At 43.4% G+C, this 143,794-nt stretch overlaps 4 protein-coding genes and 1 pseudogene across 8 annotated transcripts; 3 read left to right on the forward strand and 2 right to left on the reverse strand.

The window, feature by feature from the left end:
• The first annotated feature begins 2,554 nt into the window (after positions 1–2,554).
• On the forward strand, positions 2,555–4,771 carry LOC128105358 (histone H2A.Z). The gene is made up of 5 exons (XM_052730442.1): positions 2,555–2,679; positions 3,090–3,167; positions 3,451–3,564; positions 3,919–4,048; positions 4,315–4,771. The coding sequence occupies exons 1-5, from the start codon at positions 2,677–2,679 to the stop codon at positions 4,374–4,376; spliced, it is 387 nt and encodes a 128-aa protein (XP_052586402.1). The 5' UTR covers positions 2,555–2,676; the 3' UTR covers positions 4,377–4,771.
• Positions 4,772–5,851: 1,080 nt separating this feature from the next.
• Dnajb14 (DnaJ heat shock protein family (Hsp40) member B14) lies at positions 5,852–53,529 on the forward strand. Of its 2 annotated transcripts, XM_052730170.1 has the most exons (8): positions 5,852–6,070; positions 21,191–21,365; positions 29,588–29,733; positions 40,619–40,804; positions 42,259–42,353; positions 43,064–43,173; positions 43,632–43,804; positions 47,160–53,529. In XM_052730170.1, exons 1-8 carry the CDS (start codon positions 5,938–5,940, stop codon positions 47,282–47,284), a joined length of 1,143 nt encoding a protein of 380 aa, XP_052586130.1. In that variant the 5' UTR covers positions 5,852–5,937; the 3' UTR covers positions 47,285–53,529. The 2 variants fall into 2 exon arrangements, with proteins under 2 accessions (XP_052586130.1, XP_052586131.1); XM_052730171.1 differs by lacking the exon at positions 21,191–21,365 and having other exon boundaries at positions 5,967–6,070.
• On the reverse strand, positions 51,742–51,840 carry LOC128106777 (uncharacterized; annotated as a pseudogene).
• A 3,721-nt stretch (positions 53,530–57,250) lies between the features above and the next one.
• On the forward strand, positions 57,251–67,020 carry Lamtor3 (late endosomal/lysosomal adaptor, MAPK and MTOR activator 3). Of its 4 annotated transcripts, none has more exons than XM_052731115.1 (7): positions 57,251–57,365; positions 57,575–57,620; positions 58,510–58,544; positions 63,431–63,489; positions 64,946–65,079; positions 65,524–65,587; positions 66,179–67,020. In XM_052731115.1, exons 2-7 carry the CDS (start codon positions 57,612–57,614, stop codon positions 66,250–66,252), a joined length of 375 nt encoding a protein of 124 aa, XP_052587075.1. In that variant the 5' UTR covers positions 57,251–57,365; positions 57,575–57,611; the 3' UTR covers positions 66,253–67,020. The 4 variants fall into 4 exon arrangements, with proteins under 4 accessions (XP_052587075.1, XP_052587076.1, XP_052587078.1 ...); XM_052731116.1 differs by having other exon boundaries at positions 57,268–57,351; XM_052731118.1 differs by having other exon boundaries at positions 57,278–57,329.
• Positions 67,021–69,700: 2,680 nt separating this feature from the next.
• On the reverse strand, positions 69,701–120,501 carry Dapp1 (dual adaptor of phosphotyrosine and 3-phosphoinositides 1). Its single transcript, XM_052731717.1, has 9 exons — positions 120,275–120,501; positions 105,446–105,568; positions 101,130–101,263; positions 85,669–85,799; positions 79,018–79,065; positions 77,531–77,593; positions 76,432–76,517; positions 74,300–74,387; positions 69,701–72,009 (listed from the first exon to the last, which is right to left on the reverse strand). Exons 1-9 carry the CDS (start codon positions 120,373–120,375, stop codon positions 71,941–71,943), a joined length of 843 nt encoding a protein of 280 aa, XP_052587677.1. The 5' UTR covers positions 120,376–120,501; the 3' UTR covers positions 69,701–71,940.
• Between the last annotated feature and the right edge of the window lie 23,293 nt (positions 120,502–143,794).

Consider the following 143,794-nt stretch of genomic DNA (forward strand, 5'->3'; position numbering starts at 1 on the left):
CCCTAGGCTACAGAATTAAGATAGTGTTTTATTGTTTGTTTGTTTTTAACAACAACAAAAAAACAGGCATGACAGTGTACACCTTTAATACCAACACTCCTGAGGCAGAGTCAGGCAGATGTCTGTGAGTTCAATGCCAGCCTGGTCTACAATGGAGTTCCAGGACAGCCAGAGCTGTTACACAGAGAAACTCTGGGAGGGGGGGGGTGGGCAGGGGAATGGAGCCGGGTGGTGGTGCACGCCTTTAATCCCAGCACTCAGGAGGCAGAGGCAGGCAGATCTCTGTGAGTTTGAGGCCCACTTGAGCTACAGAATGAGTTCCAGGAAAGGCACAAAGCTACACAGAGAAACCCTGTCTTGAAAAACTAAAACAAAGGGGGGGGGGGACGGGGAGTTGAGGACTAAGATGATACAATGAGGAGGCATTGCAGAATTCATGTGTACTTGATAGTGAGCTTATTTTCTCTACCACTCTTAAATGAGGAAACAGTAAATTCTTTTAGCTGAATTTTATAGCAAAAAAGCTTGCACAGAATTATCTGAGGAATGCAGTGATGCTGGCTGTGAGGTAAACATCAAGAAATCTCACCAGAAACCAAGGTTAACTGCCACGTTGGGCTTGGCTCTATAATTTTCTTTCTTTTGTTCTCTGTCAGTGCTGGGCTATAAGTTCTGGGCTTTGCAAATTACTAAGCTATTATTGCTCTACCAGTGAAATTGCTTTGAGGTATTTGGTTGTGGTCTTTTTTTTTTTTTTTTTAGACAGGGTCTCACTCTGTAACTCTACATGGCCTGGAACTCATTGTATAGATCATGCTGTCCTGGAATTCACAAAGATCAGCCTGCCTCTGCCTCCCTAGTGCTGGAATTAAGGGTGTGGGCTGCCACCACAGCAGACCAGTCATTGCTTCTTGAAATAGAATCTGTGTGTAGTTCAAACTGGCCTTCTGCTTGTGATTCTCCTGATGCAGCCTACTAAGTACTGGGATGACAGGAGATTCGCAGTTTTGTTTTGTTTCTATTGTTATCACGTGATAGCATCATTATAATTCTTTAGTTCCAATAAGCCTTGGCATCAAAATCATTGGGAGCCTCTCCTCTAGCATTAATCTCCTGGTACCAGAGGGGGCCTCAAATTTCATAAAATCTTTCAAACTGAAGCCCAATATAATGTAGTGTTTATGCTTAAAAATTCTCTTAACGTTACTATTCAGTTACATAAAAAGTATAATATACTGTTGAGCTGGCAATATGACTCAATGGGTAAAAAGTACTTGCTGAGCAAACCTGACTACCTGTGTTACCCATGTTCAGGTGGAGAGAGAGAACCCACTCCACAAGTAGTCATCTGATTTCCACAACGTCGTCATGGCATGTGCACCTGCATCCACCCACATGGCCACACAATATTTTTAAAATTTAAAAGTGTTACATGTTACGTACTATAAATATGAAAGGTTTAGATTATGGTCTCCAAGCGGTTAGTGATGTAAACGGGTATTGTCAACGTGCTAACTGCAAGTCTAAGTGGCTGGCATCAGGACAGTACCGTGCGTACAGTCCCTTTTTTTTTTTTTTTTTAAGCTTAGCATTTGTAATTGATTACATGAACCATCTGTAACTGCTTGTGAATCATGTTACAGTTACCCCACTGACATTTACCCAACATTTTTCATGTGGCAAAATGTTTAGTGTAGGAAAGCTGACACATAAGAGCTTCAATGTTTCAATAAATCAACTTTAGACACTAGGCTATAGGCGCATCCCATTGATGTGGAGTCTCCGCAAAATTATGGCTGATGATTTCATTATAACAACGCTTCATCCTAAGCTTCCTGTGTGTAGACAAAATTATTTGTTATCACCAAGGTAACTTGGCCCCACTGTTGTTATGAGACAGGATGAGCGGGTGAGCGGTCAAAAGGGGTGAGGACCGAAGTGGAGGAAGACGAAAAACAACCTCTGGGGGCAAGAGTCTATGAGGGAAGTGGTTCGCCAAGTAGAGGCCGACCTGAGCTCCTCTCCCTGGATGAGCCACCTGTCACAAAGGAGGAGCCCGAAGGGACCCCAGATCGGTGGAGGGGAACGGCCAGGCCGGAGCGAAGCTGCGAGGCCCAGGCTGTCAGCCAGGGGGCCAGGCTAGACCGGGAGGGGAGCTCACGTGGTCTCCCGAACACCGCGGGGAGTCGGAGGGGGTGGTGCGGTGGAGAGGAGGCCAGCGCGGCCCTCCCCGGCCTTCCAGCTCCTCCCTCCAGGCACGTGACGCCTGCGTCCGCCCGCCCGCTCCCTCGCTCGCTCGGTGGCGCAGCGCTCTGTTTCGGCCCTCCCGCCGTGGCGCCCTTCTTCTCCCGGTCCCGTCCCGCCGCCTCCCCCACTCTTCCCCCACGCGCCAATCACTGCTCGAGCTCGCGAGCGCCCGCCCCTCCAGCCCGCTCCGCCCTCTCCCATTGGCTGCAGCCTCAAGGACGCGTCCCGAAGGCGGGCGGCCACCATTGGTGGGCCGAGCCAGCCGAGTTCCCGGATGAGGGAACATTCTGCGGTATAAAGGGCGCGAGGAAGGCGGGAGACGGCGCAGTTTGAATCGCGGTACGACGGAGGAGTGGGCGCCGGGATCTCGCTGTGCGTCCGCCTGGCCTCGTCTCTCCCTCTCTTGTCCGATCTGCAGCACGGTCCGAGATGGTAACGTGAGAGTGACGCCGGGCGGCCGCGGGCCGCGGGCTTCGAGCGGGCGGGGCCGCCGTCCCCGGGGCTTGGGGCGAGGCGGCGGCGAGTGGGAGCGTGCGGAGACGGGGTCTGGACGAGCGGAGGGAGGTGTTTGTGTGAGCCCGGAGCTGCCGGGCCGGAGGCGACGGTTGGGTGGCGCGCGCGGCGCCGCTGGGAGCCGCCGCGGGGGCGCGCAGCCGCCGCGGGGGCGCGGCGGGGGTCGGCGGGGGGGAGAGGGCGGGGGCGAGCGGCGGGCCGGGAGACCCCGGCGGGCCGCGGGCGCGCGCTTGCCTCCGGGACGCTGCCGTGGGGGGAGGGGTGCGGCGCCTCGGTAATTCTATCCTCTCCCGTCCCTCCCGGGCTCGCGGGCGTCGGCGGCGCCGCAGGCTGGCGGTAAGGCTGGAAAGGACTCCGGAAAGGCCAAGACAAAGGCGGTTTCCCGCTCGCAGCGAGCCGGCTTGCAGGTAGGTAGCTGCCGCCGCAGCCGCAGTCGGGTGACCCGGCCTTTATCTTTGCACCCCCTTGCTTGTTTGTCGGCGCCTTGCATGGGTGTTCCATCTTTGCGTGGGTGATGTGTCGCGACTTGGCCTGCAGAGACTGAATGTTGGGGTTGGGGGGGGGGGCGTCGATCGCGTGTTACTGCCAGGGCGCGTTGGCGCACCACCGTCCTTGGCTTTGGCGCGCACATCTTTTCATCTTTGAATCTCCAATCTTTGTGCGTTTTTGTTTGTGTGCATGAAAATCAAGTTCCCTGTGGGCCGTATTCATCGACACCTGAAATCTAGGACAACCAGCCACGGACGTGTGGGCGCGACCGCCGCTGTGTACAGCGCAGCCATCCTGGAGTACCTCACCGCAGAGGTAAACCGGGAGTACGCCTGTGATCTGGAAAAGGTTTGGGGGGCGGGGGAAAGTGGCGAGAAGGAAGGAGGAAAGTGATGCAAGAAAACTCCCAGGCCCTAAGCCTGGCGCGGAGGCCGAGGGAGCGCTAGAGGGAGCTAGTGTTCAGCCAAGGATCCTGCTGAGCCAGAGTTTGCTGCTCTTGCAAAAGCAATTGAGTGGCCCTTCAGTCCTTTGCATAATTTGCATAATTTTGTCATTCAGGTAGTAGGGGGATGACGACAGTTGGTAGATTAAACACCACTGAGGTTTGGCCAGCTTCATGGATCCTGACCGAAGGGAAGTTGGGAAAGTGATCAGAATTTTGCCTTTTAGGTACTAGAGTTGGCAGGAAATGCATCAAAAGACTTGAAGGTAAAGCGTATTACCCCTCGTCACTTGCAACTTGCTATTCGTGGAGATGAAGAATTGGACTCTCTGATCAAGGCTACAATTGCTGGTGGTGGTATGTTAACACTGAAACTCATTACATTTCCATTAAGAAAATTCTTAAATTTTCATTACTTCTAGAAGAAGACATTTAAGTATATTCTGATAAATCATGGTGGATTTATGAAATTTGGTTTACATTTACATCACTCAGGTTTTACTTTTCTATTTGAACGCATGTTTTTTAAAGACCTTTCAAGTTGTAGAGTTATCTGCTTTGATTTCATGTACTGTTTTAAAATGTTTCTACAGAAAGTAGAATTAATCCTGTCACTCTCCTAGGTGTCATCCCACATATCCACAAGTCTCTGATTGGGAAGAAAGGACAACAGAAGACTGTCTAAGGATGCCTGGATTCCTTATTATCTCAGGACTCTAAATATTCTTAACAGCTGTCCAGTGTCGGTGATTCCAGTGGACTGTATCTCTGTGAAAAACACAATTTTGCCTTTTTGTAATTCTATTTGAGCAAGTTGGAGGCTTAATTAACCTTCCAACCAACCAAATTTCTGCATTCGAGTCTTAACCATATTTAAGTGTTACTGTGGCTTCAAAGAAGCTATTGATTCTGAAGTAGTGGGTTTTGATTGAGTTGACTGTTTTTAAAAAACTGTTTGGATTTTAATTGTGATGCAGAAGTTATAGTAACAAACATTTGGTTTTGTACAGACATTATTTCCACTCTGGTGGATAAGCTCAATAAAGGTCATATCCCAAAACTAGTTTTAAACTTGCTTAATGAATGTGTCTCCTAGATCTCCTTCAGTTCTCAAGTACATTCTGTGCTTACTAATTAAACTGTTCATCTGTAGATCAACAAGTCATAACCAATTTTGTCATACAGTGAACTGTTAAAACTTCAGAAATTTGGCAGAATGGGGAGGAGGCATCCTGTTTATTGTCCTTTGGACAGTTCCAGTAATGTGAGAAAGGCACTGTATCGCAATGTGAGACAGCCAGAGCGTTAGAGACCCTCAGGGTGTAGCAGTATCCCCACAGATTGAATTTGAGATGTGGAAGATAATCCTGCTTTGACCAGACACTGCTGTTCTGTGTGAAGTGCTAGTCACTGGGGATGCAGTATTTTCATAGACAAAGGTAACATGATGAAAACATTGATTAAATACCAGGCATGTATGTTCCTTAAGAACTTAGGGAAATGTAGACATTGCTATTTATTTACCCCTTTCCCCCTCACGGATTACACGACTCGCAGGGTACTTCCTGAGGCAAAACAAACATTGGAACGGAGGTGCCAATCAGCCTATATAGGTGAAAAGCGCTTCCTGCTATTAGTTACAGCTGATTTTAACTTGCCAAAAGAGCTGCATTGTACCTGCCCATTGTACCTGCCGGGCAGCAGGAGAGATGTGGGTCAGAAGTGCCACTGAGAAGGGCAGGGAAGCGTTGGGGGTTCCACAGCTCGGAATGGCCTGCGGGACCCTGCAGCAATCCTGCCCCTAACAGGCCTGAGGCCTCTCCAGACCTCAGGGCCCAGAGGCGGGGCCTCGGGTCCTTGGGAATCTAACCGAAAGTGCGGGTCCCCTGTCCCCGCCCCGATGGCGCGGAAGGCGGGCTCCGGGGCCGCGCCGGAGGTTAGGGGCCGGGACCTCACCCCCCACCCCCCTACACCGCGATCTGCCCGCTTCGGCCGGGCCCCGGAGTGCGGCAGGCCCGGGAGGGACGCGGCTGGCGCCGCTGCGGCCGCGGGGGGCGGGGAGGCGGCCGTGAGGAGGCGGAGCTGCGAGGCCGCCCGTCGCCCGGCCGCCGCCGCCGCTGCCGCCGCCGCGGTGCCCGCTCCTCCCCGCGCCGTGCCGCGCCGCGCCCCGCCCGGCCGCCTCGCCTCCTCCGCGGCGGGCCCCCCTCGCAGCTGCGCGGCCGCCGACACCCAGGCAGGCGCGAGCCATGGAGGGCAACCGCGACGAGGCGGAGAAATGCGTGCAGATCGCTCGCGAGGCCCTGAGCGCCGGCAACCGCGACAAGGCCCAGCGCTTCCTGCAGAAGGCCGAGAAGCTGTACCCGCTGCCGGCCGCGCGCGGTGAGCCCCGGCCCCCGCCGTGACCCCGGCCCCCGCGCCCTCCGCCCCGCGGGCCGCGGCCGCGCCAGCCCTCGGGGACACAGGCGGGGCGCTGCGGGGTGCTGGGTGACGGGTCCCCTCCCCAGATCAGCCTAGGCCCCTCTGAAGTGACAGGAGCGGGACTCCAGTGGCTTGTGGGCTTCACCATCCCTGGGCTCTGTATGTAGCTGTTCCTTAAGTCTCTTCGAATACCTTAGATGACACTGCTTTTCCCCGGGAGAGGGAGAGTCCTTTGCTTCCTTTGCAAGACAGCTCCCCTTTGACAGGGATGGTGAAGTTATTAATGGTTTCGAGTGTCTGGCTTGATAGGACACCGTAAGTACCCGCAAGTTCCGTATGGACTTAGCCCACTTTAATTCACCTTATTCATTGTCTAACTCTCTAGGCTTCGAAGTAATACAGTCAACACAACACTCACAAAGCGCCAAGAGTTGTGCCTAGTATTTTAATGACCCTCATTTATTCCTTAGAACAGTCCCATGTACAGGTGCAGGATTATTTGACCAGGTTAACCCATGTGCAGAGACTTTGGCAAAAGAATGAATGAATGAATGAGTGAATGAAAATACCTTGCCCAAGGTCGTACAGTAAGTGGCAAAGTCAGAAGAGTAGCTGAGTTTTATCTCCAAAAGGCCTTTAACTACTGTCGTTTTGCCTTGCCGATGGGATGACATTTTACTGTGGGTTAAAGTATTTCCAGGTTAAGAGAATTAAGAGGAAACTTAATAAACAGGGCCTCTGTTTGTCTTTATTGTTTTCTTAATTCTTTTTACATTGTTGAAGCCTTTTGTTTCTGCTGCTTTTCACTTTATCTTTTTGTTACATTGGATTAGGACAGAAGAAAAGTTTATTTTCATTGTAAAAAGTGCAACATAAAATTTGTTATTCTAATCATTTTTAGGTGTACAGTTTAGTAGTGTTAAGTATTTTCGCATCGTGCACCACAGGATCTGTACTTTTTTATCTACACCCTGGAAACTGTACCAGTTAAACAGCCCCTTTACCCTCTTTCCTCTACTTCCTCTTTCCATAGGTTAGACTAATCAGTATCTGATCTAAGAAAAACCATACAGAATTTGACCCTGTGTGCCTGCCTTATTTCACTTAGTTACTTCAGAGTTCATCTATATTGCAACATTTGAGAGATTTCCATTTAAAAAAATGCTAAACAACACCCCACTATTTATACACATGTGCGCATCGGTGTGAGTGTGCACACTCACATTCACATCACATTTTTGGGGGTGGTTACTTATTGTGTGTGTGGGGGGGGTGGGGGAGTGTTATGTATACATGTGCCATAACGCACACGTGAAGATCAGATGGCGACTTGGGGGGGGAGGTTCTCTCCCTACACAGTTGTAGGGGTTGACACAGTCTGAGCCCTCTCATGCTACATCACAGGTTTTTATTCACTCACCTGTCAGTTTGGGTTTCTTCCACTTCTTGTCTATTGTGAATAATGCTCCTGTGAGCATGAGTGTCTACAGCCTATTTTCACTTCTTCATATATACCCAGAAGTGGGATTATTGGGTCATGTATTAATTCTAATTTTGAATTTTGAGGAACTACCACATTGTTTTCCAGAGCGACTGCACCATTTTGTACAACATGCACTGGGTTCTAGTTTCCCAGTGTCTGATACAACAGGACACCCCCAGTTTTTGTTTGTTTTCATAGTGACTCTTCTAGTGACTATCAGGAGATACCTCACTGTACTTTTTATTGCATTTCCCTGATGATGAATAATGTTGAACAATTTTCATGTGTTTATTTGGCCATTTGTATATTTTTTGGAGAAATGTCTTAAGCTGTTTGCCCAGTTAAAACTCAGACTGTTTTCATTGATGTGGTTATGGGCTCTTTATATATTTGGGACATTAACTCCTGGACATCTATAGCTTGCATCTTCTCCCTCCTTCTGTAGGCCATCTTTCCTTCCTGTCAATTGTCATTGGGAGCTCGAGCTTCATGGAGTCAGTCTCATTGGTCAATTCTTGCTGTTGTCTGGGCTTTTGGTACCATATCCAGGAAATTATTCTTAAATCCCTTCTACTGTGTAGATCTATTTCAATGAGTTGTCATCTGGTCCTGGAGGAACAATTTTAACATTAAAGTAGTAGATACCCTAGGCAAGGTAACCTGCTTTGCAGGCCTGGTTCGTCACCAGCCAGCTTGCACCCTTGGTCAAGGTAGACATCCTCTAGTCCTTCCTTTCTCACTCGTGCAGCAGGGGCAGTGTACTGACCCATGGCACTCTGAGGATAAAATGAGCTGATAAAAAGCATCTAATAAATTTTTACTCTCCTCTCCGTTTTACAAGTGGAGTCATCTAAGAATCTTTAAAACTAGCCCAGATTTACAGCTGGTCATGCTTCGGACATGTAAACAGCTGGAATGAATCTCATAAAGGACACTGTAAAAGTACATCATTATTGCTCTGAAAGTCATGAATGTGGGGGAAATGAAGACATGGAAGAGAGAAAGTCAGGTACAAAGGTATTGCAAGGATGATGGGTAATTATCAAATGAAGTGGTAGGGTGTAATTGTGGAGTAGTCTAAAAACAGTTCAGATGCAGACTTTGTCTGCCGTCTCTATAACCAGGGACACGATATTTAGCTATTCTAAGCTTTAATTATATGTGAAATGAAGATGTCATCCCAGAGTTGATGTGACCCAAAATAAAAGCAGTGTGACTGTTCTGTGAAAAATGTCTTTACATAGAGTATTCCCAGGAGATGTTTATGGGAATTAAATAAGAACTCAGGAGAGAGAAACATCTGGAATCTTTATGAAAGACCCTGATAGAGGAGGTTTTGTATAGCGGGAAATTGGAGCTTTTGGGTCATGACTACCAAACTAACAGCTCAGAAGTTGACTGGATAGTCTTTGGATCTGCTTGTACTGAGGCAAAAGAAAACACTGTACTTTCACTTCCATTATTCTTCCATTATGATGAGTGGGGAACCACAAGAATAAATTCTAGTTATACTCCAGGACTTTCATCCTCTTAGTATTTCCTATCAAGTAAGAAGGTAATCTGATAAAACACTTTAATAAACTGACAAGCTCTTTCCTTGAAGAAAAGTTTGATATCGAGATGGATGAAGGATGCTATTGCTTTCCATGTTTCAGTTGAGACTGTTCTTTCCAGTGTGGTTATTGACTAGCACACATTTCAAATGCTCATGCTCTGAGTTACATTTGTATATTTGCTTAATGGATATGGTTTAGCATTTAGTAGAAGGATACAGTATTACTGTTTTGAGGTTTTATGCACTTTTTTTTAAAATTTATTTTTATTTTATGTGTGTGAGTGTTTTGCTTGCATGGGCCCTTGGAGATCAGAAGAGGGCATCAGATTCCCTGGGACTGAATTTAAGGATAGTTGTGAGCCTGGGACTGAATTTAAGGATAGTTGTGAGCCATTATGTGGGTGCTGAAACCAAACCCAGGTCTTTTGCAAAAGCAACAAGTGCACTTAACCACTGATTTTCATAGTAATTGGGAGGTAGTTTGAAGTGTAGATTTTTTTCTTTTCTATTTGCCTTCTTCTTCCCTTCCTCCCTCTCTCCCTCCCTCCCTCCTTTCCTTCCTTTTTCTTTCTTTCTTCTTAATGAGACAGATCTCACTCACTGTATCTTTGGCTGGCCTGCAACTCACTATGTAGACCTTGAACTCACAGAGATCCACTTGCTGCTGCCTCCCAAGTGCTGGGATTAAAAGCATGTGTGCACAACCATGTCTGGCAAGTATAGATTTTTCTTTTTCTTTTTTTAAGAGAAGAGCATTTTTATTCTTTTCAAGAACATGGTAGCAATTTGAATCAAATGATGGCTTACAACTACAGAAAAGCTCATTCAGTATCCGCTGTAATGAATGAACAGATAAGTTTAAGTGCATGGATAATCTGTACATGCTACCTGCTTAATAATAGTTAATGTAATCCTTTTAGTTTATTTTCAACCATATGAGAAATGATGCATTTTTTTTCTGCCTTTTTTTTGTCCTTTTACTTTGTATTTAATACAAAATTGAAAATTGTTTCTCCTTTTGTCTCACCTAAACTGATAAGGCTTTTTAAACATCATGTGCATCTGAATCATTCATTATACATCCTATTTCCTTTAAGATCTTTCTATTCTTTTCCTAATTGGCTTAATTAAAATTCAGTGATGAGAACATTTAAAACAATTATTTCTGTATCATCCAGTTAAGTGTTAGAAAATGACTTTCAAATTTCCATTAGTAGTGAAACTATTTCAGATGTGAGTGCTGAGGAAAGAGCATTGAGTTGACTTTGGGTTTGAACTTACGCTTTCGATATAAATCTCCACTTCTCTTCTAAACAATGAGAGTTTATTTATTCAACAGATATTTATTGGACATATACTTCTCTGTGCCATGGAGCATTCTGGTTTTTTTGTTTGTTTTGTTTTTGTTTTTTTAAATGTTATGTGTTTGGATGTCTTTCCTGTATGTATGTCTGCACCATGTGTGTGCCTGGTGCTCTCAGAGGTGGGAGGAGAGCATCAGATCCCCTTGAAGTGCAGTTTACAGACACTTGTGAGCTGAGCCATCTCCCTAGTTCCTGGCAGTATTTTAGGCACTAGGGAGTAAGTAGATATGACAAAAATCTTTTTTCCTGGCATTTACATTCTAGAGGAGAATTAAGTATCTGGTGGATGTAACAATGATAGTGTGATTTCCATAGTTTCATATTCCTTTTTTTTTTTTTAAGATGGGATCTAGCCTCCAACTCTTAGGTAGCTGAGGATAACTTTTAACTTCTGATCCTCCTGCCTCCACTTTTACACTGCTGGGATTATATATGAGCACCACCACACCTGGTTTGTGTGGTTGCTGGGGGTCAAACTTAGAGCTTCATGCATGCTTGGCAAGTACACTACCAAATTAGTCATGCACCCAGCCCACCTTCCATTTTTGAGCCTCATATTTCTTTTAAACAATTATTTACTCATTTAGTTGTGTGAGTTTGCCCATGTGTGGGAGTACATGTGTATGCATGTGTAGAGCAGAAGAGGTCCTCTGGAGTTAGAGATGGTTGTGAGCCACCATTCAGGAACTGGGAATCGATCTCAGGTTCCCTGGAAGAGCAGCCAGGGCTTCTAACTGTTGAGCCATCTTTCCAGCCCGAAATAAAACTTTCATAGTTGCATGTAATGTGCTCTATATTGATACACCCACAGATAAAGCATGTCCAAAATTAAATTGACTGTAAAACGTATATAATAATGATTATGACCAATTTTTTGAAAGAACGTATATGCCTACAAATGAGAATTGACAAAACAAGCTGCATTTCACCTGTGAAAGTGATTATTAGGACATGTATTTATTGCTGTAAAAGGATTCAGCATGTCAACCATAGAATAAAGTTTATTTATTTACTTACTTATTTTCTTATTTGAGATAGATAGGGTCTCACTATGTAGCTTGGCTGCCCTGAAACTTATTTTGTAGATCAGACTGGCCTCGAACTCACAGAGGTCCTTCTGCTTCTGTTTGACACCCCCCCCCATTATCATAGAAGTAGATAATAGTTCTAAATCATTATTTTTCTCATAAATGCTATAATTGCTAATATAAAGGCCTTCCTAATTCCATTTTTTAGTTAATAAAACTGGATTTTGAGCTCCAAAGTAGTAGAATTTGTCCCAATTTTTTTTTAATTAAAAAGATTTATTTGCCGGGTGGCAGTGGCGCACGCCTTTAATCCCAGCACTCAGGAGGTAGAGCCAGGAGAATCTCTGTGCATTCGAGGCCAGCCTAGTCTACAGAGCGAGATCCAGGACAGGCACTAAAGCTACACATAGAAACCCTGTCTTGGAAAACAAACAAACAAACAAACACAACAACAACAACAAAAAGATTTATTTACTTACATATGTATATGTGTGCTTGCTTAAGTTTACAAGTCCTGTGTGTGTACTGGAGCCCATGGAGACCAGAAGGAGTTTCAGATCCCCTGAAACTGGAGTTACAGGCAGTTGTGAGCATCCCCCAGTACAGGTGATTGAGTCCTCTTCCTAAGCCCTGTGCTGATTTTTAACTTAGTGGATCCGAGGAGTGTTTAGGGCGCACCCCCCCCCCCCCCCCCCACACACACACCCTGCCACACTGCCATTGTTAGCAGAGAGCCTATATGCATAGTATTGTAGAAAAATTTTCACTTGTCATCATAACTCCTGAAAACCTAAAGCGGCCCCATATAAGCCTATTTAACACTGTCCCATATCCAACTGTAAATTCAGATGTCTAGCATGCCAGGAACAATCTTTTAGCTAAGAATGAGACAATAAAGAGATACCCTTTAATTCCATTCATAGAAATTTTGTGGCCTCCTATAAATATCCAACATATGACCATTTTCATCACTGGCTCCACAACTTTTGAAAGTACTTTCTTCATTTGTTATTTGAAACATGTCTATAAAGAAATACTCAGTTCATATTGGAAATGCATGCTAAAGGTTTGATTGTTCTTATCTGTTTTTATTGTTGTTTTTCATTTTTTGAGACAGGATTTCACCATGTAGCTATGGCTAGCCTGGAACTCGATTGGTAGACTAGTCTGGTCTTGAACCACAAAGATCCACCTGCCTTTGCCTCCCACGTGCTGGGATTAAAGGCGTGTGCCACCACTGCCTGGCTAACCCTGTGTTTTATAATCTTGGTTTCCTTTGGTGGAAAATGGTGTTTCAGAATCACAGGACAGGTACTAGGAACACTGCAACTACTAGGTTGTTCATTGTCTGGGGCTCTATTCAAAGCATAGGGTTGGGAAATGCAGCGTGTGTGTGTGTGTGTGTGTGTGTGTGTGTGTGTGTGTGTGTGTGTGTGTGTGTGTGTGTTCATCTGTCTGTTTTTGTTTATTTATTTTCTGAGCCTGACCTGGAACTCACAGATGTCTGTCTGCCTCTGTCTCCTGAGAGCTGGGATTAAAGCATGTGCATTATGCTTAGCTAGTGTATTGTCTTTTGTTTGTTTGTTTTTCGAGACAGGGTTTCTCTGTGTAGTTTTGGTGCCTGTCCTGGATCTTACTCTGTAGACCAGGTTGGCCTTGAACTCACAGAGGTCTGCCTGGCTCTACCTCCCAAGTGCTGGGATTAAAGGCCTGCGCCACCACCGCCTGGCGTGTGTTGTCTTTTTAAAGGTAGTCAGCTTATGAGTGTATATCATTCCTTCCAATTTAAGGTAAACGTTCAGTCTTTGCTTAAATGTTTTTTAGCCTGTGTTTCTGTCTTCCCTAGCTGTAGTCCTGGTTCTTGAGATCCCATGGCATCATATTTGCAGAGCTGCACCTGAGCTTGTGCAGATATACTCTGTGTTCCCACAATGGTGAAACTGCCTAATGACACTGGAGGACATATCCCTATAATTAAGTAGTGCTGACTGTAAAATAATGCAAGGCTCTCCTGAATAATATGAACCCCCAAAATGTTTAAGTTAGGGTTCAGGTTTTCATGGATTTTCTTTGCCATAGTCATCCTCTGTTTTTACACACACATACAGTTTGTTTGTTCCCTGAACCAATGGCTGTCCCATTGCTGAACTATTCTGCATATATTTTATAAGATAAAGACATCCACACATAACCCCATTATAATAATCACATTTAGGTCATTAGTTCACTCATTCATTTAAATTCTGTCAGTGAACCCATTGTATCTCATATGATAAATATGGGGGGCATGTGTTGTGTTTTAACATTTAAAAATGTTTTTATTAATTGATTTTTATATATATATTTATATGTGTAAGTCTATGTGAGTTTATGTACACCATGTGTGTTGAAGAGCCTTCAGTGGATAGAAGAAGGTGTCAGATCCCCTGGAAATGGAGTTACAGGCAGTTGTGAACAGCCACGTGGGTGCTGGGAATCACACCTAGGCCCTCTGCAAGAACAGCAGGCGCTCCCCACCACTGAACTACCTCTGCAGCCCTTTTAAACATTTTAAAAGATTTGTCCTTAGATTTTTGTGTGCATGAGTGTCTTGCCTACTTGAATGTCTGTGCACCGTGTTCATTGGTACCTGCAGAGACCAAAAGGGAGCATCAGCTCCTCTGGAACTGGCGTTATGAATGGTTATTAGCCACCTTATGGATGCTGGGACCCAAACCTGGGTCCTCTGTAAGAGCACCCTGTGCTCTCAACCACCAAGCCGCCATCTCTCCAACCCTGTGTTACTTTTTTGAGGGGTGGGGGAGGCAGGATATTCTGTAAACATCATCATTCTTTTTGTTTCTTGACTTTGGCATTTTTGATGACTGTAGTTAGCTATTTTATAGAATTCCCTGAAATTTGGGTTTGTTTGACATTTTCTCATATCAGTTGTTTTGCAGGAAAAGTAGTGATGTTTTGTTCTTGGTATAACTTATCAAGAGACACATGATTTTGATTCGACCTTTCCTAGTGAACTCACGTAATCTCCCGGTTCAACTGTTGATTGCCATATTTTTCTACTATAAAGTGGACTCTTCCCCATTGTAATTACAGATATTTTGTGGGGGGAAATCATTGAAACTATATAAATATCATATTCCTTAACAAACTTTCCATCTCTTTGTAGTGTACACTGATTTTTTTTTCCTGAAATAAGTTCTGATAGTTGTTTAAAAGGGGGTTTTAATTCCAATCACTCTTTCTACATTTATTAGTTGCCCTTTAGTCTTTCTGTCCTGAATGGATTCATGGATTCCCACTGAACCTCTTATCATCATCATTTTGGTGCTCGGGTGGTATCCTTTTAAATCTGGCTCCTAAGTCTTTTTGACATACCTCCATAATTTATTGAACTTCTTTACCTTGTAGCCCAAAAGAGTTTTATATTTTCTGCCCAAAGAAATCAGATCCCCATCATGCCTGACTCCTTTTAGTACAGTGGTATGCAGAAACTGAGATAGATGCTAGATAAGTTCATTGCTATAGTAGTATCATTGTGTCTGCTCCTCTTAGTAGACAGAACTGGAAAATACATACTCGTGTGTGTGTGTGTGTGTGTGTGTGTGTGTGTGTGTGTGTGTGTGTGTGTTGTTTGTGTTGGCATTCCATTACAGGTAATGATTATTTTAATTTATATATGGTATCTGTAACACATATATGCACATACTCACCCCTCATTTTCAGTCTGGTGCAACACTGTTCATTCTCACTATCTTAGTGACTGTTCTATTGTTGTGAAGAGACACCATGACCATAGCAACTCTTATAAGTGAGAACGTTTAACTGGGGACATGCTTACAGTTTCAGAGGCTTAGTCCATTATCATAAGGGTAGGGAGCATGATGGCCGGCAGGACAGGCATAGTGCTGGAGAAGTAGCCGAGAGCTCCATACTGACCTGCAGGCAGAGAGAGACACGGGGCTTGACATGGGCTTTTGAAACCTCAAAGCCCACCCCCAGTGGCACACTTCTTCCAGCATGGCCACACTAATCCTTCTAATCCTTTCAAATGGTGTCACCCCCTGTTGACCAAGCATTCAAATAGATGAGCCTGTGGGGGTCATTCTTTTTCAGACCACCACAACCACATTCTTTATTTACATGTCACTTGTGCTGTTCACCGAGAAATGTAGCTCCCACCTGTTTGTTCATTTGTTGTGTGTTGTCCATCAGCTTCTCTACCCCATAGATGCAGGCTGTGTCAACCTCAGCCATGTCTTTGGCAATGACTGCCAGTTTGATCCAAAAATGTTTCTTGGCCCAAACCTGTAGCCCTGCAAACCTTAGCTGACAAAAGGATCAGAAGGAATGAGAAACCTCCTAACTTTCTAGCCCACTAGTTCAAGAGTATGTGAAGAGTATTTATAGAATCAGAACACAGTGTTGTTACACACCATCTTCTCTCAACTATAGTTCAGTCTTAATTCTATAAGTATCCATGTGATGGTTGCCACCAGTCCCCATGCCAAGGTATATGTCATTAGTTTGGATTTCTGAAGCTTGTTTCTTAGTGGGTCACAGGGAGAGTTTGTAGAACTATGATCCCTAAGTTCTAGAACGCTGAAGACAGTTTACTTGTGACTCTACTGTTGAAGTTTGGTGTCTGTATTAAGTTACTCTACATGTTACCAGTATAAAATACCCAACAAAAGCAATTTAAGGAAGGGGGTTTATTTTGGCTCACTAGTCTGTGGAATAGCTCACCATAGCAGAGAAGCCCTGGCAGCTGGAGCTGGAGGTTGCTCGGTCACGTTTCTCTGTAGTCAGGAAACAGGGAGAGACGGATGCTGGCGCTCAGCTTGCTTTCCCCTTTTTATGGAGTGAAGGACCTGCGCCCATGGCATGGAACCATGCTGCCCAGTTGTAGAGTGACTTTGTCTGCCCCAGTTAAGCTCATCTAGAGAATCCCTCACAGACATGTCCAGAGGCTTGTCAGTCATCCTAGAGCCTGTCAAGTAGACCATCAAGGTTGACCAGTCAGTAGCTCACACTCCATTTTTGGGGGTATACAAGTAGGCTACTCCAAGGTCTTGTGCAAGTGCTAGTGAGGGACAAAGTCTGAGGACAGTCTAACTCTTTTTCCATTGAAGTCATTTGAGTTTTTGGTGTTTTGTTTTTGTGTGGATATCCAGCTAACTTTACTTGAGTGTATCTCAAGTGTCATTTACTCTTAAGATTTCTGATATTTTATTACGTCATTTAGATGTTTTTGTTTATATGTCAGAAGTCGTCTAATTACTGTATGCTTGTTTTATTTCTCGTTATATTTTCTCTGGGATGTCTATTTTCCATGTATTAGCTTTTCTTCATCTTCAGTATTCGCCACTTTCCTTCAAAATTTTTTATTTTTCAGTTTTGAAATGTTCAACCTTTACATGTCTTATTTCTCTGTATGGTACTATCTGTTGTTTTAAGTAACTTTGTTTCTTGTAGCTTGGCCTTTTTTCAGTGACAGGGTTGTGTAGCCCAGTCTGGCCTTGAACTTGAGCCCCTCCTGCTGCAGCTGCCGAAGCACTGGTGTTACAGGTGTGCCCTCATGCCCAACTTAGCTGACTTAGTCTTTTCATTTTAGTTACAGTCTCACTGTTAGCTTGGGCTGGCCAGGAGCTCACTGTGTAGACCAGGTTGGCCTTGAGCAAATGCTGATTTTCCTGACTCTGGCTCTGCTTTCTGAGTGCTGGCGTTACAAGCCTGTGCTGCCATGCTCAGCCAACCCTGTCTTTTTGGATGGATTTTTACCCCCTTTGATTTCATATTCTGTGTGTGTGTGTGTGTACACGTGTATGCATGTGTATATGTTTGTTGCATGCCAACTTTATGGAGTTCTGTGGATTCTGGGATTTGAACTCAGGCGGCCAGGCTGGTTTGGCAGCATCTGCTGAGCCATCCATCCCTCACTCTACCTGTATTTTCGCATCTGTGATCTGGTCAGTGGTTTCTGTGCTGCTCCTATGGAGCAGTGTCTCCCCCTCACCGGCTGGCTTGACAAGTCCTGTGGTGCACGCTGATTACCTTCATGGTCACACTCAGTTACTTTGCCATACCAATCCTTTGCATTGTTGGAGCGCTATCATTTTCTTCACTGTTTATTTACTTTACTATTTTATTACTTACTTACATTACTTACTTATGCAATGTTTGTTTATTAGCTTTTCCAAATATACAGAGATCCTTCCATTTTTATATGTTTAAAGTATGTCACCTAGCCAGGAAGGAATCCCTCACTGTGCCCTCCCCATTTATCTCTGCAGTTACCCTTTCACTTGCGGATTTTGTTGTACCTTTCCCTTTCAGTATGGATCCTGTTCCCTGCAGTTCCCCTTCAGTGTGGACCAGGCACTCCTGCGATTATAAGTGGGTGAACCATCCTTTGCACAGATTTTCTCAGCTTTGCCTACAAGGCCTCTTGGTTATTTGGTTTCCCTTTTTCTGTTCCGTGAGCTTGGCAAATGCCCATTTACTGTTCTGTGCGTCTCACACACACTTACTACCCAAACATACATTTTTAGCAGTTCATGGTTCGTTCCTGTCATCATGTAATAGGGGATTTTGTGCATGAGGTTATGATTTTGGTACTTAATTCTCTTTGGTTTTATTCGAGATTTAAATTTTAAGTTCCTGACATGGTGGTACACTCCTGTAATCCCAGCACCAAGGAACAGAGGCAGGAGGATTTGGGTTTGAGGCCACTTCATCTACATTTGCTCTTTTTATTTTTTTAAGTTTTGCTATTTACATGTTGTGGATCACCACTTGCTACACAGATTATTCTGATTCCATTGTGGTTATATTAAATGCAGGCTGAACTCCAGCTGAAAGCTAGTGGTGACCTCTTATCTCTTAGCCATGGAAAAAGAATAGTATAAGTAATAGCTGTGTTTTTGCAAATTTGCCAACAGCAGTTGGAATTTTTAATATATAACTAAAATTATGTATGTATAGTACCTTTCTGGATATAATGTACATACTAAATAATTGACTCATTTAAAGTACACAGTTAAGTGGGTTTTAGTGGATTCACAGAATTATGCAACTATTGCCATAATTTTGGAACACTTCCCAACCTTGGAGATAAAGCAGCTCATTGGATGCCTTGTCTTATTTCAGTTTCCTCTGACCCACCAATCCCTGCCCTTAAAAACCAGTCTACTTTCTAAGTGTTCGAGTACCTGCTCTGTTCTTGTTTGTTTTCTCTCCTTCCCTCTCTCCTTCCTCTGAGTTCCCAGCCTCCCTCCCCACCCCAGTGATCCTGAGATTAAATCAAGGCTAGCTAGGCCAGGTCTCTGCCTATGAGCCGCATCCCCAGGCCTTGTGCTTTTCATGTGAATGGAATCATGTAGTGTGCGGTCTTTTGCGCCTGACTTCATTGGCTTATTAGCGTAGTGTGTTGTCAGTCATCTGTGTGGCAGGCGTGTTAATATTTAGTGTCATTTTATTCCAAATAGCATTTCACTGTCTGGATGGTTCATTTTGTGCTAGATATTTGTCTCTACTTTTTGTTATTATGCATGATGATTTGTGTTTCTGCTTTCCAGCCTACTTGTGATTTAAGTTACTTTTTCTCTTCCTTCTCCCTCCCTCCTTCCCTCCTCCTCTTCCTTTCGAATCAAGGTCTCACTTTGTAGCCCTGGCTGGCCCAGAATTTGCTATGTAGACCAGACTGGCCTCAAACTCACAGAGATCCTCCTGCCTTTACATCCGTAGTGCTAGAATTAAAGGTGTGAACCACCACTCCCAATTTTAAGTTACATTTTTATAATTGACTTTTTCCTAAAGGTGAGCACAGCTGCTCCTAGATTGTAGTTCATATGACACTAGTTTATTGAGATTTGAAGAAATAACTTTGTCATCGAGATATAATGCTATCAATTTTCACTCCTTTTCACTTATAGAAGAGGAGAGAGAGAGAGAGAGAGAGAGAGAGAGAGAGAGAGAGAGAGAGAGAGAGAGAGAGAGAGCTGAAGATATATCTCAGTGGGTAGAGTGCTTGCCTCCCATGCAAAAGCTTAAATCCCGAGCACAGCTTAAGTGGCATGGTGGCACACACCTGTAATTTGAACACTAGGTGGCTGAGGCAGGATTATCAGTTCAAAGTCATCCTTTGCTGCAAGTTCTAGGCCAACCTAGACTACATGAGTCTCTGTCTCCAAAAACGCAAAACATCAGTTGGATTTCATGTCTCTTAATTCAGGATGGATAAATTTGAAGTTATCCTATCCTTAGTAATTTGTCAGTCATTGGATTGAGATGTGTTAAAACTACCATCTTGGTGAATTTTTCTGTTTTCTTTTGTCTTTTTGCTAAGCGTAATTATTTACTGATTAATTTTAATTTTTATGGAAAATTTCATCCCTTACACACACACACACACACACACACACACACACACACACACACACACACGAAAATAGTATGATTAATCATATTGCACCATGTATCTTTAACCACTGAGAATATATTGACCAACCTTACCTCGTCATTCCTTCTACCCTACTGTTAATCCTATTTCTCAGATTATTTCAAGTAAACGGTCAACATTATTGCTGTTTGTCGGAGTGACTGTGAGCCACCTGATGTGGGTGCTGGGAGCTGAAACTGGGTCCCCTACAAGAGCAGTAAGCACTCCTAACTGCTGTGCTCTCTCTCCAGCCTCTTTAAAATGTTTTTATTTTGTATATTTGAAAGAATATTACTGCTCAACTCAAGTTGACAATTGTTTTTTCTGCTTTAAAGATCGTATTCCAGTGTTCTGTGGTTCCTCTTGTTGCTGCTGAAAAATAAACAGAAGTCTAATTTCTGCTTCTTTTTTGTTGTTGTTTTTGGTTTTTCCAGACAGGATTTCTCTGTGTAGCCCTGGCTGTCCTGGAACTCACTCTGTAGACCACGCTGGCCTCCAATTCAGAGAGATCCGGCTGCCTTTTTATTTATTTTATTTTATTTTTTAATAGTCTCATTAACTACTTTGAATATTATCTTTTGGGGGGTATTCTGCAGTTTCACTGTGTGATAAGCATGTCATAACAATTAGATGATAGTGATTTCTAGTTATTAACTTTACATATCTTGGAACTCTCCTAAATGACAGTTAATGTTCTATAGACAGTTATGTACTAAAAGAATCACCAGTATTTACTATTTGTTTTGTTTTGTTTTTGAGACAGGGTTTCACTGTGTAGCTCTGGCTGGCCTGGAGCTCACAGATATCTGCCTGCTTCTGTGCTCAAGTACTGGGATTAAAGGCCTGTGCCTCCAGGCCCAGCAAGAGGCTGGTTATTTAAAGAAACATTATAGAGCTCAAATTGGCGGTTTGTGCCTGTAATCCTGGCACTGGGAAACTTAGGCCGAATTGAGAGTTCAAAGCCAGCTTGGGCCACATAATTCTAGGTCAGCCCAACTGCATAGCAAGATCCTGTCTAAACAAAGGGAAAAACAAAACAATAGCCACCCCCCACTCGCCTTCCACCCCCCACCCCCAACCTCGCCCAAAAGGAAAGGAGGGGGAGGCCATGTTAAATCTTTTTAGAAGACATCACTGTAGTTTGCTTTACTTTATGTGGAGTGGTGTATCTGCGTCCTGATGTAAGTAGGTACGGTTCCCTTTGCTTTCCACAGCATTACTGGAAATAATTATGAAAAATGGAAGTACTGCCGGAAACAGCACACATTGCCGGAAACCTCCAGGGAGCGGCGGCGACCAGAGCAAGCCCGCCTGCGCCAAGGACAGCGCACCCGGCGGTGGCGAAAGTGGAAAAGTCTATACCAAAGACCAAGTAGACGGAGTTCTCAGGTAGAGTGAATGGCATTCCGTCGCCTCCCTGGTCATTGATTCCCATCGGACCTAACTGATGTTGAATGCCTAAGACAGGTGTTTGAAGCACAGTTTACTAGGAAGGAAATGGAGGTGCAACCTGGGTGTCCTGTGCGTCTATTCTTTGTGAGATTAGTCTGTAAGAAGACAACTCTCTGGAAGGTTCCATTCTTCCAAATCAATGATAAGCCACAACTGTAAAAAATGATGCCAGCGTTGATTCTGTGCATTGTTTGGTCTGTAGTAGTGAAAGAAATTTCAAAGAATGAGTTGCTTTGCTGTGATGTACAGCTGGAAATGGGCACGTTTCCTAGGACAATTGAGAGTAATGGTGGCAATGCTTTACATTTCCTGCCCAAACACACTCTTTTTTCCTTTGTGTTCTTGCAAGGCTGCCCCTGTATACAGACACCACAGTGCCCCTCTGCCCCCCTCAGTGATTCCCTCTGCCTCTGGAGCCTCTCCACACACTCCTGCATGCAGCAGAGTTGGGTGGGGCTGAACAGCGAGAGACTTGGTTTTAGAAATACAGTGTTACTAATTTTATAAATAAGAAGAGGGTTTTCTTGAAAAAAAGCTAAGCTCTTAGGTATGAAATACTTCAGAATAGATTGTTTTGTTTTCTGTTGGATATTAAGGAAAGTGTACTGATGTTGCTCTTCTGGGCAGCTGGAGTTTACAAGTGATGGGCTCTGAAGATGACATATCAGAGTTCTCAGGGAGGGTAGATTCCATGGTATTGGGAACTCATGTAAGGAAGCATAGTTGAAGCAGCAGAGTGGGTGAGTTCTCAGTGAGGAAAACCTATTCCGTAGTCAGGGTAAAGCCGTGAAGGAGGACATTTGACTGGTGTGGACGGTAGCAAGCATTTCAAAGGCATAAGTGAAGCCACTGACCACTTCATAATGCCGCATCTTGCCAAATTTGGCTGAAAGAGTGAGTGAGAGACTGCTTTCGGGCTTCTTTTGGGGACGAGCTATAAGGAAACAGTATGCTGGAAACTATATCCTAAAACAAGCTGTGTTTTCCTGCAGGCATTACATTATACTAGAAGAACATTCTCTATGAATCCTTTCTCTTTTGCTTTACTTACTTTTAGTTTATATGTATGAGTGTTTTGCTTGTATGTGTACATGTACATTACAAGTATGCCTGGTGCCTGAGGCCAGAAAAGTGTCTGATCCCCAGGAACTGAAGTTACAGGAGGTTGTTAGTGCTTGGAACTGAACCTAGATCCTCTGGAGGAGCAGCAAGTACTTTTAACCGCTAAGACATCTCTTTGGCTCCTCCATGACTTTTCTGATTACAAATTTAATTATATTGTATGTGATTTTTCTGAGCCCCCTCTCCTAAAATAGAATCACCTATCTGCTTGGAAGTGTCACCAACAAACAAAACTACAATTGTAAATTTTGGAAAATATTATTCCCGATTTGGTGGTTTGTTTTTTTTTTAATTTATATTTCCTCTCCCCTACCTTGGAGTGTGTGTGTGTGTGTGTGTGTGTGTGTGTGTGTGTGTGTGTGTGTGTCAGACAGACAGAGACAGAGACACAGAGAGAGAATACGTGTGAGAACATACACAAGAGGAACTTAAATGAATAGATGAGCATTGGTGTGAGTGTGCCTGTGTGCATGCATATGTGTGTTGTTTTTGTTCTCTCCAAAGGCCAAAGGACGTGCCTTTGGGACATCTTGAGAATGGAAGAGTGAGCACTAATAGTGGTGCTCGAGCAGATATGTTAACAGAGTTGGGCAGGTGGAGACTTGAGGGTGCTTCTGTCTGTGACTTCCGTTAGGTCTGTGAGATTGGAGGTAAAGCTGTTGGTGAAGTTGAAAGCTTGAGGAGACTAGTAAAAGTGTGGGTTCCTATGCAGATGGGATAGAATGAATGTAGATTTAGCATTGACTGAGGGTCCAGCTATTTGCGATCACAGTTCCTTATGGATAGATGTATTGCTACAGAAGCATTACCTCCTGCATTATAGATTGATTCTCTAAACCAATAACTCTACTGTATCTTTTAAATTCTATATAATATAAATCATATCTATCTATATAATATAAATTGTATATATAAAGTCCCCTTCTGGGTCCAATTATGGAACATTCTTTTTTTTTTTTTTTTTTTTTTTTTTTGGTTTTTCGAGACAGGGTTTCTCTGTGTAGCTTTGCGCCTTTCCTGGAACTCGCTTTGGAGACCAGGCTGGCCTCGAACTCACAGAGATCCACCTGGCTCTGCCTCCCAAGTGCTGGGATTAAAGGCGTGCGCCACCACCGCCCGGCAGAACATTCTTTTAAGTGAAATCCCTAAGTTATTTGAAATATTTCAGTCAGTCCATCCCTTGTACGTAAGTTGCCTGGTTGTGTAGTACATATAAATATATATTCATAGTAGACTTCATAACTGTGGCTCTAGTGAGGCAGCAGATTAGAGGCCAGAACTTGTACCTTGTCGTTTTGTGTTTTGTTTTATTTACACACAAGGGATTTTCCTCAGGATAGTGCACTGTCTTGATAGAGAAGATGATTATGCAAACAAGTTGCTCAGTAACAGTTTGGCTCAGTGGGGAGAAGCCACGCAATGGTACTGCACCCATTGCGTAAGGGCAGAGTTACAGTAAGACTGAAGAAAAACGGTGTAACTTCGCAAGTGAGCAAGCAGCCTGTGCCGTAGGCTCTGGGTCTTTGAGTTGAAATAGGTTTTAAAAATAGAGGAAAGTGAATTTTATTTGAAGTTTTAAATATATCATTGTAAAACCATTTTGTATTTAAACATGTCCAGTCAGTGTGTAATCTAGCAGGCAGTTATAGAATCTAGCAGCCTGCGACTGCTATTCAGCTCTATCTTACTTGAATAACAGAGACCGGAATTTCAGATTTGGTGTAAGCTTCAGTCTCCGCTGTCTCCCTCTGCCCATTTGTTTGTTAGTTTGTTTGTTTAGACCAGCTCTTGCTGCGTAGCCTAGACTGATCTTGAACTCATGTTCCTTCTGCTTCAGCCTCCCTGCAGAGTGCTGGGATTGCAAGTGCCAGACTATAGTGCCTGGTCCTGCTGAATTTCAGTTCTTTAAATTAGAGGAAGAGAAATTATAGTTGTTAGACACATCAAAGGAATGATGCCTTGACCCAGAAGTGTTTCCCTAAACACCAGTTAAATTTGGAGCCTATTTATTTATTTGAGACAAGGTCTCACATAGCTCAGCCTGGTCTAGAACTCTCTGCAGCTGAAGATGACCCTGGTTTTCTGATCTGTCTCTACCTCCTGAATGCTGGGGTCATAGGTGTTTGCCACCATGCCCAGTTTGTGCCATGCTGGAGACTGAACCCAGGGCTTCATGCATGTTAGGCAAGCACTCTACCAACTGAGGTACATCCCCAGCCACTGGAATCAATTGAAATGAACATCTATAACACATTTAAAAAGAGAGAGGGAATTAAAAAGTGACTTTCCTCTCCTGCCACTATATTTTCAGTCCACCAAAGGAGGCATAAACAGTGGACGAGGCAGGTCCTTTGGGCCTCCCTTATATAATATTTTCTTCCCAAATAGGTGATGGGGACCCCTGTCTTTTAAAGTTGTTCAGAAAGGAGATTTACTTTGGTTTATGTTTCTGGTACAGTGGGTGGTGTGCATGTATGTGTGGTTTTCTTGCTGGCAGAGTTCCAAAACAGCACGGGGGAGAATGCACATGTGTGTAAATGACCTGTCCTTTGAAGTTTCTTTTTAAAAGTTTGTTTTATTATTAAGGACGCAGAAAGTTTGACTCTTTCAGAAAAGAATGAACTAAATACATGGCAAACGCTTATTTCAGCTGGCAACTTGACAGGACCTAGAATCACCCTGGAGACAGACTCATCTGGGCACATGTGTGAGGGATTTTCTGGAGTAGGTTAACTGTGGCGGGCAGACCCTCACTGTCTGGGCAGTCCCTTCCCGGGCTGGACTGCATACAGAGGAGCAGGCTGAGCAGTGGGCAGGCAGCGCTCTCTGCACCTCGGTGTGGTCAGGTTCCACATCTTCCTTGCTGTGACGGGCTTCCCCACCAGTGTGAGTCAAAAGTGCTTTCTAAGCTGCTGTAGTCAGGCATTTGACCACATTAACAAGAAAAATAGCACATATCTGATGGAAAAGCTGTGATGTGAGGAAGTAGGGTGTCTTAGTCATTGTTCTGTTGCTATGAAGAGACACCATGACCACAGCAACTCTTATAAAAGAAAGCATTTAATTGGGGCTGGCTTACAGTTTCAGAGGTTTAGTCCAATGTCTTCATAGTGGGAAACTTGCAGCATGCAGGTAGATACGGTGCTGGAGAAGGAGCTGAGAGTTCTACATCCAGATCTGCAGGCAGCAGGAAGCAAGACTCTGGGCCTGACTTGAGCATTTGACACCCAAAGCCCACCCCCAGTAATATACTTCCACCAACAAGGCCACACCCACTCCAGCAAAGCCACACCTCCTAATCCCTGTCAAATAGCACCTTTCCCTAATGACCCAGCATTCAAATATATGAGCCTATATGGAGCATTTCTTTTCAGACCACCACATATGGTAAAGAGTATATGATGGAGCACTACTTGAAGTGTGTAATTGTCCTGGCTAGTTTGTATGGCCAGCTTGACACAACCAAAAAGAAAGAGGGAATCACAATGGAGGGTTTGCCCAGATAAGATTGGCCTGTGGCCATATCTGTGGGGAATTATCTTGACTGTTCATTGGTGTGGGAGAACCTGTTGTACTGGTTAGTTTTATGCGAGATTGACACAAGCTAGAGTGATCTAAAAGGAAAGAACCTCATTTGAGAAAATGCATCCATAAAATCCAACTGTGGAGCATTTAAAAATTAGTGATTGATGGGAGGGTCCAGCCCATTGTGGGTGGTGCCATCACTGGACTGATGGTCCTGGGTTCTCTAAGAAAGCAGGCTGAGCAAGTCACAAGGAACAAGGCAGTAAGCAGCCCCCTCCATGGCCTCTGCATCAGCTCCTGCCTCCAGGTTCCTGCCCTGTTTGAGTTCCTGCCCTCACTGCTTTTGATGATGAACTGTTAAATGAACTGTGAGTGAAATAAACCCTTTCTTCCCCAACTTTCTTTTGGTCATGGTGTTTCATCACAGCAATAGTTACTCTAAGACACCAGCCTTCTAGGGGAAGTGCCACCCCTGGGCTGGTGGTCTTAGGTTATATTATGAAAGCTGGCTGATCATGAGTGAGCCAGGGTGAGTGAGGTCTCTGCTTCAGTTCCTGCTTGAGTGCAGGATTTCCCTCCGTAACTAACTTACCTGGAAGTGTAAGCTAAGATGAACCCTTTCCTCCTCAGGTTCCCTTTGGTCCTGAAGCAGAAAGCAAACTAGAGTGACAGTGGGCAGCCAGTCCTCATCTTCATCTGTGGTCCTCATGGGCTGCACCTGGTACACAGTAGATGCTCTGCAGGGCCGCCTTCCGCCACCACACCTTCCCTGACACAGTTCTAAACATGTCTAGGACAAAGAATCTCCAAAGGACTTTCATTTAGACTGTTTGTTGTTTTAAAAATGATAAGCGGCACTGGTTACCATGCAGTAAGATCATGAGGCACGAGCCACGACAAAACCCAGTATCAGAGCTTTATTGGGGTGGGGGGAAGCTCGTGGAGAGAGCAGAGAGAGAGAGATAGTGGGGGAGGAGAGAACAGAGAGGAGAGAGGAGGAGTCTGGGTCCGGCTTTTTAAGGATTCCCATGCACATGGGCAGGTAGGCTTACAGAGCTACGCCACGCATGCGCTGATTGTGTGACTGCCTTGCGCGCAATGGGCAATCACAAAGCACATGGATGACATAAGATGCAAGACCCCTTGCTTAGCTCCTGAACTGCGCATGTGCGGTCATACAGCTGGACTGGCAACAGAATCCTAACACTGTGGCCTTAGTTAGGGCTTCTGTTGCTATGATAAAGACCATGACAAAAAGCAACCTGCGGAGGAGAGGTTTTATTTTACCTTAGAGCTTTTAGTCCATCGTCCAGGGACCTTAGGATAGGAACTTGGAGACAGGAACTTGATGCAGAGGCATGGAGGAATGCTTCTTACTGGCTTGCTCCTCATGGCTTGCTCAGCTTGCTTTCTTATAGAACCCAGGACCACCAGCCTAGGGATGGCACCACCCATAGTGAGCTGAGACCTCCCCACCAGTCATCAATCAAGAAAATATACCACAGGCTTGCCCACAGGCCAATCTGAAGGGGACATTCTCTCAGTTGAGGTTCCTTTTCTGAAATGACTGTAGCTTGTGTCAAGTTGATATAAAACTATTCAGCACAATTGACCCTTTGTCAACCTAATGCACAAACACATCACTGTGAAGCCATAACTTTTCCTATTGTCCCCAAGATATCATTAATATCAATATCACAACATAAAACATATTCCAAGCTTTAAGTGTCTCAAAATCTTTAAAAATTCAAGCCTTAAAAATTCAGTCTCGGGCTGGAGAGATGGCTCAGTGGTTAAGAGCACTGACTGCTCTTCCAGAGGTCCTGAGTTCAATTCCCAGCAACCACATGGTGGCTCACAACCACTTGTAATGAGATCTGGTGCCCTCTTCTGGCCTGCAGGGACACATGCAGGCAGAATACTGTATATATAATAAATAAATAAATCTTAAAAAAAAAAAATTCAGTCTCTTTAAAATGTCCAAAATCAGCCAGGCATAGTGTTGAATGCCTTTAATCTTAGCACTCTGGAAACAGGGGCAGGCAGATCTCTGTAAGTTTGAGGCTAGCCTGGTCTACGTAGAGAGTTCCAGGAAACCAGGCCTACATAGAGAGACCCTATCTCAAAAAATAAAATATCCAAAGTGTCTGTAAAAGTTCAAATTCTGTCAACCATGGGCTCCTGTAAAATAGAAAAATAAGTTCATTACTTTTCTTATTCCAAGAGGAAAGAATCAAGGCACAGTCAAAATCATATCAAAGCAAAAGCGAAGTCCCTCCCACACTGTAAAGTTCAGTGTCAGGGACTTACAATCTTGTAGGCTCCAATGAGCTTGCCATGGCACATGTAGGGTGTCTCCTAGACTGAGGCCAGCTCCATGCCGCAGCTGCTGCTGTTCTTGGTGACCATCTCCAAGGAAACTAATTTCTGTAACTGTACCCTTCTCCTGTTTCCTCTCATGTACGCACTGCATCATGGGTACTTTCATTAGAAAGGGAGAGACAAGGTGCCTGTTGAGTACTAAGCACTGTGATGGTAAAACCTGGCTCAGTTCTTTTTGAATTGGTCTGTGAGGTTTTTTCCCCTTGAGCTGCCCCCCCTCCCCGCCCTTTCCCTTTTCTCCCCCATCCTTCCCAGTTTTGCCCCTAGTGACCAGCTCGCCCAGTTAGCTTACCTGTTGTCATGCTCTCAAGACACAGAATATGGAACACAACTAAAGTTATAAAATATTGTACAAAGAAATGCACATTTCCTAAAAAACGAGCCCAGAGCCCCACCCATGCGTGCTGTGTGCTCTCTGCCACTGAGCTCCGCTCCCAGCCCTTACATCTGCCTTGGCTTTGGGGATGTCAGGTAATTTGGTTGTAGGATGTTGTCATCCTAGAGTTTTCAGTGTTCTCCATTCCCTTCAGTATTTCTCCGCTTTCCTGATAGGTTTCCAACACTCCAGACTTCAGTGTATAAACCCTTGTAAAGACAAAGTACATTAAGTAATCTCTAGGAATGGACTGATGAAAATTGGATGTAACATGTCTTCTTTAATCCCCGTTATTAATTTTGAATGATTTATTAACACAGGACCCTGGGTCTTTTTTAGAGTAACTCATGTAAAATCTCGGTAGCCATGGTGTGGAGTTAGCTTGGCTTGGCTTGGCTTCAGATGGGAGACCACGTAGCTTTGCTCTTGTGCTTGGCTAGATCTGCACTGTGCACTAAGACTTCTTACAGTGTTTACTCCTTAGCTGTGACGTGCTGTTGAGGAGTCTCTTCCACTCTAGTTACAGTGAATGCACCGCCCTTCACCTGCACTCACCATGGGCTATACTTCTGTAGCTTTGATAAACTATGATGTGGACATTCTTATGGCTGGAGGAATTGTCTGTTTACCAAAGAGAATGGCGCAAACAGCCTAGATAGGTCATCACACCAACAGATATTCCTTATACCATTCTAATAGAGAGTGACATCATGCTCTTGCTTGAAATTTATATCATACCCTTTCTTGTCCACAGCATAAACAAGTGTAAAAATTACTATGAAGTTCTTGGAGTTACAAAAGATGCTGGTGATGAAGATTTGAAAAAAGCTTATAGGAAGCTTGCTTTGAAGTTTCATCCAGACAAAAATCACGCCCCTGGAGCCACGGATGCTTTCAAAAGTAAAGTAACTTGTAAAGCTTCAATAAGGTCTTTTCTAGACTGCACTTACAGTGTTTCAGAATGTGGGATTCTGCTTTTCTTCTGGTGCATTTAGAAACCAACTTAAGAATGTCTACAATCCTTTGGAACTTCAGTACTAGCTTCCACTCCCAGCCAAGTCAGTGCAGAATGGCTGGTATTCGCAATGCTAAGTAACTTTTCTCCGTAGCATGTGTGCCTTGTAGTTTAGTTTGAGGAGGTAGATTGATGGTGTGCATTCACTTCCAGCGTTGACATCTGGCTCTAAGTCAACTGAAAGTGACAGTTTTAATGAGTTTTTCCTGGACATGGTCTAGAACCAGGATTCCCTAGACAGTCTGTTCTAGGGATGTTGGTATATCTAGGGATGTTTTTATATTTCTATGATACCTGGTCAGGTTTTATGATGCTAGATTTTAACTCAAGTCCATGTACATATTAGACAAGCATTCGGCTGCTGAGATGCATCTCCAGCCCTGGGGTTTATGAGCTCGGGTCTTGCTGTGCAGCTCAGGTTGGCCTTGAACTTAACAGTCTTCCTGCTTTGCCTCTGAGTGCTGAGGTCACAGGCATGCCCAGCCAGGCACAGCACAATTCTCCATTCTTTGTGTGCCTTTCTAGTAATACGATTCCTTTTGTTTCTTCAAAATTGATTTCTTATCTCTGAGTTTTGGTGAGTTTGGTGTTATATAAAATGTGAATAAATATTAGGTAACTGATTTTGTAATTTTCTATTGTATGAAAGAGACATGACTATCTCTTCTCTCTATTACCCTTCCCTCCTCCTGTTTGCACATACTTCCTTTAACTTTACCTTTCCAGGGAAGCACTCTGTGGCTTCTCTCTGGCAGATAGAGTTGCTGGCAGTAGGACTCCTGTACCTTGGGCTTATTATTAAATAAATGAACAATAGCAATAATTTCATGTTTTGTTATGGTTTCATTGTAACCGTTAATGTGTTATCCATAGTGAAACATGGAACTTGGTGATTGTTGAGTCCTGTGAACTTGATATTCATAGAGCCAGTGTTTTGGTGGTTTCAGTAGCATGCTAGGGTCTTAGAATGGAACAAAGGGGGTACTTGTGTTTTAAATGTTCCAAAAAAGAAGACTTGATTGGTCCTTCATAAAAAATACCATTGCCGGGCGGTGGTGGCGCATGTCTTTAATCCCAGCACTTGGGAGGCAGAGGCAGGCAGATTTTTATGAGTTCGAGGCCAACCTGGTCTACAGAGTGAGATCCAGGACAGGCACCAAAACTACACAGAGAAACCCTGTCTCGAAAAAAAAAAGCAAAAAAACCCCAACTGTTCTTAGGGATTTAGCTCAGTGGTAGAGCGCTTGCCTAGCAAGCGCAAGGCCCCAGGTTCAGTCCTCAGCTCTGGGGAGAAAAAAAAAAAACACATTAAAATTGTTTACAATCCAGGCATTGTGGAGCATGCCTATAAACCCCAGCTTTCAGGAGGTAGAGGCAGGAGGATCACAAGTTTGAGGCCAGCCTGTTCTATGTAGCAATTTCCAGGCCAGCAGAACTATGTACTATAAAATTGTCTTTCTTTTCCCGTCATAGCCGGAGAGAGAGGTGGGGAGGGAAGGAGGGTATTTGTTTACAGAACAGTTTTATTTGTTGAAGGAAGTTGCCAAGGACATGCATTTGGGAATTGGTAATGTACTCCAAGGACAGCACTGCCAGAGCTGTGCTTATGGAAAAGCACAGCGGAGTTTCCTCAACAGTGGCGTGTTGAAAGTGGGGGAACTGGGGGAGAGCAAGAGGGCTCAGCAGGTAAAGGCACTGCCACCAAGCCTGCAACCTGTGTGTGAGTCCGGGACTCATGTGGTGGAAGGAGAGAACTGATTCCCACTGATTCCCGTCCCACGCCCTGCACACGTGTACGCGCACACACACAGAAATAAATGAAATAAAAAGTTAAAAAGAAGAAGTGAGAGGAAACTGTATTTTAACAGTTCAACATTATGAGTTCAAATGGTTTAATTTAAACATTTTCTTGTGGTCTCATGAGCCCACCAGACTCTGGTGGTTAGTTCCAACCCCATGACCACACAGGTGGCCCTGGTTAAACTCAGTGGGTCACACACAAGAGAGATACAGTGTAGACTTTCCAGAGGAGGAGCATCCAGAGGCCGGGGAGTGTCAGCACTCAGCACGCATTCTACACGTGTATAAAAGTGTCAGGACCAATTTAATACAATTACAACAGACTTTTTGTTTCAAAATAGTTAGAAATATTTGTGTGATCCAAGTGTTTGAGATCGCCTGGTGTTGTCAATAACCCTTCCTGGACTGGAGAGATGGCGCTGTGGTTCAAGCATGATGCTCTTCCAGAGGCCCTAGGTTGAGTTACTACCTGGAACTCCAGTTCTAGAGGATCTGACACCCTCTTGTGGTCCTCACAGGCACTGCACCCATGCGGTACCAGCACCCAGGCAAAATACTCACACACATACAAGTAGTAGTGATTCTTCCTGATGTTGAGAATGTTAGGTTTGGCACCTGGTGTCGTAGTGCACACCTATAACCCCAGCACTTGGGAGGTAGAAGCAGGTGAAACAGGAACAGGAATTCAGGGTCTCCTTGGTTACATAGTGAGTTCAAGGTCAGTCAGAGCTACATGAGAAACTATGTCAAAAATAACAAATAAGCCAAGTGGTGGTGGCACATGCCTTTAACCTCAGCACTCGGGAGGCAGAAGCAGGTAGATTTCTGTGAGTTCGAGGCCACTCTGGTCTACAGAGTGCCATCCAGGACAGGCAGGACTCCACAGAGAAACCCTGCCTCAAAAAACCAAAAATTAAAAAAGAAAGAAGGAATAATAAACAAACAACCTGGAGAAATGACTTAGTGGGTAAGAGCACTGGCTACTCTTCCAAAAGACCCAGGTTCGAGTCCTAGATGCCAAATGATGGCTCATAACCCATATGCTGTCTGTAACTTCAGTCTTAGGGTACCTGTCGCCCTCTTCTGGCTCCTGTGAGCACCAGTCATGCCCAAGGTGCGCAGATACATGCAGGCAAAACACTTAGACAGGTAAAATAAAAGTAACTTTAGAACAAACAAAAAAAGAACATTAGGCTGTCTGTAGCTGTGGTGCTGTAGCAGGGTGGTAGAATGTTTGCCTCGTGTGCACAAGGTCTTGTATTTGGTCTCTAGTCACACACACACACACACACACACACACACACCCTCAAACCCTGAAGGATGTTGAACTGGTTTCTCCCACTTGTGCGTCAAGGTCATGTGAGCATTATTGGTCTTATAAAAACACTAAGAGTATAGGTGCTTGTATTGCAGTAGTTGCTGTGGCCCTTTTGAAGCAGCCAACAGCACAAATGTCCCAGGCAAAGCCAGCCATGTACTCAGTGGGGTCTCAACGATGGTTTTAAAGGTTGAATGTTATATATTCATGGGTCAATGCCCTGCTTTGTAAAGGAGAAGTGATACTGACTGATCAGCATGCTGGGAGATGATGCTCTCCAGGGAGAGGCTCGCTTAGCCAGTATACGGGGTTATCTATACATCAGGACGCCAACGCACTAGCTCCAAAATGATCAGGATTGGGGGTGACAGAAACTCCAAACTGTCACCCACAGATTTTCAGTGAGCAAATGGAGTTAGCTGGCTTGCAGCTTTAGCAGGCTTCATTCCTATGCACTTCCTGAATATCTGATTGTATTCTTTTTTTGTTTTGTTTTGTTTTTTTTGTTTTTTTTGATTTTTTGAGACAGGGTGTCTCTGTGTAGCTTTGCGCCTTTCCTGGAACTCACTTGGTAGCCCAGGCTGGCCTCGAACTCACAGAGATCCGCCGGCCTCTGCCTCCCGAGTGCTGGGATTAAAGGCGTGCGTCACCACCGCCCGGCCTGATTGTATTCTTAACCAGTCTTCCGTTTGGAGATATCACGCTGTTTCTCCTAAGCAGAGGCAATGTTTTATTGTTTTCTTCTTTGTAAAAAAACTCCATTTATTTAAACTTATTTATTTGTGTCTGTGTGTGTGTGTGTGTGTGTGTGTGTGTGTGTGTGTGTGTGTGTGTGTGTGTGTTTGCACCCACATGCCTGCACATGTGTTCAAGTGTGCTCACATTAATATGTGGATGTCAGAGGACAGTTTTCAGCAGTGGATTCTCTCCTTCCACCATGTGAGTCCTGGGATTGTGGCAGGTGCCTTTACGTGCTGAGCCGTCTCACTGGCCTCCACCTTGGTCTTCTATATGAAAACTAAAGTAGAGTTTGATCACACTGAGACTTTTTTTTTAGAAAGTGGAAATCATTTGCATTTGGTTTTCCTCATGAATAGAAAAATAAATATAATTAGATTAGGGACTTAAGTTAAATGTTACATTTGTGTTTTTGCAAGGCAAACAAATGCTCCTAGGGACAGTTGACTAAATGTGGCTATTTTGTTTTTCCATGAAACTTGTTCAGTTTACCAAAGCAGAGAAATATTTACTGTGCAGAAGAACTTTCACAACATACCTAAACATGTTTTTACAAATTATTCTAGTGACATGGATTCCCTCTGTTCTCTCTGACATAAATACCATTAAAGAATAGCTGAACTTGAGTTGGGTGTAGCTCAGTGGTGCTTATCTCTCATTCACAAAGCCTTTAGTTCATTATCCGCTGTCACCAACAAACAAGCAAAACACAACACAACACAACCCCACCAAACTAGTGCAGATTATCTTCAAAGACAGAGGTATGTCAGAGATTATTTGAACACACTGTTACATCGTCAGCATATACGTGAGTGTCACAGCAGAGGGCATTAGCTGTTTGTTTCATAAATAATTATGATCATGTGCTATGACTAGTGCTAGGTTTGGTAGTTTAATATTAACATTGTAGACTCAAGAGCAAATCTTTCAGAACAAAGAAGTTAATTCTACCTTTGGGACTTTTTCTTAAGTGAGGGATTTGAGGTCCCCTCGTCCCCACAGAATTTGTAACTCATAAAAGGGAGATTTGCTTCACACAGAACATTCGCAGCATAGTGAAGCCTAAGATCTGGCAAGCATTTTGTTGTTTTTCATTCGGGTTTTTCTCCTTTTTGTTTTCATTTAATGTTCATTAAAATTCCCATGAGACCGTACTTCATGCCACATATCTATAATATCAGCACTTGGGTGATAGAGACAAGAGGATCAGGAATTCAAGGTCATCCTCAGATACATGCAGGCCAGCCTAAGTTACATGAGGCCTGTCTTAACCACATCTTCTCCCACAAAGTGAAATAGTCATGGGGCTAGTGTCTTGTTTCATAAATGAGAAAATGGAAATTTAGAAAGATTGACTTATTCCATTTCTCCCAGGAGACTGACTGTAATTAAATACCCAAACAGAAAAGGATGACTGAGGAAAAGTCAGAAAGACAAACAATGCTGGGCCTGTTGTGAAAACTGTGATCACAGGTCCTTGAGGGACTAAGGCAGGAGGGTCTGCAGAATGCAGAATGCATTCGAGGCAGCTTGGGTAACTTATTGAGAGCCCCCACCCCCTTTATATTTTTAAAGAGCTGGGTATATAGCTAATTGTTCAGTACCTAGCTAGCATTTATGAGTAATCTATCCCCATTACCATAAAAGAGAAAAGAAGATGAAAAATGAAGAACCGTTAGGATGAGAGTCATTGGAGAATCATCCATATTGTAGGTGAGAACTGTTTGTTGGGACGTGTTTGATTTTTATGGTTAGAGAAGAGAGGGAGGGTCAGGGCTTGGATGTGAGATTGAGGCAGAGTAGTTTAAACACCAGTGGCCTTTTGGATAGAGTAGATAGTTTTGTCTTTATTCCTCATACGAGGCAGATGAAAGCTTGAACATTATACAATGAACAGGTCAAGTGGGCATAGGAAGACTGAAAGGTGGTGAGAAGATCTGTGAACACAGTACTCGGGACTTGGGAGCAATGTGGTGGGGACACCCGAGTGTCTGGTAGATCTGTCCTTATATATTCCAGATTAGTGATGGGGGACTTAGCAACCCCCAAACACCGAAAAATATGGAAGGAAAAAAAGTAATAACTGTTCTATAGTGTTCGAATACTATAGAAGAAACTGGCTGTACAGTGACTCGTACTAGACCACCCGCCCTTTCCATGAGGTGGCAGATGTTCTAATCCCCTTAAGGGACAGTGACGGAGGAGGAGTTGAGGGCTTCACCTTCCTTCCTTCCTCCCTCCCTCCCTTCCTTCCTTTCTTTTTTTTTTAACTATTTATTTATTATGTGTAAGTGTATGTATGTGCACCACGTACGTGCCTGGTGTCCTCATCAGATCCCCTGGAACTGACTTAGAGATGGTTGTGAGCCACCGTGTGGGTGCTGGGAACTGAACCCAGGTCCTCTGTAAGAACAAGTGCTCTTCACTGCTGCACGTTCTCTCCAGCCTCAGTTTCCATTCATGCTACACAGTCTCTTTTACCTTTGCCACCCTTCCGCAGTGTCAGTGGGATGATGTGGGGGCCGCACCCCTGCTTCTCTGGAGGTGAACAGCCATCCTCCTCCCCACTGGAGTGGCGTATTAGTTACTTTCACACCAGCTTGACCAAATACAAGATTTATTTGCGTATATGGCTTAAGAAGTGTGTGTCTGTGGTGAAGGGAAAGTGCATGGCATGCCAAGGCTGCTCACATAACGGTAGCTAGAAAGCAAAGAAAAGAGGTATAGGAAGGAAGCCAGGATAAGATACAGCTCCAAGGCATGACTCACATGGCATACTTCCTGCAACTGGGCCCCACCTCCTACCTCAGCACCTACCAATAATGTCAACGCATGACTCCGTCAGAGGCTAAGCTGTGCATTCAGTCAGAGCCTTCATGTAGTTGTGGAAGGTCAGCACAGACACTGGCGGGCTTTACCAGTCTCCTAGGCAGTTTTCAGTCTAATCATGTTGTCAGTTTAGATTCACCATCACAAGGGGAATTAGAGATGGCATGGTGACCACCATCCAGAAGGACCAAAGCTCATGGTGTCAGTAAAACCACATGGAAAGCAGCCATGAGGTCCCCTTCTCTTTCTAGCCAGGAGATAACTGTAGTCCTAATATGAGTCTGGAGACCCCATATCTTCCCAGTGTTAGTGAGGAGCTCCCCACACCCTCACCTACTGTGGATGATTGATTGATAAATAAAACGCTGATTGGCCAGTAGCCAGGCAGGAAGTATAGGTGTGACAAAGAGGGAGAATTCTGGGAAGTGGAAGGCTGAGGCAGAGAGACCCTGCCAGTTGCTGCGATGAGAAACAAGATGTAAGGATACTGGTAAGTCACGAGCCACGTGGCAAGGTATAGATTTATAGAAATGGGTTAATTTAAAATAGAAAAACTAGATAACAAGAAGCCTGCCATGGCCATACAGTTTATAAGTAATATAAGCATCTGAGTGATCATTTTATAAGTGGGCTGTGGGACTGTGGGGGCTTGACGGGAACTGGAGAGAAACTCTCCAGCTACACTCACCTCGTGTCCTCAGAGTCTGAAGGGGAAAGGGACCTGGATGTCTTTCCTGCCTGAAAGCAGTGAGGTAGTGTCCCCTCAACACTGGAAGAAGTTAAAGTGCGACGTTCAAGACTCAGAGCCTCACAATAGACAAACAACAACAATGCACTTGGAAATCTCTTGTTCCAAGAACCAGGACTCACATGGAACTTTGAAACTCAGTCTGTTAGACACCCACATGGAGAGGACAGAAAAGTCAGAACTGCTTAGCTAAGATGTTACTGTAGCAATGGTATAGATATTCTGAAGAAGGAATGTAAGTGAGCTGAAAACAAACAAGATCGGAAAAGAAATACAGAATCCGAACAAAGTGGAAATTCATTATCAAAAGTAAAGATCTGAAATACCTACTAATGAATGAATGAAAGAAAAGGCAGAATGGGTAAAGAACGGACGAACTGTAAAACAGAAAAGTAGACACTTCCTGTCTGAACAATGAAGAATGTGATGGCGAGCTGAAGAAGTGGCCTCAAAGAACATGAAGCTGTAACAGAAGATCTAATACTCAAGTCAGCGGGGCTCTAAGAATGGGGAGACAGGGCTGAAAGTGCTAACAATCAAAGTTTGGAGACTTCTCAAACTTGACCAAAAAATGCAAGGTTTTATATATGAGAAACTGAATGATCCCCAAGCAGTTAAACCAAAAGAAAGCTACAGCAGAGACATCACAGTTAACCTTCTGGAGATTAAGACAGAGTTGTACTCTGACTTCCATGTGCGCACAACACATACACACACACACACACACACATACACACACACGAAATAAGTTTAAAAAAAAATTTAAGACATGAAAGTAGAAGTGGAACCAGTTGGGAAGAAAAAAGGATTAGTGGGAGTGGGTGGGGACAAGAGGGAGTGGGTGGCTAATGGGGATGGATGTGATCAAAATACATTATGTTTACACATATGGAAATGTCACAGTGAAACCCATTATTGTGTATAATTAATGGATGCTAATAAAAGCTTTTAAAATTATTAAAAAAGTTGTGAAGGGGCTGGGGAGGGGACTCAGTAAGTGCCCTGAGTTAGATCCCTGCTAATAAAAGCCAAAGGTTATCGTCTGGTCTTTACACAAATGCAAACACAGATGCTTGCACATGCACAGATCCATCCATCCATCCATCCATCCATCCATCCATCCATCCATGTGCCACACAACTCCAAAACACACACACACACACACACACACACACACACACACACACACACACACACACACATACACACACGCACACACGGAGTGACATTTTGCTGAAGATGATTTGCACGTGGCAAAGGCCCATGAAAAGATTGCAGCATCATTAGCCACTAGAGAAATGCCAAGTGAAGCCAATATCTGGTAGTGCTGTGCACCTATCATAATGGCTCGCACAGAAAAGTGCGCTGGTACAGAGAATGGATTATTCATGTATTGCTGAGGAGAAGTAAAATGAGAATCATTTTGCAGAACAGCTTTGGAAGTTGATCCAAAAGCTAATTCTAAGCTACCATACAATTGAGCAATGCACTCCTGGCATTTATCCCAGAGCATTGAACATTTACATCTATCCATAAGCCTGTAGTAAAGGCATATAGGAGCTTTAGTGTAATAGCCCAAACTAGAAAGAGCCCAGCTGTCATTGAGGGGATGGGGAGTTGAGACAACAGTGCTATAGCTGTACCATGGAGTACTATGTAGTACTAGAAATGAACACACTTCTGACATGCAACTAGCTGGATCTGTCTGGATACTGTGCTCATTGGAAGAAGCCAGTTCCAAAGGGTTTCAATTACATGAAGAAGTCCTATTTTTAAATTGTGTTATTTATACAACATATATAGATATAGATATATTTGTGTGACAGTCTTAATATATAACCCAGAACTTCCCACTGTCTCAGTTTCTCAACATGCTGACATTATAGGCATGCATCCCCAATTGGGCCTTCAACATCCTCCAAATGATAAAATTAGAGAAATGGCCAATTTTCGGTAGTTATCAGGAATTGAAGAGAGGCAGGATGAGCAGGAATTGGATGTGGCTATAAAGAGGTCCCCTTAGTGCCAGTGAGGTGATTCAGCTAGTATGAGGATGCTTGCCATGCAAACCCAGTAACCCAAGTTCCATTCCCAGAACCCACAGAAAGGAGCTCAGAAAGATCCAACTTGATCAGGTTGTAGCCATGGCATACGTGTCCACAACACACATCATGCACACACACAAAGTGAAGAATTAGAGTACTTGAAAGATGGCTATAGAATGTTCTATGTCTATTGACTTAATGTCAGTACTCCATTTAGGATATTTTGATATAATTGATAAGATATTATAACTAGGAGAAATTAGGAAAAAGGTGTAGAGGATCTCTATTTTGTATTTTAAAACTGTGTGTGAATCTATAATTACCACAAAGTAAAACATTTGAAGAAAAAAGTAATTGAAAGGTCTTTTTATGTGCAAAAAATGACAGTGAGGTAGAAATGACCTTTGTAAAGTTTTGAACACCAAAACAAAATTTGTATTTAATTCTCTAAATAACAAGATGCTGCAAGCATTCCTGATTTTTGCACATGCACTAAATGAGTGAATAGTTCAAGGCTAGCCTGGGCTATATTGTGAGACCCAGCTACAAAGCCAAACGCAACAGCAACAGCACGTAAGACTTTGTGCTGGACCCTTGAGCATTGCAACAGAGGCCTAGACAGTCCCTCCTCTCACATGGGCTTTCTATATAAGGAAAATAAGTTGATCAGAAATAAAATGGGGGGCAGTGTGCAAAACGAAGACGGAGATTTCCATCGGAGATGTCTTGAAGTAGTAGATACACATATTATGCTGAGTGTTTGACCTCAAACAATTTACTTAGCAAGTGAGCCTTGGAAGGTGGAAATACTAACCAGCAAAGTGCAGAAATAGTAGGTTCTCAATACATGATGGATACCACTGCAATTGTTTTGAACGGTCTTGTTTGTAAGGGTGGCCTTGAACTTTTAATCCTCCTGCCTTAACTTCCCAAGAGCTGGGATTAAAATGATGTGGCCTCCATCTGTGGTGTGTGGGTTGAACAATCTTGAATGGCTCAGCTGAAGAACTCAAATTGGGGACAGGGTTTTCGAGGCCATGGTGCAATGGTGCAGGGAGATAGAGGGGAATTCCTTGTTTCCAAGGCAGTGGGAAGATTTGGTTAGCACTCAAAGCTTTATTGAGAGATAACATGTGATGTTGCAAAATATACATGTAACACTGAAAAATCGTTACCATTTTGTGATTTTTATCAGTTGGTTTCAACTCATATTTGAGTTGATGATGCTGAATGTGAGAGAATTTTCTACGACTAAAGACATTGCTTTCCAATGCTGCTACTTGCTTTTTTAGAGATTGGAAATGCTTATGCGGTTTTAAGCAATCCAGAGAAACGAAAACAGTATGACCTCACAGGCAGTGAAGAGCAAGCTTGTAATCACCAAAACAATGGCAGGTTCAACTTCCACCGAGGCTGTGAAGCTGACATAACACCAGAGGACCTGTTCAACATCTTCTTTGGTGGTGGATTCCCTTCAGGTATTCCGAGTTCATTTTATTTCCTCAGCTAAACTTCCTAAAGATCTCCAGCGTTCTCATCTGGGCTTTGTTCTGTTTTAAGACAGAGTTTCACTCTAGTCTGGAACTCACTGTGAAACCTGGGCTAATCTCTAATTTACAGCAACCCTCCTGCCTCTGTCTCCCAAGTGTTGGGGTTACAGGTTTGAGCATGAGGATCTCCCCCTGTTTTTTTCTACAGTGTTGGCTTCCTATCAAAGGAGGGATAACATTAAGGGTTGCCATTGTTACTAAGTCGTCTTTTTCCTAGAGAATAATTATAAGAGTTGAAGAGTGCAGATGACTTGTCTTATAAAAAACTGAAGAAAAGGAGTATAGGTGGGAGAGCCAGAGGCAGTACTGTAGTGGTTACTATTAGGGGAAGCATCTGGTACCCGGGTTGAGTGATTGACATATGTGCCCTAGACTGTTAATGCCAATGTATGTAAAGTCTTCATCTGCATTTTCACTGAAGTAGTAGACAGTCTGATTAATACATAAACTTTTTAGGTTCCTTTTTATTATGTTACAGTAGGAGCAACCGCTTAAACAAGGCTGACAGGAAATGTAGTTTTCCACTAAATGAGTAGATCTTGCAGTGCTGGCATAAGTAGTATAAACTCATGTTTTCACTCACTGCGAGTTGTTTGTGTGGAGATACATTTAAAAGTAGTTTCTTTAAGCTCTAGGCTTGTTTATGGCATTGACTTAAAGTACTGAGTAAAATGTCCCATTCAAAATGAGAATTTGACCCGAGAGCGTCTCTTAGTATCATAGAGAAAGACAGTTATCATTGAAGGAACATTTTTGCAGAGCATCCCTGAGTTGTAAAAATACAAGTGAATGATCAAAACTTTAACCTGTGTTTTGACAAAATAGAATACCTTACCTCTGAGAAAAGTTACTAAAACTAAGAATTTTGACTGGAAATATGTTGGGAACAGTCAGGAATCTTTGAAGCGATAATTTTCTTCTTAATAGTTAATTTGCAGTTTTCTGTTAGTCAAAACATGGTTTATTTTGTCAACAACAGCCGTTTCTGCTTCTTCACCCCACTTGAAAACAAATTGAATGTCCATCTGTGATCACTTATACTTTAATATGTTAGCATTTAAAAACATTCATTGTTATGCTCTTTGGATTTCTCGATGTGTTTGATTTTTTTAAGTGCATCAATCAGAATTTTCAGAATAAAGACCTAAGGTTTGTAGGAACAATCACCAACAATGATGGCCCTTCATGTATGTAACATTATTAAGGAACTCTTATCCACAACTTCACAAAGAAATTTAGAAAGTTGGGTATGGTAGCTCATATCTGATTTGGAAGGTGGAGGCAAGATCAGGCAGTAAACATTCATTGCTCAAAACAAACAGCCATTAATTTTGTTACTTTTTTAAAAACTTGTTAATTTAACCTTGTTTTGAATTTTCTAGGTAGTGTACACTCATTTTCAAATGGCCGGGCTGCTTACAGCCATCAACATCAGCACCGACACAGTGGACACGAAAGAGAAGAAGAAAGAGCAGATGTATGTTTATAATGTGATTGTAAATCTCAAAATGACAAATTCTAGTTCAGGAAAGCAATTAGAATCGACTAAAAATAGAGCAAGTTGTTTTAGGAAATAATGAGTTTTCTCTTAGCTCCAGTGTTCAAAAGAGACTCAGAAGTCCTGGGAGAATAATGTAGGTGCAGGAGTAGAGGTCAGGGTCAGGGTGGTGGCAGTGTGGTCCTTCTGGTATTGCAGAATTCTGACAAAGGTGTATCTCTATTTTGCATGTTCTGAAGGTGGCTTCTTTTTATCGATCCTGAAAGATTTAGAAATGATGCTGCAAAACCTTAGTTAGAAGTACCTTTGCCTTTGCTTGGCTCTAATGCAGGCATGCCTGATGGCCTGTACTAATTAAGCTCCTTGTGTGGAAAGCTGAATGGAAAGGACACTAAACTAGACAGGAAGAGGCCTGAGCCCAGCTCCGGCATGCATCGACTCCCCTGCTAAACCCAGGTGTCTCGGTGTGTGTGACAGGAGGGGCTTCCTTATCTCTAAAACGAGGTCAGAGGAGTTGTGCAGCCCTGGGAGTTTGGATTTTAGGGATTATAACAGGAAGTTGAGTTTATTCAGCAGGTTTGAAGTGACTACCCTAGATGGCCACAGACGTCCTTTGTACCTGTAAGAATGTATGGCAACCACTGGATTGGACAGTCATGCGACACTGTTGTTCTCTGATCTTTTTATAGGGAGGGTTTTCTGTGTTTATCCAGCTGATGCCCATTATTGTATTGATCCTCGTGTCCTTGTTAAGCCAGTTGATGGTCTCGAACCCTCCTTACTCCTTATATCCCAGATCGTAAGTAGCTAAGTGAAATTCTACAAAATTTAGTTGTTGCTGTTTCTTTTCTTCCCTTGAAGGGTCCTTTGATACTTTTAAGTGCCAACTCTTTTACAAGAAAATCTCTAGTTTTAAAAATAGTTACCATAAGTAGTCCACTGTGAGTAAGGACAAAAGTGCTATGTTTGAATTTGAATTTAATGTAGTTAATACATTGATATGAAAGACAAAAAGGGAAAGGGGAAAATAATTGGTCTCAGGCTCATGTCAAAAGGCGGGGAATGACTTAATTAAGTGATGGGAAGATAAAGGAAGCTTCACCAAAAACAGTGTACTCTGTGAAAAGTGGTTTGAAGCAGTTTTCACAAATGTAACTAATGCTGATGTTAACTTTAAATTACTTTTAATTTTGCTTCTTGATTTGCATATTTGGATGTAGCCTTAATTAAAAGAATGATTATGTATCTCTTTTTCAGTGGATCAGGACAAACTATTAAAATGCAGACAGAAAACTTGGGCGTTGTTTATTACGTCAGTAAGGACTTTAAAAGCGAATATAAAGGAACACTATTACAGAAGGTAGAAAAGAGTGTGGAAGAGGATTATGTGACTAATATTCGAAATAACTGTTGGAAAGAAAGACAGCAGAGTAAGTCTGTCAAATATTTTTAACAGTTTAGAAAACGTTTTAGAGTCTTTGGAATTATTGTTGTAGATTTCACTACTTAAGAAGGGAAATTCCCTGGTTTATAATTGGAATCCAGTACATGACTGAGCAGTCAGCCCTCTACGTTTGAGGCTTCCCTCACCCATGGATTCAGTCAGTTGTCAATCAAAACTGTGCAGAAAAAGAGCAGCTGCATCTGTCCTGAACGTGTGCCAGTGTTTCTTGTCATTGTTCTCGAAGCCATCCACTGTAACAACTGTTTGCATGACATCTCCATCGAATTAGGCAACCTTAGTAAGATGGAGGCAACAGACACAGGAGCATATGTGTAGGATATGCAAACACAGATGTTTTGTGTAAGAGACTTAAACATCCTTGTATCTTAGCATCTGGAGACCCTGGCATCAATCTAACATGTCTATTGGGGGTTGATTGTAATGATTTTTATACGTGTAGCAAAACATAAAAATTGACACAGTGTAAGAACTTACTAAATGGTTCTTGTCTTACTGTGTTTTTTTGTTGTTGTTGAATAGATAGCCTTACACAATGCTTCTTCCAATCACACATTATCTAGAAGACCAAGTTACTTGCTAAACTAGTTGCCTTATCATCATAACATATTATTCAGTAAGCATTTAACATAGTGGCTTGTACCAGTCAGTGTTAAGTGTTATTTAGTATTTAGTTATGGTTTATTTTCGTTAGCATATGTCTTAGTTAGGGTTTCTATTGCTGTTAAGAGACATCATGACATCCGGGCGGTGGTGGCACACGCCTTTAATCCCAGCACTCAGGAGGCAGAGGCAGGCGGATCTCTATAAGTTCGAGGCCAGCCTGGTCTACAGAGCGAGATCCAGGAAAGGCGCAAAGCTACACAGAGAAACCCTGTCTCAAAAAACCTAAAAAAAAAAAAAAAAAAAAAGAGACATCATGACCATAGCAACTCTTATAAAGGAAGACATTTAATTGGGGCTGGCAACAGGTTCAGAGGTTTAGTGCATTATCACATTGGCAGTAAGCATGGTGGCATGCAGGCAGACATGGTGCTGGAGAGGTAGCTGAGAGTTCTACATCCAAATTGGCAGGCAGTAGGAAGAGAGAGTAACACTGGGCCTGACTTGAACACTAGAAACCTCAAAGCCCACCTCCAGTGACATACTTCCCCCAACAAGGCCTCACCTCCACCAGCAAGGCCACACCTCCTAATTGTGCCACTCCCTATAAGCCTTTGGGGGATATTTTCATTCAAACCACCACAGCATATATTAATTATACATAATACTGGGTCTCATTGTGACATTTAATGCATGTATATAAAGAATTTTGATCATATTCACCTCCCATTACCAACCTTGTTCTCCTCACACTCCTGCTGATCCCTCCCTCTTTTCTTCCCAGTTAATCCTCCTGTGTTCCTCTCTCTCTCTCTCTCTCTCTCTCTCTCTCTCTCACATGTGTGTGTGTGTGTGTGTGTGTGTGTGCGCGCGCTGCTTTTGGAGCATGGGTATTTGCAGGAACATGGGCATCTTAGCAGTGGTTCTGTAACACCACTGAAGAAAATCTCTTTCTCCCTCAGCAACCATTAACTGCAAATAGCCCCTCATGGAGGGGTAGGGCCTCATGATGCTCTCCCCCTACCAACTGTTAACTGGGTATAGCTCCTCAGAGAGGGGTGGGGCCTTCCTCTCCCTCCATGCAAAAATACTGATGGACCCAATGTTGCAGATCTTGGAGATCACAGCTACTGTGAGTTCATGAGAGCATCAATGATATCATGCCTGGTGGACATCGTTCCACAGCCCTCCATCCTTTCCAGTTCTTCATTCCTTCCATTCTCCCTGAGCTTCAGAGAGGATGATACAAATGCTCCGTGGTGGGCTAAGTCTTCAGCAGTCACTTAGGCTCACTGTTTTGATCATTTATGAGTCCATAGTAACCACCACCCACTGCAAGTAGGAGCTTTCTTTTCAAAGCTGATGGCATGTTAGTCACTGGGTGTAAACAAGTGTTTAAAGACCAGTTTGTTGTATCCATTTAGCAAAACAACAGCATAGCTTCTCCAATTGGGCCTATGATCTCGCAGCCACAGGTTTTTGACCAGGTTTATGTTCCAGATGTGAATTCTTTCCTGTGAAGACCTCAACTCCAATCAGAAAGTGGTTAGTTACCCCGTAACAACCATGGCACTATTGTATGATGGGCACACACTGCCTAGCAGATTAGTAGAGCAGCATCCAGCATCCACAGCTGAATAAGACTGTTCTTAATAATTCTCCACCAGTCTGTATAGCTCCTTTTGTCATTATGAAAGTTATCTGGGAAGGAGGAGGCTTCCAGCTCAATTATAGTTTGATTCACCTATGACCAAACCATGTAATATGTTCAGCTGTAGGGTCTTATCATCTAGCAGAATTATGGTTATTTTTTCAGGTTGTGTGGGGGCAGTATTTACATATATATGGAGGAATGCTGTATTTTCCAGTATTTCCCCATGTGTGAAGGCACACACAACGCTGGCACTTCGGGTGCTGATGCAGAAGGACCACAAGTTTGAGGCCAGCCGGGGCTATGTAATGAAACCTGTTCTCATGAAGAAAAAGAAAGCGGCGGCAGAGGGGGAGGAGGGGTGTGCTTTAATTGTGTTCTTTTGAGGGGAGGTGAGACTCGGCTTCTCTGTGTAACCCTGGCTGTCCTTGCTCTATGGACCAGCTGGCCTCAAACTCAGAGATCCATCTGCCTCTGCCTCCTGAGTGCTAGGATGAAAGGCATGTTCCACCATCACCCGGCTTAAGTTGTGTTCTCAACTGTTGGAATTATCACAAACCACACCAAACAGAGCCACGGGCAGTCCTGGCTTTCAGGAGATGTTTTAGAAAAGGCTGAGAGGGTATTCCAGAGCAGAGCCTCAGCCACTGGGCTCAGGGGTGAAGGGGAAGGGCTCTGGGAGGAGATGGCAGGGCTCTAACCTTATTTCTTGTTGGTGCTGGTTCTATGTGCTAAGGTCAAAGTGAAGTTATATAAAGGAAAAGCCTAATGGGTGTGGTGGTGCATACCTTTAATCATAGCACTCAGAGGCAAAGGCAGGAGGATCTCCGAGTTCAAGGCCAGCTTGGTCTACATAGTGAGCTTTAGGGCAGCCAGATCTGTGTAGAGACCCTGTCCAAAAAATTTTTAAAAGAAAAAGTCGGAGTGAAATGGTTTATAGGAATTATACTTGATTCTTTCTTTCTTTAAAGTCAGTTCAGAAAAGTATTTATGCATATATATAAACTTCTCAAAAGTGGTTTTTAAGGTGATGTAATTTGTTATTAACTAGCGAACCTTTTGTGTACAGAAACAGATATGCAGTATGCAGCAAAGGTGTACCGTGATGAACGGCTGCGGAGGAAGGCGGATGCTCTGAGCATGGACAACTGCAAAGAGCTTGAGCGACTGACCAGTCTCTACAAGGGGGGATAAGCTGGAAGTCCTGCCCACTCCTTTCCATGTACTCTGTCTTTTCTGTAAAGTTCATTTCGCCATGAAGCCGAAGAAGATTTGATTAAAGACTAAGCTGAGTAGTTGATTTCTGAAATCTTGGACTGTTAATGATCTACTGGCTCATTTCAATAGTAAGAACTGAAAACTAAATATTTTAGTATGCTTCTGCAATTACTTTCACTTTAAAATCTTACATGATTCCTTATGATGTCTGGAGAGGATTGTCACACCTGTAGCAATTGCCAGTTTTAGTGATTCTCCATTATTCCTTTGCCATGTAAATATTTTTAGGATGATTTTGTGTATATAGGAGCGCTTGCCTTTTATTTAAATTACTTTAGCGTTTAGCTCCACGAGACACTTCGTTTAGGCTGATGGAATAAATGTCTATGACACAGCCACACTTCCCATTAGGTGACTGGTGTGTGGAGTTGAAACAATGAATTTTTTTCAAAAAGGAAAAACAAAACTTTATGTAAAATTTGATATCAGTGTAGAAGGAATTGGCATTTTTAATATTGTTCTTGTATTCCAGAATCTGTAATGAGATAAATGAACTGGTGTATACTATCAGTATGCTCTTTAGTCTTATGAATTGCTAAGCCATACATAGGAACAAAATGCTATAAGATAGATTTTAAAGAAAATATGACGATAAATATTATGCTAAATGAGTTTTCAATGGTAAGTTGCAATTTTTCCATTTATAATTCCGGTAATTAAAAGTTAGCCCCAAATGTTCATTAATGTGTCTTTCAAGGCTACTGAAGTTTATGAAGCAAAAGATGAACTTTCTTCCCGTGGAAATTCAGTTTCATGGAGATGACTGAAGCAGGACCCCAAAGCAAATGAATTCTTCTACAAATAAGTAATAAGAACACAATGACACTACTACCCAGCTTCGTGCCTTCACAAATGTGGCTGGTTTACTTGATGGAGCGTTATCTGTTGGGCCACACACAGCCCTGAGCAGCAGCTAGAGCAGTGATGGACAGTCGTCATCGGCATTCTGAGCTAAGCTCCACTTACCACCAGGCAACTCATCAGCTCTTTAGAATAAACTCCTTCTAACAAAATCTGTCATATATGGCGGGCAAACAGAGTTGGGATTTGAAGTTTTGGTGCTTATTGGGTTTGAATTGATTTCTGGTCTTGGGTGTTCAATGGTAGTGATGGCTTACTGGTTTTGCTACATACAGTTAAAGAATTACAGATTACATTTACATTCTTGGTAGTTTGTTGTCACCCCCCCATCCCTTGCTCAAGAACGAGACTGTTAGGTAGAGTGACATTGTGCTGTTGCTTAAGGATTCTTTTCTAAATATTGCTCATTTATGTCCTCTGTTGAATTTTCTTTAAAATGGTCTCTTGTATTCTGTTGTCAGATTCTTCAGTAGAAATACCTGATTATAATAGTGGGTTAAATTACACACATTGTTTTAGGAGTCTGGACAACCCAACCATGTCTAGAAACACGACCTTTAAAAATAGGAGTGCTACAAAGAAAGGAAAGGTTGGTTTTAAAGTTTGCACATAATACATTTAATGTGAAACTATTAAAATGCTGCCTATCTAGTCATCTTTAGTAAAAACCCTTTCCTCACCATCTATACATATTTTGTTACTCTCTAGAGAGAATCTTGACTTTTCTACATTCTGAGGAATAACTTCAAAGGACCACGATCTGCGGTGGCTGCTTCTACCTCTTGTGTCTGTGTCGGTCAATTTTGGTTGCCTCTTGCTCGGGTTCTTCTGCATGCTCTCACGAAGGCTGAGGGCTTGGTATAGGAATCACTGCTCTTTACTTGGAACAAACCTGGGGCTGAGTTTCACACCAGTGTCACCCTCACAATCCCAGGGCACTCTGGGCCTTGTTCCCAGAGCCTTCCGAGTTCTGATCTACTTCCTTCAGCAGCCTTCCTATCTGACAGTTAGCCTGAATTAGTGTTGTCTAGTTCATGTGAATGGTTTTCTAAGGTTGCGTGCCTCTACATAGCTGTTTGCATTTCTACTTCTTTCTCATTAGAATCTTCTCCAGCTGTCATTTCAGCGTTCAGTTGCAGATTTCTGAATCGCATCAAACCATTATTATCCCTTTAACTTCTCTGCATTTCCGTCACCTGCTGATCTTGTTCTCTGGTACAAGATGATGAGTCTTAGTGCTTCTCTTCCCAGAGTCATCTGGTCCTCGAGGAGGCTGCCATGCTGCTTTAGTGATGCTTTAGTGCTTGCTCATTGGGTCACTTTCTTTTTTTTATTTTGAGTCTCACTGTGTAGCCCTGGCTGGCTGGAACTCACAGTGTAGACCAGGCTGGCCTGGAACTCAGAGATTGGCCTGCGCCCCACCCCACCCATGCTGGAATTAATGGCATGTGCTCCCACACTTGGTAATAAAGTGGGGTGGGTTTTTTGTTTGTTTTTTGTTTTTTTGAGACAGAGTTTCTCTGTGTTGCCCTGCCTGCTCTGTAGACCAGGCTGGCCTCGAACTCACAGAGATCTGTCTGTCTCTGCTTCCTGAGTGCTGGGATTAAAGGTGTGTACGTGCACCACCACCCGGCCATAACGTGTATTTTCATTCAGAGGAAACATACTTTTTCATTTCCCATGAAGACCATGGATCTCCTGTTTAATTAAACATAGACATTGAAATATCCATTTCCTTTTTTTTTTTTTGTTTTGTTTTTTGTTTTTCGAGACAGGGTTTCTCTGTGTAGCTTTGCGCCTTTCCTGGAACTCACTTGGTAGCCCAGGCTGGCCTCGAACTCACAGAGATCCGCCTGACTCTGCCTCCCAAGTGCTGGGATTAAAGGCGTGCGCCACCACCGCCCGGCTGAAATATCCATTTCAAATCTCTAGTTTTTAAGCTGTGACAACTACATTCTTAAGTTTCTTGTTGATGTAAGTCCTCTGCTCTTACTTCTAAGAGTGTCATAAATCCAGTGCACTGTTTTAAGTCTTCTTTTTTCTGTATTTTATCTAAAGAAAGACATGTTGTCACACCGTTTCAGCTCAGTAACTTTCCTTAGTTGTTCCCTCTCATCTCCAGCCAGATTTGCACCCATCAGCCCGGTCTGCTCAGTTTTCCCCTTGCTCTGTTAGCACGGCCTTTAGCTTAGAACATTCAACTTCAGGCTCTGTAAGTGACTCAGCCTCCGGTCATTCCTGTGATTCTTGCAACTGTTTGAAATTGTTTTATTATAAATTTTATTTATTCTTACATTTATAGTGTGTACGTGTGTGTGTGTGTGTGTGTGTGTGTGTGTGTGTGTGTGTGTGTGTGTGTACATGTGCCAAGGTGCACATGTAGAGGTTAGAGAACAACTTGTAGGAGTTAGTTTTCCTTTTATACCTTGTTCACTTCTGCAGATTGAACTGGAGTCTTCAGACTTGTGCAGGAAGTATTTTACCACTGAGCCGTCTCACCAGCCCTCACATTCTATTTTATATCTTAATTTCATAGGTAGTGTCTTCAGAGAGACTGCATCTCTTCATTAGATAGCTTTTTATCCCTGGCAACTATGTTTAATTTTTTTCATTTTCTCCCTTCTTTTTTCAAAAACTGTTTTATTAGCACATATTAATTACCTATGACAATGGGTTTCATTTTGACATTTTCATACACACATGTATAATACAGTCCATCATCTTCACGTCCTATGACCCTCTCTTGTTCCCTCCTACTCCACTGATCCTCTTCCCTTCAGTCTTTTTGGTGGTGGTGGTGATGATGATGATGATGATTACGACGACCCAAAGAGTTTTCCTTATGGTTGAATGTAGGGCTTAGGTGAGGAGTTATTAACAGGAACACAGGCACATTACCAGTCCTGCAACCCTGAAGAAAATATCTCCCTCCCTCATCAACCACTAACTGCCTAGAGACGATCAGGGTGGGGTGCAGCCTCGTGAGCACCCCCCCCCCCACACACACACACAGCAGGATTTGGAAGGGCCCAACCTTATAGAGACCATGTGCAGAATCCCAGTGTGACGACTGTGTCATGGCCAGAAAGCAGTGTTCCACAACTTCACCACTTCTTGCATTATTTCCACCCCTGTTCTGTACTGTTCTCTGAGCCTCAGAGTGAGCAATGTCGATGTCCCACTCAACGCTCAGCACTCAGTAGTCATGTCTTCCCATTACTGTGACCATTATGAGCTCCGAAGTTACTTCTGCCCATTACAAAAATAAGTTTCTCTGACAAAAGCCGGCTGTAGCACTCACCTACGGGCACAAAACGTAACAACCAGTTTGTCATCTTTTTATTTGAATGGAAATCTGCAATTGCAAAGTTCTGTCTCCACTTTCGAGTGGTCTGTGATCCTCATGGTTTTACATTTGCTGGTCTTGACGTTCACTGGTCTTATTTCCCACTTTTTCTTCAAAATAGTTCACTGTGCCTATTTTTAGTTGCTATTTGCCTCTCATTGGATTGAAAAATATAGAAACTTCATGAATTTTGTGTCATCCTTGCACAGGGGCCATGTGAATCTCTGTATTGTTCTGCTGTTAGTACATTGCTACAGAATGAGCATACATCATAGAATTTTAAGTATTTTCTTGAGCCTGTAGAATAAGTCACTTAAAATGTAGCATTCTAATTAGCTTTGAAAGCTCATATCTATCAAGAAATTTGTAGAAACTGGAATGAAAGTTTTTAAGCTATTTTTCCAGTTTTATTAGGAAATTTACATTAATGTGATCGATATTTACATGAGCCAAACCTACGTAAATCCCACTGTTCCAGGATGGAGACGATAGGTCAGGTTATCAGATTGAGGGGAACTAACACAGCGTAGAGCTGCACATGGCTTCCGACAGTATTGTTTCAGGTTTGTTGCTGCATCCCATCACATTTATGACATTTATGGGTTAGATTAAACAAAACTTGGAAATAGCTGTGGGCATGGTTGGCTGAGTGCCTGGTATCTTAAGCAATGTATAAAGTATATAAATAAAGACTGAATTCTTAATGATACCTGTATTGTGGAAAGAACTAGTTAGTGGCTTTGAATTTAATTTCATGTGTATTTGGATGACTTGAACTGAAAGATTTTTTTGTGTTTGCTACCTACTCTTATGATGCAAATCCCAGTATTTTCCTGTCTTATAGCTACATGAAGTTTCTTAATTTCATTTGATCACTTTCATCTTTACCCAGCAGCTCTTTACCTTTGCATACTAATTAGGTTTCTAAATAAGTTTTTGGAAGTTTGGGAACAGTAGTTATATTTTTTAGTAATTGACGTTTTATCCCTTTAGACACAGAGAAGCACACACACACACACACACACACACACACACACACACACACACTTTGGGAGGAAAGAAAACAGCACTTTTCCTCCTTTCGAGTCCCTTCTTTCTGAATACACTGATATTAGTTATTTAGTCATCTTGAAGTCTTAGGATTTTTTTTTTATCAAATAGGTTAATTGAACACAGAGAAATTTCAAGTTTTCCATCTAATAAGTGAAAACAACATTTTGAGACCTGATTGCATTTGAGTGCATAATCATTTCATAACTACTACATGCTTATTTATGATTTTCAAATAATCAGTAAGGAAAACCAAGGTCCTTACAGTATAAAGGGTGTTTGTGTGTGTGTGTGTGTGTGTGTATAAGTGCTCTGTTTTTGTGTCAGCTCAGGTGTTTCCAAGAACAGGAATGTGGAGTGCTAGCCCTTAACTTCAAATGCACTTTTATGCTTAATTTTTCTTGCTGTTCAAACTTTTACACTGATATGTAAAATAAAATGAGTTTTTACTCTCCTTATCTTTATTCGTAATATTGGAAATGCAGCTATTTAGCACATGGTACAGCTGTTGCTGCGTTCTGAGATACTTAATTTTAAAAACTCCCACTTTTTAAAGCAGTGAACTATTGATTGGTAGGCCAGAGGGCCACATGACCATCTTTTCAATCTGACAGGTGTTGTCACCAAGGACCAAATGGTTTAAAGAGGAATGAGTATCTCTGCTTAGCTTCTCCACCGTGATGCTCGAGCTTAGTCCTGGATGCCTTGCTAGCCATCTGTTTAAAATTGAGTGAGGCAAACTGAAAAGAAACCCATAACAATTTTTATTATCTGTATAGAAAAATTATGAAAATGAATTTTAATCATGAGATAGCTAAAAATACTTGTTTAGTAGCCATATCAGAGTCAGTAAAATCCTTAAAATTCTCTATAAACCAATGAAAATAAAATAGCCTGACAATAACCTCCATGTTTTGTTTTTTTCTAAAATCCACTTTTCCATTACAAATAGAAGTCAGGCATGGTAGCTCACACATGTTGTCCCAACACTTAGGAGACCAAGTGAGGCAGGGGGATTATAGATTTGAGGCTAGCCTGGGTACCTTGTAAGACTGTCTCAACTACAATAAAAAATGAAAACAAAAGCAGATAGAACCAGGTTATTCAAGCAATTCTTGCACAGCCTTTAGTAATCTGGTAGGCTTCACAGTCCTGAATCCAGGTTCCCATTTTAGTTTCAATTCTCTAACACAGATACTTTCATGTCAATGGAAACATTTTCTTCCTCAAAGCAGTTATTCAAAACATGCTCCTTATATTAAGGATTATGTAACCACATTTTTGTAAATGCCCCCATGTAACTTTTTCCTATTATGTGATTCTTTTTCAATTAATTTGATCTTCTGCTGGTGTAGGGGCCAATAGTTTTGTGAATATTCTGTGGATGTGTCCATGTATAAGTGTATATATATAAATGTATATATTTTCCAGCTAATACCTCAGATATGTGATTGTTTAATAAATACCATACTGTTTGCACAGAGCAGGGCTTCCATTAGCAGTAGGTATTCTTGTTTCAGAGTTTGACCATTAGTCAATAGAATTGCATTGGTGTGAAATCTTTCAGTTGATTTCCACATTTTAATGCAGATTTCCTATTACAAGGCCCATGTGTCAAGTAAAATTGTATCTTTCCAAGTCTGGTAATCCAGAAGTGGTTCTTGAAGTGTCCTGGTTTAATAAGTTATTAAAACTTGGGGTGACTGGTTGCTGAGATATTTAGTAACTGTATAAAGGCAACAGACACCTGCTGGAAATGCCAGCAAGTCCTGCTGGTTTCATCCCAAGATTCTACTTAGCCTTTCAATGGCACCGTTAACATCGGGAGGACTTTTGAGTGACACTGTAGCGTTTTCATCATTACCTTCAAAATGAATTGTTTCTGAGTTGGGTGACAACAGTGAGGAAGAAATAGCTGGTGTTTATAATTTATTTGTATTAAAACGTGAGTCATTTCTGCTTTGTTTTTGGTTTTTAGATTGCTATGTGAGACTTTCCATTTAAAGTTTTAGTTTGTTTGTTTGTTTTTAAAGCTGCAGGTAATTTCCAAGGTGTGATACAGATTTTCAGGTCTGGTGAGATTTTAATGGAAGCCTTGTGTTAGTAAAATGAAGTGCTCTTGGTAAAGGAGATCTTCATAGTGCATTCAAGATCACATAATTAGGTTTAAAAGTAAAAGGTCTGATTTGTAAAAATTTAATGTTATATCAGACTTATATAAGATTTCCTGTGAGAACTCTTAAGCTGCTTTTGATTTTTAATGAATGTTGTAATGAATGATTTATGAATTTTTGTCTTTCAGTCTCTGTAATTTATCTCAACATATTAATAAAAAGAAGGGATGTTCTCACCATAAAAGGCTTGTCTTCATTATATTTTATCCTTTTGTTTTTTGAGACAGTCTCACTCTGTAGCTCTTGCCATCCTGGAACTCACTATGTAGACCAGTTTGGCCTCACACTCACAGAGATCCACATTCCTCTGCCTCCCAAGTGCTGGGATCAAAGGAGTGTGCCACCATGCCTGGCATATTTTGTACTCTTTATACGGCTCATTCTTTCATTCATTCAACCATTCAGTAAATGTACGAATCCCTGCCATGTCACAGATAGTGAGCTAAGAGAGCTGAGAATTAGTCACTGATCAAGAAAAAGCTCAGTGTCAATTTAATCAAGAAAATATTATTGTCAAGGAAATAAATCTAGTTTTCATTTTGATACATGTGAGAGGATCACAAAGTACAATGAGAACATTTATCTAGAATATCTAAACTATTCTGGAAAGGTCCAGGAAGATTTCACTGAGAAAGTAAACTTAGGTTAAAACCCAAAAGATGAAAAGAGAGTGAGGTGAAATGCTAGAGGAAAACTTCATGCAGTGTGAGCCAACTGATGTTATCATGAAAATGTTAGGATTCACAGCAGCTGAAGTTGCTTGCACACAATCAAGCCAGTCAGCACTCTAGCATGGAGTGGGGAGGGGTTCATGGGCCCTACCCAAAACTCAGGAGCTATAGACAGTTGATGACTGCTGAGAGAAGGAGTGTCAGTTTTCTTTAATAGTGGTCCCTGGTGGGTTGACCACGTTGTATTGACTAGTCCCACAGGCCCAGGAGTATATGAGCAGCACAAACTGCACTTGATGGATTATTGGGGGGTAGGGGGAGGACACAAAGTTCGGAGGGTACAGACATGGGGGTGGACCTATGATTCCAATACAGCGAGAAGGAGAAGCAGGCTCATGGGTGTTTTGAGAGCTTCTGAGTTGGAGTACAGAGTGAGACAGGAAAGAACAGTTTCAACTTTCAGTAAGCAAGAGAAAACCAAGACAGAACATTTGAAAAGTGTAGGTGCAGAACAAATTCATTATGGAATGAGTAAAACTGCAAAATGATATTATAATAAAAATAAAAATGCCATCACTGGAAGAACTAGGAGACCAGAGAGACTGGGGACCTGAATCATGTTATGCAGTATCCCACAGGTAAGAAATTGGGCTGGGTGTGTTGACCAGCCCTTTATTTAGTCCCAGTACTCTGGACAAAGGCAGGTAGATTTCTGTGAGGTTGAGGCCAGCTTGGTCTACACAGCAAATTCTAGGCCAGCCATATATATAGTGAGACCCTATCACAAAATAATAATAATTTTTAATTGAAGTATTTCAATAATGAAAAGGGGAAGTGACTTTTAAGAATGTCCCTTTCAATTTCTCATGTCACTTGTAACAATCTCATGACTAGGAAGGGGTCATTTGTTGAGCTGAATAGTTAACAGTTTCATCCTCTCAGACAACATTTCTACTATGTCTTTGAGTGTTCGCGCCCCTACTTTTAGGGATTGGAAACAAAGGTTAGGTATGTGTTCCCATACATCTTACGTGTTTTCAAGGTACCCTACTGTTAAGAATACACGAGGTAGGAGAAAATCTGAAGGAAAAGCCATCAACTTCAAATTTCCTGAGAAGATCAGGCAGTCGGCCACTGGGTCATGATTTTGATCCCAGGCGATTTCCATTTGTCTCTGGGTTTCTACAGAAGTCCATTAAGCTAACCTTAGTGCAGTCCTTTACCACAAAGAATTACTAAAGCGTCAATAGTGAGAAACATTGGGCCAAAGCAATTGGAGAGCCCTCCTTTTTGCTATCATTCTAGTCTTCCCCGTACAGTAGGCTTTCTTGAATGTACAAACACCAAACCAAAGAAACAGTTTTTAGAAGACACAACCAGTGCAGATCCAGAGCCAAAGAGGCAGCCCAGTACATGCATGTTTAAAACAGACTTGACAAACATGAGCCCACTGCCCACGGCTCCTGAAGGACTCTAGACATGAAAATGGGGTCATCTAGGGACCTGGGACTTCTAACAAGAAGGCTATTCAGTTCGTGCTCCTCAAATGTCTTCATTCATGAGGAAAGATTTAAGATAATTGGTCTGGAAAAGGCGTATGCATACTCTGCAGAGGAACCTCTTCCACTGAAGGTGTGTTGGGTGGAAAGGAGGACTCAGGGACCTCAGGTGCAAGCCCAGCGGCTCTGGGCGCAGCGCGCAGGCGCAGTTTCCGCCAGGCCTCCCCGGAACTTCCGAATCGTCGGTAGCCGAGGGTGTAGCAAGTTCTTCCTGGAGCGCCGCGGAGGTCACGAGTCATGTGACAGAGGCTTGACAGGCGGCTTCCGAGAGGCGTCTGAACTGCGGGGACACCCGGGCAGGTCGCCCCAGGCTGGAGCGCGCGTGGGTCTGCAGAGGTCGCCCCCTCTCTCGGCGCGGGGCCAGGGTGGGCGGGCGGAGGGGGGCCGTCGGGGCTGGCCACCCGGCGGGGTTTGAGGGACCTCCGGACGAGCCCCAGAACTGCGGCGTCTCGCCGGCCTCGGGCGAGGGTGGATCTCGTGATGCTGGGTCTGGGGAGGGTCCTAAGCCCGGGGTGCTGGGAGAGTCACCGAAGTTTCTCTTCCAGGCGTGGAGATTGATCCTGCGGGAAAAAGGGGTTCATCATGGCGGATGTGAGTTGACACCCCTTCCCAATCGAAAGGGGATGTGGGAGGTTTGCATGAGGCTACTGCGTGGTGAGAGGTAGAAATTTGTTTCGTCCTTAGCCCCGATTCCTTTTCCACTAAGTGCTCACGATGTCTCAAAGGTCATTGTTGCAATCTAAAAGGATTTCTAACGGGTGCCCCTTTTGCAACCTATGTTCCGTTTTTGTGTGAATGTTTAAGACGGGAGCAAAAGTAAGTTCTTGGTGGTGACATGGAATAAGATACTCGTTCAGGTTTGGACATGAAGGTTCAAAACAGCACGCATTTAGGGTGGAGCTCATAATTGATACTTGAATTGTCAGTGAATGTTTCCAGATGAGTTTGTAGTGAGACAAGATCGCCTTCTGTTCCCTTAGTCTGAACTATGTTCCATGTTAAATACATCTCATTGTCATTATCTTTGGTCAAGAAACTGAATACTAGAGTAGTTTATCTAACTGACTTCGGATCATTAAAAACAGTCGTGAAAAATCTGTATGGACATGGGAAGAAGTTTATAGACTGTACCCAAGTGAATACAGTATTATCAGGATGTAAATGATTATGAAACAACGTGATCTTGTTTTACAGCAAATGTATATTTGTGTTTCCCTACTCTAGGTGCACTAACATATACCTTACTAAAATTTTATAGCATTCTTATGATGTAGGGTCTATGATTATCCCTGTATACATATAATGAAGCATATAATGAAACTGAGGCCTAGAAAAAAGGTTAGTTAACCTCTTCCAAGTTATACAAGTAAAAGATGAAACACCAATTAAAAATGATGACTTCACATTCTTTAAAGGGGGATAGGGACAGGGCTAGAAAAGCATACCATAATATGATTTTTTAAAAATTATTCTCTTTCAGGATCTAAAGCGATTCCTGTACAAAAAGTTGCCAAGGTAAGAAAATACTAATTTGTTACTGAATACATCCTGTGTAACATTAATCTTACAAAGTATTCTGTTTCACCTTTTTAGATCAGTATTTTATATGTGTCGTGGTAATTATTTCCCACACTTAAATTCATAACTAACCCCAAGTATCATTAAGTAGTGACTTGAGTTTATGGATAGATAACATAAAGCTAGAGCTGTCACATGACTTGTTTATGTTCAATAGGAAATAGGTGCTGGAGCCCAGGACTTAGATTTCTTGCCACTTTCAAGTTTTTTAAAACACACTATGATAGTTGTTTATTGGATTATAGTTTAAAGTTCTTAAGTAAATTTAAGAAAAAAATTAAGAAGTTGCCATTATGTTTAATGTTATTATTGGGACCTCATTGCTGAGTCAACATAGTCGAAAAATACTAAGCTCAGACTTACTTAAGTTCATACTTAAAACCTCAGCCTGCCTCTGTCTCCACACTGGGCTTTTGATGTGCCATTGTACAAAGGCTTAGGTGTTAAGATGACACACTTCTTTTTACATAGTTACTAGTCCAGAGGTCTTTCTCACTTGAACTCATTAAAAGTCACCTTAGTTTAGTGTTTAAAAAAAAGTTGACGAGCACCTCTTTTGTCTGCATTCACAACTGTTTACAAGTAACTCACAATTTGTGATCGTCCAGGATGAGACAGGAGGGAGGGGAAGAGTGCCTTTAGTCCTGGGTTTTCACATTCCTGAACAAAACAGTCAGATTGGACTGAACGATCTTTGAGACAGTCTAGCAGAACATTCTATGAAACCCTTTTTCTTATCTCCCAATCTAAAGTATGAGTGGTTGTGTGTGGATATCAGTTATCACTGTAGGTTGGAAGAATGAACGTTCCTTTGGACTCTTGAGTTGTTGATGTGTTCGCATATTAGCTTATGCTTTGCTCTGATTACAGATCAGTGCAAATTAATGATACTGTGTTCTGGTTTTGATTTATATGTTGTGTTTTTCTTATGTATTCATGAAGGAAATAATATTGGTATGTTAAATGAAATAATTGGAAATCTTTAAATTAATTTTAATATTCTTCCTCTGAATAAAATGGCAAATTATAGGGACTAGCTGCAGGTTCTTTTTCACACAAATGGGCATGACAGCAGTTATAGCTTCGCACGCTAAGGCATGGCAACAGAAACAGTGGTACAGGCTAACGCCACGCAGGGGAACTTTAGTGCACAGTGGGGGAAATAATGGTTGCTTTGTGACCTTATTACTTTTCAAAACTGTAAAACTTTTCTTATTGTTGCTTACAAATGTTTCTGGGAATAGGGACTGTCCTCATTTGCTTTTATTGTTGTGATAAAACACTAACTAAGAGGAACATGGGGAGAAAGGGTTTATCTCATCTTACAGATTATAGTTCATCATGACAAGGCAGGGCAGGAACTGAAAGCCGTGGAAGAATGCTCCTTATTCATGGCTTGCTGAGATTGCTTTTTTATATAACTCAGCACCACCTGCCCTGGGGTGGTACCGCCCTCATCAGCCATCAATCAAGAAAATGCCCTGCACTTAATCTACAGGCCAGTCCAGTGCAGGAGGCATGCTCTTAGTTGAGGTTTCCTCTTCCCAGATGACTCTACCTTGACAAAAAACTTGACCAAAAACTAATCAGTACACAGATAAATTCACTAACTAGTATTTGCTTCGTGTACTAAAACATTAAAATCAATGTGAAAGTGAGCTGGGCATGGTGGATAGGCCTGTAATCCCAGCATTTGGAAGGTGACGGAAGTTGAGATTCTGTCTCAACCACAAGGATGCTTAGATGGCTCAGCAGGTGAAGGTACTTGCTGTAGAGCCTGATGTGGGTGTTGTGACATGCACAGTTGAAGTATAGAACTGACCCCCACACATTGACTTCTGACCACATACTTGCACACATACAATAAATAAAAATATTGAAATCGCAGCTAAAAAGCAAAAGAAACCTTGAGTGTTTTTATCAAGAGTCGTTTCAAGGTGTCTCTTTCTGTCATTTGCCTTCAGACCAGGAACAGGCATCTTTTCTATTCTGTGTCTCCCCTTGGATCAGCTCTCCATCTGTCCTGCTTTGTGTGTCCCATGCTGTGGAACCCCTGAGCTTCCCTTTGATGTTGGTGTGTTTGTTGTGATGTTTTCATCCAACTGCTGTCCTTATTCATGTCAGCAAGTTCACCTCCGCTGAGGACCCCGGCTTCCTAGCTGAGCAGCTTTAATGGTTGGAAGTAAATGTTTGTTTTCTTTTTGAATTCTGACAATTTATTTACCTTTTAACTAAACAGAAATCATATATGGTAAGGCTCTTACAAGAGATTTATACAATTTAAGAATATCGTAAAGGGCTGGGAATGTGTCTCAGTGGTAGAATATTTGTCTCGAACTCAGAAGGCCCTGGGTTCAATCTGCAGCACTTCAAAGGGGCAGAAGAGTATCTGCCATAGCACAGTGGCAGGGAAGGAATTCATGTCACCCTTTTCAGAAGGACTGAGTCCACTTTGATTCATATTTGCAGATCATTTCTTGAAAACAGGCTTATTACACCTTAAAGAACAGAAAGAACAAGGAAACAATAGGGTTGTGAACACTTGGATTTGTTGCTGGAAGCGTGGGTTTGGTGAGGTTCATGCATTTTTGTTTTTGTTTATTTTTTAAATTGTATTTATGTGTGTGGATGTTTTATGTGTATATATGCCTATGCATCGTATGTGTGGCTGGTGTCTGTGGAGGTCAGGGAGGATGTCAGGTCATCTGGGACTGGAGTTACAGGTGGTTGTAAGCTGACATGTGAATGTTGGGAATTGAACCTGAGTTTTTTAAAACCCAATCCTCTCAACCACTGAGCCATCTCTCCAGCTTCCTGGGTTCATGGTTTTAACTGCTTTATTTCTATACTTCTCAACAAAGTCAGACCAGTTCCAGGTGTCAATAAAATACGTTTTTAATTCTCTGTTAAATCTTGTTCTTGGGTTTGTATTTTAAAATCTAGTTGCCCCCCCCCCCCCCCCCCACACACACACACACACATCTCAGGCTTTCCATGTTTTAAAACAGCCAGTGACAGCCAGGTGGCCGTGGTGCACGCCTTTAATCCCAGCACTCAGGAGGCAGAGCCAAGCGGATATCTGTGAATTAGAGGCCAACCTGGTCTACAGAGCGAGATCCAGGACAGACGCCAAAACTACACAGAGAAACCCTGTCTCGAAAAAAACAAAACAAGCAAACAAACAAAAAACAGCCAATGTTTCGTAATTATATGAAAAACAGTTTGGTTGATGCCTTTTGTAGGAGGATTGCTGGGGGGTGGGGCAGGGGTGGGGCGGGGGAGACTGTTAGGGGCTGAGTCCAGGGCTTTATGTGTGCTCTGCAAACACCCAGCCACACCATTAGCCCCGGTGTTCTGTCCTTAACACTAATGGAATTTTTAGAAGGAAGGTAGTTGTTTTAGTAAACTTTAGATTTTTTGCCCATTAATAAAATTTATTTCTTATGACGGTGTCTGTTGATGGCCCAACAATTATTTAGTAAAATCTATTCACATCACTCTTGATCTGTTGTGTGCAGAAACAGAAGAACTTCTTGGTTTGTGACCTCTAAAAAGGATTTCTAAAAAGGAGTGCTTTAAGAACGTAGCTGTTCTACATTCTTAGGCTTGTGTCTCTGTGGACTTGTAATCCAATAAGAATACCCTACTTTTTACCTCCTCTCTTCATGCATTAGCTACTGTGGAAATTAACTACTGTGGAAATTAGAAAAACCTGTGGTGTTCAGATTTTTCTAAACATTTTAAATAACATAGTAAGCATCGTGTTTTTTAAAAAATTATTTATTTTTATTTTATGAACATTGGTGTTTTGTTTGCATGTATGTCTGTGTGAGGGTGTCGGATCTCCTGGAACAGGAGGTCCAAACAGTTGTTGTGAGCTACTATGTGGGTGCTGGGAATTGAACCTGGGTCCTCTGGAACAGTAACCAGTGTTCTCAACCGCTGCAGCGTTTCTCCAGCCCTGAGCATCTGTCTTTGAATTTGATGTTTTCTGAGTAGACAGTCTGTTCATACAGTTCAGAAGCTTCCTTTGCCTGTCGGGCAGTCATGTAATTCTGCTGCTAGAAGCATCTGCTGACAGAGGTATTTGTGTACTTACAGACACAGGTATGAGTGCACACGTGTACACGCTTGTGTGTAGGCAATACACAACACACACAAGGCTTGCTTACACATTGTGTTACATAATTTGTTGCTTCAGTTACATTTTGCAAAGAGAGTTTCTTTTTCACTTGAGAATATAACTTTGAGGGGCTGGAGAGATGGTTCAGTAATTAAGAATACTTGCTGCTCTTGCAAAATATGGAGCCTGGTTCAGTTCCCAACACCCCCACTGGTGTCTCACAACTGCCTGTAGGTCCAGTTCCAGGGAATTTGATGTTCTCTTCTGCCTTTGGAAGGAACCTTCATGCATGTTATAAATACACGGGTAGGCACACAGATTTAAAAAAAAAAATCAATGAGAATATACAGCTCAGTGGGTAGAGACTTAATGTGCAAGTGTAAAGACCCAAGTCTGGGTCCTCAGAACTTGCCTGAAGTCAGTGCTCCTATAGTGAAATGGGAGAATCCCTGGAAGGTCATGGCCAGCTAGTCTGGCATATGCCGTGGCGGACAAGAGACCTGGGGCTGTCATCTTACCTCCATGTGCACTGTCATTTTCTCTCTCTGTCTCTGTCTCTCTCTCTTTCTCTGTATCTCTCTGTCTCTCTTTCTTACACACACACATATTCACACACACACTTGAGAATTATCATGAGTCTGAGGTACATATTTGTAGAAATCGCAATGATTTTGTAATACTGAATTTTGTTTTCTTGTAGCGTTGAAGGGCTCCATGCAATCGTTGTATCAGATAGAGACGGGGTGCCTGTTATTAAAGGTAAAACTGAGTACTTCATGCATATGGCGTGTTGACTTTTAACAGAAAAGTTTTCTATTAAATAATTAAAAATATATAAAGCTTATTTCAACAAATTTGAAAGACTGTTTTAGTTTTTTGAGGAAGTATATGCTTTTATCTGCTGGAGACTAGGTATGGAACCTGTAGTGAGTTACATGACAGCTGGACCATGTTAACATCTAAAATTGCAGCATGCATTTACCATAGGCCCAGTTTTTTGTTTTTGTTTTGTTTTGGTTTGGTTTTTCGAGACAGGGTTTCTCTGTGTAGAAGGCCCAGTTTTTTATTGAAGATGCTTATGATATAATGCAAACCATTAAATATATCTTCAGTATTGGAAGGGAGTTGTGCAAGCAGACGGGCAGTTAGTCCCTGAACCACATCACTAGTTCAGCCTGATGGCTTTTTAATCTTAAGTGGATTTTTGCTTCTTTACTAGAAATACATTTTTTAAAAACTTTAGTGTCATAATTACTTTATTAATTCTTGAGAAGTTGATGTATGCATACAAGTGGTTTTTTTTATCATATCCACCTAACGTGATTTTGGCTGATTCTCGGCTTTTTTTTAACATGCATTTGCTATAACAAAGTTAGTGTGAACTCAGATTGTTTACTCTTTGTATCTTCTGGCATGATCAAAGTGGATGTTGCTAGTTTCACATACCAAAGATTAAAGATTAAACAATATCTTATGCATTTGGTTTACAATTTCTTTTCCACATGAGGACAGACATATCAGGTAATTTTGCTTGTTAAGATTAAAACATGCTTTAGAGGTCACCTGGATAGTTCTTCCATTTTATACATTAACACGATCAAGTACAGAGAGGACACTGCCTGTCCAGAGCTGTGTGTTGAGTTGGTGACAAGACATGATAAGAGTCCATTGTCGATCTGTCACCTACCACACAGCATGGGTGGCTTTGGGCAGGTCACCTGCTTTTTCTTACCTCCATAAAGAGGGCTCAGGTGATTCTCCAGCCCTAATGTTCTTACACAGAGCTCTGTGAAATCTGAAGCTACACACTTAATTTGTGCAGCTAACACTAGTCCAGCCTTTAATGAGTGAGAGGAACATGAAGCAGGCAGCCAGCTGTAGGGCTGTGAGCTTGTATGAGAGACCATGCTTCTGGTGGTTTTATGGGAGCGAACGATTTTTAGCTTTTTCCATTTTAGTCTAGCATATTCTCAGAATATTCACTTTATTGCATGTAAGTCAGTATATCTTCCCTGAATTATGATTACTGAACTTGTGATTAAGTAATTTTTCCCACCTGAATTCATGAGACCCGGGTAGCAGTAGTAGTAAGGTTTTCAACACTATAAATATACCTTTGTGCCTAGGTTTTTATGGGTTTAAGCTTTTTTGAAAATTGCTGTTAAACTCTTCCCACCATACTCTGCATAATTTTTATTAATTACTCATCCCCTAGTGGCTAACGACAGTGCTCCAGAGCATGCCCTGAGGCCTGGCTTCTTGTCCACTTTTGCCCTCGCAACAGACCAAGGTAGCAAACTCGGACTTTCAAAAAATAAAAGTATCATCTGTTACTATAATACCTACCAGGTTGGTATATTCAGTATATAGCTACCAAATGCTTACTAGTTTCACCTATCATTTTTATATCTTTTGTATAAACTTTTTAGTACAAGTCTAAATTTTAGTATGAGGGAGATAGAATTTAAAAAAAAAATTAGCCTTCAAAGTACTTATGTTAAAACTAGTCTATTTGATGTTTTCACATCAGGAAATTATTATTATGGAAAAATACTTAAAACTTTAACAATAAAGAGCTTGTTATCCTATGAAGTGTGTGTTAGATCACTTTTAACTCCAGTAGATGGTGCCGTTAGCTTACACAGCTCTGATGCCTCAACACAGTTCCTCTGTTGTGACAGGTAAAGACTTGCCTTGAAAGTTCAGGCTCAGTTGTTTAAGTTGATGTTTCAACTGAATCTTAACTGTGTTTTCACCATGCAACACACTGTTTAGATCTTATTTTCCTTTTAGGTGGTTCAGTTCAATCGTTTGCCTCTGGTGGTGAGTTTCATAGCCAGCAGTAATGCCAACACAGGTACGTTAGCAGTCCTGTGGGTGCAGATTTTACTTCCTTATAGGACTGTGCTTGTAGCTGGCATGGTGGCACATGCAGCATGGTGGACTCGGAATGATGGACATGTCATGAGAAACCCTGCATTTGTGGTTCGGCCCCACCGTCACTTTCTCCTAAACTTGATTCCTAGTTCCCATGTCCGCATAACGGGGCCTTTTCCATCTTACAGGGTCGTTTTCAGGTGCAGATGAGATGGCATAAGAGATTGGGTTTTTGTGCAGTAGAAGCTAGTCAGTTCAGTGTTGCATTTTGTGTGCTATCTGTTGCTCACATTCAAACAGCCTACAAAAATGAAAGGTTACAGAACAGAAACAGAATGCATCTTGGATGCTAACAATGACTTCATTCTATAGACCCATCAGTTAAATTGCAGTTTTAAGATTGTAAATGCTTGTACACAAGTTGAGTATGATTGAAATTTAGAGATAGTTTCTTTTTCTGTCGGCTGTAGTGAAATACCCCGACAAAAGCAACATGAGGAGAAAGGGTTTATTTCAACTCAGAGTTCATAAGAAACATTTTCTAACATCTCATTTTTTAAATCTCTTTTAGGACTAATTGTCAGCCTCGAAAAGGAACTGGCTCCATTATTTGAAGAACTGATCAAAGTTGTGGAAGTGTCTTAATCCAACAGTGCTTTTGATGTGTACCTTGTCTTCATTGCAAAAACACTGTACCAGTCCAGCAATCGTTAGACCACAGTAATACTTGTATCTCTGTATTCAAAGGGCCGCTTTTCCACCTTACACTAAAGAAGAGCCTACAGCTATAATTTATAGACAGATCAATTGTTATATTTATGTGTATAAAGTCTTTTCTTACTTAGTGAGATCTGGGAACGCCGCAAAAATGGTTTATTCTAGTGCAGCTCCCATGGAGTTAGTGTGGATGCCTGCTGATGAGTGGTCTTCTCTACAGTGCGTCGGGATCAGGGTGGAACACTGACGCTCTGGAGCCAGCAAGCACACCTGCTGTACAGTGCTCCTCTGCACACGCCACAGAGACCCTTTTACTGAGAAGAGTAATGAGGACATATTTTTCTTAAGATTGTATTTTATTTCTTTGCATTGAGTGTGAGGAAGATGAATGGCTTAGTAAAAATAATAAAGTAAGTACAATCTCTAACTTTCCTCTGTATATGATCTCAGTGTAGATGAGTATTACTAATGGATTTGATTCTTCTTCGAGGGTGCTGCTCTTCAGTGAGAACGAAAATCACTGCTTCTGATTTCTCTTCTCTTTCTGTAACAGTGCTTTAATGATTGTGTTCTCTGTACATTGGAAATGCCATGTGACTGAGTTCTTCTCCACTATCAGTATGTATATAAAAATGACAGTATAGCCACTTTTTCATACACAAATATAAATAAAATAGTATTTTTAAAAATACAGAATGAGCTTTGTATAGGCCTCTTTTTTCAGACCTTCAAAACTGTAATGGACTTAATTAATTCTGGCCTTCAGCCACGTGAATAAGCAGTGAATGCTTCTTGTAGGGATTGTATTAGAGATTGTTTTACCTAGTATAAACTGTCAAAAAAGCCTCATCCATGAACCTGACTGAATCACCAGCAAAGAGGTTCTATCTGCTTGATATGCCTGAGAGGTCCAGGAGTGACTCTCCTGATCAGTCCGTCACTGGGTGATTCAGTACACAGGCACTGCTTGTGTGCCAGTCTCCAGCACTCCCAGAGCAGAGCTTTGGACACGCTGTTGGCTTGGAATGTCTGCTCTGGGGATGGCCGCCACTCCTCCCGGGAAGTCAGTGCTAGTGCTGTCCCTGGATTATTGACTGGGTGCTGCAGTTGAGCTTCTGTCTCAGGGAATGTGTGGATACATTAATGGTCATTTGTAAAACCAGGAGGTGGGAATGGCTAAATAGTCTTTCGTAAAGCTAACATAAAACTAGAATAACTTTTAAAATTCCACCTGTTAGTGCTGTGTGTGCAGACACATGCGTACATGTGTGGCAGTCAGAGGACACCTCTCTCCTGCCTAAGTCTGGGGATCGAACTCAAATTGGCCACACTCATACACAATAACAATAGGTAAAAATTTAAAATACTTCAAGCAACAAAATAAAATGAGCTGCTTGGGGAGAAAGTCCTCAAGCAGATCTGTGGGGTTTATGTGTATGTGTGTTCATTATAAGGAACTGGTGCAAGAAGCTGGGAGGTGGGACTGTGGAGTATGCCCGGAGATGGAGACCATCTCCACTCAGGGCTTTTCCTCTTGCTGTAGAGATTTTTCAGCTGATTAGATGAGTCCTCCCCAGACTCTGTTAACTAAACATTTGCATCCCAAAGCCTGCTAACCTCACATAGATTCCTTCCCAACTGGGCTTTCCCTCTTTTTGCCTGCCAGACAGCTGTACTTATGCTACTCAGAATGTGGCCCACAGCCTAGGCTGTTCTATACTGCTAGAAAATACAGAAATTGGCACTTAAAAACGTGCCTCTCCCTAGCACCGAAAAAAAATAATCTACACTAATCTGATGTCTGCTGAATCTGATATTTAAAATGGGATGTATAATTTCACTTCATTTTATTATTTATGTGTTATGTGTGTGTTGGGGGCTAGGTGTGTGTGTGGGTGCTTGTAGAGGCCAGAAGAGGCACTGGAGTTTACAATGGTTGTGAACTCTGATGTGGATGCTAGGAACCTCTCTCTGGTCCTCTCCAGCCCCCTTAAGTCATTTTTAATGACTTTTCTAGAATCCCTGTCTATGATAGGTCAGAAATGTTTCAAAAAGTAAAGCTGGTCCTCCAGCACAGGTGGGTAAGCAACTCTACTTGAAGCATGGCTCCACCCTGGCCCTCCACTGTATGATTTCCTTGGTGACGTTCTGAAGTGTGGAAGGATGAGCCAGTAGGGTCTTATGTCCTCTACCACAGTCTTCATGTTCTCTCTGCCTGAGCGGGCTCACATCTTCAGAGTGGGGGAGGCTAATGCGCTGCTGCATGACACCTGAGTGGGGGGGGGGGGCACGACACACCTCACAGTGTTCTAATGCCCAGGGGCTCTGAAGCAGGGGACAGCCTCTCCAGCTGCACTAGTCTTCCCTCGCCAAGGGGAGAGTTTACTGTCCTTGTAAGAATATGTGGAGTAAGATTTCCCCAGAAGGAATCTTGACAACAATTGCCAACATGTGGCTGTGTCTTTCTTAGGGGAACTTGAAGAGACATGCCTCACTCACCTTTCTCCCACATCCCCCTGCTCTGATCTGTTATCTACACATAACACCCTCCCTTCTGGTATTTTGGATTTGGGGAACTAGCTAAGAGCCCACCCCCCCAATCAAGCTCTTCTCTGGAGGTAAAAGCATGATGGTCTCCCTGAACAACCAAAAGCAGATAAAGCCTATAAAGCCTATAACCTGATCCTAGGCAAGTAGGGGTGTGTGTGGTAGTTCCCCCATTTCATGTCAGCCCCTCTAACATGGTCTAATGCCCTGCCCACTCTCCTACACTGCTTTGCAGACCCCTCACAGTATTGACTGCTGTATATGGTCATGTATGTATTTATTGCCCTTTCCATATTCAACTAAATCCCTGGAGGGACTCAGATGTTTCCTAAGCTTCCAGTCTTATGTGCCTCCTGCTGTAACTGAAGTATCATTGTTATTTATGATATTAATCAGTTGTATCTAAGTTTTAAAAGTGTGCGGGAATCTTTCTGGAGAAAGCGCTCCCGCAGTAATGTGAGTGGAAGAGAGAGGCAACATCACAGGTGGACCATGGCCAGGCCAGCACCTGGAAGGCTTCCGTCCTGGGTGCAGCTTGTATTCCTATTTTCCACTCTAAACCACAAGGTGGGTGGCCAAGCAAGAGTTTACAGACGCTTCCGGTGGCAGTCAGCAGGTTGTTAAGGGCAGCCACCCATTGGTTCAGCTGTTTCTCCTGGTCACCCTGTTCCAGGTTGGCAGGTGAAGTCATGCTTGGCAAAAAGGCAGTGCAAGCAGTGCTTTGAGTAGATCACTAATGTATCAGTGGTTGCTGAGTGGTCTTTTCTACCTTACTCTACTCCAAAAGCAATAAAAATATAACCTGATCCTAAGAACATAATTAGACAAGTACAACAAAATCATGCACTTTTTATTCAATAAACAGAACCAAAGGATATAAATAAATTTTACAGAAGGTAAAAAGAATATTTAACACGTAAAGAAAGACTTGTTTCCAAGGAAACGAAACCTTAGCTCTCAAGGTGAGGCCATTGTTACTCCTTACTTGCAAACTCGACAGTACATTTTATCTGGACACGGCTTTATTCCTTAGAACACAAACATAACAAGTTAAATGCCCCTTCTTGCAGTAAGGAGTTTACCACTGATCCACAACCTGGCTCCAAAAACCCTCTTGAAAAAACAATTTCTGAGTCTCAGCTGTTGAAACAACAGAAAAAAAAAAATTTAACAAGGTACTACGAATGAATCTTGACGCCAACTTGAGAAATGCCAAAAATACCTCGTGGGTATGTCCTTGAAGACATTCCAGAGAGAAGGGGGCTGACCTAATGACAGGTGTAATCCATTTATTTCATCCAAATGGGTCAGAATTTGAACAAACTAGTGGCAGAATGTAGAAGATGGGGCCTGGTTGGAAGTACGCCACTCACAATGACGTATGGAGTCTCCATCTTGCCTCCTCTCTTTCCTGTTACTGCCTTGCTCTGCTTCCTGCCTGCTATGACGTGAGCACCTGCACCACACCCTGACCACAGTGAGCTGAAACATCTCGAGCCATGAAGTGAAGTAAATCACTCCTGTAAGCTGTTTGCTCAGGTATCTTGGTCACATTGACGAAAGTGCTAACCACTGTCTCCTTCTACTGCAAGAGCAGAGCTCCAGCAGCCCGGCACCAGTTCTCGGCTTGTCACCCCTTTGTGTCCCTTCTAACTTCCATCTTTAAAAGCCACATCAGCAATGGGAATAGGAGTTTGAATCTATTCATGACCTCTGAACACGAGTATGTCATTGCAATTCAATCCTCGTATTGCCGTTTGCAACAGCTATGGGACAGCAGCTGCCCTTTAATAATCTTGGGGTGCTTCCCGGGGCTCCTCTCATACAGTGACCTGGAGAGAGACAGAGGGCATCCTTTATGGAAAAGTCTCAACTAATGTGAAGAAATGGCAGCTAAAGATAACTGAGTGCTTATAAGTGTGTTATATTTGTGATGATAACCATTAAACTAAAGGTCACCCACTGCTTATCACCCTTCTCCAACGTGCATTTTCTTGCTGTTTAAAACATCCTCACCCTTTATTAGACATTAATTTACTTTTTCCTGTCTAGTTACCCACAAGACATGTAGTTCTTACAGTTTATCATTAGAAGTAAAGGATCCACTGGATCTGTAAGCTTTTAGAAAGGACTTATTGTATGTATATGTATGATGTGGGGCACATATGCTGACATGCACGTAGAGGTCAGAGAACAACTTTGTGGAGTTGGTTCTCTGCTTCCACGTCTATGCGAGTTTTGGGGATCCCACTCAGGTTGTTGAATGTGGCGTGGCAAATGCTAAGATGGCTTACTAAGCCACCTCACCAGCCTCATATCTAAGCCGTTTGAAAGGAAAAATAAACAGGATGAACATTTTTTAAGTTTTAGTTTTGAAAACTTTTTAAATGATTTTTTTCATTATGTGCATGTGTGTGAGTATGTGTACCTGTGTGCAGGTGCCCAAGGTCATCAGAGGCATCTGTCCCCTCTGAAGCTGGAGTTAGAGGTGGTCGTGAGCTACTTGGTCTGGGGTCCTAGAAACTGAACGCAGGTTCTCTGCAAAAGCAGACACACTTCCAATGGCTGAGCCACCCCTTCAGCCCTATTTGAGGGTTTTGTATATAAACAAAACAAAACCAGCCCCTCCTTTGAAAGTCCTTGGTGTTTATTATCTTAATTTGCTTCCTAAAGGAGCAGCCTGAGCCCCCAACATACTGCTGTTTAGTAACACATCTGAAGTTAAGTTGTGCCGACAGTGACTTGAGGCCCGACGCCAGGCAGCTGCAGTCAACAAGCCTGAGCCTCGTGAGAGCAAACAAACTCTTCTTCTTGCACCGTGTTCTGAGAGTGGCTCCACCTGGAAGTGGGAGTGAGGCAGTTTCCGTCAGCCGGGTGCTGCTTCCACGGTCTTGAGCAGATGGCTGGTCCTGCCAGCTGTTTTCTGTGAATCAGCAAACCACGTTCAGCTCCCCACCACGGTCTACTTTGTGTTTGTTTTCCGAGGAAATCCTTTAATGACCTTTCCTCTGGAGCCTGCCGCAGATCAGAGCACCTGGAACGTTCCACTTTGCCCGAGCCAAGAAAGTTCTATTTGAAGATGAATGACCGAGATCGCACAGTGTCCTCTCCTTGGTCCAGCTGTTTTCTTAGTTTGGACTGTAATGAAACATAGGAATATCTATTATTGAGTCATTTTGAGATACTGACTCTGAAATAGTAAGGAAGACATGTTGAGCAGTAAAGGAGACATGCTGCTATAAATTACCACACCTCTACCAAGTTTTAGTGTTTGGTTGGTTGGTTTGGTTTTTTGAGACAGGGTTTTCTCTATGTAGTTTTGGTGCCTGTCCTGGATCTTGCTCTGTCGACTAGGCTGGCCTTGAACTCACAGAGATCTTCCTGCCTCTGCCTCCTGAGTGCTGGGATTATAGACAGGCCTCCCCGCCTAATGTTTGTTTTTAATTTTCGATCCAGACATAATAGAGTGGCTGTTACAATGTTACACTTTGGGAATCGATCTGATACTTTCCTAGGAAAGCACAGACACAGCACTGTCCAATCCAAAGGAAGATTCATGTCTGCAGTTGTGGACTTTGAAAGATGCTGATAATATACTGTTAAGAGGAAGGAACCAGTGAAAAACCACCAGAGAAGGGCTATGTTTTTAAAGATCCAGTTGGCCAGGAGAAATCTGCAAATACACATTTAAACTACTTTTAAATTTAAATTTTCTATAATAATTATGTGTCATTCTTATAATAACAAAATACATGGAATTAGAAATGGAGTCATTTTCAGCCCAGGTTGGCCATGACAAAGCATTCCCCACTCAGAATCAGCACAGAAGCAGTCTCAAAATGGGCACTGTATTAACTTGGATTTCAAACCAAAAAGACAAAAACCAAAAACCAAAACACATGGATGCTCAGCAATGTTCACAGCTGCCCCCCACCCCACACACACACACCTTTTTACCCAGGAGGACTGTTCCTATCACTGAGCTATAAGCCTGGCTTTAAGGATATCCATTTTCAGACCTATAGATACAATAACTACACACACACACACACACACACACACACACACACACACACACATACATACACACACACTGATTAAGAAAAGGGTGTTTTGCCTTTGGATACACCATAGGTTTCAAGATAGTAAGTATGTAAAGGCTTGTTCCCAAGGGTGGTGGCGTTGATATGATCAAGCCTTTAAAAGAAAGGACGTCCTTATGTTACTGGTACACTGCCGTTGGAAGGGAGCACTGCCCTGGAGAGAGTTCTAGAAGACTGAGCTGACCCACACCCCCTCAACCCCACTTGATCTCTGGCTTCCTGTTTGGAAGTGTGAGGTTCCCATCCTCCACATATCCCTGTCTTCATTTCCCAAGAGGTCTTCCTCAGAAGCTGAGCTGATGTGAGTGCTATGCCCTTGAACCTCAAACACTGTGAACCTCTTTTATTTCATAAGTAGCTTGCCTCGTGCACTTCATGAAAGAAATAAAAACCAGACTAATATATAATCTCACTACTATGGAATAATCCTTTTGTACACTGTGAAGATTTGTCACTCTGCTTGGTTTAATAAAGGGCTAAACAACCGATAGCTAGGCAGGTAGAAGTTAGGCAGGGAAGAAGGAGGCGGAGTCACCAGCCAGACACAGCGGAAAGCGTGAGATGAACATGCAGTGCCAAAAAAGGTACCACCATGTGATAGAGTGTAGATAAGACATATGGGCTAATTTAAGATGTAAGAGCTAGTTAGCAACAAGCCTAAGCCATAACAGCCGAGCACTTATAACTAATAAGTCTCTGTGTGGTTATTTGGGAGCCAGCTGTCAGGACAGAATGGACCAGTGATCCCAATGAAAAACTCTGCCAACATATTAATTACACTTACAGGAAATTTTAGAAAACTTGTACTTGACTATCAACCCTATAACATACATGGTGAAAAATGTAAGGACTGGTGAGTTATTTTAGCTGTCCTCCCTTTGGGAAGTACATAGCAGGAAGGTAAAACGCCTTTGGTGCTTGATACACAATGTGCAGCTTACCCTGAGAACCAAGCGCCTCCCCAAGCTCCCTCCTTGACAATTGAAAGGCTTTCCAAGTTGAAGCATATGTCAACGTCCCTCTCTGAGACCTTCCAATCCCAATATTCTCTTCTAGAGAAAATGGGGCTGACCAACACACCTTACAGGAAGACTGCCAGCAGCTACGACTGAGGCTATGCTGAAGTCCAAGCACAACGCCACCCTTCCGTCTTACAACCTCCTCTTTCCTTTAATACCCCTTAAGCAAGCACAGATGATTCCACAGAGTTGCAGACAGACTTACTTCCCTTTGATTCTGGGACCTGCTCTGACAACTGGAGTATACCTGACGTCATCAACACGTTAGTTATCAAGACAAGACTTCCGGGGACTTTTAAAACTCACCAACTTCCATCGCAGTATTTTGATCCATTCATCAGCTTCAACTCCTGTCTTTGCACACAGATAAAATGTCCTGAATGGAAACACTAAGCTGGTGAAAGAAAAGAAAGAACGTGTGACCGTCAGTATGGCTAGTTGTATATATCCTGGTTGAATAGCCTGAGCGCCTCCAGGGGAGGAAGAACTGACGAGGGCTCCCGTAATTATCAGGGCAACTTTGAAGAATTGGTGCACACAGAGCAGTTCCTGCAGCAATGGCAGAAATGCCTAGGAAGTTTTTAAGTTTGTGTTATTGCAAGTGAGATTTGTATTCTCCCAGGAGACTTCACAGAAGAAGTATATGTCCAGGTCACATCCACCTCCTTTTGTTGTGCATGTCTTCGGTGGAATATAAGTCTATTCAGTCAAGCCCCACAGTGGTCCAGAGCCTGTCCGTAGGTTAAAGGACAAGCCAGGCAGATAAGAGGGTTTGCTGAAAGAACTCAGTTGTACTGGCTGCTTTAAAGAAGGCAACACTTCCTCCTGGAGATATAAAGACTACGTAGGAAAAGGGGACCAAAAATACCTCAGTTTGCTATTTCACCCATTTCTTCCCATGACTTAATCTCTGTCATAAAGAAAACGAACCTTTCTTTCAGCACAAAAGATTGGGTAGGTATATGATAAGTCTTAATTTTGCTGCCTCTGATTATTTAGTCAAAATTATTTGAGCGATAAAGTTAACCCTAACATATCTTGGCTATTCTTTCTATCCTCACAATCAAGACACAAATACTATTTTTTCCTATCTGTATTTTTTTTCATGTATGCTAGGCTGGCCTCAAACTTGCTATGTAGCGGAGAATGACCTTGAATTCCTGATCCTCCTGCCTTGAGCTGAAATTTAGGCACATCTTGTAGCTATCAGGCCTGTGGGTGGTTGAGTGGGTGAGTGGATAGGGCTGGAGAAGGAGGGATGCTGACATTGGATACATTGGACACCATGCTAAGTGTAAACTGGTTTCTGGACTCGTCATTGATACTCCCTGGGGAGTATCAATTGTGAGTTGCTCTATAAATTCACACAAATTTCCCTTTCTTCTTGAAAACAGAAGCCCGGGCAATAAATTATAATTAGTTTAAGCCAGTTATGATTATAATGATGTTATGGTAATTTATGTTGCAGCCAGTGAGTCATGCAGAAGCTTCACAGGGCAAGGTTTCCAGGGAAACATTGGCTTTCCTGATACAAAGGGCCAGGCATGGCTGATACGTCTTTCGTCATGTCTGTGAAAACATGAGGGCTGAAAGTGGCCACCTGGATCTGAAGGAGCCAGCTGGAGGAAAGTTAAGAGGATGATAAAGACCGTGGGTGAGACCTTGTCACAGTATACCTGCCTCTCAAGTTCTTGTTACTCAAGAAAAACAAACCTTTGCTAGATCATAGGGCAGGTATTAAAAAGATGCCTGTCGCTGGTCGATACTGTACATTGTTCACTTTCTCAGGTGTAATAGCAAAATTAAGTTCTATATATACTGTCTTTATTTTCAGAGGGTATGTGATCAGGACGCTGTATCTTGGCAACTTTCTTTCAACTGGTTCAGGAAAAGAAGTGATGAAGAAAATCCGGCAAGTTCTTAATGCGCTGAGGTTAGACAGAGAAAAGTTGACATCTCGCAGTCTGGATAAGTTTGAGAAACTTTCAGACAAAAGTTGGTAGAGAAGAAACCATGCCTTCCTTTATCAAGATGCTGTTTGTATCAGAAGTGTTTCATAGTCCGCTAATTGTATCAGAGCAAAACACTTCCACCTGTCAGTCAGACACTGCCCTAACAATACAGATCGACCATCACTGGAGCTGGCTAAAGGATAATTAAACTTGAGAGGAAAATCTCCAGGGAGGAAGTTGTGTTGAGACGTGAATGGCTGAATGTGTTCCAGCTGTGCAGTGCACAGCCTGAACCTAGCCAACCTGTCTCTTTGTGGAAGCCACTGTAGACCAGGCGAGTGTCCTCTGCACTGGAGGTGCTAACATGCTAACCTTGGGTCAGGTTCATGTCCCTCTGATCCAGACATGTACACGTTAAGACAGGTAGCTTTTTTACTCCTTGGCTTAAAGACTTTTAGAAACATTTCCTTTATGAAAGTAACTTACCAGAAACAGTTTACTCTTTCCTGTGAGTAATCAAATTGAACAGCTGAGCACTCCCTTAGGTCTAGGATCCGAATTGGTTCTGGTGACTGGGGAAAAAAAGCAAACTATGTCATAAGAATAAACAGACATGTGTGTCCATCCCTCACTCCTTTACAAGGTTTCTGCTGCATGCAACTGTCAATTTCCTTTCATGAAGACGATGGAGGATGGGAAAGCCTGACAAAGGGAACTAGTCTTTCACAGACTAAGCAATGGGAAGACATTTGCTGGGCTACACAGATGGCTCAGTGGTTAGGAGGGTGACCTGCTCTTGCAGAGGATCTGTGTTCGATGCGCAGCACCCACATCAGGCAGCTCAAAACTGCCTGTAACTCCAGTACCAAAAGTCTCCATGCCTCAGGGCTGGTACCAATACTTGCGTGCATATACCCAAAAATCAGACACATACTCACACACATAACTTAAAATAAAATATATCTTTTTAAAAAAGAGGTTGCTTTTGTCAATTTACATCAGACAGAGATAGATTTTTAACACATGGAAAGGAGTTATATTTTCCCCCATCCTTTTTATAAACTTCTACTTCTGTAGAAAATTTGTATACAAAAAGGAAGGAGAATCATTTTAAGTTGGCATGATAAAATGGACCCAAGCAATGGATATGCTATTAATAAAAGGAGAAATTGCTTCATAGGGACAGTTCATAAAGTATGGCAAGGGAAGAATTCCATTGCCCCACACAGAGGGACAGCTGTGCTGACCTGCAAGCGGCCTCTGGAGGCAAACCACAGAGTCAGAGCTGATCAGGGATCAAGTGCCCACACCTTGGCTTGGGAGATGGCTCAGTGGGTAAAGATGCTTGTGGCCAAATCCAGCCCAGTGACCAGAGATTGATTCCCAGGAACCACACTTTGGGAGGAGAGAAACAACTCCCACAGCTTGTCCTCTGACTCCAAACACACTCTGTGGCAAGTGTGCCCCACCCCCATTATAAACACAAACTGAAAAGGCTCGGGTCTCTGGACTCTGTTTCAGAGGGTGCTGGAGACCTTACAGAACTGATGACTAAGGGGGAGCGGGGTGCTGATGTCTTTCTCACCATCTGGTCTTTGAAATATTTCAGTTCGTTCCTTTGCAAAGTGAACCATCTTGTTTTCCAGGTCTGAGGGGGAAAATTTAAGTTTTGAGTACAGAATGTAATATTTAAACTTGATAGTTTATTTTCATTTAAAAAGTATATAAAAGATAAGATAAAAATAAGCCTAAAATATTTTTATCTATCACTTTTGAGAAAAGTTTCAAAATAGCTATTAAAAAATGATGATTCTGTGTTCTAAGATCACAATAGAAATACCGCTAGCTTATTTAAATGAATAATGCAGCTGTTGTAAACATTCAGGGTGATTCCTAACAAGCCACTCAAGTTTCTATTTTATTGACACTATAATAAAAAATAGATATCAGTTTTGAGAACCTACTATGAGCTATATCCCCACACCAAAAATTTACATATATATTCATGTATACTCTTGAAATTTTATTTTTATATATAATATATATTTAGTTAAATATATGATAACTAGCACATATAAAGCAAGACCATCTATTATTATTATCATTATTATTGCTATTATTTCACAAATAAGCCAGTTGAGGTTTAGGAACCTTTAACCACATGACACTGAATCTCTCCTGAAGAGCCATGGACTCACAACAAAACCTTGCTACTTCCTTCCTATATCCTAACAAAGTGCCGATCTGTCTCAGCTGGCAAAAGAGACAGTAGAAGATTCAGGAATAAACATTCAGGCCAGGCATGGTTGTGCACACCTGTAATCCTAACCCTAAGGGCTGTGAGAAGTAAGGTTGTACATCTGAGGTCATCCTGGGCTGTGAGTGAGACCCTATCTGAATACAAAACAAACAAACCAAAAAACAGGCTACAAATGTGAATATCTCCCACCCTCAGGGAGAATCCAGCCTAGTGAGGACATGGATAACTGCATGATTAGGATAGAGTCAAGCAGTTTGGTTCACAGGAGAAGGGGTAAGGCCCTGACCCCTAAAATAGACAAGAGCCGACACAGCATGAGTGGAGCTGATATGTTGAGTGATGGTGGCCATGGCACATGTAAGTTTAACAGAATGCTACAGGTATAATTGCAGACAGGGAGCAGTCAGGCGCCCTGGACTTGTAAAGATCTAAATTATGTTTACTTTGGCATGTTATAACATATTTTTTTTAAGCACCAGTGATGTATTTGGCCTACCTTTCAGTGAGCATTGTATAAAAGTTTGACTTTTATGTTAAAAACAAAAAGAGCAGAAATGTTCAAGAGTTAATTTACCCCCTTTGTTCTTAACCCTTCCACTGAACGTGCTCCACCATGCTTCCTTTTTAATATGGACTGCAGGTTACTTACACAGGGCTTGGCCAGAGAACAGTCAAGTTATTTTTCAGGTAAATGTAAGTGGCTTAAAATAAGTTTATAATTGTCCTTTAAAAATATATATGTCAATTTTAAGGGATGAGTCTATGATGTGTTGTCTTTCCTGTGATGGCATGAGCAAACCACACTCCCTTACCTTTACCAGGCCGCCCTGCTTGGTGAGGTAGCCTTCCTTGGTGCCGAGCTGCAAAAGAAAAAGGCCAGAATGAAGCCGAGAATTGTCGCATTTGGCCTGTGTTCCGTCCTAGTTTATCTTCCTGTGCTAGGGGACGAGCCCTTACTCCAGGCAAAGCTGCAGGCTTGCCCCTCCGCCCTGCTCTAGGAAGAACATGCTCGCTGCTGATCTTTACCTGGTCCTCTCCCGTTCTTCACCTTGAAACTCTCCCAGGTGCTGTGGGAGACACTTTGCGGACTGGATTGTCTGGTGTATTCCATATCAACAGGCATCACTGGAAAGGCTCTCTATTACCTCAAGTTCGTGATTTGAAAATAATTACCCACCGGTATTTGTCAGTGTGCATTGTGAACAGCAGCAGCTTGTATTGCTGTAGGAATCCTAGTGTATAAGCACTCATATGTCATGGGTGCTCGATAGTACAATTGGCCTTAAGCCTCTGTATCTATCAGCTCTGCACTCTTGGGTTCACAAACCATGGACTGAAACATTTGAAAAGAGTGCTGAGTCTGTATTGAACATGTACGGATTCTTTTACTTATCATCCCCCAAACAAATAGTCTATTAACCATTTACCTGGTATTTATACTACACTGGTGTGATAAGGAATCTGATTTGAAGTACAGGGAGGATGCATATAGTTTATGCAAATACTGTGCCACTTTATAGAAGGGTCTTTGATGTCTAAGGACACTGGCTCCTATGTGGGGTCTTGGAAATGCTGACAGCTACTAAGAGATCAATACATTTGGGACAGTATATTAAGAAAAGTAAAAGAATTTCTTTATTCCAGGGCTTTGTCTTTTAAAGTTTTAAGAACTAAGAAGCAGAATTATCAACATTTGTTTTATTACAGTCTTCCTCCTCCTACGCGTTCTTCTCCACTCCAAAGCCATCTCATGAGACTCATATCCCATGAAGAAGATATTCAGGAGTGTAAATGTATTTATACTTCATCTATTCAAAATGGGATTTGAAATACAAATGAATCATTTGTTTTAATCTATGTTTCATGAGTTCAAAAGTAACAGCAGTACTTAGCATCTATGAATTATGAATGGAGGGAAATCTACATAGGCCCGGGACCCTAACCTTCATAATCCCATAACCTTCTGAACAAACTGAATTCCTGGGAGGTTATTTTGTTCTAATGTGCTCTCGCAATATATCTTTCATTATAGAGAAGAAAACAAATAAGATCTGGGAAATGACTTTGTTGATGTCAGGGTTCTTTTTATGGGAATTTCCAGAGTGTTTTTTCCTGAGGTGAATTCTTCCTACCGAATAGAAAGAGGAACCTCCAAAGTTCAAAGAACCAGAGAGGAGAAATAGCCCAGAGCCACTTCTGGAATTCTGATGGCAGAGAAGTCAAGATGAACTTCCTAACTGTGTATTTCAGTAAAGTTAACCAATATTGCTGAGTCTGATATCACATAATCACTGTGATTTATTTTGATGTTGAAGAAATTAAACTGAGGGGCTGGAGAGATGGCTCAGTGGTTAAAAGCACTTGTTGCTTTTCCAGAGGACCTGGGTTCAATTCCCAGTACCCACATAGTAATCACAGCCACCCACAATTCAGTTCAAGGGGACCCAATGCCCTTTTTGGCCTCTGAGGGCACCAGGCATGCAGATAGTGCACAGACATACATGCAGGCAAAACACAAACAGCATATACTTAAAATTTTTTAAAAATTGAAAATTAAAAAAAGTAATTAAACTAAGTTAATTATTAAGAAAACTTTTAAAAATTATCATTTTGGGTTGCTACAGGTAATAAAGAGATAAAATGATTAAGGGTAAAATGTTTTGTAAAGGATCCTGATAGACTTAGCCACTGAATTCAAGCTAAGAAATAAAGCTACTCACTCAATATTACCTCTATTGAATTAATATACTAATGTCTAGTATTTTCTGTGATCTTGGTAAGTGAAACGCTGAAGATGGAAAGGCTGAGAATATAATCTGACCCAGAGTTTCCAGATATGAGAACTGAAATAACTGTATGGCAGACTTATCCTTAAACCGGATATGATCCGTAGCAGAGAAGATGTTTGAACTAGCTCCAGGTTAGGAACAACCTAAATGTTCAACAGGAAAGGGTTAGCCAAGCCGCCTCCCTTGCCGTCCTCAGATGGAATGAGTGTGTGGACATTTGTGCACCTTGGCGCAGCGTGGGGGAGCCCAAGCCGGGAACAGGGAGAATTCATATGGACAGTGATGCTGGCTGTCGGAGCAGCAGCTTGGTGTGGGTGGTGCCGCTGGGTGGATGAGGGCTTCTTTCCAAACAGGTGAAGGTGGCAGACAGTGTGGCTTCACAGAGAAATCAGTAAAGTAGATGTCTGCAGTGACAGGAGGGTAGCAGTGGCCGGGAACTGAGCAGTGAGTGAGCAGGAAGTCTGGGTAGGGGGATGGGCAGCAGGAGTCGATGGAGATTGCTTACACTCTATTGATCAGCAAATTTCACTAAGCCAATCTGAGTCAGAAACTTGAAATATATTGACTCCTGGAATATAACTACATTCAGTCTATCATCATGTTGTCTTATACCTTATCTTGAAGGTGACCAGTTCGTGTCCTAAGAGGTCTCCTTGCCCCTAACTTAGCAACAAGTCCACTGAACACTTAGTAGTTAGGAGTCTTTTTCAAAATGTGAAGACTTAAATTATGTGACTAACGCTGTCAGACTTTCTCAAGACCCCTAACAAAGACTCTGCCTTGGACAGTGAAGGCTTTCAGAGCATGTGAAGGAGGTAGTTGGCATTTGACCATGATGATTCCTCATGCATGCACAACAGGACACTTAGCTTGCCTCAACCTTCCTACTGCTGGGAAGCAACTCCAGCTGGTTCTCTGGTGCCTTTGTGTCTCAGATTCCGTCCGGCTCACTCCTCCCAGCATGGCTGACTTTGTTGGTCCTTAAAGCCCCTCAACGGAGTTCCTGCCTCAGAGAATTTGTGTTACTTTCTACCTACTTTATCTGCCTACTCTATCTTGTTACTTCTTAAATGTGAACTGTTCCTTCCTTTCTTTAAAAAATAAAAAAGATTTTTACGTGTTGACAATTTCATATACACACATAACATATTTTCTCATTCCTTTAAATGACATTTCTGTTCAAATGTTACTACTTTCTCAGAGAGGTTGCCCTGTCTTCCCCTTAACCCGTTAAGTATTATAATATTATGCTGATTATCTATCATCTGTGACCTGCACTAAAATGGGAGCTCAACAGGGTGGGTCTTTGCCTAGTTACCGCAAAAATCACAACGTTTAAAGCTGGATTTATGGTGGGCACGTAAAACAGTTTGTTTAACAAATGAATTAATTAAATTTAATCTTACCTCAGGAACCTAATGCTTTGCTGTTTACAGTACATGAGTAATAATTTCCCTAAATGCAGTTGACAAAGGATGTGAAGTGATTTTATGTAAGTGCCTGCATTTGGGGGAAATGGGGCCGCTTTCATTTTTACTTCAAGCAAGGTCTTCTTCTAGGAGTATGATGTAATGTTCTTCCTCCACAGACAGGGATCCGACGGGAACTGAATTCTCAAAAGAGAAAACAGAAGTGTGGACACCTCAGAGCTTGCATTGGAAGACAGAGGTGCCACATCAGATGGCCATTTGGGACAATTAGTAAACAAAGAGCTGTGGTGTTCAGTAGGGGACAAGAATTCCAATCCAACCAGAACTCTTCCCTCAACCATGCCAATCCAGAATTCTGTAAGCAAAGAGCGATGAGGTATGGTTCAGGAGCTATGAAAAAGTCTTTATTGTTTTGGTTGGTATCATTACATAATAAATTTCACGGGCCTCTCATTATACAATGAGTGTTCCTTGTTGACCAAGCACTAAACACTCTAAAGCTTCCCTCTTGTGTTACAATGTCTACATGCTTGGGCAGCTGAACTCTCTGGCACATGGAGGAAGCCAACAGCAAGTAATATGACTTCCATAATTAGCTCTAAAGAGTCCTGCTAAGACCAAAGCTACCAATTACACATTGGCTGATTCTTACTACTGATAAAAGATACTTGTAAATCAGAATTTCACTGACCATTGATCTTCAGAAGTCTATCAGGGTCCAAGAGGGGAAGGTGGACATGGTTTCCCAGCCTTAACCAAGAAACTACCTGTAGCTGACACCTGCTGGCAAAGGAAAAATTCATTTTCTTCAATGGCATCTAACTGATCACACTTCAAAGTATACCTAATGCCTGGGGAGTAGTTGGCCAACACAAAGCAAACTCACTGGAATTTTTGTAGACTTTTTATCTCATTTTGCTTTTGGGGAGCATTTTTTGTTTTGTTGGTATTTTGCTTGTATATTTTGGGTTTTGTTTTTGTGGTACATTTCTTGGTTTTTGTTTGTTTCTTAAAGAGAGAAAGGGCATGGATTAGGTGGGTAGGAGATGGGGAGGATCTGGGACGAGTTGGGGGAGGGGAAGTGTGGTCGGAATATAGTGTATACGTTTTTTTTCTCAATAACGAATGAAGACTAGCAGAGGAGAATGTGGAGTTAAGCAGCCAGTTGATAGAGAGGTGGTTTCGTGATGGGTGGAGAGCTAAGAATGGGGAAAGAGGAAACTGAAGGGAACTGGCTGGCTAGAAAATAGAAAACAAGAACAGAGCAGACTGTAGGTGTTGGTCTGGTCTCTGGTCCCCTCTGACTCTGGAATACGCGTCACTCACTGTGCTTTCCTGGATTTCTCCAGTTCTAACAGCTGAGGCTTCCTTTCGCTCTTTAACAAAGCCCCCTCCTCCTGCGCACAAGCGCGAGCACACGCACGTGCCATCTTTCTTAACCAATTTTTGATGATTGTAGGAAAATGGTAAAAATAAGGCATACCATTAACTATTCAGGTTACAAAAACACACAAGCAATTATTCCTGTGTATATGCTGCACATGTGTGCATGCATGTGTGCACGTACATGGAGGTCAAAGTGCAACCTTGAGTATCTTCTCCTTCCTCCTTAGAGACATACACCAGGCTAGCTGGACTTGAGGCTTCCAGAGGCTCCCTTGCCTCTGTCTCTTACCTTCTCACAGGGAACAAGGATGTGTGTGTTACCGAGTCTTGCTTTTACATGGCCATGGGGATCTTAACCCAGGTCCCCAGGTTGTGTGGCTGGTGCTTTACCCACTGACTAAAGCCCAGCCCTTCTTCCTTATTTATTGGCACAGCATCATGCTTCATAGCCCTGGCTAGCCTCAAATTTAATCTCCCTGGTGTTGGAATTACCAGACCCTACCATCACACCCAACGTGGTACATATAAGGAAGCCTTTTTTGGCATCAGAATAGAAAAAACAATCACTTCAGGAATAGGAAGGCTGCATCTGTTTTAATATGATTGGTCGCTGAATAACTGTAAGTGGTTGTTTTCCAAATGTAGGATAGGTTCCTGGTGTTTTATTCGGGCACTGCCATTTTTATTATCTGCAAAAATTGAGATTTCTCCTACTAGAAGTATTCAGCATTCCAGGAAGAGAAAGCAAGTAGAATTGTGAGGATGGGGAAGGAAGGGGGGTCTAGGAGGAACTTACAGACTGCGGCTCACAGAACATGCATGGATGGACTCTGGGAGGAACAATGAGTGATTCTGTAACACTCATACTAAAGCGGGGGGTGGGGGGGTGGGTCATGCTGCAAACAAATATGAATACTTTCTCTCTGTGGGTGCCAGTCAGTGAAGAATGGAGGCTAGAAAAATAGCACCCCAAGTTTTGTTTTTTGGTAATTCAAAAAATATGTAGGGTTTCTCTAGGTAGTCCTGTCCCTCCTGGAACTCACTCTTGTAGACCAGGTTGGCCTTGAACTCAGAGATCTGCCTGCCTCTGCCTCTTGAGTGCTGGGATTAAAGGTGTGGACCACAATGCCCAGATGCACCCCAAGTTTTATGGTGAAGGTGGAGAAGGCTTTTCTTTCATGGATGGTTGAATTGCAAATGAAATTGTTTTTCTGAGTTGGAAGCAGCTTGTCAGAGTGACTGCTTAGTGAACTCCATGAGCACCTGTCGTATCTACTCTACCACGAACCTGTTTGGCTATTTAAAGAGACATTTCAATGATGTTTTCTAAGTTTTTTAAATCCTGTCATTAAGGCATCCCCCCGGCCTCTGTGTGTGTGTGTGTGTGTGTGTGTGTGTGTGTGTGTGTGTGTGTGTGTGTACTGGTGATGGAACCCAGGACCTCACAATACCAGGCAAGTACTGAAAAGAAACACTGAGCTAACACTCAGCCAAAGCATTTGTGGGGTTGGTTTTTGTTTGTTTTTTAATTTTCCTTGGGCCAGATGAACTGAGTTATAGGCTTCAAATATTATATTACTTTCCAGGGTTTTATATCCCCCTCTAGAATATACTGTTTGTTGTTTATTTGTTTGCTTTTCAAGACAGGACAGGGCCCTACAAGACAGCTCTGGCTGACAAGGAACTCTCTACTTAGCCTGGGGTTGAACTCATAGCAACTCTCAAGTTTCTGACTCCCGCGAGCTGGGATTATGACTGTGGCACTAGGCTGGCTCCAAGCTAGACTGTTTCTGTGAGCTCATGAACTAGTTCTTGCTACATTTGATGACATTCAGTGAAGGGCATGGTGGGTACTTACAGAAGGTGCAGTGGGCACAAGGTCATTTTCTGTTCTTCCTGTCTGCATTGCTGTGTGGACCCGGACTGATTCATAAATGGAAGGCTCTTCCACTATTCTTGGATAGGGATGTTTCAAAACAATCAGAGTCCCTGAATGAAAACAGAAATATACATCTGTACATACATATACATATAATCCAGTATGACCCCAAGGGAAGATCCAAATGTTAGCTAGGTAACTGGCTGGATTGTAAAGTCTATTTATTTATTTGTTTATTTATTTAGTCTGTGTGTAAGTGTGTCATAGGTGGAGGTCAGAGGACAACTTTTGGAGTCGGTTTTCTTTTTCTACCATGGGACTCCGGGGGTAAAACCCACATCACCAGGCTTGGGAAGCAAGTGCTCTCCCAGCTGAACCTTCTCACCACCCCTGTATCGTTATACACATGTGCTTACTCATCTTCACACAAGGCACATAACTTGGATGCAGAGAGATATGATATGATGTAGATGAGTAACCAATGCAGTCATTTAAATGAACAGGGTGATGAGATCCATAGAGTAATGAGGACCAAGTGGGATATTCAGCAAGGCTTTCACAAGAAGCTTGATGGTTGAGTTAGACCTTTAGCAATAACCAGAAGTGAACTTTAACAAAGCCAGGCAGACAAAGAAGAAAGCCCAGGGCCCTGGGAAAGGTCTATGCTATTGCCCTTACCACATAGCAGCATTGAAACGAACGTCACCAGTCAGTGGGCCTCCCAGCCCTCTCCCCATGTTCTCCCAGCACCCTAATGAAGCCTGGGACTTGGGTAGGTCCGGATGGAAGCTTGTTTGCGATGGCTTCCACTTCCATCCTGAAGAGGGGGCCAGGCAGAAAGGAGACTCAGCCCAGACAAATAGGTCCTGGGAACATCATTCAGAGGCTCCGAAAACTTCTGACTCAGCATTCTGACATTTCCCATTCTGTACACTTCCCTAACTGATCAGTCAATCAGAAACTAGAAACTTTGACTACAAAGGAAGCCAGAGTCTTTTTCTTTTTCTCTACTGCAATAGCTTCTTGCTAATTTTCTGGGATGGGAGTGGGGTTGTTAAAGATCACACCGAAGGTCTTGGATGTGCTAGGCAAGAGCTCTTTCTACCTCCGACCTCCTTGCTTTTTATTTTAACGAGGTCTTTTCTATAGCAGCTCTATTCAGGACTAGACAAGACCTGAAGGAAATAAGTAAGTCAATCACTGGGTGATTTGCTTTGTTCTGTGCCAAATACTTGTGTTGGCCATGGGGTCACCATAACAGACCCGGGGTACCTGCCCTTACTATGACAGTCAAGACTCAGGGATCAGAAGCACAAGGTCAATACATTTCTGGTGCAAGATGCATTATGAACAAATTAATAAAGAAGGGCAGGAGACAGAAGGTGGGAAGCGGGGTGACAGTCTCTATAGGTGGCCATCTTTGAAATGAAGAGTTGAAAAAACTGTAGAAAGGATAGACATCAAATTGGGGCAAAAGAGGAGCAAATAGTGATAGCAGAATTCCTCCTTGGCCCGGAATGTTAATGATAACTGTACCCTCCGAAACACTGTCCAGTGCTTATATAGACACAAGTGACTGTCAAATCAGATACCCTGGCTGTGACGCAGTGGGGGGGGGGCAGGGTAGAAAAGTCAAAGGAAGGGTCTCTGATGCCGCTTTCGAGAAGCTGAGCATCGGCCCCTCTGTGTATCCCATTCACATCAGTAGCCCCGGGCTCACAATGACAAATGGCTGGGTGGTTATCAGAGGGCCCATTCCTGCTCTTGCACGGTGTCTGTGCTTTTTCTTCTCTTCTTTTTTTAATCACTGGGACCCTTTCTGAGAATCCATCAGTCATATGTGGGGCACGAGTCAGAATGAAAGCACAGGCATCTAAACCAAGAGCAGCCTTTGAGCAGGCTCGGGGGCTGTGCAAACACTACTCACTTCTGTGGACGCTGGATGAGCTCAGTGCTAGTGTCCTATCGCCAAGAAACACCTCCACCGGTATGCCAGGCAGCCAGACTGGCACTGTGGAAAGATCCCTGGACTTGCAGCAAAGGCCAGGCTGGGCTGCCCCTCCCCTGCCCCTCTGTACCTGCTGACCTAGTGCAGGCCCTCTGTGCCTTTGTTCTTCCCCTGACTAGTGTGAACAGCTACACTTCCTCCTCCAGGCTGAGCTGTGCACCAGATAAAGGGTGTTTGCAGAAAGATTACGAAACAGATATCATTCTTTGGTAAAGAACATTTAAAAGTCCTTAAATGAAACTCTAATGACTAAATTTTTGAGAACTTGGATTTTTTTTAAAGATTTTATTCGTGTGTGTCTGTGTCTCTGTGCGTGTGTGTCTGTCTGTCGTCTGTTCATCTGTATTTGTGTGCTTGTGCATGCTGATGTCTGCAGAGGTCAGAGTGTGTCAGATCCCCTGGAGTTGGAGTTACAGGCAGCTCAGCTGCCTGAAATGGGTGCTTGGAACCAAACTCTGGCCCTCGGCAAGGGGAGCAAGCACTTTTAACTGCTGGGCCATCTCTCCGGCCTCACACTCTATCTAAGTCCTCTTTGCAGTACTCAATCCCTCTCTTTTTCTCTCCCCCTCACGTGTGTGCACGCATGTGCATGTGCACATGCTCTAGTGTGCATGCATGCATGTGTGCATGTGTGAACTAATTGAATTCACTTCATGTAGTTCCTCTTTTGGAAAGAGGGCTCAGCAGCTTCGGTAGAGGCTGAGTGCTATTTCCTGGCTTCACAAACCCTGCTGGAGGCCCATGTTTGAGGAGCGTGGGGCTAGGCCCCTGCAGACATGCCCATCACCGACAGCCTCGGACTGGCTGTGACTGCTGAGCTGGTTCCCTTTGCTCTCTTGTTCAGCTTGTCCTTGCATTCTGGGCGAATGTACGAAAGCATTTCCTCTCCCTGCTGTACTCCAGTGTTTTTTCATTTAGCCAGCTAGAAATGCACGCACGACTCATAACTTCCACCCAAAGTCCGAGACAGTGTCTTCACTCTACAGGAAAGACACTCTGGGTTGGTGAACTTAGACAAAGGGACCACAGGACTTGGTTAGAAGAGTCAGATGAAAAGTGATGGAGAGGCAGGTGCATGTGGAGAGGCGGGGGGATGGGCGTGGCCGAGGACCGAGAGGGAAGCAGATCAGAAACTGCCTGTCCTGGCCACTTGGTTCCAAGTTTCACTTCAGTTTCTGAACTTCATGAAGGTTGCTTCCTGTCACAGATATGAAGCCTGGCTTCAGACGTGCTCAGTAGAGGTGCATTTTTTAGTTGATCGGAGCTGGACCAACATAGGCATTCTAATTTGATGGACTGATGGATAATGGAGTTCATGTGACAGTTTATGTGGCATCTATAACTCCATACCCATTACCATGATTGTGTTAAGGGACTCCTATAGATAGAATTCTAGATGAACTCTAGATGAAACTCAGAAAAAAGACAGGAATGGCCTCAGGCCTCAGGTATTGTTTTGGAAACTTTCATTTTCATATTTATTGTATTCAAGTTTGCTTGTTAGGTCTCCCAGATGGACCATAAAGTGTTTGAGACAAAGAATGGTTTGGGAGGGGCCTAGAGCAGTGACTTAGTGCCTAAGAGCACTTATTGCTCTTGCAGAGGACCTGAGTTCAGTTCCCAGAACATACATACATGGTGGCTCACAATCATCTGTAGCTCTAGTTCCAGGGGATCTAATGACCTCTTCTGATCTCTGTGGGCATCAGGCACACTTGTGGTATAAGCATACATGCAGGCCAAACACTCACACACAGAAAATAATAATTTTTAAAGGATGATATCTAACTCACCTCTCTTTTTTATCAGTGGTTAGCAGTGTCCACCTGGTGATTGGCACTCAATCCATACTTATTAAATTAAATATATGAAATAATAGGCACCCACGTTTTGTTTCTACCACTCCAGGGTTCAGAAAATAACTTTGCAATTGTCAACACGTGTTCTTCTGTCCCTGCCAGTGGGATGTGGCTTTTTAGGGGTGGGGTGTCTTAAATGAATAGTCCAATTCTTCTTCCTATCTGCCTTAGTGCTTGCTTGACATAATTTAGCCAACATTCATTTACAACTATAGCAGCTTTACTACCCCATGTTTAGCCTCCCTGGGAGAAACACACTAAGAAAAGGCCAGTAGACTAGTTAGCTAGGGCAGAAGATTCTTTTCAAATGTCCAAGCCAAGTCAGGTCACTTAGTTTGGAGTGGTCCCTTGATTCTGCCACACATACGAGTACACTAGGGTTTAAAATCTGAGGAGACATTGTAGTGGGTAGCCAGTCCATCTCTGACCTGGAAGTACCAACCCCTTTGAGGCTTCTGTAACTGTCACGCCTGCTAGGCAGAGCCGAGAGAGGACCCCTGAAGACCCAAGATCTGGATGGGGGGCTCTCTCTCGGCTCCGCCTTGTAGGCGTGACAGTTACCAAAGCCTCAAAGCGGGTGGTACTTCCAGGTCAAAGCTGGAACGGCTACCTCACTACAAGACATTACAAACATTTGATGCACACATCTGTCATTAATTGTTTCCTGCTAGACCAAAGAACTCACAGCTCTTGCCGTGAATCTGACAGAATTAATGGCCACCAAGGGGTTTAGTGAATGAGTCATAATGGTGAACGCTTGTGTCAAGAATCATTCTAAGAGTCTGCTACATCTCAAGTCATTCTGTCTTCACAAGGAGGCAGCAAAGTATGAACTGGCAGTTTTAGTTGATGATGAAACCAAGGTCAAAGCTCCAAGAGGGGGTATAATGTGCCTGAGGACACGGGGTTGTCAAATGGCTTATGGACAATCTGTGTGTGGGTCTGCCCATCACGCCCCAGTTACTCCCGGCCTCAGGTGTCATTGCCGTGGGAATCTCTGCTGTGTGCCAACTGCTCTCAATTGTGGGCAAGAGTTGGCATGTATAAATCAAGGTTTGAAGAAATGGATTCGTCTGGAGGCAGCTTGAGGAATGGGGATGTGGATATTTGCTGTCTTTTTCTCATCGGGTTTGTTTGTTCATTTGTAAAGGAGAAATAAAATGGTCCCAAGACACCTTCCATTTCTAACTGCCTGGAAAGCAATTAGAACACACGGGCCCCAACGTGGGAGGAAGATGATGAGAAGCTTTGTAACGGATGCATGTCCTGCTCTCCGTAACTATGACATTTCCTTGAAGGACTTTGTTCCCAGCCTCCTTTCATTCTTGCTTCCCATTTCCCTCTCCAGAGCACCTTCACTCATCTTTCCGTTTGTGTTTGCCTCACTTAGTTACTCAGGAAGCTTGATGTCCTTTCTCAAAAGACGTACAGTCAGGCCTACTATTTTAGGATGCTTTCTGGGCAGCTTTTTTTTTAATGCTTTAATATTCTATTCTCTAGTGCAGGTTTGAATGAGATGGCCGGTGAGAGGGCTCAGTGAGTAAGGTGCTTGCTGCCAACCCTGATGACCTGAGTTTCATAGTGGGTCCCACATGGTGGGAAGAGAGAACTGACTCCAGAAAGTTCTCCCCTGACTTCCACGTGTGCATTGAAAATAAATAAATAAAAAGTAAAGTAAATGTGATTAAAAAAAACTACTCAAACATCTCTCAAATGGCATTTCACCTAAATACGGTGCAAATAGCTACAACACGGAAGGCAGAAGCCGATCCACCTTCTTTAGAACAATAGGTCTCCATCATGGAGCAAGTCTGGAAAGTACCGGTTCCTCACAATGCCCAGCTTGAACTCCAATGTCAGCTCTGAGGGTCAGGGTCAGATGCACGTAAGTAACTGAAAACCTCTGTTTTTTATTTCCTCATCTGAAAATGAGGTCACTACATGTGTTCTGTAGGAAGCTGGGAAGATTAAATAATTTGATATGTGTGAAAACCCCTGAGCCGAATACCTGGAACCTGTAAACAGTCCACAGTGTGGGTTCACACCCCCCCAAACCTTTTTATTTGCAAACACACTTCATTGACTAACTGTAAAACAGTCATGTCTGGCCAGAGTGAATGGAGGAAGTGACATCTGGCTGTGATTTGGCAAAATTCTAAGTTGTCCATTAAGTTCCTTCCAGAGATAGCACACACAATTTTTAAATTCTTATATTCATTACACTTCAAGCACTGCCTGGGGGAGACACCTGGTACCACAGATGAATAATAAGAACTGTAACTTCTACCAAAAGCCTGGGCATTCCCACATCAAAGCAAAAGACAGAAGTGGAAATGTGACATTTGGGAAAGAACCATACAGGGTCTCCTACACTGCACCGATTGGGGAAGTCACAAACAGGGACCTGACGTGGAGCATGGTGCATGTTTTCCTATGTGGGTTCGATGACTAAAGTTATCTTGAATTATTAAAAACAACCATCCATGACAAACGAAAGGCAAATTCTGGATATAGTCACCACCAGGTAGATACAGAACACAGAAGCATAAGTCTGTATTATGCTTTGGATAAATTTTGCTGGTTAGAATTGTCAGGAGTGCTGGAGTACTGTAACGTATCCCTCACTCCCTCACCCCCTCACGCCCCCCACCTCTCTACCCACCTCACCCCATGCACACTCATGGCATGCTAAGAAAATGACTGGCATTATTCTTTCAAGTTCTGGGATACATTAGGAAACAAAACTTACAACAAGCCTCTCTTCATGAGCTTATGCTAATATGCAGAATAAGATCATTTAAAACAAGTGAGTAACAAAAATTGTACAGCTATCAAATATGTTGGAGGAGAAGCTAGTGAGTCCATTGCAGAGCTCTATCGTGGACTCAGGAATGATAAGGTTTTGAGGATTAGAAACGTCTTTAGAGTGTTGGTGGATGTTGACACAAAGAACTTGAATGAATATAAATGCTAATGGAGATGCCAGGAAGTTAGAATTCTAGAGGCCACACAGCTGGCAGGACATTAGGTGTGATTTAGGAAGCCCGAGTTCTTCAAATTAAAAAGCACAAATTCTAAGTGCTTAAGGAATAGAGAACAGGGATAAATGCTGTGGGATGTTCTGTATGGCAAATGTGTTGCTGATTAGTCAATAAAACACTGATTGGCCATTGGCTAGGCAGGAAGTGTGGGCGGGACAAGGAGGAGAATAAAGCTGGGAAGTGGAAGGCTGAGTCAGAGAGACACTGCCAGCCGCCACGATGACAAACAGCATGTGAAGATGCCGGTAAGCCACAAGCCATGTGGCAAGGTATAGATTAATGGAAATGGATTAATTTAAGCTGTAAGAACAGTTAGCAAGAAGCCTGCCATGGCCATACAGTTTGTAACCAATATAAGTCTCTGTGTTTACTTGGTCGGGTCTGAGAGGCTGTGGGACTAGCAGGTGAGAGAGATTTGCCCTGACTGTGGGCCAGGCAGGAAAACTCTAGCTACAAATGGCGTCCAACGTGGTGGCAAGAGTTTCCACCTAAAAACTGAGAAAAAAGATTCTAAAATGGAGCTAAAAACAGTTCCTAATTGTCTCTCTCAAATGAGCAGCAGCTGCCGGTTTGAACTACTAGTGGGTTCCTAGTGTGTGTGCTCGACCTGCAGTATGGCGGGAATGAGGCCTCTGCAAGTGGCACATTAAGCTGCATGGTGGATTTAGCCTTTACTAGTACAAAACAAAAAAAGAGGTTTCTGGGCTACATGCTGCTTGGATAAAAGCATAGACCCACGATAGCTCCCAGAGCTGGTGGTAAACTACCACTACCATGTTGGGAAGCTGAGGTGGGCGGAGCCAGCAGCCACAGCTGCTGCAGTTTAAAGCAATAGATTCACAATAAGACAGATTTAGATGTAATAGTTTACAATGTGTGTAAAATATATATATATATATATATGTAGGCTTGAAAGAGACAAAAAAGGTGATATATGGTGATATATACAGTTATATAAACAAATACATAGTTTTAAAAAATAAAGTCTTTAAAGAGACAGTAAAATTAATATAAAAAATAAGCCACGTAAAGATGAATATTACACAGAGAATCTGGATTGTGTTGTCTTTGGGATTTTTAACTGCAGAAAAACATTTGATTGTAAAAGATGTTGAGTTAAAGCAATATGTATATTTTAAAGATATCTTGACTTCAAAATTTGGATATAAGAATATGTTGCTTTGGAAAAGAGTCTCTTTTGTTCCCACAGAAAGCCAGAGGCTATGGATTTGTTCCAGATTAAGATACATCAGGTTTGACCAGCCAAGACCCCCTGAAAGGTCTCTGATGACACCATGGCCCAGATGATCCAACATCCAGAACGGTTTGAAGGCATCTGGCTCAGACGATACAGTCTCATGGACTATTCCATAACCCTAAAATTTTCTTTGTTTCCTCATAAGATACAGCGCCCCCCTCCAGCAGGAAGTAGTAAGAGAAGCTACGCCCAAATTCCCAAATTATATGTAATTTTACTTTGTTAAGGTTAAAACCTTCCTTTTTGAAAAAAAAAAGGGGGGGGGGAAGTGCTATGGGATGTTCTGTATGGCAAATGTGTTGCTAATTAGTCAATAAATAAAACACTGATTGGCCATTGGCTAAGCAGGAAGTGTAGGCGGGACAAGGAGGAGAATAAAGCTGGGAAGTGGAAGGCTGAGTCAGAGAGACACTGCCAGCCGCCACGATGACAAACAGCATGTGAAGATGCCGGTAAGCCACAAGCCATGTGGCAAGGTATAGATTAATGGAAATGGATTAATTTAAGCTGTAAGAACAGTTAGCAAGAAGCCTGCCATGGCCATACAGTTTGTAACCAATATAAGTCTCTGTGTTTACTTGGTCAGGTCTGAGCGGCTGTGGGACTAGCAGGTGAGAGAGATTTGCCCTGACTGTGGGCCAGGCAGGAAAACTCTAGCTACAGATAAAGAAGAAAATAGGCACTTAAAATGTGTCTCTTTGGACCAACACCTTCACAGGTCTTTAAGACAGGTTTTCTTGTGACCTGCAACCGAGTATTCAGGTATCATCTACTGAAGCTGTTTACCACTGTAAGAGCACAAATGTGAGGTTTGTGTTGTTTTATTTGGCTCATCCTGTTGCCCTCAGAGGTAGCAGTATTCCCACCAGTGTCACCTCCCTCTAGGGCATTGTGCATATTCAGCAAGCACTGAACCTCTGAACTATAGACCCAGATGCCCCCTACCCCTTTTTAACTTTAGTATTATTTTTTAAATTTGAGATCGTATCTTGCTAAGTTTCCCAGTCTGGCCTTGAACTTGAGATTCTGCTGTCTCAGTCTCCTGATTTGGTAAAATTACAGGCCTGTTCCACTAGGCCAAGCAAAAAGTCTCTTTATAAACGAATGCTCGCTCTTGAGGCTGAGGATGTTATAGAGGTAAGAACGTGGCTGGCGGTGGGACACGACCAGAACGGATCCGAACACTCTGTCTGAGGCCAACCCAGGGCCCAGCTGCCGATCCTGTGAAACCCAACAACTTGGAGATGTTGGTGAGACTACCCTACTAAACAACCTGCTCAGCTGAGATCCATTCGGGAGAGGATTCAGAATCCTACAGTCTGCAGTCTGAGGAAACAAGATCAGCTGAGGAGTTAACGAATGAGCAAAACGTGACCTGAGAACACAAAAGAAGGCGCCGCCCAGCCACCAAACCAGATCACCAGAATCATAAGCCTATACTACACCAACTGGGAACAGGTAAGCCCCCATCTCTGGACTGGCAGATCAGGTCTCTAGCCCCTAGGTCCTACCCATTGAAGTCCCAGAGACCAGACAGCTACCTTTCCCTGCTCCCCCACAAAAACAAACAAACAAACAAACACCCCAACCCTTACGAACCTAACAACCACTGAAACCATAAGAACACCCTGCACCAACTGGGAACAACTGCTCCCTGAGACAGAACCCACTAACACTGATTGGACTAAGCTGCTCCTGAAGAAACAGAGCCCAACAGCACTGATTTAACCAAGAACTCCTAGTGGACCAAGACTAACAATTAGAACAAGAGAGGCATCTTCAGACACAGACACCTCCTACACCGAGCAGAGGAAGAGATGAGTAGGCACCAGTGCGAAATACAGGCAACAACATGAAGACCTATATGACAACATGAGAACCTAGCGATTCTACACCTGCAAGACCTGAACATACCAAGGCAGAAGAAGCAGAAGAAATCAATCCTAAAAATGACTTCAAGAAGATGATAGAGGCCCTTAAAGAGGAAATGAAAAACTCCCTTAAAGAGGAAATAAAAAATTCCCTTAAAGAAATGAAAGAAAAAACAAACAAAAAATTGGAAGAAATAAAAGAAAGCCAAGAAAAAGTAAATAAACAGATGAAGGAAACAATTCAAGATCTGAAAATTGAAATTGAGACAATAAAGAAAATACAAACTGAGGGAATGCTGGAAATAGAAATCCCGACTGAATGAACAGGAACTACAGACGCAAACATAACCAACCGAATGCAAGAGATGGAACAGAGAATCTCTGACACCAAAGACACAATAGAGAAAACAGATTCATCAGTCAAAACACTAAAGACAAAAAAGTCATAACACAAAATGTCCAAGAAATTTGGGACACCATGAAAAGATCAAACCTAAGAATAATAGGGATAGAAGAAGGAGAAGAATACCAACTCAAAGGCACAGAAAATATATTCAACAAAGTCATAGAATAAAACTTTCCTAACCTAAAGAAAGAAATACTTATGAAGATACAAGAAGCTTACAGAACATTGAATAGGCTGGATCCAAAAAAAAAGTCCCCTCACCACATAATAATCAAAACACTAAACATACAGAACAAAGAAAAAATATTAAGAGCTGCAAAAAAGACCAAGTAACATATAAAGGTAGACCCATCAGAATAACACCAGACTTCTCAATAGAGACTATGAAAGCTAGAATGTCTTGGACAAATGTTATGCAGACACTAAGAGACCACAGATGCCAACCAAGACTATTATACCCAGCAAAACTCTCAATCACCATAGATGGAGTAAACAAAATATTCCATGATAAAACCAGATTTAAACAATACCTATCCACAAATTCAGCCCTACAGAAAGCACTAGAAGGTAAAATCCAACCTAAAGAAGCTAAACACACCCAAGAAAACTCAGGCAATAGATAATCCACATCACCAAATATCAAAGAAGGAAAATGCAACACTACCACAAAAAATAACAGGAATTAACAATCACTGGTCATTAATATCTATTAATATCAATGGTCTCAACTCACCTTTAAAAAGACACAGACTAACAGAACGGATAAGAAAACAGGATCCATCCTTCTGCTGCATACAGGAAACACACCTTAACTTCAAAGACAGACACTATCTCAGAGCAAAGGGCTGGGAAAAGGCTTTCCAGTCAAATGGACCTAAGAAGCAAGCTGGTGTAGCTATCCTAATATCTAATAAAATAGACTTCAAACTATAAATGCATGCTCTTAGGCCCTGCAGGGCAAAGCTGGGCCTGGGACTAAATAATAGCAGTGACCTAAAATACTGAATTTTAGTTCTGATTTTGGAAGACTGAGAGAAAAGAAATCTGGAAAGGCCTCGTTCAATGGACAATCAAGTAGTTTTTCTGTGCTCCTCTTCAAACCTTGAGAAGTTTAGCTCAGAGTTTCCAGATCACTTATATCAGGTGCTAATATATATTTTGCTTTATTTTTTGAGAGTGGGCCTTGCCATGCAGATTTGGAACTTGGGATTTTAGGTGTGTACCACCATCCGTGCCCAACAGAAGCCAATACATAAATGAACAAGAGGAAAAGGGCTATTTTTAGAAGGTGGCATCCTGCTTTCCATTCACCACCAGTCATGGCCACAGTGGTGACTCTGTGACTTTCGCAGCCTTTCCAGGCTTAACAGTCATCATGACTTCAGCACACGATCTTGTTCCCCGGAAGCCTGTTCCTCCCACTGAGGGCAGATTAGAACTCTCAAGTGTCATGAGTTTTGTCCCTTGGACAAGCCTTGGTGGCTTTGCCTTCATCTGGTGGGGACAGATAAGCAAGGAGAATGAATGTATTCTAACTCAGTGTTCTCATCCATCAGCTGAATCAAGCTCCAAGGGCAGCAAACTGTTTATCAGACAGTGGACAGAAGAGAGGACAGCCAGTGGACAGGATAACGATCTTAGTTTCCTAGAATGGGTAAAACGTGAGCCATAGTAATAATGCCCAGAAAATTCTAACTTTGGAGAAACCACGCTATAAACTCTAATTGTAAATCCCAACACATGAATCATACACACACACACCCCACTTTAGAGCCAGGGTCTTGTTTTGCAATTCAGGCTACCCTCTACCTTGCCGTGTAGCCCAGGCTCACCTTGAACTTGTGATCCTCTTGCCTTAGCCTCTCAAGTGCTAGAATTACAAGTACCACTACACTTGGCCATGAGATTCCTCTTGTCAGAATAATGTATTTATAGGGAGGCTGTATATTGCTCCAAACGCAGTGTGAAGGTGAACCTACTGTGCTGGGAAAGAGTCAGTCCAAACACCCTACATTCACCTTGCTCTTTGCCTGCCTTGATCTGCCCGAAGGCAGGACGATGTGCACCTTTCCCTAATTTTGAGGAAGTCCAGTAACGAGCACAGAGAACCACAAAGAGATTTAAACAGTGTCTAGAAGTTTACATGACAAAACTGACTTTGCTTGGGGAGAATGTGGGCAGACAATGATTATGGTTTTGACGGCTACAGGATTCCTCATAAATATCCATTACGTCAGGTATTCATTTCCTCACACACCTACACTTCAGATGAAAAAGCCCAAATTCTAAGTTAACAAATACAGAGAGGGACAAAAGAGAGGTAGTAGAAATGAAGACCAGGCTTTAAGACACTCTTCTCCATTTCTAGAGACCAAGGATTGAATACAATCCAGTGTAGGGTTAAACATAAACAGGGACTAAAGCTGCAGGACAGGGACTAGAGAAACTGAAATGCTTGCTCAGGTCAAGGTAGCCATGGACACGAATATCCCCACATACATTTATTTATGAGGACAAGTGCTGGTTAGAGATGGAAGGAACTGTCAGGGCTGACCCGGAAGATTTCCACCAGGAAAAAGACAGATTTAAAGCTGAAGGCTCAAGTTCAGAATATTCTGCCATAAACCTGGTATTTTCAGTATAAAGAGAAGCAACTGCTTTGTGGTTTCTGTGCGTCTTTCATCCATGCTAGACACTGATTCATACTGGGATCTGTCCCTGCGGCATAAATGGCAAAAGCAGAAACCAATGATGGCAGCTCTTCCCTCCACACTGAAGAACAGAAAGACCACTCAGGAGTTTACCGAGAAAACTGACATGTACAAACTCATGGCGATTGGCTATGTGACTGAGGTTCTCATGCTACAGGCGCTTGCAGTTTTTCCCACTGTTGATAAACCGAGATTTTTCATCATTTAGAGTTAAATAAAGCTGGAATTCTAAACCATAAATTTGGAGGCGATCTTTTACTTACTTACTTTATAGATTAGATAATTCAAGTGCCAGCATAATGTGTGCTTGAGTGTGGATAGAGAATGCCCTTCAAAGGCCCATATACTAAAAGCCTGGCCTCCTGCTTGGCCTAGAAGGTGGAACCAGTGTGAAAAAGTTAGATCATTGGTGGTGTTAGGTCAGTGGGACTCAGCCACTTGCTTCCTGGTTATGAGCTGAGTGGCTCTCTCTGCTGTGTGTTCCCATCATGGTGACAATGGGTTAAGGCATCATGGACTAAAACCTCTGCAGCCATCAGACAAAATAAATTTTCCCTACGTACACGGCCATTTAGCTCAGGTATTAGTATTTGTTACATCAATGGAATACTGGCTGACTATATATATTTGATTCTCCAGTTTATCTAACTGTCACACTGAAATGGGAAATTTTGAATCCTTCCAAGTCATATGAAAGTACAGTCCTAAAACTTTAAGAAACCCAGGTAACAGATATGGGCCTTTATTGCTCATAAAAAAAATGCTTTCTAACCAACATTTTCAATATTGTTTGGTCACTGTGGGCATTTCATGTGAAATTTATCTTTCAAAATGCTTCAAATTAAGTTCTCTGGGTCTCACCTACATGCAAAAAAAAATTGTTTCTAAACATATCAGTTTCATGTCACAGGCACACTTTCCTATCAGTGTCCATGCCTAAAATGATAAGAAACAAAAAAAACTTTCCTGGCTTATGTTTTCTTTACTGTATATATTATAAAATAGAACATTCTAAAGAGATTTTGCCTAGATAAGGTGTCACTATATGGCTCTGACTGGCCTGGAACTAACTATGTGGACCAGACTGGCTTCAAACTCATGCAGATCTTCCTGCCTGTGTGAGCTTTTAATATACTATGAACAATTTATTAATGCATTTTAAGAAGATATGTACTTTGTAGAATGTACCTTGTTTTCACGAAGAATGTGCTGAAATCCTAACATTTACATTTTAAAAATATTTATTTATTTTTATTTATGTATATGTGTGTGCACTTGTTTATATGAGCACCACATGCATGCACATGTCCATGTGGCTCAGAGAGAGTATTGGATCCCCTGGAACTGAAGCTACTGACCGTTGTGAGCTGTCTGATGTGGGTTCTTGGAACCAACCCAGGTCTTCCACAAGAACAGCAAGCACTCTTAACTGCTGAGCCATATCTCTAGTCCTCTTCATATACATATTTTTTAATGTACCATATGGCACAACAATATAAAAGTTGTTCCTAAACATAGCAATTTCCTATCACAGGCATAAGATTAAAGAGTAACAAGTATGAAATTGGTTGAAATCGACTTCAGTTTATTCTTCTTCCTGGAACAGTACTTCAAAGGTCAAGTCCGTAGTTTATACTATGGTTTGAATATAAGTTGTCTTCTTCAAAACTACTGTTAGATTTAATTTCTATTATGATATTTAAACAGGAGGACCAGATCAAATTTTTAGAGGTGATTTGGGCTTAATCTCAATCATGAAATATCAGTCTATTATATTGTTAATGGATTAAGGGGCTAATGGGTTGTACCAAGAATGGGTTTGTTACATAGATGTTGGCTTGAGCTTGGCGTGTCAGTACATGTCTATAATTCCAGCCCTGGTGATGCTGATGCAGAAGGACTACAAGTTCCAGGCAAGCTTGGGCTGTGGGGAGGGCTTGGTCTTTGATGTATTTATCCCTGTCTCTCACTATGCAATGTTCTTAGGCCCAGCAGAAGTCACCAGGTTCCAAGTAAATTCTCATGCAGTGATATGAACTATAATACCCTTCTTTTTTGTGTGTTTTTCGAGACAGGCTTTCTCTATGTAGTTTTGGTGCCTGTCCTGGATCTTGCTCTGTAGACCAGACTGGCCTCGAACTCACAGAGATCCGCCTAGCTCTGCCTCCCAAGTGCTGGGATTAAAGGCATGTGCCACTGCCACCTGGCTTATAATACCCTTCTTAAATCAATCACACATCCCAGATATTTGTTTATAGCAACAAAAACCAGACGAAGATGACTTACCTGTCTCGCTTCCAATCAAAGGCTGATTTGCAAAGTGCTTGACAAAATCCTTTAAAGTTGAATATTCATTGAAGCCAAATTTAAATGAATACCCAGTGTATTCGACGTGAAAGTGCTTGACAGAGTCTTTGGCTCTGAAAGAAAAAAAGTGCTTAATGTTATTTAACAAGTGATGGTTCTTTTTGAAGGCAGATAGAGCAATGTGCTGGCATCACCATCAACCGTTGAGAGTGCGGAACACACAGCCATCAAAATCACTGAGGGTTTAAGGCTATCTATCACTCCTTTCTTTTGGCAGACAATACTCTCAGCTTGTCACTCTCCCAGAAGGGATGAGACGGTTCCCCCATCTTCTCTTGGACTGACCACAAGGTTTCTTGAACATTGATGTCCATAAAGGGCTTGGATTCAGGAAGACAGAAGTGAGAGAAATGATGTTTGTCCTTGGCATCCCCTTGTCTGGGAGTCAGTCAGAAGTCTGCTTCTGTCAGTGAGTTATGTGTCTCTAGCCTTCTCTTCCCTTACCTGTGTGACTGTCTACTGAATAAAATGTCACATTTCTAAGGTTGTCATTTTCTGATTCATTTTTTAAATGAAAAGTATTACATAAGATCTCTCTCTCCCCCTCACTTTATTTGTCCCATTCTATCTCCCTAGCCTCCTCTCCCACTGTGTCATCTACACCCCAACTTCAGAATGCATCCGAGTCAACTGTAAGGTCTGTAAAAACCCCCAGACAAAGATTGAACATGTGGAAGGTAGGCCCTCCCTCAGAATGTAGGTCCTAAGGGGTTGTCGGTGGATGCTGCTGTCAGGGGAGCCAGCTTCAGGACCCCTGTCCATCCAGACCTGCTCCTCTTCTAGGAGTCACTTCCCCCTTTGCTCCTTACCTCCAACTATCCCTCTCACCTTCCCCTTGGTCTCCAATGGTAGAAACCCACTGCTGTTGAGTTTCTCGCTACCCATTGAGTTTTCCTGTACATTACACTTTCTCGCCCAGTATCACATGATAATCCTGGCTCATATTGAGTGCAATTTTACTTCTCAATCACTCAAACACTTAGACTGCCTTCTTTTATGCTATTACTGCCCTCGACTTTTAGCAAGATTTGGAGCTTATGGGTGCTATGTGTCTGTACTTCTTGCCAACAAGGTCTGTGAACTAAGATGGCTGGTACAGAACGCATGATTCCAAATATCTGTTATTAAGGGAATGAACAAATAAATGAATACAAAATAACCGTACCTTTAAACAACTGGCCTATGGATTCTGTCACCTCTGCTGGTCGTCCCCTTCCCCAAGTGTTACTAAGTATTTGTAATGAAAACCAGTGGTTTATATTATTTTTTCAGGAAGATGAAATGCATGCAGTCTATTCATGAATAGCTTATGATCAGATGAGTCACACACAGATAAAACATTAATTACATCTGTGATCCAATAATCCTACATGCTTATTTGGGATATTTGGGGAGACCCTGCAGTACAGCACCCTCACATGCAGTCTACCTGTCTTACTCCTCCATTTGCTGTCGATAAGAGAAAGCCAGAATCTTCTCCCCACTGAAACAGCATTCCCTCTTGGATTAGTCGTTTTGACATCCCTATTCTTTATTTTTTTCTTTGTGTAAATGTGCATGTATTCTCATGTGTGCCTAAACACATGTGTGCGCATGTTTGTGGAAGCCAGGGGTTACCCTCAGGTGTCATTTCTCACGAGTTTTCTACCTGGATTTTTTGAGGCAAGGTCTCTGACTGAACCTGGGGTTAATGGATTCAGCAAGGCTGGCTGTGGCTCGTGAGCCCCAGGGATACTTCTGTGTCTTCCTCCCTAGTTCTGGGATCATAAGCACATACTATAGCATGCTCAGTTTTTTGCATGGGTGCTGGGAGTCAAACTCAGTTACTCTTTCTTGCATAGACTTAGCTATTACGGACCAAGCTATTATTATCTAGTCCTGTTATTTAGAAAATTTATTAAGAAAACTTGCCAGGGTAACATCAAAATATTAGTAGATACACCCCCGCCCCCGGCTGCCTAAATTGTCCCTCATCCTCTACCTATCTCTGCCTCTCCCCTTCTAAATAGGCACATAGATTCACTGCCAGGGAACGGAAGGTGTGGCAGGCAGCATTCATAGATACCCCAAACCTAAGCCCATGGAGTGCATATCTCTGTTCCAATTATCCAGGTAAAAACTCATCTAGATAGAGTTGTGAAGAGATTTTGTGGATCATTAAATCTTTCATCTTAAAAATAGAAAAATTCTCTGCGTGGACCTGACCTCTTCACATGAGCTCCGTGAAACTGAATTCTCTGTGTCCACAGAAGAGGACATCAGAGAGATATGCTCTGGCTGCCAGAAAGGCAGCCAACATTCACGCTGTGTACTGTCCACGCGGGCCACATAGCACGATCTGAAATGGCACCTGTCAGTTACACTGGTCCTTGAGTGGCAGTAGGAGCACCGGGACCCCAGTGCTACCGCAGCAAGGAAGCTAAAGAAAAGCGTAACAGGCAAGGACGATGTGATGACGAGATGCTGAGTTCCAGACAGGAGCCCCAGCTGCAGCTGACATCTTTATTTCAGGCGGGTAGAATTTGAATAGAGAATCCACCCATGCTAGACCTGGACCTTAATACACACAGGAACAGTGGCACGATCCATTTGTGTTGTTTTAAGCTGCTATATTTTCTGGTAATTTGTTATGTAGCATAGAAAACGAACACTGAAGTTTCCAAGTCTAAAGAGAGGAAAAGCAATGTTACTTCTTTGCTCTTGAGCTCACAGAAGCCTGTCAACAGTTGTTTAGGGAAATGCTTTTTTGTGTGTTAATTCATATGTATGCATGCATGAATGTTCACATGTCTACAGGCATACTTGTATGTGCAAGTTCATGTGCATGTCTGTGTATATGTCTGTGTATGTGTATATGGAGGCCGGAGGCCAGCCTTGGTTATTGCTCCAGACACCATCCACCTCTGGCCTAGAACTCACAAAGTAGAATAGGGTGGCTAACCAGTAAGCAGTGTCTGTTTCCACAGCAATGAGATTGATAATGTACACTGCCATACCTGACTTCCTGACTCGTCCCTCTCTCCATTCCTTCCGTCCTTTCTTTTTCGGTTTTGGGGCCCACACTCAGGTTCTCATGCTTTCAAGGAATGCACTTTATCAACTAAACTGTCTCTGCAGCCTGGGAAATACTTTTTTGTTTTCTGATCCAGTTTCATTCCCACTCAGAGAGAGGGGAGGAAGAGAGGGAGACAGAGAGATAAGGGGATTCAAAAACAAAACCCCAAACCAAATAAACCAAAATGGCTTCAGTGGATGGAAAGGAGATCCAAACAGCAGCAGGGGTACAGCTACTGCCATCCAGAGAGTTCAGGGAAGCCAGGGTCCCCCAGGGAGGGGAGAAGCGGAGGACCATCCTGGCTTGAGGGGCTTCGCTGTGAAGGAACTCGTGACTTCCTCCCAGGGTTCTGGGATTTGTGGAGGTGCTGCCACAGTCATACAATGGCCGTTGTTAGTGGCCAGGAAAACCTGTAGACCCTTTGCGTGCATGTTCAAGAAAAGCTATCAGAACCCAAGAAAAGAAGCCAGAGTACCAGGGCGGGGCTGAAGACTGCAAGCCAGGTGCACTAACTCAGAGGAACTAGATTAACTCACCACTTGGGGAAATGAAATCCATAGAAAAAATGTGAAGTTTCACATTGTCTACTTGAGTCTGTGACTATGAAAACTCATGGTTACAAATCATTCTGGCTTTTCCAGGCAAGAGAGGAATAGCAAAAAGGAGCCCAGTCCGGGAACTCAGACGGCAATGTTGTTTTCACTGCTGATTGAGTCAAGTCAGACGGCCCACCACTTTGAGTTTCAGGGTCTTCATGTGTCCAGTGACAGGCTGAGATGAAATAATTCCCAAGTTTTCCTGCTAGTGAATGGAACAAGGAAGGAGTGTGTGTGTGTGTGTGTGTGTGTGTGTGTGTGTGTGTGTGTGTATTCCTGTACGTGCAAGTGCCCATGTAGATCTATGAGATCTCCTGGAAGCTTGAGTTACAGGCCATTGTGAACTGCCTGGCATGGATGCTAGGAACTAAACTTGAGTCCTTTTCAAGAGTCCAGTGCTCAATCATTGAGTCATCTCTCCAGCCCTGGGAAGATTTCTTTAAGTTCTTACTATTCAGAGTTTGAAATCCTTTAATCTGGTGACTCAACAGGAATCAGGGAGTGTTTGCCCTCTGGCAGTGTGAGTGCTGTAAAGTAAACAAGTGACAGATGGGACTGAACTCTACAAGTCCTTAAGCACCTACCTCACCGAGAGAGAATAGAGTCCAGCCTGCTCATTGCTGTCTCTTAGCAGGTAGCTCCCATCACGTCCATTGGAGAGAAGAAGAGCCTCAGCTGCATGGCGTGTGAGGTTGCCATGATACCACCTAGGAAGAACAGAAGAACACTTTCTTTCAGGATGAGCCACGAGCAACCCTTCTCTGGAGTTTCCTCTCAGAGATTAACTAGCAATCTTTTCCATTTTAAGGATGCCAGAGACCCAGCTCTCAGTCCCAGCATGAAGAAAAGGAAGCCCCTAGATGAGTGTGAGGGATGGAAGTGGTCCTTAGCAGTGTAATAGAGGCTGGTTATGTTCTGACAGCTCCCACATCATCCTAACCTCCAGTTCTTAAGAATGTGACCCTATTGGGAGAGAAGTGAAAATGAGGCAAGTCAGATGTGCTCAGTCCAGTGTGGCTGGAATCCTCCTGTAAAAAGGAGAGCTGGAGGAGAGATTTCCATACGGGAAGGAGAGATTTTCATATGGGAAGGAGAGTGCTGTGTGACCAGGAAGGAGCCAGCCTCAGTTTTGAACTTCTAGCCCTCAAAGCTGTGAAGCAGACGATTACTCTTTGCCAAACCACCCGTTGTAAGCCAGCAAACTCATAGTGTTGTTTAGAAAGCTCAAGCTAAAATAGCCATAACAGAGGCCCAAGAGATGGCCCCGTGGTTAAGTACTTGCCGCACAAGCACGAGGACCAGAGTTTGTCTGTAATTATGGCCTGGGAAGACAGGGAGAGGGGATCTCCAGAGCAAGTTTGCTCACAAGACTAGCCATACCCACAAGCTCTGGGTTTGATTGAGAGCCGCTGCCTCAACGGGTAAGTAAGGTGGGAGAGCTAGGGAGAATGACTCCCAACATCAAGGAGGCCTCCCCAACATAACCCTGTGTCCACACACATGCAGGCATGCGTACATACACACAAACGTGACAATGGAAAAAGAAGTAAAAACAATAGAACAGCCATAGGCACACTGGCCAGTTTCCCTTTCTTCTGTCCCCCGTCACTCTTTCCCAAACGCAGGACAGTTTCACTGGGAGAAACCAAGCTGCCCTACAGTCCATGGTCATGAGAAAAATGAAGTTGGGCATGAAGAACCCTGGTGTTTCAAAGGGAGCATTGGCCCATCAAATCAAACACTGTTTCATGTTGACGAATATCTGAGGAGCTGGGAAAGTCCCAAGAGGATTCAGATTGATCTTTTCATGTGCTTGTGTTTTTAATTGATATTTGTGGTTTAGAAAAAGTAATACATATATGTGGCTGAAAGAAGACAGTAAGAAAAACAAAGCCCTTTTCTTATCCTTGAACCTCAGTTTCCATGTTTCTTTCTCCTGGAGACAGTTTACCACATAACTATGTCTCCTTAGAGATAGCCTATGATGTTAGCTAGCATTCGATCTGGCCCTCAGTCACCACTCCCTAAATCTACAGGGATAAGAACACTCTGGACCATGGCTCTACACCTAGGACCTTTCTCCTAGCGACAGGTCCTTCACTTGGTCTTTAAGCACATCATGTGGCAGTGCAGTGTGGTAACAGGTGGAGTCACGTTGCCTGGATCCCGATTGAAGCAAGACCTTGGGCAATTTGTTTCCCCAGTGTGAACCTCAGCTCTGTTTTATCAAAAGTCAGAGTAACAATAGCTGTACATCACAGGCCAGCGGTGAGAACTGCTTATGTTAACACCCGTGAAATACAGCAGTACTCAGCAGGTTAGGTACCGTCACAAAGCAGTGAGATTCACTCAGCAATACCTAGCTCATGCTCCGCTGTGGTATACTTTTTTTATTCTAATTTGTAGCATTTCCATTTATTTCATATAACAGGAAGTAAGGTACTAGAAGCAGTTGCCAACTGCAGGGATCTCCAGTCCCAGGGTGCTGGAGATGGTGAGGCACAGATGGCCAGTCATTCAGATAATGCCAGCATGATGAGATGGTGTTAAGGAGGCATCTGAAGGAACATCTTTTGGTCAACAGCACAGGCATCTGTTGTGATGTGACTGTGGCATGAAGTGTCAGCCTGAGCAGTAAAGAGCAAACGTGAGATCGTGGAAGGAAGTTGCTATGTACATCTCCCAGTCGCTGAAAGCGCCTGGAAGGTATTCCCTTTTCTGTCTGTCCATAAACCTTCAACTTCTCTTTTTATCACAGGCTCTTGTTTCCTTTGTCATCCAGAGCCCTCATCTCCTCCAAGTACCTTTTAAGTTTTGCATTTTGAATTCTATCTAAAAGCTAAGTTCCGATGCGCCAAACGGAGCAGCACCGTGTTTGTCTGGTCTTGCTGTGGGGCACACACAAGGTGGCCTGAGCTTGCTCCTGTCTCTTCAGAATTGCATGAGGGAGCTCACACAGAGCCTGCTGTGGAAAATAGCTCCCCACTGTCATTTTTCTCTGCAAAACGAATACTTTTAGAATGAGGTGCAGTAAGAAACCAGATGACTAGTGGGCAATGTTAGGAGAAAACATAAACTAATGAGCATCCATCTTGGACCCAAGCATGTGGCGAGCAGAGCGAGCATGCTGTGAGAAGACACCATGCTTTCACTGGAATTTCTTCCTCAGTGGCTCCAGCTGCTCCAACTGGTTTAGTTTAGGAACTGTGTGGTCACCTGCCAGTAGAAACTTCAGGTTGTCACGTGTCGAAATGGTAAGTCACAATATCCAGAGAGAAAAACCTTCTTTTCATATATTGAGATGTTATCTTCTGCTATACATTTTTTTTACCAATTCCTTAACTTTTGCATAAGTGAACGAGCCACAAGCTTTACTAAATTATATATCACGAATAGGCCTGACATTCTCCTAACCGCTGGTCATATAAGGCTATGCAGTTTAGAATAAAGCTTATTTTCCTACTTCACGTCTTGGTCTTACTTTTTCTAAAGAAACAAGAAGGTCAAGAAACTATTACTGGCCACAGTATTTTAGAAGCAACGTATTATAGTTGCCTTTAATCCCTACGACTTACACATTCTCACAGTTGTGTCTCAAGGTCAACGGCATGAACAGAGCAGAGACGAATCAGACTTGAACAGCACATTCGCACTGGGGTTATAAGAATATCAGAGCTGGCAGCTGACCTTGAAGGAAACAGTGGTGTTATCTCTTCCATGAGACAGTAGCAAATTAGGAAACACCCACCCACTAAATAGTTTTCATAGCTGCCTCTCAGCGAGGTGCAGGAAATAAACGCAACCACAGAGAACACAGGCAGGCTGGATCCAGAAAGTTCGTCTTCAATTCAGCCCCTCCTGCCTTCATCCCTGTGCCTTTTTATGCCAGAACCTTCTAGGAGACTGCTCCAGCGTGCTGAAAACACCAAGGTGTTTTGTCCCTTGGGTTTTATTATTTCAACTTGCTGGCCTAAGTTTATGTCTCATTTATGCTCTGTCTTTGAAGAACAGACTTTAAAACTTTTGAAATAACACATGGTATGTATCATTGCATGTACACACACACACACACACACACACACACACACACACACACACACCCCTATGTATATATGTTAAAAGCATCCCCAAGCCAGGTGGTGTGAGGCAGGCAGGTCTCTGTGAGTTCAAGGACAGCCTGGTCTACAGAGTGAGTTCTAGGACAGCCAAGGCTACACAATGAAACCCTTTTTTAAAAAAACCTATAAAATAAAGCACACCCCAAAAAGAAAATTTTACAAGAAAAAAATTTATCCTTCTATATGCTATTTACTTCAATAATTTTTTATATTTATTTTGAACAAATATTTATCTAAACCACTAAATTTACTACCAGACCACTAATGAGTTGTTTGGAAATCAATACAGAGCCTTGCTACTCAAAATATGGGCTAACCAAATCTTCAACACCTGAGATCTTTCTAAAAATGTATAAAAATCTTGTCCCTCAGGCCCCTGACCTGTTGAGGCTCAAGTGATTTGTGCTAAGAACTTGAGAAACATGAATGTGAAAGACCCTTGATCCTAAGAAGTTTCAAGTTTCAAGTTTTGGAGCCCTAATGGCTTGAGTTTGATGTTTGGCATCAGGAGAAAAGAGCAAGGGTTTCAGTACGGAAAGTCAAGAAGGATCTACAGGTTAGCACAGTCCGAAATCCCACATGGCTGACATCTTAATGTTGTCTGGTACTGGATCTCATGGAAAGTAGGAAAGATCCAGGGAAGCTTCATGAAGGAAGATGATCGTGGTCTGGGTTTAAGAACAGATATTTGCTCTATTTGGTAGTGAGAGAAAGGACATCTCAAGAGGAAAGCACACAAGCAAAGACATTGGGGTCAGTTTATGTCTGGCACATATGGACAGCAGAATGCCTAGCTGAAGCACAGGGTCCATGTTGGGGAGTAATGCAAAATAGTATTAGAAAAACTGCTGGTTTGCATACTCATTTAAGGTATACTTTTTTCCTTTTTCCTCCCTCCCACCTCCCTTCCTGGCAATACTAGGGTGTTGAACCCAGAGCCTCGCACATGTTAGATAAGTGTTCTACTGCTAAACAACACCCTCAGCCCTAGAGTATTGATTTCTTGGTGAGAAAATTTCTTATCACCCCATGCCTATGGATTATTAATATATTTAGTCACATCCTGCCTTCCTGGCAAACAGCAGTGACCGGAACTTGGTTTCTGTCTAGAGTTATAAAGGGATATACATTTGAACCAAAAGCAGGAATAGAAACCCCTGATTATAGGAAAGTAGATAAAAGGCTCTGGAGTTGAACAGCTAGCATAAGTACTCAACAATTTTCTTTCTTTGTTTCAAAATTGTTTCCACTCTTGAATGACAGTGACACCCACTGAGGTCCTAAGACCCCAAACAACAAAAGTGTAATGTTGTATCACTCTCCTTCTCTAAAGCCAAGGCACAGATCTGTGGTTGAACCCACAGTTTGGCTTCCCATTCCCTGTGAACACAGTGGTGACAAAACATGAGAGGTCTCCAGTGGGCTTTCCCAACCCAAGCTGTCTTCACTTGGGCTGATCTGACCTTCGCTCCTGAGTTGTTCCATTGAATCGCTGGGGTCTTGATTTCATTTGCGTTCATTTGTACATACAGTCAGTGCTGGATGCTTCAACCACGTGAAAGGCAAAGCTCTTGGCCGCTCTCTGTCATCAGAAAGTGTCAGCGTAGGATGAAGATGTCTCTTATTTAGCTCAAGAGCTCTCGGTGCTGTAGCTGGTATTACAGTCAGGCTATACCCAAGACAAGATGGTCTTGCCTGTAGAAGCATGTGAATGCACACACCCACAGGGTTGAATTTAACTTCTCAAGTAGAGAGAGGCAAGCAGAAGCTATACACAGGGTTGAGGAAGTTCAAAAACAGCTCAGGTAAGTGCAGCACACTGTCCGGGGGAGGCTGAGTCTCCCCACGGTCTTTCCAGCAGGGAGTTTTCGGTGATGGAATCAGCATGGCTGGGACTTTCCACGTCACTGCTCTAAATGTCCCACTTATATATCCTACTAGCAGAGCTAAGTGATGAGGCTGGTTGTCCCAGGCTTTAGGAAACAGACATGGGTGACAGCAGAGGCAATGCAAATACCTAGCAACTAAAGCCACAGGATCAACCTGCTGTTGGAGGACGAGGAATGAGACCGGAAGTTCCGGGAGATGGAAACACAGAGACAGAGGAAGAGGTGCAGAGACTGAGAGACACAGGAGTCAAAGAGACAGAGATCCAGCAGGGCATGGTGTGCAGGCCAGTAATCCCAGCAGGCATGGGAGTGAGAGAGGAGGATTAGGAGTTCAAGGCCAGGCTAGGTTACATAGTTAACCCAAATCTCAAAAGATGAAGGAAAAAAAATGAATGAGAAAAAGGGGGCGTGGCTTCTCTCATCAGGACCGACCTCCAAGTGGAATCAAAGCAGGGAAGAGATTGAAGAAAGGGAGAAAGAGGAAGGGAGGGGTAGAGAAGGAGACGGAGAGCACTCCTTCCCACAGCTCACACAACCAGGCAGAAGCGTGTGTGTTGTGCACAGTCAGGAACAGTAAGTAGTGACTTGGAGACACATGGACAGCTACCCAGTCATCTAGATGACAGAGGCAGAGAACACAGCAGTCACACAAAGAGAAACTCATAGCACAGACCCTGCGACAGATTCACAGGTATTGGGAGCAGCTGAAGGACACAGACACTAACTGGAGAGAGGGGTGGACATTGCATCCTATCACTGCAAGTTCCTTGTGTTCGGTCCCCAAGGCATCCAGCAGTGTTAGAGCATCTTTCTCCAAAGGGTGTGACACAGGAAATGCTTTGTGTGCACTGGGAGAGACATTCTGTGGGTAGGAACTTGAAGATGCCTAAACTGACTCGTCAGGGATCCCAAACCCAAGGTTCCCTCAGAAGGCTCTGTCTCTGAGGGAAATTAAGTTGATTGTGTACTTCCTCTGATCACTGGTGTGTCCCTCAGAAAGCACTGGTTCAGGGTTAGCTGTTTTAGGACTATGCTTGCCAGTGGCAACCTACTTTTATGGGTGCAGGAAAGAGCCCTCAACCTCAAGGAATGTTATGGGCATGTAGGTCCTTATTCCATCTCTTCTCCTGCATGGTTCCAACTGTATTGGTTTAGTTCACCAAGAAAACACCTTGCATGGAAGAGGATAAGTAAGTAGGGTGTGACATCACTAGACTGACATCAGCAGCCTTGAGTTCTAGTCTTGGCTTTGAGTCGACAAACACTGATCCACCCGTTCTTTGAAAGCTCATATAGAAAAGGTAAATGAATGGCCTACAGTCCTGTTCTTAAAGGGCTCCCTTCTGAAAGGAGGGGTGAAGTACGCTGTGGAATGTTCTGTATGTTAAATGTGTTGCTCTGATTGGTTAATAAATAAAGCACTAATTGGCCAGTAGGCAGGCAGGAATTATAGGTGGGACAAGGAGGGAGGAGAATTCTGGAAAAAGGAAGGCTGAGTCAGAGAGACACTGCCAGCCGCCATGATGAGAAGCAGATGTTAAGATGCCGGTAAGCCCCGAGCCACGTGGCAACTTTTAGATTAATAGAAATGGGTTAATTTAAGATATAAGAACAGTTAGCAAGAAGCCTGCCACAGCCATACAGTTTGTAAGCAATATAAGTCTCTGTGTGTTTACTTGGTCGGGTCTGAGCGGCTGTGGGACTGGCGGGTGAGAGAGATTTGTCCTGACCGTGGGCCAGGCGGGACCAGGAAAACTCTAGCTACAGAAGTAGGTGACCTAACCCCTGAACACGATAGCGCTGACACCTGCAAAGTGTCAACTCTCAACCCAAAATGTGAAAGGCACAAGTGTGAATCAGAACAATAGGAACAGTAATCCAAACCCAGGCGGCTTTAGAAATATACAGCCCTCAAGCAAACAAAGAAGAAAGCAGAAGATATGTGTGAGTCAGAAAGCAGCCATCTTAACTCTTCTTTCCCTCTTAATAAAGGATCTCTCTGTGAAAACAGGTATTAGTGTGCAGTCTGGGAGGAAGCCTCCATTGTTTGGAAGTCTCCTTCAATCATGATTTGTCAGGCCTATATAATTCCATGTGTGTCTCCAAAACACAGCATTCTTTCAAGTCATTCTCATGCCAATATAAAAATAAATGGCTACATGCATGCGTTTTAAAGGTGCAAATCTTTTAGAGTACAGATAACTTAGTCAGACACTAGGTGGTAGGGCTTGGGTTGGGTGGGGGTGAGGGGTATCTGCTGCAGAGCAGCTGGAGGAGAGCAAGGGGCGGTGCTAAGACCAAGCTGGGCTCCAGGCAAGTGCAAGCAGGGAGCAGGAGGCTGTCTGAGCCAGGAATCAAGCCTGGGTTTAAAAAGCAAACTCATGGGGCTGCTTCTGAAAGTAAAATTCTACAGCAGCCCGGTGGTTGCTTTGCTAGAGCAAGCCAGACTGAATGCTGATCTCCAGGTGGAGCCTGGGATGTCTTAGCGCTCCAGTCTTGTCTGCTTTACCTCTTTACTCATGACCCCTCCATCCTCCCCCACCCCACCCCTATAAAGTGCTATATTTTCTTATTCAGCTGACAAACATCATCCAGGGCCATACTGTGTCCTCGCAGAGACAGGCAGTGTAAAGCCCTCAGCCCACATCGCTGCGTGTTCTTGCACAGAGTGCACTTTTCTTCTGCACAGGCCACGCTTTCCTTCCATATCCTTCCAGCCTTGCACAATGTCCTCACTCAATAGATGGATTCAAAGAATGCAGCAAAGCAGGCCCTCCCAATGTGAGGAACCTGTGGGGCAGCTTTCCAAATCTGTAAGTGGAAGGAAATCACCCATGGGAGGAAAAGAAGAACACAGCTCAAGAGGAAACTAGCTGGAGCCAAAACGTCCCAGACAGTTCACTACTTACACAGCCACAAACAGCCACGGCAGAACCGCCTTCCACTTTTAGAATTCAAGATTTCAGAAGAGTTCACAGAAGAATGAGCCCTGTCACTCTTCTGGGTGTCACATCTCTGTTGACACTTCTGACTTGATAATGTTCTTAGCCTGTTCTGTGTTTGTTTGTTTTTTTTTCCTAGCCCAGGAAATTGAACATACACAGAATTCAGTAAGGTTCTGGCTTGTTGGGATATTGGCCTGTCCATATGACCTATCTATTGTGAAGTAGAGAAAGAGTGACACCTTTTATAGTAAGTTGTGCTGATTTGTAGCAGTTCTAGAACTTTCTTTTTCCTTTAGTCCACATGTGAACCAAAAAGTGTACCCTTCTAGTGAAAAGGCAGAAGTTTGAGAAAAATTAGGAAGTTGTCTTTGTGGTCAAGCATGTGGGTTTTGTAAACCTGGGCACTTTCTCACGTAGATAACATCAGCAATATGTGAAATAACTGAGTTCCTACAGGCAAAGGCCGAGAGACTGTTATGAGTGGGAAGCCTGCAAGAATGAATGGTCGCCATTATTGTTTAGTTGGTAGGCTCAACAAGGCAACAATGCACAGTGGGAGTCCATTAGCTGTGGCTAATCCCCTCCTCACCTCCTCAGCCCCATTGCTTATGTCTGCGACCCTGTCAGTATGCTTGGCTTTGAAAGGCCCCATCTCTTATCTACAAAAGGAATGCCTAACACTTGCCTAATACTGCACTGTGATGCTGTGAAGGCTCAATGCAGCAATGTGTGAGAATGGCACAGTGTTGGTGCATAGTAGGGCTGCATGGCTAATGCCTGTCACAAAAGGAAGCTACCTGGTTTGTAACATAAGCATGTGCGTTGGACCTAGACATTTCTGGAACTTTAGCCAGCTGGATTGCTCAGGTCCTGAGACTCCTTACATGTGAAGCTGGAATAAGTGTGTTCAGGGAGGCCAGAGTAAGGGCCTGCAAAGTGGCTGCCTGGTAATGGGGATTCATTGCATTTGTCATTATGCATTTCCTGGGCCAGCAAACTGCCATCCAAGGGTCAGTTCTGCCAACCATTCATTTTGTGTGGACTGAGAGCCAAGGATGGTTGAACAGTTTGAAATGGTTAGGGAAAAGTGTGTGTGTGTGTGTGTGTGTGTGTGTGTGTGTGTGTGTGTGTGTGTGTGTGACAATTGAATATAAAATCCATGTGTCGCTGTCCACAGTCAATGTTTGGTTTGAGCACTATCAAGCTGTCTGTGTGTGTGTGCGCATGTGTGTTTCTTAGGTTTGTTTAGTGCAACAGCCGCACATATGAGTAGCTGTAGTGAAGTCGTGAAGCCAAAATTATGTGTCACCTGTACCTTTACTAAAAAGCTGACCTTTTGATTGTTGCTGTGTTTTTTTTTCCCAGTCTCTGACTTTCTCTTACATGTGAGAGACAACAAAGGTTCTGTTTTCCTCCTCCCTTCCTTTTTAAAGACAGGGCCTCACTAGCTTAGGCTGGCTTCAAACTCTCAAATCCTCCTGCCTCAGCATCCCAGGTGCTGGGAGTACTCACATGCACTGTCCACTTTGCAAATCAAGTATTGTTAAGGACAGGGGAACAGGGTTTCTCTGTGTAGTTTTGGTGCCTTTCCTGGAACTCACTCTGTAGCCCAGGCTGGCCTCGAACTCACAGAGATCCACCTGCCTCTGCCTCCCGAGTGCTGGGATTAAAGGCGTGCGCCACCACCACCCGGGAACTCTCATTTAAAAAAAAAAAAATCCCTATGTTACTCCGTACAGCAGGCCATCTCGTTCCAGAAGCTAAGAGTTACATCATAACCTATGATGTCTGCTTTGCACTGCTTACGTCTCCCAAACTGATCCATCCTCATTAAAATGACAGTCCTTGAAGAGAACGTATCTGTGTGTGCAAACATTTATTTTTAAAGAATCAGATCTTTGCTTTGGCTTTAAGTTACTCTGGGAAGGACCACTGTACCAGCCGGCTTCAGACTGAAATCAGCCAACTCCCAGGTCTGAGTCTTAATGCTTGTGTAATTTGCCTGAGGCTAGGGAGTAGTGGCCATGAAATCTCTGAGGAGACAGGATGGGGCATTCCTGGCTGCTGGAAGCAGGAATTCCAGGGACTCTTAGAAAGAACACAACAGTGGGTCTCTCCTCTTTTTCTTACCAGTAGGATGGACGAAGAGGGCACTTCTGTCTTTGAATTTCCAGACAAGGTTCCATAGGGAAGCTTAGTCTACCTCCATCTTAACCTCTGCGGAGGCTTTCATCTTTGTCAGCAGAGGTTGCCATGCCAACAGCTGTCCTTCCTGGGTCACCTTCCTTTGATAGCCGGATCTGTCTGCCTTACTGTCAATTAAAAGCTCTGAGACTCATCTGGAGATTTTCCTTAGACCTGTCTTTGAACCTTAGTAAAAGACCCACAGTCCTCCCCACCCTTCCCTCCGTGCCTGTGCGTCCTGGTGGACCTGGAGTGTGACCTGGCTGCTCCTCTGCCCATGCTCTCTGCAGGAGTGTCTGTGGTTGGGTTATAAGCCCTTATCAAATAAGACCTGGAAAACTGGACACAAGGCTCACCCAACACCACCCCCTGCCCTGCAGTTCGGACAGTCCTGTGGTCCTGGGCCCTGGGCCTTGTTGGGGTGTTGACATGGGGAGCTGTAGCTGGGTGGCCTGAGTGCTGGGCTTCTTAGTGCCTCTCGGTGTGGAAAGCGGAGGAGTGGACCTAGCTGGTCCCACAGAGCCAAGCTGGCCTTGCTCACTCCCTGGGCCTGCCCTGTTCCTGCACAAACAGAGCTTTGTTTTGCCTAGCCTCCAGGGCTCACTGATGCACTGAGGAGGAAAGTAAGTGCTTTTGACTGGCCCTCTAAAGGAGCTGAGTGGCTCGATGGGGTCCAAGTCTCTCCTAGAGACTATGCAGCCAGTGTTCTGCTAAAGTCCTGTGTGTGCTGGCAGGGCCAGGGCTGGATTTGCTGCAGTTCTGGGTTCAATTCACAGTATTTACATATTCCTGAGCCTGAAGAAAAATAGGGACCAAAGAACCAAGGTTAATCCCCCACCCCTTTGTGTGTGTGTATGCCTCCACTAAATTATCTCTTTACATCTATATAGTACACAAGGCCTCTATGTTAATATTCTGACCCGCCCCTTGAAATCCCACCCCTTGGGGCCACCCTGCATCGTGAAGTAAAAGACTCATTTTAAGGAAAAACTCTTTCTCTCTCTCTCTCTCTCTCTCTCTCTCTCTCTCTCTCTCTCTCTCTCTCTCCCTCTCTCTCCCTCTCTCTCTCTCCATTCCCACAAGGTGTGCATACCTCTGCTTTCTCTCCCTTCTCTTTCTTCCTAGTCTCTCTCTTTCCTATCTTTCTCTTCATCTCTCTATTATAATAAACTCCACTGAATGACTTTCCACACTGCCACCCCCTCTCATGCGTGGGATACCCTGGGGGCAAATTCGTAACACCCTGGTTTCATCCCGGGCACCGCACAAAACAAAACAACAACAACAAAAATCTAACCACTGAAATAGCCCAGTGAAATAATTTTAAAATTCATGTCATTAAACCTAGACATCTTTTATCTCTCCATTACAAAAAAAAAAAATTTTAAAAAATGGAGCTTTGAAAAAACTGGATTATTCTGGAGGCTTGGTACAGATCACGAATCACCAAAGTGGATTAAAGGTTCAAAGACTGAGTTTCATTAATACTCAGAATTTGGCCAGAGGCAACAGGTCCTTGCCAAGATTCTTCCCTTATCTCTTATGAGAAACCTATCACTGGTGTGCCGTTTGCCAGGGGCAAGGGTTGGCTTCTGCTAGTGATTAAATATTCAGGGTTGCAGGATGGAGCATAAATCACCAGCAGTTTTATTTGTTTATTGGTAGAGAAAATAGCTCCAACTGGCCAGTGTCTGGAAACACGGCAATTCTAGAAATCAAGGCTTTCTTTGTTCCCCACACAGGAAGACCATTGGTTATGTTTACATGAACTGTGTTCCTTACTGGTTTTCAAGGAGGTGAAACACACTAACATTGACTCTAGTGGCAATCACACCCTTAAAGTTGAAATGGGTGAATTTATATGTGAAATGCACCTCAATGGAGTTATTAGCCACAAGGTCCCAAACTCCCAAACAGAATGCCAGAACTTATTAGTGATTTTAAGATTTAGGGGCATGCCTACCAGAATTAAAATAAATGATAAAACTGTCCTTAACGCTTCAGAGAACATACATTGTGACCTTGATTCTCAATTCCAGTCCTGCTTTAGAGACTTGTAGAGGAAGGAAACGTTGACCCAAGAGACAGACATTTTTTTGTGCCATGCACGGCCTAGGCACCAAGAATTGAAACCAAACAAAAGCCAAAGAAGTGATTGAGTTGGTAGAGTTCATGCCTCGAATACTGGAAGCCCTGCATAAACTGAGGTGCGGTGCTATACACCTGTAATCCCAGCCCTTGGGAAGCGGAGTCAGGAGGACCAAGAAACTCAAGTCATCCTCATTTCCCTCAAATTGGAAGCTGCTACATGAGACCTTGTGTCAGGCATAAAAGCAAGAATAAAAAAAAATAAATAAAAATAAAAATGTCCCTGTCTGTCTTGCGCACAGAGAAGGTTGAGACCCATACTCTAGACGGTTTCTTCTACTGAAGTTTGCATTGTTCCTGAAATCAAATTCTTGACATTCAAGAAAAAGTCCAGGTCTTCTGAAATTGGAAAGTCTGGACCCAAGTATAGCACTTCCTTTGGGCCCTCTGGACTTAATATCAGGTGTGTACTCTGCCCAGGCGGGGAAGGCCGTGGCTCACCTGCAGTGGCATCATTCTGTCCCGAAATCTGCATCAGTGCCGGGCCCAGATGCACAGTCAGGTTTCAATTGTGTCCTCTGTGTGTGCTCAGAGTGCTGAAGCATAGATCCTGCTTTTAGGATTTGTTTAATTAAAGAGACAGTGTTAAGTGTTTTCTGGGTCTGACTTCTCCTTTGAGGTCTCTTCCTTCAGTGGGCCGAGGGGGCAGAAATAGCTACAATGCCTTATGAGCTGGTCAGTAAGGCTGCAGCTGTACTGCTCGCCTCTAAGCCCGGTTTGGATACTCTCAGAGGAGCCCTTACCCTCTTCTCTTTCAGATTCGAAGAGAGTCACAAAGAGATTCTGGGACTCTGAAGGCCACATAAGGAGCTTCCTTTATTGAAGATCCTAGCGGTCAAATCTGGTTTGCCAAATGAGGGCGCAGGTCTCAGCTGAGGCCTTAGCTTTGACTCTATGGAGTTATTGAGAGCTATTTTTAGAATTTTTATTAATTTGTTATTATAGGTGTACATGGTGTGTGTGTGTGCGCGCGCGTGTGTGTGTGAATGAGTATGTGGGTACCTGCCTGCCACATCACTCATGTGAAGGTCAGAGGACAACTCTGTGGAGTCGGCTCTCTCTTTCCACCACATGGTTCCAGGGAAAGAACTCGGGTTATCAGACTTAGCCTCAAGCACCTTCCTTTACGTGCTGAGCCAGCCGAGTGCTGTGAGAAGTTTTACAGTAGCGTAACACAAAGAGATACAATCTGTGCAGGGTAGACAGCGATTTCAACCCATCTTCAGAGGAGGGTGGAGCCTCGGGCAGGTGCAGCTCAGCTTTGTTATTTCACTGATGTGGCTGATAAGGACAGGGTTTAAACCCTTTGGTGCACGCTTTTGTCCTTTGCAAGATGACAGCAGGTCATATGTCATCGGCGATGAGGAATTCCAGCTGCTTACATAGACAGCAAGTCCAGCTTCCCCTCTCCTGGGAAGCACAGTGTGTGGGTGCCCCATCCTCTCTGAGTAGCCCTTTCTTCTTGACTAAATATCCTGATGAGCAGTGTCGTCCGGCTCCCTCCCTTCTGATGGTCTCACCTAACCTAAGCTTACCTACCTATCCATGTCAGAACTGCCACTCCCTTGTTCTTGGACTGTGGCTGTCTAAAAGGCTGTGTTGCCTTTACCCCTGTCTCTACACATCTATGCAAGAGCTCACAAGTGCCATGTCAAAAGGAAGAACCATATAATAATATAACCAGATTGCTGCACACACTTCCTTCTTTAGAAAAAAAAAAATCCCTTTTACTCAGAGCACTATAGCCTTTCTGTTTATGGAACCAGCAGCGCTCGAACTCTTCAACTCACGTTAATGATAAGCCAGAACACTATCAAAGAAACCAGGCATTTCTACTCACACATCCCACCTTCTCCACCTTCTGCCCCGGTTGTTAAAGGATGCCCAACAGTGGGTTTTTGTCTCATTTTCTCAATCTCACCGTTTTCACTTCTAGAAAAATAACTTAAACTTACACTTGTACAATGAATCAGCACCCCCCTCCCCAAGAGGAAGCTCCCACAAATCAACAGAATAGCCGGAAAGAAGATTGGGGTGGCAGAGGGGAGAGCCACACTGGAAACACTCACTGATCGAAGCGAACGTGGACATGGAGTGGCAAGTCACACTCACTAAGAAAGCGCTCTTACCCCAAGTCCTGGAGTAGGTCTGCTCCTCCATCCGACTGACCCCACAGCTCTGAGGGATCCTCGGCACTCATGTTCCTGCCCAGAAGTTCTGCTCTGCCCATTCGTCCCTTTGCTTCTGACTGCTGACCCCCTGCCAGGTGCTGGAGAGAGAGATGGGCTCCAGGCTGGACACACCACTCCTCAGTGAGACAGGAGCCTGCTGGGGCTGAGGCTCTGACTAGCTAGGAAGTGAAACTCCGTTGCTCCTCCCACTGACACTGCCACCCTGGGCCTGAGGCATGGGCAGGGTTGTTCTGTCAGTCAGGAAGTGTGTCAACTCGGCAGCACCTCTGACACCCACGGCGCATCACCAGGTCAGTTTTTGCCAAAGGAACTAGAAAGACCACCCACCCAGGATTGGACTATTGGTTCAAACTCTTGGTAGGAGGCCCAACTGTAGCTTCTCCCGAGTCCTGTTTGCCCACAATTTGTAGAGGAGTGTGTGTGCCCACACCCACCTCATACAATAGCACAAGGAACACCAAGGACACTTCTACATCAGAAACATCTTTTGAGCGGGTTAAAAGAAAATAGAGCTAAAAAAATAAAAGGGGAAAGGAAGGTAGGAAGGAAGGAAGGAAGGAAGGAAGGAAGGAAGGAAGGAAGGAAGGAAGGAAGGAAGGAAGAGAGGGAAAGAAGAGAGGGAAGGAGGGAGGGAAAGAAGAGAGGGAAGGAGGGAGGGAGGGAGGGAGGGAGGGAGGGAGGGAGGGAGGGAGGGAGGGAGGGAGGGAGGAAGCCAGGCAGTGGTGGTACCTGTCTTTAATCCAGCACTCGGGAGGAAGAGGCAGGTGGATCTCTGAGTTCTTGGCCAGCCTGTTCTGCAGAGTGAGTTCCAGGACAGCCAGGGCTACACAGAGAAACCCTGTCTCAAAAATAAAAAATTAGAGTCAAACAAGCAGTCTCACTGATCCTGGTTTGTTTTTGGGACTATCTCAGAATCTCTTTCCAATATCCCCTTGAGGCTTAGGTTGGGGGACAATTACTGTTTCTCTTATGGAAGGACTGGGGGCTGAGGCTGCCACAAGCATGCCCAAAGCCCTGGGTTCTATTCCCAGCACCACACAAAATCCTGTCATCTAGCATAGCACTCAGGAGGTAGAGGCAGAAAGATCAGAAGTTGGAGGCTACCCTCATCCATATGTTGAATTTGAGGCCAGCCTGGGCTATGAGAGTCCCTGTTTCAAAACCAAAACAAAAATAAACAAACAAGGGGAAGGATTGAGTGAAAAGGAGAAGTTATAAAATAGCAGCTGACTTGTCGTCTACCCCGGGGTTCACGTTAGTGCTCACTGGGCTGATGTATGCTGGAGATGCAGTGGTATCTAGACTCTTATACAGGGGAGAATTCCATCTGCCTGGAAGTGCAGCTGTGGGTGGATAAAGAACCTTTCTCAGCATGTACCTCCTCCATTATCCTATGATGAACTGGGGTTCACCAGGGGGCTATTGCATGTGGTACCATAAGGAACTTGCTAGAAGGAAGACCTGCCCCAGCATGCTCTACAGTGGGTTGTAGACTGTAGCTAGAGGCTGCTCATGTCGCCTCAGGAATCTTCTTCTCATCTCTGCTTCCCAGGGGTTCCTGAGGCCCTGGCTTCCTCTTCTTGCCACTGAGAAATTCCACAGTGCCCAGGGAGTCCTGAGGAGATCAGCTCTGATAGCACACACATAACTGAGCGTACAGGAGCAGCCACAGTGTTTTGGATAGAGGATTTTGTAGGCCAGGGAGGGAGCAGTGTGCACTGGGCAGAGGAAGCAGGACAACAGATTGGCTTTTTCCTTCTGTTAGTTATTATTTGGTGCAATATTATTCATTAAGTGGCATTGTTTACCTACTGTACAATAAAATCCACAAGGCACAACAAACCCCACTATAAGAGTTTATTAAGAGAAGGACAGAGGAGAATGTGCTTAGGCCTGTGGAAGATTGTGCAGGGAGAGAGAGGAAGAAGAAGAGGGGGGAGGAGTCTGTGACCTGCTTTTTATGGATCCCCACCCCCCACCCCCACCCCACCCCCGCAATGCACACATGGGCTTATGTAGGTATGCCACACATGCGCATAGATTACGTGATCACACAGCGCACGGATTACTAGGATGCAAAGCCCTGGAATGACTAAACATCTTGCTTGGCTACTGGACGGCGCACCTGCAGTCATGTAGCTGGGGGAGTGGCCAGGAATTCCAGCACCTTCCTGTATCCCTTTGATCAGTGTTTGACTGTCTTCTCCGTTCATTCCCATTTTAGCACATCCTGGGGTTTCCATTTTTCCTATTTTTTTTTTTTTTTTTTTTTATCTTTTTAGGAGGAAGGGAATAACAACCTAAGAGGACTCCTTCCTTCTTCTCACCTTCCTGGCCTCCCTCCCTATCTTGTTCCCCATCTATTGCCTTCTCCCTTTGATAACAGCCTTCCCCCTCATCACTCCCTCTCCCCAGGCATCCTACCTTCCAAGGCCTGCTCGCTGATCTACACACCCAGCCTTGTTCTGCACTATCTGCCACAATTAAGAGCTGCTGCTTACAAAATGCTGAGAAGTGCACAGACGTCTTTAACAGCATACTTTGTACTAGATCATTTAGATGTTGCTTTTATCTTATTTATCTCTTTTAAATTTTTATTTATTTATTTATTTGCTTGTTTATTTATTTATTTTGGTTTTTTGAGACAGGGTTTCTCTGTGTAGTCATGACTGTCCTGGAACTCACTCTGTAGACCAGGCTGGCCTCAAACTCATAGAGATCTGCCTGCCTCTGTCTCCCAAGTGCTGGGATTAAAGGCATGAGCCACCACTGCTGGCTGTCTTATTTACCTTAATTTACTGTTTTATGCATATGAGTGCTTTGTCTGCTCTTATGCCTGTATGTGCACCATATGTGTATTCCCAGTGCCCATAAAATTGGAAGAGGGTATCCAATTCCCTGGAACTGGAGGAATTGTAGTTACAGAGCTGTGAGCCGCAACATGGGGCCTGAGAATAAGTTATGACCACCTGTGAAAGCAGTAAATGCTACTAAGCCATCTCTCTCCAATCCTTACTTTTTTGTTTATTAAGGAACCTAATTTTTGCTTTCAAATACCCTCTCAAGGTATGTATACATAAAGCAGTTTGAACAATTTTGGACTATCTTATTTTTCGTTGATTTCTTTCCCTTTGGCTATGCTGGGGACTAAACTCATGCATTCTAGGTAAGCATTCTACCAATGAATTACAACTGGAATCATCGTGTGTGTGTGTGTGTGTGTGTGTGTGTGTGTGTGTGTGTGTGTGTGTGGTGTGGGGTGGTGTGTATGTGTTCACATATGTGCAGGTATGTGGAATCTTAAAGCTGACATCAAGTATTTTTCTTGATTGCTTACCATTTTATTAGTTCGGCAAGGTCTCCCTCTGAACTAGGTTAGTCTAACCAGCCAGCTTGCCTTTAAGATCGTTGTCTCTGCCTTCTGAGTGCTGGCATTGCAGGCAGCTTCCACATCTGCCTGGGTTTCAGCTGAGTCCTGGAATCTGAACTCTGGTCCTCACGCTCACATAGTAGGTGCTTTACCCTTTGTGCCGTCTGCTCATTCCTCTGACCATCTTTTCAGAAACATTTTACTGATCAAAATCTGGTAAGCCTTTCTTTAAATTATCACATTAATATCATGACTGCTGTTATAAACAATAAATAGAGCACTAATTTGTCCAAATTTTAATTTCATTAGAAGTTGGGTGTGGCAGGGCGCTGGTGATGCATGTCTTTAATGCCAGCACTTAGGAGGCAGAAGCAGGCAGATCTCTATGAGTTCGAGGCCAGCCTGGTCTACACAGTGAGTTCCAGGACACCCAGGAGTACACAGAGAAACACTGTCTCAAAAAAACAAAACAAAACAAAAAACCAAACAAACAAAAAGAAGAAGTTGGGTGTGGTGGCATGCATCTGTAATTCCAGAGTTTGAACTAACCTGTACTGCATATGGAGTTCCAGGCCAATGTGGGCTACCGAATGAGACATTATCTCAAACAAACAAACAAACAAAATCCCAAATATAAAAATGTGCTTCATTAGAAGAAAGACATCTAGGCCAGGCGGTGGTGGTGCACACCTTTAATCCCAGCACTTGGGAGGCAGAGACAGGTGGATCTCTGTGAGTTCGAGGCTAGCCTGGTCTACAAAGTGAGTTCCAGGGCAGCCTCCAAAAAAAACTACACAGAGAAACCCTGTCTCAAAAAACCAAAACCAAAACCAAAACAAACAAACAACAACAACAAAAAAAACCTAGAAGAAAGACATCTAACACTTGACACTCCTCTAATGAGAGGTAGGGAGAAGAAATCACTCCTTGGAACTGTAGACTGCCTTTGAATTTTCTTATCTATTTATCTTTTCAGGAAACTCAGAGATCACAGCATTTGCCTTTCATCTAGTCACCTGACAAGCCATCAACAGAGAGAATGGTCCTCTGAGCTCCTCTGGTGCTGTTTGTTGTTAAACATGGCCTCCTTGCCTCCAGATCTCAGTGCAGATGGGAGATACAGGATTTGCTCAGAATTACCTCGAACTGAAGTTACCAGGCTAAGGGTTGAGGTGCCTCATTTTAGTGAGCCTTTTGGTGCTATGACAAACCATCTGAACAAACATATGGAAGAAAAGATTTAGTCCATGGTGAGCTGGCTCCATTCCTGGGACCTGGGGTAAAGCAGACACTGTGGCAGTGGGCATGTGTAGAGGAATTTTAGTGCATGCAGCTGGAATGTAAGAGAAGGAGGAAGAAGGACCAAGGCATACCCTTCAAAGACACCCCTCCAGTAACCTCAGCTATCAGCGAGGAGCCACATTCCTTAACCCACCACCTTCTCATCATCCATCCATTTTGAATCCATCAGTGGACTAAACCACCTCTGGCATCACTGCACAGACCACACATGGGTGTGTTTTACTAATTCCAGTGTCTCTAATTCCAATCAACTTGACGGTCAAGACTAGCCATTATGAGCCCGCCCTGTTTCCACCTGCCTGTCCTCCCCACTCTTCAACAGGATAGTCTTCATCTCACACTGAGCTGAGGGCTATAGAAATAACTGCCAATCATTTTTCACTGCAGGCCGGTTTCCCAGAGTGAGGTCCACCAGAGCTCCTCCTAATTCTGAGGGCAAGCTCTGTTTCTTTTAAATATGAACTGATGAACTTTACTTCAGATCAGTTCTGTGATCTCCACTACAACAGTAAATGATCTCAAAGGCTGAGTCAATTTATGCTCTAAGTTATCTGCGCTCTATTTCATTTTATTCTCTTATCCATATAAGCAGCCCCAGGTTCTATATTAGATAAGACTGTTACGAATTATTGTGGTGGGGGTACCCCAAGGGTATCCCGCACGTGCAGGGAAACATGCTGGGCAGATGCAGCAGCAGGCTGGGCAGATGCACGCCGTGTGGGCACGATGGCCACAGAGGTGGCCAGTAATTCACAACCCAGATGCTGCAGCCATGTAGAAAGTTTATTATAATAGAGAGATGAAGAGAAAGATAGGAAAGAGAGACACAGAGAGAAAGAGAGAGGAGAGAGATAAAGAGGTTGAGGGTACATACCTTGTGGGAGGAAAATCAGAAGAGAGAGAGGAAGGGGAGGAGTGTTTCCTTAGAACGAGGCTTTTACATCAGGATGCAGGGTGGAGCCAAGGGGCATCCTGTATCTCCTTCGAGAAGACGAATGGCCGCAGAAGAACTTGCACCTGGAAGCTTATGGCAAGGCTGTCCATGGAGCGAAAAGCTGAGATCCTGCCCAGACTGTGAATAAGAAGAACAACAAGGTTGGTTGTCCTCTCTGCCAAGACAGGTAGGAGGACCTCCCCCTGAAATTTCTATTTCACAGAAATTCTGTCAGATCTTCTGGGCTTATCAGATGAACAAATGCTACCTTTGACGCCTCTGTCCCCCAGCAACCACAGAGAGACTTAGGATTGCTGCCTAGGTAGCTGGAAAGCTGTCTCACTTCTCCTTAAATTTATCCTTCTCAGATCTGATGATGTTTGATGACTAGAGTATCAGTTTAACAGTCCCAATTCCAAGAGTATATATACATATATGTGCTCTCCAATTACAGACAGGCATGCCTCATTCACAGACTTCATGGTACAGGATAGACCGGTTTCAGATATAACTCCAGAGGTTCAAAGTTTTAATACTAATAAATGCAGCTTTGATAATCTGATAGAACATTGACAACAAAGAGTTCTTAAGAGTCCTTAAATGGATTTCTAACCCTTTTGCCATGATGTAAATCCATTTCAGCTGTCATACAGATACCTACAGGCTCCTGGGAAAAGTTTTGCTACTTCATCAAGAAATCTGGTCTGATGAAAACTAACAATCTCCAGAGCTCATTTCTGACCCCACCTATTTTTTGAGCACATTTTGCAGATTCATTGTTCCCTCCTGATAGACAAAGAAACAGCAGATGCCATGGCTTCTCTACTCCTGATTTGGCATATCAGTTTCCCCGCAAGCTCCTGGAACAACATGGCTGCAACCTGCATCCTCAGCTCCCTCAAAGAACACTCCTGAAATCTTCCACTGTGCGTGACTCCTGGCTTCCCCCCTCCCCACTTCACCCCTTGCCAGCTTGAAGTAGCCTCAAGAATACAGCATCCTTGTTCCCCTACTGGCTCCCATAACTCAGCTTTTTTTTTTTATAATAATCAAAACAGGGGAATGTTAATATTCGGATCTGCCCCTTGAAATCCCACCCCTTGGCACCGCCCTCTGTCCTGACATAAAAGCTTCATTCTAAGGAAAAACTCCTCCCCTGCCTCTCTCTCTCTCTCTTCTGGTTTTCCTCCCACAAGGTGCATTCTCTCTCTCTCTCTCTCTCTCTCTCTCTCTCTCTCTCTCTCTCTCTCTCCTCTCTTTTTCTCTCTGTGTCTCTCTTTCCTATTTTTCTTCATCTCTCTATTATAATAAACTCTCCATGTGGATGCAGCATCTGGCATGTGAATTGCTGGCCACCACAGCCATGCCCACGTGGCATGCATCTGCCCAGCCCGCCACTGCATATGCCCAGCATGTTTCCCTGCACGTGTGGCACACTCTCGGGGATCCCCACACACAATAATTCATAACAAAGACCACCTAGATATGATTATAACTTGCCCGACTGAAGGTATAAAATTTACCCTAAACACTTCCTCTCCCAAGAAATCAGGAAACTGGAAATAGAAGGAGTTTCCTAAAAAATGAGATGGATACATATATAAACTCTGGATTTAATCTCTCCAGCATGTCCTTTAGAAGAAGTGTAATGGATTGAGTACATCTGGAGATGCCCAGATTCACATGTTGAATACCTAACCACCAGGGTGGGAGCTCTAGGTGGCAGGGCATTTGGGGTGATTAAGATCCCATTTTAATCTTTATGAACACATCCCATCTTTATGAACACAATCAGTGATCTTATTAAAAGGACCCTAGGAAACAGCCTTGTCCTCTCTACCACATGAGGCTATAGTGAGACGTCATCAAACCACAACTTTGAAAAGGGGCCTCACCAGAATCTAAGCATACTGGCACATGCTTGAGTTGGATCTGCAGCCTCTGGACTGTGGGAAAGAAATGTGTTATTTATGAGCTACTTGGTTGACAGGACTTCGTTAGAGCAGCCCAAACTCATAAGGACACATGGTTCATGGGAGGACTTAGAACACTGAAAACAGAATCCCAGAAGACCCACGATGTGCACTCCCGGGCTCTCAATAAGTATTTCGTGAAGGTTACTTTTAGTCACCCAGGAAGGAAAGACAGACAAGTGGACTTCCAGCTAGGTGAGCTCTTGAGTCTTTAGGGGTCACCACTGGTCACATGCCTCTGCTCGCCAGGCCATCCTACTGCTGGCTTACCGTTCTCTCATTTCTCGTGGGGGTGACTTTGCTGGCTTTAGGTCAGTTTTTCTTCTGCTAATCTATTCAGCCTGCGTCATGCTGAGTTATCCTTGATCTCCAAATGTGCTGTGGTGCATGTTTGGTACTATCCAGAGTGGAAGTCTACTGTCAATGGTTTCTAAGATCCCTCATCATTTAGTGAATGTGTGTCAAGTTTATATAGTCAGTGTTCTGTCTATATGGGTGTTTTTATTCAAACACTTTCAAAAGTCCAGAGTCCAATGTGATTTCTGAGACCAACAGCCATCTCTTAAACTGTGAGCCTTTGTAAAATGAAGGGGGAAGGTCGCATACTTCCAGTACATCATAGCATGGAGCAAACATTCTTATTCCCAAGGGATATAGACAAAAGCAGCATACAAACAAAAAATGAGACCAAAACCAAGCAGAGACAAAAACGAAACCCTGAAGCTCCATGTCTCTGGGACTCATAATGACATCATGTGTGCTCCAATGACTTTTGTTTCCTGAAGCAAATGTGGCCCCTGTCTTGAGCCAGCTCCACTCAGTGCCTGCAGCTTTCCTTTCGTGTTTCTGTCACCTCCAACACCCTGGAGCCTCCACTGAATTTTACACCTCACCTTCATAGCTTCAAAGGCCTCTCAGAGTCTCTTTATAGGGAATCCAACACTGCCACACATCATCTGGCCTCATGGCTTTTTGGAATCACAAGCCTACATGACCCCTTAATTGTTGAATTTTGCATGATTTCAAAACAAGCACCACAGAAAGGATACTACATTCTGCTTCCAGATTGAGATGCAACCTAGTCCCTTTTGATGACGGATGCAGTAGCTCTGTGTGCTTGTCTGTCTGAACTTGGTAAAACACTTCTCTAGGCAACTACCTTCCATCAGTGAACCCTGAAGTGTGTATCTTCTAAAGTGCTTTCTTTCACACAAATTGTACTGTTGTACCCTGGGGTTCTTCGTATGTGGAATCTTGCCCTTGAAGTATCTTTCCTATTGGCCCAGTGCAAAGTCGACAGATCTTCTCTGATGGTACCAACCTCTTCAACAATGACAAATACTTTGTCTGTAGCCAATTTGTCTATAACTTTAAACACATACTCCTTTTTCACACCACCTACTCAATGTTCATAACTTTCTACTCTCTCTCAACCAGAAATTTGACCAAGAGTAATGAGTAGTAACATTGCCATAATGTGGATATTATGCTTTCTCAAATTTCCACTAAACAAATTAGATTAATTTTGAATTTGGTCTTACACAAGTTTTCAGGTCTGGTAGAAGTCAGCCAGGTCTTTTCCCAGAATAACCTCATTCCTGATAGATTCCTGATTCCTCTCCCAAACCTCATAAGCTTAATCTTTCCTGCCTGTATTTCAGTCGGCATTCTTGTGTCCTGAACTCCACCAGACAGATCTATTATAAGCTCTGCCTATAACATTCTAGGTCCTCTTTTTCCCTCATCTCCAGACATTTCTGCATTCTCTCAGCAGAAGACATTTCCCAAAGTCTAAGAACTGCATGGTCAGCTTTAGCCATAATTGTTACCCACATTTTCAATATCAACTTTCCTTATTTGGTACAGTGTTCATTGCTGTGACCAAATGCCAGCCAAGAAGCACCTTGCGGGAAGAAGCATGTGTCTTGGCTCACAGTTTGAGAGGATACAGTGAATGATGGTGGCGAAGGCATAGGAGCAGGTGGGTCCACAGCCGCGGGAGCACACGTCTGGGACTCCTTGCTGCCCCACATCTTAGTGCAACAGGACTCAGAGAGATCAAGGGCAATTTTAAGCAGAGATAGCTTTGCTGACTGACTTAGTCCATCAGTCATACCTGTGTATGTCTAAATCGCAACTTCAGACAGACTCTAAAATCTTATGCAAAATGAAGAGTGGGTCTAAATAGGCCAAGAGCAGGAAGTTGGAGGAGGTTGAAGAACGGTGTCTCCAATTGTCCCACTGTGTCTGGGAGACTGTTTCCCTGTAGTTACCCACCGCCTCTGATTCCTCTGCTGCTATACCCCCTCTGAGCCTTGGGATACAGATGTCCCATTTAGGGCTGGACATTCTGCAATCACTTATTCTCTGCATTTAGACCAGCTGTGGGTCTCTCTGTTAACCACCACCTACTGCGTCTCAGGGCAGCTGCACATATAAATTCACTGTGGTTGTGACAGCTTGTGCAAGCGCAAACAGACCCAATTCACAACTCGGAGAAGGAAGGTGGGCACAAAGTCCCACTCCTAGACAAGGAGCTAGTGGCAGTTGGTAGCTACTAGGAGAGGAAGCATCAATTTTCTTTAACACTGTGTTCCCTGGTAAGTTGACGATGTTCCAGTGGAAGACCACACACTCAAGAATATATGGGCATGGGCTAGAGAGATGGCTCAGTGATTGGAAGCACTGATTGCTCTTCCAGAGGACCCAGGTTCAATTCCCAGCACTCACATGGCAGCTCACACCTATGTGTAACTCCAGGATCCAACCCCCTCACACAGAAATACATTCAGGCAAAACACCAATGTATATAAAATAAAAATAAAAAAATTTAAAAAAGAATATATGGACAGTACATATTGGACTTCATGGGGGAAAGAAAAGAGAGGCTACAGAGTTGGGAGAACCTGGGAGGAGTTAGGAGAGCAGGTGAATATTATGAAAACATAGTATATGAAAACTTCAAAGAACTAACCATTTTTAAAGAAAGGGCTATGATTCCATATTGCTGCAGTATTCACAATAGTGAAGTTATGAAGCCAAAATAGGTGTCTGACAACAAAGGTAAACATATTTTACATATACATATACAATACAACACAATACATAAGAAGAATGCAATTATATCATTTGTGGGAGAATGGAGACAGGCAGGACAGCTGGAGACAATTCTATGAAGTGAATTAAGCCAGTCTCTGAAAGACAGATATTATGTCGTGTCTCTCATCTGTGGTTTCTAGATTTCATATAGTCACATAAATTATGCACATGTATTTTAAATGAAAGCAAATCCAAAATTGTATAGGGGAAATAAAGAGGACTCATAGGAGTAGGGTGAGAAGGGAGGGTGGGAAATAACGCAAGTGTAAATGTGCTCAACATATAGTATATACTCATAAGAAATTCTGAAATAATAATATTAGAATATATATCTATATGTTTATATTTGAATTATGCCTCCAAACTTTGCTCTGCCCCAGCGTAATACAGGCCATTAATGAGAAGATGTCTAGAGTTATTATCACCTTTCTTCTTCTCCATGGCAGATTATAATTTACATCGGCTTTGTTTTAATCCAGTAAAAGAATGTTCATTTGCTCATATCGGCCTCTCCTTGTGTTTAGAAAGTCCTTCCCCTACACCACGGGGCCAACTCTTTCTCATTTGTCAAGTGCCTGCATACGTTTTGTCTTTTCCTGTTGATTTGAATGGGTCTTCTAGCTCTACCCTCTGCTGACTAGATTATGTGAATTTTCTGGTGGCTAAACTTTCCTACTGGTGGCACATACCTTGCATATCTCTGCCACAACATCATTTTGCTACTATGTTGAGATGAAACATACTTTTTTTTTTCTTGATCTATTGGTTAGACAAAGAAAATGTTTAGGGGAGAGTTTGTTTCTTGTAACTTTTAAAAAACAAATATTCAGAGTTACTTACGCCCCTTTGCATCCATGCGCAACATATACACACTGTAAGGGCGGTTGTCTGTGCTTCACCCCTGAAGCACCTCCCCTAGGAGGCAGCAGGTAACTGCTAGGTACCTGCCCCCACCTGGGGCGTGGCTGAGACAGGGACCCCTTAAGACCAGAGATGCATACATGCTACCTCGTGATCCTGGATGTTGGATGTTGGACCGCAGACCAAGTCAGAGTACTCCAGAGAACTGCGTTGGACTGTGTCTCACCTCTCCTGGATCCCTTAACAGATCCCTCTGCTTGCTATAAGTTCACCCAAAATAAACCCTTTTTGACTATCAGATAAACTACGTGGAATGGCCTCTTTAATTTCCTCTACAATATACTTCATGTCAATGCTCAGGATCATTTGTATTTAACACACCTCCTGTCCCAGTAGGTGCACATGACCTTAGACAGCAGTGTTCCTACAGCATTCCAGCCATCAGAAGGCCCATGTGGCCGAGGGGTAAGAAGAACACTGCACTCTCCATGCCCCCCGATTTCCTAGAACCGCAGAGTAGCTTTCCAACACGGATCATTAGGCTCCTTCTTCTGCCAAGCCTTCACTGCACCACTCACTTTACCACTTTAAGACCCGGTGTCCTGAAATATGCTCACATCTGCATTTGGGGGTTAGTGTGACAGGTGCTGTTCGTGCTGATGAAGCGAGACGCCATCTGCATGGAAAGGTCGTGCTTAATCATCTCGGCACTGATTTCTGAACAGTGAAAGCATGGGCTGAAATGAAACCTCCAACTTTCCAGTTAATGTATTTAGGCAGCAAAAGCAGCCGCTGACTCAACACAATGAGACCGAGTCAGCTGAGCTCTGTTGGCCGCCGTGGGCCTTAGCCTTCCATTGCTCTGTCTTCTTCGTTGACCCTCATCTATTAATTAATAGATGCCAGTGACAATGAGCAAAAGTGAGTGCAGCAACTGGCCAGCTGTGGCATTTGTGAGACTTTTGGCTTCCTAGAGGCATCAGCATAAACTTAAACATGAACATGGGTCAACTTTAAAATTGCCAGTGGCGGCAAGAGTGAGGGGACAGCTCGGCCGAGGTGTCTGAACACACAGAAGTGACTGGGAACCCATTCAACGACAGGGAAACCATGCCTGGTGCTGGACACCTAGCCAACCAACTACCTGGCACTAATGAAGTCATGGGTCTTGGAAGGGAACCTACCACTGCCACTTGGCCAAGCCAGCCCAAGCCCTGACCACATTCTGAACATTTGCTCTTATACCGAAAGGTACATGCAGTCCTCACACCTCATCCAAGAAACTTCTCTTTGCAACAGACGGACGGTTACAGAAAACCACAACTGACCCAAATGCGGAGTGGTGGTGCTCAGTCCCAACAGATACATCGACAACCCAACTCCTGGACCTAAGGTCCGGGGTCATAGCAGAGCAGGGAGCAGAATGATTGGAAGGGCCAGAGAAGCAGGAACTTTGCTGTGAGAGCGTCTCCTAGAAGTGTCAGAGAAGCTACCCCAGGAAGACGCACCAGCGGCTGCCTGGACATGACCAGAACAAGGGCACCACCACTAGACACGCTGACATGGAAGGGAGAAAGCTTCCGAGGCTCAAACCTAGCACAGGATCGCTGAGAGCAGGAGAAATGGCCCTCCCCAGGGAAGGGCCTCCAAAAGGTTATTCAAAACCAAGTGGTCAGCCCTGAAAACACACATACAAGGAACATTATGGGGACTTAGCAGCTGTGTGTGTATCTTTAGACACACACATGCACATGCACACGTATAACAGCAATTAAAGAGGCCAAGAATTTGAGAGGAAGCAAGGAGTAGGCAAATGGGAGGAGCTGGAGGGAAGAAAAGGCAGAAAATGATGTAATTATATTAATCTCAAAAACTAAAAAAAAAAAAAATCATAACAAAAAAATGACTGGGAGGGGTCTTAGAACTTCCAGAGAGCATCATGGAAGACACGGAAGCTTGGGAACATGAAGATATTCGTGGCTCCGTTCTGCCAGGCTGAGGATGGGCTTGGCATGTTGTCTGTTGCCTTAGACCACTGCTCTCTCCTTACTAACTCCAGGGATTCAAAACCCAGCAAACGACAGTGCTGTTCTTAAAATTACAAAGTATTTACTGAGCTAACATTAAGTCAATGGGAAGGACAGACCTTAGCAATATGATTTGTACTACCTTAACTCACTAAAGGTCCTCATATAACTTTCTTTGAAACTGGACCAAAAAAAAAAATACGTATTTCTTACAATAACCCTGGAAGCTATGAGAGCTGGCATTGCAGAAAACAGAACTACTCTCGCCACCCAGCGGAGGCCTTCGTTGTTTATGGATGAGCCTTGCAGGGACAAAGTACCTAGACTCCCACAAGGACTCAGGCAGGACCCCTGTGCTGAGGATATCTTGCCACTAGGTGGCAGTCATACTGTACTGGGTCTGTTTCATGAGTTTAGCTTTCCTGTTGCTTTACACACACACACACACACACACACACACACACACACACACACACACACACACACACACACACTGTTCACATTATCATTAAAGTAGTGGAATCAAATGATTTTATCCCATGGTATTATCACATTCATGGCAGATACTAAACTACACTGTTAAAAACGATTCACATAGACTGTGTAACCTATCTTGTCAAGTTTTACGTGGTTTAAGTCTTAATTCTACTTTCCACTGAATGCTTTGTAGTTTTCTGTTTGTTTTTTGTTTGTTTGTTGTTTGTTTTCCAAGACAGAATTGCTCTGTGTAGCTCAGGCTGTCCTGGAACTCACTCTGTAGACCAGGCTGGCCTGGAACTCAGAGATCTGCCTGCCTCTGCTCCTTGAGCTCTGGGATAAAAGGAATGAACCTCCACTTCCTGGCTTGTTTGTTTTATAATTGTCAAGAAAGACTCTTAGGTTTCTCAGCCGATCTTCGCACTCCGTAGATAGCGTAGATAGCGGAGAACTTCTGCCCCTCAACTGGCTGGAATTACAGGCTTCTGCTACCACACCCAGTTTACAACAACTCGGGGCTTTGTGCTAGGCAAACACTTCACTAACTGAGCTAAAACCTTGAGATTGCAACCAAAAAGGTTTAAATGGGCAAAAAGTGATTGGAATGGAAAGCTTCCATTTTATTCCTAAAACATGTTTCCCCCACAAATGAACTATACTTTTAGGGTTTAAGTTTGTTGGGTTTTTTTTTTCTTAGCCTAGTTAGTTAAAATACAGATTTTCTTAATATTTCCTTTTTTCATTTAAAATAATGACCTGAATGTATCTATAAAACTACTGGAGCAGTAGCCTGTCATTTAATGGTAAAAAACAACTTCAGGGTTCTCAGAATTACAACGGAAACAGTTTGCAATAGTTTCCTGCAGGGAAAATGATTTGGCTACAGAGAGGTGGAAGGTGGGACAAAGAGCAGAATTATGAGGAACTAGAAGAGAGGAGGGAAACCGAGGAAGGCACAGACTAAGATGGTGGAACCCATGGCTGAGACCTAGTGGGATGAAAGCAGAACCATCGAACTTGGCCCTGAAGGGAGCCCAAGAATCTGAAGGCTTCAGAGGGACAGGACGTATGTGCTTAGAAGGCCCTGGGAGTGGGCAATTTGGAGTTGGCACACTGGAAACAAATCCAAGGGCTAGAGCTGGTATCGCTTGGGGTAGTCACTAACCTGAAAAATCCCCACCAGAGGTCCTGGAATCTTCATTTTTAACAGCTACCCCAAGTGAGTCTCATATTCTGCAAAGATTGAGTACCACCCGCTAAGCCAGATGCCAGAGCCTGCAGATCAAGATGGTATGGTGATGGCTTCGTGGTTCCTGGAGAAATGATTTATACTGTGAGCTTATGTCAAGTCAAAATGCCTCAGGACCTAATCAGCTTTAAGGCTGGTATCCAACATTCCTAAACAAAAAAGTTCTCTGCTATCCCTTGGACCGTGTGTGTGTGTGTGTGTGTGTGTGTGTGTGTGTGTGTGTGTGCATGTGTGTGTGTATATGTGTGTGTATGTGTGTGTGTATATGTGTGTGTATGTGTGTGTGTATATGTGTGTGTGTGTATGTGTGTGTGTGTGTGTGTGTGTGTGTGTGTGTGTGTGTGTGTGTGTGTGTTGATAGTCAGGGGACTGCACAGGGGAAGGGTTAAGTCTCAAACACTAGGACAAATGGCTGAGTTGCTGCCATTTTAACATATCGAAGCAGTTCTGGCTACCATGGTCTCCCAGTATCCCTCAGTTCCTATCTATTACAGGGTATGGCTGGCATACCCCACCCCCTACTTCGGGGCTACCCTTTCCCCAAAGGCTCTTCCTTATATGATCCAGCCATTTTGGTTACCCTTGTTGTACCTTTGCCTTCCTGGCTGCTGTACCTGGTTACCCTCCCCGCTCCTTCCCCTCCCCCTCTCCTCACATAGCTCAGGGTTATGTCTACTCTGAATGTCCCTGCCTCTGGCTACGCTCTCCCTTTTATCTACAATAAACTTTCTCCTCCACCATACCTAGGAACAGTCTTCCTTTCCTTTTTATTTCTTTTTTTTTTTCATTCAGAAAGAAAGGGAAGCTTTCAGAAAGATGGAGAGCAGCTTTTCCTGCTCTGATGGTGGCAACAGAGGAATCTTGAGGTCCCTTGCCTCTGTGCATCCTGGCTGCAGCTCATGCCAGGGGAATGATAGCAGTGGGGTCTGGTGGTTTCCATGGAAAGTGCCCATGTGCTTTCTCTCAGCAAGGCCTTCTATGGCTACACAGGAGACTTGTTCACACTGATGACCTTGGGTTCAGGGGTGGGATCCCATGAGTGGGATCTTGAACTTTGCAGATTTAGCATTTACACCTCTACAAACCCTTGTGACAGACTCAAGCAAAAGAGAAAGGGGTAGAAGCTGATTCCAGGGAATGACCAAGAGGCCTCTGGGAGCAGTTAATCTCACAGTTGAACACACAAGGCTTCAGGGCCAGGAGTAGGTAGATTCCTGGCCGTAGTGACTTAGTCTACCTTACTCTCCAGGGAAATTTTATGTCTTGGAAGAAGACAGTACCATTATGCTTATCAGTGCTATTTCTAAGTGATCTTGGTGTCTTCAGCCTTCTGAGGTCATCTTTTCTTTAATAATTCACAATAATAATTCCAGGTTCTCCTAATCCACGTGGTCTGGCTAATCTAGTAACATGGCATGCCAGGGAGATTCCTATGAATTCTGGAGGCTTGCGCTCTCACGGTTAATGTTTTCTCAACTTCTTGTTGCCACTGAGATGTAAGTGTTGGAGCCAGCCCATGAGGTGATTCTCCCCTCCACACCATCTACCTCAGACTCTGCAGGGTCCCTCTAAGTTCAGCCTTCTCATGAAAGTATTGAGTGCTGTGGAACAATCTTTCCACACTATGCGTATGTATTACTCCCATTGGTTAATAAAACGAGGACTGGCCAGTAGCCAGGCAGGAAGTATAGGCGGGGCCACCAAACTAAGGATGATAGGAAGGAGAATAGTGAAGTCAGGAGACGCCAGCCAGCTGTTGAACAAGCAGGACATATAAAAAATGAGGTAACAAGCCATGAGTCATGTGGCAAAATATAAATAGAAATATAGGTTAATTTAAGTGTAAGATTTAGCTAGTAAAAAGCCTGAGCTATCAGCCAAGCATTTATAATTCATATTCAGCCTCTGAGTCAGTTATTTGGAACCAGTCAGTTATACTGGAATCCATTCACAATTGAAGGAACAGAATTTTACCAACAGTTTGCTTTAGGACATGGCAGCCAATTCATATGGTAGTGTGAGCATAGCTTAGAGAGCTTAGGAAAAGCTTTACCATTGAGTGGTAGGTTCTGGGCTGAATTTTCCAATACCCCTGCAGCTTGTTGCCAGGGAGCAGTTCGTCCTGTGCTCACTACTTCCTCCACCTGCTCAGGATCCTTTCCTGCTTTCTCTCACAGTCTGCTCTCCAGTTTTGCAGGGTCATTTGGAGGGACAGGGTCTTGCCTGCAAAGGAGGCCAGCATTTACAACCGTGAAGCACATGCAAAGAGCCCCAAGGGGTAGCACTCCAGCCAGAAGTACAAGGTGGGAAGGACCCTCTTGGGCTGTGGGTAGTGGGTAGTGTCTGCAGCAGCATTAACACTCCTACCACCTAGAGGGGCTTTCTCCCTCAAGAACAGAACAACAGCTAGAGCCCCAGCTAGTGGAGCAGCAGGCAGAGGCCCGAATGATGTCAAGAAACTCCTCTGGAAACTCCTAGACACATAAAAACATGGGGATGCCCACCTGGCAGATGGATGGCTTGGATCCAGCAACCTCAGGAGCAAAAACTGTACAATGCCTTTCCTGGGACTACCAAACTAATGTGTCCTGGGGGCTGTTCAGGTGAAGTTACTAAAGAGGAGAAGGGGCTCCCAAATTCTCTCATGCTCTCTTAGTGTGCAGAAACGATTTATCACCTTCCCAGCATGCAAACCAAAGATGAATAAACTACCCGAGGTTGTGGTCACAGCATCTTATACTTTAAAGATTAATGTTCACGCACTTCACCAGGGATGTTGTTTGAATAAATTCTGATTGAATGAGTGAGGCCCCCAGTGATGCCATGTTTCGGGAGACTAGTCCTTCACAGCCCCTGTATTTCCAAACAAAGGCAAAGCATAGATACCTGGGAAAAGACAGGTCTTCACTCCCGAAGCTGTAAGACAGCTAGCTCAAGACAGACTGTGGACTCTGCATTGAGGAAGGAAGCAGTGGTAGGAGAAAAGAGTACAACCCTAGGGATGCTCAGTGGATGGCAGGAATTTATTTCATCCTTGTTGGACCAGCTCAGCAACAGCACGTGGGAATGGGGTCCCTGCTGTGGGGCTCTTCTTTCTAAGTAGCTGGCTCCTTAGTGTAGCTCCCTGACCAGGCTGTGAGCGCCCTCCACCCCCACCACCCCCACCACCCTCCCACCCCCCTACCCACCTCCGCCCATGCTCACAGTGGTATAAGGAGAGACTTAACCTTTCAATCATAGAATGAAAGGGTCAGACCATTTTCAGAGACTGGGACAGGGGGAACTCATGGGGGAGCCCCTTTAGTGGCTCTAACCAGTTTAGAGGGGCAGCTAGAAGAGTTTTCATCCACGCCTCCATTTTCCTTTGTCAAGTCTTCCAAACACTATGAAAGAAAAAAACACAGCTCTCAAGGGGACAAGAGGAAGTTCATACTGGAGCCAAATATGAGTGGCTGAGACCCAGGAACATGGAACTAGGTCACCCCGAATTCCATGTTCCAACACGGAAGTCACTTCATCAAGCACTTACAGTAACAGAACAAAGAAAGTCATAAATCCAGATACTTTTCGAATCATTGGTGGAAATATCAGAGAGGTGGGTTACAGCAAAATGGAGAACCGTCTGCGGTGGGCCTTAGATGGGATGACACTCTCAGCATCTGGGTTGGTGTCTGTTAATGTGTTCCAGTGAAAAACCAAGGCTCTGTTTGTACAAAGCAAATGATTTGCCTACTGGGCACAAAGCCTCTAGGTTTAGGTACAGAGGACAATGTGTGGCTGTTAAGAGGGCTAAAGATGGTGCAAAATAATTTGACTCTGGGCTTGCAACATTTCAAACTCTCCACAATTATTGAAATTCAAATCAGTCTGCCTCACTGAAGGTTCAGTCTGAAGGTTCAACAGAAAAAGCTAGGAACTTTGGTTCATAGCATCCAAAGCCAAGCCTGTCTTCTTGTGGCATTCATCAGTGGCTGCAGCTGAGCCTAGACCCACAGCCCTGGGCTGTCTGAACCTTGCCTCGAACACAGCTCTTCACTTCCCTATGGAGAGCCATGATTATGATTAGGAGCTCCAAAGCAAATAAAACAAAATGCAGGTCACACAAGACTGCCCACCCAGCCTCAGAAGACCCCAAAATCCCAGTGGTTCACCATTTTAAAAGAGTTTTAGGAGGAAAATATGGAGGAACAGACTTGAATTAAAACAAAAATGGAATGGAAGAATGGACTGAAAGGTGTTTGTGGATCATGCTCCTACCTTTGTAGGAATTTAATGACAGAGATGTAGGAATTTAATGGCAGAGAGTGAACTGGGCCCAGAGCAGGGAAAGCTTTCTTGACTCAGATCTGCTATTTTTATTTTATTTTATTTTACGGTCTTCAACTGGTGGCTGGAAAACTGAATCTGAAGGCTTTGTGAGAAATCTCTTAGCAATCTGAGAGTCTGTGTTCCACAGCTCCCTGAATACCACACACCTGCTGAATTAGGTGAAGTAGGTTAGACATGCAGGATATTCTACCCCCACGTGCCACTCTGGGATATTGATTATTTTGAGTTAAAGGCTCCTGACAACCAGCAAATTGAAGAGGGCCTGCCTAGCCCCGCTTTGTCTTCCTAAAAGCATATGTAAGCCCCCTCCTTGTAGCACAAAGAGAGATGCTCTTAAAACCTGAAGCCAGTATTGCAGGAGTGGAAGGCCTGCCTGCAGATGCAGTGTCGAGATTAACCTAGGACAGAGGCAGAAAAAGACCGGAAGCCTCCCCACTGAGCTATATTTTACTAAGAGGACATTAGCAAAACCGTGATGCACAGACATTATATAAACGCCCTGTAAAAGGTCACCATCCCGTGACACAGGGCTTTGGGGGTTTCCCCCTCAGCTTACCAGCCTGCTCCTAGTTGTGGGAGGATCTCCCTTAGCACAGTCTCTATTTCTAAGCATGTGACCCTTGGTACTCGGAACCAAGCATCTCTTTCTTTCTTTTTTCTTTACTTCTCTTTTTGAACACTAATCCAAAGCCTAAGCATGCTTTCCCTGAAACTCTGGGCTTCCTCACTGTTTCTCTGAAGACCTGCCCTTTCTACATACACCTGCTTGCTGAGCTCTATGCTCAACTTAAAAGGCTTTCTGTCTTCTCCTTCCTCATGGCAGCTGCCTAAATTTATAGTTTGCCTGCCCTTTGGTTTTTCTCTCAAACTCGAATAAAATGATCCTTGTGCTTCCTCCTGAGTCAGCTTTTAAACTCCTTTATAAATGTACCTAAGAACTCACAAAAGGGAATGCTAGATTCCTTGATAACAATGGGGGAGTTGAGGCCAAGAGAAATCTGTATTCCAGCTATTGTTAAAGGACCCCGAAGCTGGCTGCCTTTGCCTAAGCCCCTTTGTCTGGACACACTGGGTAACTTACCACTCATGTCAAACTCACTGCACACATCTTTGGCCCTAGCTGCTGCCTTTGGCTACATCTGTGTTGTGAAGGGTCCTGTGTGTGTGTAAAAGGCGTGAATAGCGTATTTCCTTTTTCTCCTGTTATGCTTTCTCTAAGTTTCTAAGGAAACTTACCTCCTCTACACAGGTAGTGAAAGGGAAACAGATGGGCACTGCCTTTTGGGGAAAATATGGAAGACCACAGACGAACACAAATTGTGGCAGTGTGTCAGAGCTGGACTCCAGTGACAGCAACAAAGTCACCTGAATTCATTCACCTGCGGTGAAGAAGATGCATTTGACTTTAAATCAAGAGTTAAATAAATGGAAATTTAGAGGCTATTTAGAATGTCGATTAAGAATAGGATCATGCCTCTACATTTCTGGTAGTCAATAAAGTAAGTTATTCTCTGTGACTTGTCTCACAGGATGGCTGCTTTTCCCTCTCCCCTAAGTGGTACTTAAGATTGAACCCAGTGTCCCCTGAATGCTTGGCAAGTACCACTGAACCACACACCTTCAGCCCTTTTATTTATTCTTTAAATGTTGAGACAGGGCTTCACTGAATTGCCCAGGCTGGTATTGAAAACACCTTGTAGCCAAAAGTGTTAGATCCCTATTGAGAAACCCCCAGGGACCACCAAGGAGATGGTTTCTGATGCAAGCACACAAGGGTCTCTTTATTGTCAGGTTTGAACCTGGGCCACCGACCTATGCTCCAAAGCAGTGGATGGAGGGAAATGCAGCAGCCCAGGTCTCAGGGGTTGGAGTATTTTAAAGGAAAAAAACACAAGCCAAGGATTACATGCCTTGGTGGTTTTGGGGATTGGGTAGAAGGGATATGGGGCAAGGTAATTTTTTGAAACTATTGGTCTAGACCTTCGGCATGAAACTACATTTGAAACTATTGGGTTAGGCTTTTGGAGGGGGAACCACAGCCTGCTGACAGGATTATCTGGATATCTTCAAGTGCCATAAATTGCAGACAGAATGTCTGCAGGAGCATCTGGATCTTGTTAAACTTTACTGCCCTGTATCTGTTCGAGTTGTCATGGCACATTCCTAAGATTCTTCCTGGAACTGAGTACAGCAGGTGGTCTGAGATGGTGGCCCTTCCCTAAGATGGAGCCTATAAAGTCAAGTCTAGCCCTTTACAAAAGTAATTTTTCAATTTGCAATACTCCTGTCTCAGTTTCCCAAATAGCTAGGATTTATAGGCCTGAGCCACCTGGCCCAGCTACTGATTTTTTATAAAACTAACAGTCCCTAGTAACCTATATCTGATACTCTATATCGAATTGTTTGGCCAAAGCATTTCATATGCACTGAAGGTGACTGTTATCACTTGAATCATTCAAGATGATTATTTAGATGCTAAAATTCCTTAGAGGTCCACTCTGTGGTGGTCACTTGCCACACCCTTCATTAGCCCTTTGAACCATGCCCTCATCTGATCATCCCTGCATCTGCATGGGAAGGGTTCCATGCTGGCTATCTCAGGTGGAGCTCCCTGTGGCTGGAGACAGGACCCCTCTTGCCTACAGGCTGGATTCTCTTCCCGTGAATGGTACAAGCACCACCAGAATACAGAGAACTCAGCCCATCCCATACCTGTGGGCAGGGAGAATCACAGCAAGGCAAATGCATTGCTCGGGGCTTTATGAAATACAGTGACTATTGTAAAGAAAAAAAATTAAACAGGCCCTGGTAAGCAGTCTTCTAAGAAAGAAAACCAATTTGCATAATCACTCTTGAGCAACTCATAGACCACACCTCAACTTCCCACAAATAACTTCCTCTCTGCCACCCCTCCCCACACCACCTTTTTCAGTCTGAATTTAAAATGACTATACAATCAACTCTAGGAGTGAGACTCATTAATCATTTATTTTTGGAAAAGAGTTAAAAGAACCATGCGGCCCACCTGTGGCAATTAAGCCGCCTAGAGTTCTCTCTGTTAGTCACAGAGCCTGGGCCCCAGCACTGGCTGTCATTCAGCTTGGTAGTTATATTTAGCCCAACTCAAGGTTCTCTCCAGCAGTTGAGCCCAAGGCCACATTTTCATTTCCCGAGCTTGCATATGAGCTGACCCTTTTCCTTGGGGGCCTATCTTGTGAACCTGGCTCTGGCATTGCTCTGTAAGGGAATTTCAGAGAGCAGAGTCATTTGATCCTGGGGACTCTCCTCCAGACCATCTATAGAATGGATTAGTTCATGGACACCTGCCAGGAAGAAGCTGGCTTCCTGGAGATGAGTGTGGAAATCCACAATACTGTGTAGCCAGAGTCTTCCAGCCTCAGGGCGATGGGAGGCAGCATGGATGAGGGACTTCATCCTGCAGGTGTTGTCTATTTCAGACAAGGTTAGCAAGAGAGACCATCTGTCGGGAATGAGCTAGCTTGGGGAAGGAAGAATAACTTGACATATTGACCAATGCTCTCGTATGGATGTGGTCTTTACACTCTTCTTGGAGTCAAGGAAATGTGTGTCCCAGGAAGGCATAATTACCTGAAATTATTCCCATTTATGGTAACAAGGCAGGATGGAAAGGCAGGGAAAATTATGGGGAGATAGGAAAGGAAGGGAGCCCCTCACTCCAGAGTCCTTTGAAGCCCTCATCAGCTGGGAATCAAGAATTACAGCACAATTATTGACATCGGCTGTGAAGGTTGTGGACAAAGAGACATTTTTTTGCATAGTGATATTTTTAAAGAAGACTGAAAACCACAGTGAGT

The sequence above is a fragment of the Peromyscus californicus genome, unplaced genomic scaffold (assembly GCF_007827085.1).
Source record: "Peromyscus californicus insignis strain IS unplaced genomic scaffold, ASM782708v3 Scaffold_9__1_contigs__length_137607984, whole genome shotgun sequence".
NCBI lineage: Eukaryota > Metazoa > Chordata > Mammalia > Rodentia > Cricetidae > Peromyscus > Peromyscus californicus.

Bases quoted from the DNA above. Each gene is read 5' to 3' on its own strand.
- LOC128105358 (XM_052730442.1), top strand. The intron at 3,168-3,450 runs GTAGGTAGCTGC...ATGAAAATCAAG, and splicing joins CGCAGCGAGCCGGCTTGCAG to TTCCCTGTGGGCCGTATTCA. The intron at 3,565-3,918 runs GTAAACCGGGAG...TTTGCCTTTTAG, and splicing joins TGGAGTACCTCACCGCAGAG to GTACTAGAGTTGGCAGGAAA.
- Dnajb14 (XM_052730170.1), top strand. From the start codon at position 5,938: ATGGAGGGCAACCGCGACGAGGCGGAGAAATGCGTGCAGATCGCTCGC. The intron at 21,366-29,587 runs GTAGAGTGAATG...TCTTGTCCACAG, and splicing joins CAAGTAGACGGAGTTCTCAG to CATAAACAAGTGTAAAAATT. The intron at 43,174-43,631 runs GTAAGTAGCTAA...TCTCTTTTTCAG, and splicing joins TACTCCTTATATCCCAGATC to TGGATCAGGACAAACTATTA.
- Lamtor3 (XM_052731115.1), top strand. The intron at 65,080-65,523 runs GTTGGTATATTC...TTTTCCTTTTAG, and splicing joins GTTACTATAATACCTACCAG to GTGGTTCAGTTCAATCGTTT. The intron at 65,588-66,178 runs GTACGTTAGCAG...AATCTCTTTTAG, and splicing joins CAGCAGTAATGCCAACACAG to GACTAATTGTCAGCCTCGAA.
- Dapp1 (XM_052731717.1), bottom strand. From the start codon at position 120,375: ATGGGCAGAGCAGAACTTCTGGGCAGGAACATGAGTGCCGAGGATCCC. The intron at 101,264-105,445 runs GTAGGTGCTTAA...TTTTTCTTTCAG, and splicing joins CTCTATTCTCTCTCGGTGAG to AGCCAAAGACTCTGTCAAGC. The intron at 72,010-74,299 runs GTGAGTTTTAAA...GTTTCATTACAG, and splicing joins AAATACTGCGATGGAAGTTG to TCCAAACTAAGAAAACAGCT.